This window comes from Mustela lutreola, chromosome 1, assembly GCF_030435805.1.
Source record: "Mustela lutreola isolate mMusLut2 chromosome 1, mMusLut2.pri, whole genome shotgun sequence".
Lineage (NCBI taxonomy): Eukaryota > Metazoa > Chordata > Mammalia > Carnivora > Mustelidae > Mustela > Mustela lutreola.
Genome location: NC_081290.1, coordinates 262,446,071 through 262,562,301, shown reverse-complemented (window position 1 = coordinate 262,562,301; position 116,231 = coordinate 262,446,071). Strand labels below are relative to the sequence as shown.

The following is a 116,231-nucleotide window of genomic DNA, read 5'->3' as shown; positions in this document are numbered from 1 at the left end:
GAGGGAGTCTGAGAGAGACTTCATATCCATATTTCTGCAGGTGCCAAATTCAGAAGATACCGAATGTGTCAATGTTACCCTGAGTCTTAAAGCTTCCTCCCACATGTCATGGACCTCACTTGTGTTCACAGTTTAAGGACCAGGGCTCTACCTAACCTCAAGGGGTCAGGGAAATGCAACCATAACAAGAAGAACACTGGAAATAGTTGGTGAATAGCTCTTGTGACTATTGGGCCAAAAGAGTCCTTAAATCATTCATAAAGGCTAAAATATGAACATATCATCTTTCAGTAAGTCCAACTACACGTTTTTTCTCTAGTGCTGGAAAAATCATTGCTATGAAGGTGAGTAGCAAGCATTTGTCAGTCATGTTGTAGAAATAAAATGCATGGTCTTCAAAAGTAAGACTGGGCTCAGCGTAATGAGATTCTCACACAATGAAAGGTATATGATGCACATCATATATATATATATATATATATATATATATATATATATATATATGAATGGAGGTCCACCAAGAGAATGGCAGGTTCTTTTGACACATGGGGCACCAGAATACTGAATAGAATGGCTTAGATTAATAGAATTTTCTCTCTCATTTTTTTTGGGGGGGATGAAAGAAAGCAAATATTTTAAATGAGTGAAATAGATAGATGGGATACACCACAAATTTATGAATGTCAGCGATTTCTTTAAACTGCTCGTGAAAATGGACATTTCTTTTTAAGACACACTTTTCCTTCTTCACTGGGAATCAAATATATCTCACATCACAGCTATCTTCAGAATGTTATTAAAATTTTATTTACAGAAAATACGCTTGTCAGTAAGTTTCTGGGTGGCCATTTTAAGACCGATTATATGTGATTATTGTAATTAATAATTATAATTATTACTCATTAATATTATTTGGGGGGTGAGAATAGAAGGATGAATAATGGACTCAGGGTTACAAGACATGAGTTCTTTTTCTTTTTTTTTAAAGACATGAGTTCTGATCTCCATATAGTCACTAAAGAGTTGAGTAAAAATGGTCAAGTCCCTTTGCAATTTGTAAGTATTTTGGCATATTTAAAATTAGGGGTTTAGATGAGATCAATTCTAAGCTTTTGAACTCTGAAATTTACCTGTCGTCATGTCACTAGTGAGAATACTGAGGCAAGTGAAACCAGAACGTTTTTAGGAAGTGTGAATTTAAGTTTAAACTGAAGCGGGTCACCTGGGTGGCTCAGTTGGCTGAGTGTCTGTCTGCCTTTGGGTCGGGTCATGATCTTGGGGTCCTGGAATTGAGCCCCACATCAGCATCCTGCTCAGTGGGGAGTCTGCTTCTCCCTCTGCACCTCCCCTTCTCATGCTCTCTCTTTCTCCCTCAAATAAATAAATACAATCTTTTTTAAAAGGTGAAAACTGAAGCATTCTTTCCCCAGACTCACATGGTCAAGCCTTTAACACAGCTCCAAGATCAACTAGACAGGACCCACCAGATCTTTCCTCTCTTCTTTACGCACAATGCAGTGGGCCCAGCAAGCTCCGCCGGATGTTAGCAGGCTGTTTGCTATGATGCCAACCGTTGTTTGAGAGAAGTTACAGGAAGTCACAGGAAAACTCCCCACCTGCCCCTCAAACTGTTAGCAGCCCTTGGAGCGTCATGCTGTGGTCCCACGATGGTGGACTGTGGAATCGTACGGGGCAGTGTGTCTGAAAAGGGCGGCTGCGTGGCTGCCACCCGAGGCCCCCAAACCTTCGCACCTCTTCTTCTGGGCACAGTGACCTAAAACAGGAAGCCAGGACTTTCTACTTTAAAGAGCCACATGAGACAGAAGGTTCAGGCACCTCCAGGAAAGCTTTCATGAGAACGGGAAGGCATGGGTGGAGATGCCCACACGTCTGACGTGGGCTGTGCAAGAACAGAAGAATGTGGAGTCCCTGGGAAAAAGGCAGATTTTTTAGCTTAGTACTTTTCTTGCTGGTAGTTTTTAAGGTTCAGTTCATTCATCCTCCCACTGAGGCAGGGAGAGGCAAGAGTTAATTCCTGCGTCACTGTGAGAAAAACTGAGCCAGAGTCAGGCTTCAGCTCGGGAGTGTTGGTTGGGTCCGTGTCGCTTGTCCAAAAGGAGTGTAAAGAGCGTAAAACCATCCAATGTAAATTCCATTCTTGCTCACAAACATTGAAAAGCAACAACTTTAAATGCTTCTGAATGCCATAAATCAGACAAATAAATTGTTACTCTGTCCGTTTCCCCCTTCCCCACCCATGCTCTCTCTTTATCAGGTCAGAATAAATACACAGAATCCCAAGATCTATTTTGGTTGGTGATTCAGGGTAATCAGAAGTTAGCCTTCCAAATATTGTCTGGAAAAATCTAGTGGCCTCCAGTGAAGGAAAAAAGGGCAAATATAGAACTACAGTCATCTGTGGTAGACTCCTTTTGTTGCATGACTTGGTTCTCCTGGAATTCTCCAACGGCCTCTGTCACTTCTCAGATGTTTTCCAGGCCTGGACAGCATGCTGCTCATGGGAGGAGGGGCCCTGGAATTTCCAAATTGCCTTCATCTGAGTGAAAAGTTCAGATGGAATGCAGTTTCCCTTCTCCAATTGCTTTTCTTCTCATCTCAAACTTTCCCCTCATCTTGGTGAAGAAGAGAGAGACCATGCCAGACTGTAAGGCCAGAAAGGACCTTAGAGGGCGAGTATTTGAAGGCTAGCCATGCCTTTCTCAGATGAGGAAAATGGCCCCTTCATTTAAAATGAACTAGAGGTAAATGCAATGAGAACCCAAGGTTAAATCCTCGTTATGTACCTCTTCTAGCTCTGGTCTGTGGACTGTTTGCTGCCCCTTCTTCATCTGTGGAACGGGGCTAACCCTGCCCATGAAATAGGAGATCTGATGAGAGGACAACCACAAACTATTTGGCACAACACTTGACCCATCAATGATAGCCATCACCACCATCAAATGCATCATCTTCATCGTCACTATTGCCACCCTTAGCATTATCAATTATAACTCCTAGTGGCTAAGCTGTAGGAAACCATGCTTCCTCTTTCCCAATCTGGCCCCTTTTCAACCATATCACATGGACACAAGCGTTTAACCCAGAACTCAGAGCTCATCTTCCAAACATCTGAGCTCTGTTGATAGACCATGACCTCTCGTGACCCGGGCTTTATTCCTTTACTCAGAGTTTTCTTGAGGATAATCATCCTTTACTTCTAGAGAAGCTTCATGACATCATGAGACGGTACTGCCTGGTGTTCCAGAAGACCCTCTAATACTTTCTTTTGTTACTTACCAAAGCTATGATCTCTAGCAAACACCCTAGATTTTTTTCAGGGAAAGGAAGTCTCAACCTGGCTAAAGAGGCCTCTCACCGGGACAAGAGCCTGTGATGGCTTTTCCAATGGGAAACAGGACATCCAGGAATAAGTGAATTCTTTCTTTACTGGAAAAGCCCCTCAGGGAGTCCCTAGCTCACAGCATTGTATATACTGGCAGAGCCTACTGTCATGAGAAAGGCCATTTCTGTGGAATGTGCCCAACTCAGCAGCGCCCTACAAAACTCCCTTGGCTGGGTCTATTCTCAGCAGTTTTCTTCCCATCACCCCTTTCTCCTTTGCCTTGTCTTTTTCCACAAATGATGTTTGCCTTCTCCCCCAACAGTTTCAAGAACAGAACCTGGAGCCTTTTGGAGCCTCTTGGTTTGGGGAGCTCATCCATCGCCATGCTAGAATCATCTCAAAATAGTGGCCCCCTATACTTTTCAGCAGCTTCAGGGCATGACCATATCTTAGGAGCTTGCTATTTATGATTGACCGTAGCTACTGTCTGAGGTGGGATCCCTAGAAGCAGAACCTGAGACAGGATTCAAATTTCCACGATTTTTCTGAGGGAGTACTTTTCACAAAACCTTATAAAGAACTGAAGGAAACAGGAAAGGGAAGAGAAAGAGTGGAGCAAGAAGATAGTCTCAGGAAAAGTCTGAGTTGTCCTTTAAGGGGACTTTGAGTACCCAGATCCCTCAGTCATTGGCTGCAGGCTACTTGTGGAAGAGGAGAATAGTCTCCAGGATGAGGCAGCTCCCATCTGCTGAGAACCATTTTCTAGAGAGGGGAGTGGCTGTGAGTTGTTAGTTGTCAACACAGCAGTTAGGGGATGGATGCACCAACCCAAGAAAGGGATCTGAGTCGAGAACCAACAGCGTCATCTAAAACTTTCATCCCACGCATGCCTACCATGTGGCAGGCTCCTGTGTACCTCAGCTCATATGGTTCCCACAACAATTCTGTGAGGTGGGTAGGTGTTATCAACATCCCCCTCCCCCTCATTTTACGGATAATACCACTGATGTTCAGAAACATACATCTAAAGAAAAAGCTGTCCTGGAGGTATTTCTAGTTCCAATGCCTTTCATATACTGGTTCTGTTTTCTCAAATAACTCAACAGAGTCTACTGCTATGTTATGAATGTTTTATGGCGTTTGAATCTCTATGCTCCGCATAGTACTCCTTGGTGTCTAATCTTGAAGCCCAGTCATGCATTCAAATGAGATTGGCCATGCTTGTCATCCTGTATGGTCCGGCATCACCTACTTAGTTGCCCTCTGCAGTCATGAAACCCACATTTAGAAAAGAGGAGGTCTCCAAGGATGCCCGGAGCCCCAAGCTACATCCATACGAGTTGGCCCAGCTGGTCAGAACAGATTATTCTCTTCCTTAAAGTGTTTGCTAAATCTACAGGACAGTGAGCGCCATCTTGAGTGTGAACTCCAATCAGCTGAGAGTGAGGGAGACTCTTCCTAGAGTGTACTCGCTAGGAAAGAATGACATTGATTATCAATGACTGCAAAGAAACTGGGAAGAGGGAGAGATTCCTGTCTGTCTTCTCTATGTCATTCTTGATTGTATGGGTCAGGATGAGTTGTAGGGCAATGGTATCAGCAAGATGAGCTTATTATGGGCTCACAGCATAGTTGCACCATGGGTCTGCAGGGGTCATTCTCCTCCATGTACTTTCCCAGGAACCCTACATTGATAAACCAGCTATGACCTGAAAGAGGTTTGTTGCCATGCCGGAGGGAAAGACAGCTCAAGGGAGGTTCTCACACAGTTAAAGGTCACCTCAGCTCACAACTCATTGGCCAGAATGAGCCACATGGTCCCGTGCAGCTTCCAGGGAGAGTGAAATGCAATCCTGCCTCCCTCCATTCTCAGGATGGAGGAGATCCAGAAACACTTGTGCCAATATGTTACCATAGTCTCCAGTCACCCAATACTTCGTGCAAAATGTACTCAGAGCCCCTCCCCCAAGGGGGCCTACACAAAGTCTCATCCATTCACGGCATCAGGCTCAAAGTCCAGGATCTCAGAGTGTCACGTGGAAGTTACTATATACAGTTTAGAGGTGGCTCTTGTTGCCCCAGAAATCGGTGAAAACAAAATGCAAGTTCTCTGCAGCCCCACCCCACCCCTCCCCTCCATCCCTCACATACAGATGTTCCAGTGGTCGAATAGGGACAGTTTAATTACCATAACATACTCCCATCTGGAAAGGGGACAAATGAAAGATTGAGTCACTGAGTCATGGCATTCAGAAATCCTGGTGGGCAGACATTAGAGGGCCCCCTTCGCAAAAGGGACATTTCTTGATTAGGTCCTAATCTGGCTCCCTGGGAGGGCTTCCCCAACTCCCCCCTTCCCCCCACCCACCATGACATTTCATTCCACCCTCAGAAGCCCCTCCTTCTCCATCACACTCAGTTGCCTCATGTGAGGAGAGCAGATAGGAATAATGTCTCTTGCAGCAACAGCGTCTGCTTTCTGTTCATAGAAAGTTAGGGTTCAGGGCTCCTTTTAATTCTCCATTAGGTACAGAGTTTTCTAGTTGAAGTCCACAGTGTCTTGGGCAACTTGACTCTTAAAATCTTCATGAGCTTTATAAGTTTGACACTACTCAGCCTCACATGCTAAGAGCCACACCCTTAGCCCTCCTAGAAACACATCCTTTTCTCGTAATTGTGGGGACCTTGAGCCAATCAGGCTTGAGGCAGAGAGCCCTGTCATTAGATTTCTTGTTCTCTGAGCCTTTTTTTTTTTAAGAATAAAAGGATATGCTGGATGGCCCCATTAGCTCCTGCAGTGGTTTTAGCAATAGATAGGATGACCATGTCCTCAAATCGATTTTGTTTCTGAGACTGAGTTAGGGCATAACATGTCTATTTTATCTTTAATTTTTGGATTTCAGAAGTAGTTGTCTTTTTCGGCTCTACAAATGTTCACATTTCTAGAATATCTAAGTAATGAAAATATTTGAGGTTGTGACAGCACACTGACCCATTTGGGGTCTCTGAGTGTCAGGACCTGTGATGGCCACATAGCAGGAGGGAGAGTTCAACTTTGTCATCTGTGGCCACAGAAAATTTGCAGTTGTCTGTACTGCAAACAATCACCTGATATATTAGAGAAACGTATCTCCTACTCTGGGGTTTCGGCTTAGATGTTTTCTCTTTGTGGCAGCCTCATTTGGAGGCAAAATTAAACCCTCCTTATGAGCCAGTTACTACCTGATGATGCCAATGGAAAGGATATATGTTTGTCCGTCCTGAGGAAAGGGAACTCAGTCACCAGAGAGGCTTCTGAAGGCAGGCTGGAGGAAAAGACAACACACACCAAAGTTGTCTCGGCTGACACAATCTAAGAGTGTCATTTTTCTAAGGTCAAGGTGTGGAGAGTTTAGAAATTACTCTTTTCCAAAAAAAAGAAAAAGAAAGAAAGAAAGAAAGAAATTAATTCTCTTTTCTGCACCAATTTCAAATTAGGGGTGAGGGTTTTTTTTTTTTTTTTCTAAACAGCTATGTTACTGAAAGCTAAATGATGAAAAAAAAAATAACCCAAACTGATACATTATCTTTATTTCTGCCCCCACGGAATGGGTGTCCAGCTGTTATCTGAAGAGATGAGTCAGGAAGATGTACTTTTTCCTTGGTCCAGCCAGAGTCTTGCTGTGGGGAAAAGCTCACGCTGCCTAGTGGGGGACCCACTGACTGCATTTCACAGATGAAGAAACTGAGGCCCAAATATGTTAAGTAAGGGGCCCTCAGGCATAGTATCTATTCAGTTGTTGGGTATCGGGAAGGGAAAGATATCCCACCTCTATTTTTCTCTTGGTATTTAGAGGCTAGGAGGCAGATTAAGTTTATAAGGACACTGCCATCAAGGCTTCCCTTGCCCAGCTCCACTACCGGACACAGCTGCCACGTTCCCACAGCTGTGAACCTGTCTCCACTTCTCACTTATCTGCGTGCTGTGTACTCAAGATTACAAGTCCTGGGGGTCCTTTTCACCAAGCTCGTCTAGCTCAAGTTCAAATCATGCTTTTGTGCTCCTCAGTGCCACTCTGTCCACTTGCTTAGTCAGGACCCAGGCATCTCCTATGGGACATGGGTTCTGCGGAAACTCCTCTCAGAGACACTCCCTTGGCACCCCCACTGGCTTCCAGCTTTCCACACTGGCAAGACCAGGAATCCTGCCACCATTTATGAGCCATCTTCCCAAATCTGCTGAACTCTCTTTTTCTATTAATGTGCTTTCTTTCCATGCTTTTTGTGTTTGTAGATCTATACTCTTCCAATACATTGGCTATCATTTGAATGAGTCTTAGGAAGGAATATACATAAATGAAAAAGAGACATAAATGAGTCTTAGGAAGAAATACACATAAATGTTGACTCAACCCGAAAGTCTGAGATGGAAGATCCGTTCTCAAATGGAGCTATTGTGCATGCTGCACCCCCTCCCAGCAGACGGGGCCAAGCCCCACTACACTGACTCGAATAGATCCCTTGTTTAGATAGGGCATCGTGGAAGAAACTCTAAGGTGCACCGTCGCCCACTAGCTGGCCAGCTTCCCTTTGACATCTTGGTGACATCATGCTAACCCTTTAGCAGCCTGCCTGGTTGGTAATCCCAGCTTAATGCTAGGTTGTGACTTGGTTTGGAAGTAATCAGATATCATTTTCTTAGGCAGATATTCTGGAAAAGCTTCCAAAATATAACCAGTGAATCTGGTTCCTCTTTTTCTCTCATATAAGATGTGCCTCTTTCTATGATTCATGTGGGTCTTTAATCAGCATATATCATTATGCACCTACTGTATGCCAGAGCGCTCCTCTAGGTGCAGAGGCCACTGCTGGAAACACGAGGCTTACTAAGAAGGTTATACAACCAGCTCCCGATTATCTGAAAGTCTTACACAATTTTAAGAATGGAGTGGGGAGAGGGAGATGAAATATTGTGGACTTGATCTACCTTCCTGTTTTCTTGTTTCATATTTTAGTTTAAATTCTAGTTAGTTTACATATAGTGTAATATTGATTTCAGGAGAACTGATCTACCATCCTTATTCCCAAACCATATAAGCCGGTGTGTGTGTGTGTGTGTGTGTGTGAGAGAGAGAGGAGAGAGAGAGAGAGAGAGAGATAGAATTTCATTCTGGGGTGGGCAATATGAAATGCAACTTTCTAAGATTTTCTCTTTATCTCTCTTCATTCCTGTTCCTTATCTCTCCGCCATGAACCCCATCTATTTCTGATATCCCCACAATCCTTTCTCCTGGTACCTGACAGCTCTGCCCACAGAAAAAATCAAATCTCTGCCCCTTTCAGGTCTAATTCTCTCAGCGTTCCCAACCTTCCCTGTTGGATGTCAATTGATTTTCTCCTGCAAGCTATAATTGCGCCACAGGGAATGGTGGGCTCTGTCTGCATGTCCTCTGCATTCTCCAGAAATGAGCCTTTGTCTCTGAAATCTGGAGGAATGGAAGGAAAAACTTGGCGAGAAATTGCCACCCTGGGTGGTGGCTGGATTTCCCCTCGATTACCCAAAATCAAACATATCTCATCACTTCCGGGCTTGATTTCCTTCAGAAACCCCTGTCCTGACCTAAATAACAAATACCAGTTTCTCCATTCATCTTGACAGTTCTCTTAGCAGAATGAATACCCTGGACTTAATATGCCTGAGGAATATTTGCACCTGCCTTACCACTAGTGTAATTTACCAGACACCTTACTCTTACTGGACAACAAAGAACATCTTATTCAAATCATGTTTCCCTAAATTCTAGGAGCAGGAAGAAATCAGTTTATCCAATTGTACTGATATGTCTTGAAATTCAACTCATTTGTGTAGCTAGTTACCAAACTTAGAGGATACTTTTTGGGAGAGAAAATATTTCCAGCTTAAAATTTCAGGATAAAGAATTTTACAGAAAATAGATGTTTGGCTGTCTATTTACCTTTTTCTAGAAATGGAGTAGATCATTCATTTTGTACTTTTTAAAAGATTTTATTTATTTATTTATTTGCCAGGCATAGAGAGAGAACGCACACAAGCTGGGGGAGCAGCAGGCAGAGGGAGAGAGAGAAGCAGACTCCTGGCTTAGCAGGAGCCCAACTCAGAACTTGATCCCAGGACCCTGAGATCATGACCTGAGCCAAAGGCAGATACTTAAACAACTGAGTCACCCAGGTGTCCCTCATTTTGTATTTTTTAAAAGATTTATTTATTTCAGAGAGACGAGAGAGGAAGAGAGAGAGCAAGCTTGAACTGGGGGAGAGGGAGAGAGAGAATCTTCAAGCAGACTCCTAGTCCAGCTTGCAGCCTGACTCAGGGCTTGATCCCACGACTCTGAGATCATGACCTGAGCTGAAGTCAAGAGCTGGTGCTCAACTGACTGAGCCACCCAGGTGCCCCTAACTTTGTATTTTTTATGTTAAATTCTTTTAAAGGAAAAATAAAAGGCTCCAAATAATCCAATCTCTTCTTTGAGTAGCCCTGGATTCCTCTAGTGAATCCATTTAACCAAAGGGATAATTCCAAATCAAATAGAGACAAAATCTGGTATAGAGTTGAACTCATCCCCAAACACCAAATAGCTTAATATGTGCTGCGTTTAGAACCAAAATCATCTGGGACTTCAAAACGGTTTAAAGTCCGTTTTGAAGTCTCAGATGATTTTGAAACTCATTTGAAACTCATCAACACTGAAGCCAGCCCTCTCTAGGAGCTGTCACGAAAATCATTCCTGTTAAAAGGATCGGTGTGTTGGAGCAGAAGCAGTATGGTGTAGGGGCTCAGAGGCAGCCCCGGCTCTGTGCTGTTCATGTTGGCATCCTACCAACTTCCTGAGTGACTATACTCTCTGTGTCTTAGCTTCCCCATCTGTCAAATAAAGATAATAAAGTACTTTATTCCATGTGGATCTCCTGAGTCTTGTTTTAGTTTTCCAATTGTAGCACATGCTTATGGAGCGCTCTGGGTTAGGCTTTGCTCTAAAGCCCAAGATGTTGATTAGTTTAGTTTGTTAACTCTATGGACTGTGTTCTATCATCTCTTTAACCACAGAGAGGTTAAATCAATTAATTGGGTTACTGAGCTCAGCAGGTTTTAAACAGTCTCTGGAAGGTAACAAGTGTCTAGTCAATGTCCACTATCGCAGATGGCCACCCTCTTCTCCATCCCCATGCCCCCCCTCCGCCCCATCGTGGAAGGTACTACAACACTTGTTTGTGTCTCTCAGGCGAAGGTGTATAGCCCAGTACACATCATGGTTTTCAGCACGTAGAAGGTATTTGGTATTATGATTAAAGGGCTGGTAATTAATATTTCCTTCTCTTTATGATCTTTTGAATCCTTTTCAAAACACAGGTATTGGGCACCTGGGTGGCTCAGTTGGTTGAGCGATCAGGTCATGATCCTGGGGTCCTGGGATGGAAACCAGCACCAGGCTCCCAGCTCCACGGGGAGTCTGCTCCTCCCTCTGACTTTCTCCCCTCTCATGCTCTCTCTCACTGTCCCTCTCAAATAAATAAAATCTTAAAAAAACAAAAACAAAAACCACAAGGTATTGATTAAAAAGAGAAAATATGGACCACCCGTGTACCCTGATCCTTTGTCCCACCATAAAGGCAACCCAGTCCACTCCCACTCTACACTAAGATTTTAGTGCAAGGACATCCTTCAGCCTCTTCTTTCGGGTTTTACTTGGAGGAGCCAAGGACCAAAGTCAGGTGGCAGGATCCAACTTCTTCATGGATTGGAGGAATGTTCTGGAATGTCCACTAGGGGGCACATTATCAACGGGCCAGAGAAGGCCAACAAGCTAGTTAAATAACAGGGAAAGAACAATTTCTCAAAGGACATGAACCTCAATGGGAAAATTGCCATTGATCCCATCCTTGGCTTGCCAGGTGAACATGCAGAACTTTTCTTGATTGGGTTTTACATAACGCTCGAAATTGTGCCGGAGGAGAAAGTGATCTACAACAGAGGGTCAGGGAGTTGAGAGATGTCCTCTTGAGAGATGTCCCAGCTCGGTGCTGCCCTGAGACAGAGTCCAGTGACTCTGCCCCCTAGGCTAGACCATGTGGGTGATGCAGATGCTGGGTCCCAGCACCCAGGGAGACTGGCTTAAGGGGGTGGAACAGCAGGCAGGCCAAGTGTGGCCAACCCAACCTGCACTGGACTCAGTAGCCAGCCAGCCTCACTGGGAATTAGAAGAGAGACGCTGTCCGTATTGGGACTCATGGGGGATTCTCTCTCTGCCAAATACGAAAGGTCTTATTAAATGAGCACTAACTTGCTTTTACTACCTTTGTTCAGGTCTTGAACTTCTTCGTATTCCTCTTACTTCTATTCTTGTCCTTCCGATAGCTTTTCCTGCCTTTTCTTTCTTCATTCCTTAATGAGATTTAAAGAATCCTTGGAGGAGGAGAAAATAAAAGGTACCGTTTTTTTTGAACTCTAGTAACCTCGCTTGAAGTTTGAATTGCCTGTAAGCCTTTACAGCTGAAAACCTGTCTCTCCACTTCTCCATAGGAGGGTTCCCAGTGTGGGCTAGGTCTTGGGAGTGAGGCCCCTAGAATTCCAACCCCATCTCCTCTCTCTCCTCATCCAAAAGCTGAAAAAAAAAAACATTGAAGATGGGAGGAAAAATGGGGAAAAAACCCGTGTACATCTGCTGTACCCTACGCATTTTGACATATATACTCATTTAATCGATCATCTGTCTTTCTGGTAGTAATGGCGGTTCCCATTTTACAGATGAGGAAACCGAGGCTCAGAGCCATTCAAAAACTCATGTAAGGGCACATAGGGAGTAAGGGGTAGGGTTAGATTTGTACTCAGAATTTTCTTTTAAAGACAGCCATTTTCTAATTCAACTTGAGCTGCCTTTCCTGAGGTTCTTGCCATTCTTCTGTAGGGAGTGAGGAAAGAGGAAGTGGTTTGGACTAGACTTCTGGAAAACAGTGGTCATCACATGATGAGGCAAACAGTCTGGAAGCCTGAGGGCGTAGGTTGAGGGGGCGGGTTATGGGGAGCCCTGACGGGCAAGCTACCGGTGTTGAAGCCCAGATGTCAACACAGGCAAGAAATGGGGCTGGAGGCTGTAGAGCTGGTTATTGAGAAAGAAGGACGGCTCAGCCAGACTTCCTGCTCCCCTGACCCTTTGCCAGGCAGCATGGCAGAAATCATATTGACATAGGACCTGCTTCTCTCCCTTCCAATAAACACAGCATCTATGAGGTTGTTTACAGTTTCCGAAGTTAATTCTATCACCAATGTGGCCTAAATGGTGAGTGTACCTTCACCTACTCATTCCCAAGCCCTTCCTGTGGTTTCTGGAAGCCTCCTTCAGTCCCACCAGACCCAGAGAATGAGGGCACGCTGACCTGGTTTGCAGCCTTCAGAGCTGACCTCTTAACTTGGACAAGTTCAATTTACCAAACTTTAGACTACGGGCAGCAAAGCACAGGAGGTCAGAGGCTCTGGACAGAGCTGAGCTCCGTTCCAGGCTCTACCCCTTTCTACGTGCGTATCTTAGGGACAATAATTAACTCCTTTTCACCCCCAGGTGCCTCGCCTGTTAAAAATAGGACACGAATTCTCCTTCATGGGTTAATAGGAACGACTCAGAGGAGTGTGACTCCAGGAATATGTAAGCACTCCGTAGAGGGCTGTTGGGGCCATTATTGATCTCGGCCTTCTGATGTGCACTCAAGATCCAGAGCTGGATCCTGCCCTCAAGCTTGCTCCCTTGTGGAAAAGACAGACCCAGGAGCCAATTAATTAGGTGGCACAGTAAGACGTGTGTTGATGACACCCGGACAAGGTAAAGGGGTGGCACTGGGAGAGGAAGGGACTTGGCCTGCGGAGGGATGTGGTGAGGCAACTTTCTGGGAATCTTGATCCAAGCTGTGGGTGGAACCACCAATTTGGTTAATCCACAGCCACAGCTTGAATGGCCAAGATTTCATCAAGGGATGCCTGCTACTCTTGCTTGCTAGACTCCTTGCTCTTTAGCCTGGCTTTGGAAGCAGAAGACCTTGCTGTGAAAATAGAAGAGCCTTGGAGCCCAAAATATTCTGGTTCCAAGCATCCTAAGTTAAGAGCTTAAAAGCTGATTAGAGCTCTGGAAACCAGAGAGGATGGTGAAGAGAGAGGGTAAGTGCCTACTGTGTGCATAAGGGACATGAATTGATATTCACTTAGGAATCAGTATTTTCGAGGACCTGATGGAGGCCAGACCCTGCCAGGTGTTATGACTTCATTTAATCCTCAGAGTGGCCCTGTGGAATTTTCATGGTCCTTCTTTTACAGATAAGAAAATGAAGGCTCCAAGTATTTAGGATGTGTGGACAGGGTTGAAGTTAGCCGACAGAGTCAGTCTTAAAACCCAGGTTTGTCTGATTTCGAAGCCCATGCTCCTTCTACTGTATTGGATAATCTCATGAATGTAGATTCACACAGGACGCTGCTTCTTCCTTTTCCAGTAAACACGGCATTTATGAAGTTGTTTACAGTTTTCTAAATTAATGCTCTAGCCAACATGGCTGAGAGAGTGCGTGTACTTACGCGTAAACATGAGAGGTGCCTCCAAGCACCAAAGCAACTTTCAACATATCACTCAAGGACCTATTACACTAATGACCCCGATCATTGGCTCCTTGTAACCACACTTTTTGCAATGTCACTTTGCAGCTCCTCCCATTCAGAGGTGAAACCTCTTTCCCACCTTTCAAGTCTGGGCTGCCCTTATGCTCTGTCTGGTCAGTAGAACATGGTGGATTGATGGAGATCCAGTTCCTGGTTTAGGTCTCAAGAAGCCTTATGGACATCTATTGTCACTTGGATTGCTGCCAAGGCTCGATCAGGCAGCTGGGGGCATGTGAGGGACACACAGGCAGAGACCACCCTCCTATCTTCCCAGCCATGCCAGATGAAGCCATCAGAGATTCTAGTTGACCTGTTGTTAACCACAGACACATGTGTGAGTATAATCACAGCCAGCTGAGCTCTTCCTGGGTCAGCAGGAGCACCCAGTCAATGGGGACACTCCTGAGAAATAATAAATGTTTGTTGTTTTAAGTTACTGCATTTTTGGAGTGGTTTTTAATGCATCGGTAGCTAACTGCTAGAACCAAAAATTTAATTTTCTTCTTAATTAGAGCTCTATTCATTTACTGTCAGTACTTCAGTTTGGACGGATTGGTCCCCGTGTAGCTGCCATCTTGGGATCTCCCCTTGTCATCATTGTAGGAATTCCCTTTACTTTGCTCTGAGTCCCATGCCCTCCTCTTTCTCAGTTAACTCCCTTGTTTTGACGGAGTACATCCTGTGGGAATTGCCTGAAAATGGGTGGATAGGTTTGGAGACAATGCATATTTGAAATGCCGTCATGCTGCCCTTTCTCTTAATTTGTGGTTTAGCTAAATTCAAGTTCCAACTGGGAACTATTTCTCTCACAAATTTGAGGGCACTGTTTCATGGCCTTCTATGTGGCTCTTGAGAAATCTCATTCTATTCTGATTCTTAATCCTCTGTATTATCAATCTTCCCTCTCCAGAGTTATATTAAAAGATCTCTTTGCCTCGATTTTGATGAATTTTTAAGATGATGTGCTTTAATGTGGGTCCGTTTTCACCCGTTGTGCCAAGCACTCACCTGGTTGTTTTAGTTTAGATATTTGTGTTCTTCAGTTCTGGGAAACCTTCTTGATTTATTCTTAAATGAATCCTTCCTCTTCATTTGCTCTTCCTGCAACTCCTATTATTCACAAGGTAGATTTCCTAGAATGGTTCCCTACTTTTATCTTTTCTCCTCTGCTTCCTTTGCTTTGTTTTTTTCTCTCTTTTCTGGGATATTTCTTTAATATTATTTTTCCAAATCTTCTATTGAGTTTATTTTTCAATTTGCGGCTTGGAGTTTAAATTTTATTTTATTTATTTTTAAAGGATTGTATTTATTTCTGAGAGACAGAGAGCATGAGCATGGAGGGAGGGAGATAGAGGAAGAAGCAGACTCCCTGCTTAGCAGGGGACCTGATGCAGGGGCTCCATCCCAGGACCCTGAAGACAGACACTTAACCAACTGAACTAGCCTGGCACCCCTAGAGTTTAAATTTTAAAGACCTCCTTTTTTGTAGGTGTTCGTTCAATGTTCCTTTTCATATTAGCGTTGTGTTCTTGTTTCATTGATATATGATCTCCTCTTATCTTAAGGTGGTTATTTATGATGTTTTTTTAAAGTTTTCCTCTCTATAAATCATCTCCACTTCTGATGTGTAAGAGGGAGCCAAAGGAAGCTAAGAGCTCTGTGTCCCTGGTGGGGGTTGAGATGTGATCTCCATGACAGCTTGGTTTGCTGGGCCATTTCCTTGGCAGAACTCTCATGTTAGTATCTTCAGAGTTTTCTCTCAATCTTATCAGACTCCCCAGAAAGACTGAACTTCTGCCTGATGGATACATGCTTGGCTGCTGGCACTCTGGAAGCCAGGCTTGGGGGGAGAAGGCAAGGGAGTCTCAACATTCCTTATGTATGTTTTCACTTCTCAGGATGCTATTTCTAATGTCAATGGGATATAACTTGTTGCCCCTCATAGACCTTCTGCTTTGCCCTCTTCAGAGAATGGATTTCTGGTCATTGGTTGAGATTCAGAAAGAACAGACTTTTAGCTACTTGGAGTGAAGAGGGAGATCTGGGGTTCTAACTGCATCTTAAATAGACCTCAAAGCCATCCTCCTATTTTTAACCTCATCTTCTTCAGCACATCCCAGAGGTAGCTAATGCTGCCAATTTCTGAGCCTTTCATGGGGGTTCTGCATCACACATGAAATTGACCCGTCTTCACTTCCCCACTGCTGGCTTAGGATTCAGCTTCTCCAGATTTGCTGTTACCAATGAACTGTCACTCTCCAGCTTCAAATTTTTGTTCCTATTGTCTCTTCTTCCATTCTTTTTGATCCCCCTGGTTTACACCTTTTTGGGATATCTCTTTATTGTCTTTTCAGAGGTTTGCATGAGAGAATGGAGGTGAGTATGTTTACTCTTCTCTCTCTGCGTGGGAGTCCAGTAGTACTTGGTTTTTAAAGAACTAACGCTTCAAGATGTCTTATTTAGTCTGAGCTATGTAGACCATACATTTTCTAGAGAGAATTAAACTTTCTCCCAAAGAAGACTGACCCTCAAGTGGTAGAAGTCCATGTGATTTTTTTTTTTTTTTTTAAAGAGAAAATGAGAGTAAGGTTTCAGACACTTCACAGACTTTTAACCTTGTGGTTCTAAATTACTGAGACAGCCAGATCACCACAGCTCTGCCCCTCCAAGGCTTCCATTCTCTTTAAATCAGAGACTCTCGAGTCCATTTCCTTTAGCCTTTTAATAGTAGCCTTTTGGTATTTTTCCAATAAGTACTTTCAACAGGGCAATATACATATCATGCTTTCCTCATTACTACTGGTCCATCAGTAAGTATACAAAAATCAGGGGAAGGGTGTGCTGTGACAAATCAAAGTAACAATGGTCACTGTACATGCATGAACAATGCGCTATTCTTTGAAAACTCAACAAAAGTGATTTATAGAAAGGCATACCTATTACATAACGGGCCACATTATTTTTATTCTTAAGTACAACACGTAACATTTCTAGGGAAGTCAGAGGTTCATTTCTCCCACTCCTCGGCTGTACTAGTATTGAATGAACACTGGCTATGGAATCAGTTCTTGGCATCATGGTCTCAATATAAAACTTTGAGAGGTTCTGCTGGAGAATTCCATTCTACTAGGCCAGAATCTACAAAATATCGATATAAAAGAGTCTCTTGCCCCATTTCTTTTTTTTTCACGCAGTGCTAATTTAAAGACAAACCTCAGGAGACACAAAAGATTTACAATTGTAGGAAAAATTGCATCTTAAACTCTCAGCTTACTGGAATTACATCATTATTTCAAATGGAAGAGAATACCTCCTATTCCATGAACTCAGGGCAATATTGGAGGGCTATTACATTCAAGGGCTGGATGCTCTGGGCCTACAACAGTAATAAAAGGAAAGATTGTATGAAATTCTAAAATAAAATAGAAAACAATCACCTATCTCAGACTGTTTATTGAAAATCTCTAGAAAAAGAAAACCATCCCTAACTGTGAGACTTGTAAGACTATCCATGACCCTGAAAGGAATCTGGGGACAGATCAAACCTGGAATAGCCCTCTTGAAACAAATGCTAGAGTGGCTAAAGAACCAGAGTGAGGGTGTCTGCAGCAGACCAGAAAAGCTCTTGGAAAGCAGGGAGCACTTGGACATAGCAGCTGTGAAGGGGAGTGGCTAGATGTCCTTTTCTTTGCTATCCACTTGAAAATAAAGAGAAACCCGGACCGCTGGATATAGAACTGGCTGAGGAAGTTCACAGAAGGAAGTTTTCAAAGATGATGATTGAGAGGTGGTCATGAGGATGGATAGGGGAGAACAGAAATTGGAAAGGACTGCAGAAAGCAGGCCCCTCTTTTAAAAATAGTTCCTTCCTAATCACCCCATGTATAAGACCAGCCCTGACTACTGTGGGACTCATTTTCTTCTCTTCCTCCTCCTCCTTCTTCTTCTTTTCCTCCTCCTCCAACTCTCTTCCTCTTCAGTCTTAGCAAACCTATCAGTTTAGGCACAGATGACTTTTTGTGGGGGCATAAGGAAAAGGTCTCGTTTCATAAGAGTCCTTACTTTATAGATTCTATTTCTTCTATTACAAATCATCTTTGGAAGTTCCAGGACCAATGGGACTTCTGAACTAAGGAATAAAGACCGAGGACTTGCCAAGCAAGGCATAAAGCCATTGTTCTCTCATTTGGTCATAACCCTCCCTATCTGCTGCCGAGACTCCGATGGCAGGCAGCCCTGTAACCTTCTGAGGGACTTCCCAGGTACTTAACTTACCCTGAGAAGCAACTGCATCGGGGACAGCTGGCTTGTTAAAGTATAAACAAATACGGTCATAAAAACACTCAAACAGGATCGACACAGCTGCTCCCCTCCTCCCCAATCTGTGGCAACCGGTTGGCTACGGTCTATGCTCTCTTTCATTTCCATTGGCTTCTCTTTTTATTACAAGAGGTCAAAAGATTCTCCCATAATGTTTTTTGGACATGACTTAGCAGGGTCAGCGTCTATGAAATGGGACGCCCCAAATGGTAGCTCCTGCGATGTAATGTGGCTTTTCAGAGCCTTACAGGGCAGAGAACTGGTGGTCATTCTCATGTAAAAGCGGCTGAGGCTCCTCCCCCTCGCAGTTCAGGTGCTAAGACGGGACAAAGTCTTTGGAGACTCAGAGATAAAATAGTGCTGTCTTCCTCGATTCTCTTTGGGATTTGGTTGAGTGAGCCTGAATGGGGGCTTAGTGGCTCTGAGATGAAGACTTTCGAGGAGGGCCTTCTCACATCTTCCTGATGAGTTTTTGGGAACCAGACTTGGCTGGTGAAAACAAGTGAAGGATCACAGCACCAAGGGTTAAGGTGGAAGAAGTACAGATGTTTATTATGAATCAGCTTGAACCCTTTATGCCTCTGACAAAGTAACAAAAAAAAAAAAAAAAAAAATCATACTAATCAAAGGACCTCCAGGGTTTAATATTTCAAAAACACAGATAAATAGCTTCCTACAGATAAATAGCTTCACCTTTTGGGTATTTCCCAGAAGCACATGAAAAATTTCCAGGGGTTCTGTAGAAGGGGCTTTGTAACCAGTACATTCTGACCCCTAGCCCACTGGAAAGAAATGCCCAGGGATGGGCTGCAGGGAGGGGGGGCGGGGATGTGGACTGATTCAAATATCCTCCCAGGGACCAACCCCTCTTAGTTCTGGGGGACATGTATAGCAGGTGGTTGCTGCCTGGGAGGAGGAGTGGAGGGATGGCCGGGATCAGGAAGACGTATTTGTGGCTTTTGTTAGAAGCCATCCAGAGCACGCCCTACGGGGTGGAGGCTTCTAGGTGGGACCTGAAACAGTCAAATTCTTGCAGGTTATCAATTGGGTCCTCATTTCAGAAAGCAATGCTGTTTTTATAAACTGGACCTGACTTTAAAAAACAAAATGCAAAAAACCAAAAAGGAGTAGAAAATTTTATACTAAAAAAAAAATCCCCAAATGAAACAATCAGTAGCACGTCACATCTGTGAAGTGTCCCAGCTCCTTCTTAAGGTGATGTCTCCAAGTGCTATTTCTCTCCAAGGTCACCACGGCATGGGTGTTACACCCCAATCTTCATGTCCACGTTCTGCAGGTTCCGCGTCTCGTCGGCTGTCATAAACTGATCAGGGGTCTCCGAGGGCTCCTTGTTCACCAAGTGCACCATCTCCTGAGACTTGCTGGCCTCTCCGTTGATTCCGCTTGGCTTCCTGTCCCCCACCGCTCCATTGCCATTATTAATCACCAGCTTCTTCTTCTGCCCACACCTAATGATTGAGAAAAAAGCACATGAGAAGGCGCTCTGATGACACAGATCATCATTGTCACCACCACCGTCAAGGTCATCACGACAGGTTTGGATGGTCCGACAGCATTTTTCATCCGACCGACGGTTAACCCTCCAAAGTGAGTCCCTGAACCAGCAGCAAAAGCATCACCTGTGAACTTGTTAGAAACACACATTCTCAGCCTGACCCCAGAGGTACCGAGTAGGAGAAGTCTCGGAGTGGGTTTAATCTCTGCTTTTACAAGCCTGCAAGGGGGTTCCGATGCACAGCTAAGTTTGAGAAACTGTAGTCCCAACTCAGGGACGCCAGGGCTAGTATTGTACTCCAAAAATTCAGTAAGTTGCCCCTGTTTATTTGGCAAGTAATAAAAGAACTGGAATTCAAGCCTTTTGGTGTCTGACTCCTAAGTTCTAATTCTCCTTCCTCATCCTAGGCGATGGCAATGTTTGCCTTTTTTAGGCACTTCAGCAGTTCCTGCAGACTTAGATAAACCATGGACATGAGGACTATAAATCATTCTGATTTGTGTATTCAACCAAGTGCCCTGACTTCCTCTCCCAGTGGTCATTTTGTTGGCTTTATCAGGGTTCTGACTGCATGGCCTGAGAAAAATGAAACATTATTCTGGACATGTAAGGCCGTATTGATTTTCATCAGCTAACATTGGGTAACTTCCATATAACTCTGCACATAGGAGGCTTAATTAACTATGTAAAGAAAGCTCTTCACCGTTACTGCAAGGGTTCTCAGTAACATTGCTCAAAATTCGAGCTCAGGAGGTCTTCTATGGGAGAGCATGACCTTGATGGTTTCTCCGGGTCATAGCTGTGGCACTGTATTGCCCCACTCAGCCTGATGCAATGCTTCCTCTGTCCCATCCCAGGCCTACGGCTGCACATCTAGAAGTCAGATTGCTTAACAGAAGCAAAGCCGCAGAGCCTCATGGCAACAAGGAGGTGGGGAAGGGGGAAATGGGCTAGCATTTATTGGACACCTCCTGACTGCAAGGCACTTGACATATAATTTCATGAAATCCGCAGAATAATCATGCAACGCAGCTGTTATTCTAGTTACACAGCAGTGGAAACTGAGGTCTGGGGATGTTTGATAACTAGCTTGAGGTCACACAGCTAGTAAGACAGAGTCAATATTCAAATCTACGCCTTTATGACCAGAAGCCTGGGCTCTGCCCAGTTCTATTCATGCTGCCAGCCATCTGGAGATTTGGAAACAGTGTGAAGTCGGAATTGTTCACTTTGCCGCTGGATATTTGGAGTTATAGAGACAAAGCCTCTATTATTCATGATTATGGGCCATTCCCTTTAGAATTGCCAAGGCCATAAACTTTAATCTCTTATTTGGGGAAGCAGAAATTATACCTCCTCAATGGGAGGTAGATCCTGTCCCCGCTGGCATGATGTTGAGGAGGGGTGGAGGGGGGCGTCGCTTGAACTTTGGAGCATGTCCGTGGAGCTGGGACTAAGGGTGCAGTCCGCACAGTTAGGGGTAGGGGCTGGGAAGGCTTGGGTTTTGAGAACTTCTTGCTGTGTGGCCTGGAGCAACTCATTCAACCTCTCGGATTCTCAGGTTTCTTATCCATAAAATCAGGCGGGCAAGAGTACCAGTCTCATGGGATTGTGGAAAGCCCTTGAAACACAGCCCAGCACTGACACATGAGTGTAACCGCAATTACCACGTGTTGCTCTTTCTCAGGGGGATGGGGCAGCCAAGGCCTTGGAGAAGCACTTAGGACAGGATCTGGAACACAGTGAAGGTTCGAGAAACGCTGGCTGTAGTTCACAGAACCAGAGCCATATGAGTTGGGATTTGCTTGTGTTCTAGCTCCTCCCAACCAGTCATTATATTTCCTATGAAGATGGCCCAGAAGGCTGAAGGCGGAAGTCTGCTTGTATTTTTTCAAGTTCTCCAGTGGGTATCTCAGGTGTTCTTTGGAGGGAAGGTGCCTTACTAAAGCAATTCCCATTTGCTGACCTAATGGATAGTTTAGAAGTTGAATGGCACATTGTAGGAAAGTGATTCATAATCACAAAAAATGTTGGTGCATGGGTGGGGGAATAGGGACTCTTGCTATTTTGTCTAATAAAGCTGATTTTATTTAATTATTTTTAAATATTTTATTTATTTATTTGACAGAGTGATAGATAGAGAACACAAGCAGGCGGAAAGGGAAAGGAAAAGGGAGAGGGAGAAGCAGGCTTCCTGCTGAGCACGGAGCCCCATGCAGGGCTTGATCCTAGGACCTTGGGGTCATGACCTGAGCCAAAGGCTTAACGACTGAGCCACCCAGGTACCCCATAAGCAAAGCTGATTTTAAAAGTGGATAACGTTGAACCCATGGGGCACCGAAATACTGTGCTTGGGTTTGTCCTGCCCCCATTTCCTTTTGGATTTCTGTGTCTGTGCTCTGAGTTTCTTCAGGAGGACAGGATGAGTCCCATAAATAACTAGTTCAATATTTTTACTCCAGGCACTAGTTAGTAAGTCCGTCCATCTGTCTGTCCGTTCTTCCTTCTTTTTTTTTTTTTTTTTTTTTTACTTACTATATCACTGTCTTATTAGAAAAGGTAATAACCCAGGAACAGCCCGATGGAAGAGATGCACAGGGCGAGGGCCGAGGAAAGGGTGCAGAGTGGCCCCGTCCCTGTGAGGGCACCGGCCTCCCCGAAGCTCCCCATGGTCACCAGGTCAAAAGTGTTAATAAGTACCTTTGAAAAGACAAGTTACAATTTTTTTTCATTCTTTTTAGTTACAGAACTTTTAGAGAGAACACAAGAGCTGAGGGGACTTCAGAGGTCGCCCAGCCAACCTCTTCATTACGTAAAACCAGAGACGGAGTCCAAGAAGCCAAGGGTATCATCTGAGGCTACACAAGTTACGGCAATAAACAGAGTATCTGCAACTTAGACTTTCAGACTCCAAAGGGCAGACAGAGATCTCTAGCAAACTGTACCCCTTCTTAGGCTCCTTTCTCCTCAACTCTTAGGCATCAGTCAGCTGAGCAGTGGAAGGAGCCATGCGGGGGTCTCAACAGGTCTCCAGAGTGGGCAGCCTGGGTGGGGCGAGAAACCAGGTGGCACACATTTAGGGCATGGAGGAATTTATCCTGAAGGTTTGGAGGAGAAACTTAACAAGGGCTCTTCTGTCTTCCGCCACCCCAACACTCCTTAAAGATACTTAGAGATTTATTTTGCATTGTGTCCGAGCTGTGCCACCCAACATGACAGCCACTAGCCACGGGCCACTACTCAAATTTAAACCAATTAGAACGGAAGAAAGTTAAAAAGTCACCTCCTCAGTCAAACTAGCCACATTTCAAGTGCCTAGGATCCACAGGTGGTTGTGCGTTAGTGCAGGTGTGGAACATTTGCATCATCGATGAAAGTTCTATAGGACAACTTTGTTCTGGAGGACAGAACAAGGTTGGGTGAACAAGGCAGTGAGCTTGACTGTAGCTGAAGAGAGAAGGAAGGTGGCTAAACCATGGAGCTTTACAGAAGGGGCTTACCAAGCAGAGGGGGGACCACTGCCCTCTGGGAAGCGGCAGCACAGAAAAGATGACTATTCCCCATCAGACTGACAGCTGGTGAAGGCTTTTTCTGCATAGCCATATAGTGACACCCTTGAATCATTCCAGCTTTGTGAAATCTCCTCTTGTAAGGTCCTCACATTCCCTCCCTCCATCTTCATACAAATCAGATCACATCCTTACGGCAGAGGCACTTAACCCCTCTTGGGCCTCATCTGATACCTACCAACCCAACCGACCCCTAAGATAATTGTCTGCTCTTAAGGAAATGGAATGAAGTAGGATTTTCACTGGAAAGTGGAAAATCAAGGACTCTGGTTATGAACAGCAAGGGAAGATGATGTGGGGCGTGGCGGGGATTGGGAAAAGCTAAAGAAACAACAGGGCCCTTCCATCCGCATCTTTACGATGCATGACTCATGGGTCACTTTGTCCTGGAAGACCGTGGGCAAGCCTTGCCCATCAACTTCAGTAACTGCTTTTCCCTTTCATCTTTTAACCAAAGTTCATACACCAGAGCCCAGCACAGAGTATGTTCTCAGAAAGATCAGCTGAGTCAGATCCAGTAAGTCAATGCTGCTGTTAAACCTCAAGGTTCTTCTGGGCTGGGATGGCATCTTTTCCGTGTTTCATCTTTTCTCCCTCACCAGTGCAGATCGTAGGAGCCGCTCAAAAGACGTTTGCTGGACAAACCGAAGCCGGCCTTGAGTCCTTATTTTCCACCAAACTATCTTTGATGAAAATAAGATTCTGGATCTCTCTAAAATGTAATGTTCAAAGCAAAAAGGCCCCAGCCTTTTAAGAGGATTAGAAATGGGCTTTCGGCTTTAGAAATGCAGCGCACATGAAGGGGCCCAGGGAGCCGTTAACCACCCAGTCGCTGTGTGGCAAATCTGTTTCCGATTATCAAATCGGGACATGGTGATTTATGGCATCCAAGCAGCTGCTTTCCCTGTGAGATACTCGCTGTGCCAGTCCGCGTGTCCCTGTTTGCCTGTTGCTAGGGTGACGGCTGGTGTTGGGATGGGGCGGGGGTGGGGGAGGAAGGCAGCCATTGGGCCCCTTTCTGCGACTGACAGTCTGGGGAGCGCCGTACGAGCTAACCAGCCCCACTGGGCAGACTCCAGCTGCTCTCAGGACAGCTGAGATGCTTCTCGGAGGAGTCTCCCACTTGGACAGCCTCTGGGGCCAATGTTTCTATGGCGATGTGTGCAAACCTTATGGACGGTGTATGTGAGCAGAGGGGGTGCAGTCTAGAGCCTGGAACAAAAGGACTCATTTCCAACAATAGGAAATTCATCTTTAATTGGGCAAAAGTAATCTAAGAGAAAACAAGAAGGCTGAGGGAAAGTATAAAGACGCTTTGTAAGGGCTCCCTCAAGTCACGTTATTTAAATTCAGCAAACAAATTCTCTTTCCATTTAGTCATAAGAGCCTCCTAAGAGGTCTTTCAGATTTCCTTTTCTAGTTTTTGTTCCTTTTACAGTTGGCTATCATGAGTAATTTTTTTTATCATTTTTTATCAATGATCATTTTTTAATCAATTTATCAATGATAAAAAATTACTTCTTTTTATCATTCTCTCAAAAGGTATAGATAACAACAGCTATTTGACTTTAAGATAGCACTTTTATTAACTTGTACCAGCAGGAAGTGACATCATCTAGTTTCCTCAGATAACCAGTAACCTCAGAGATACTGCACATGCACTGCACATGGCCACACAATTAGCAGTTGCTTTCCAAAAGCCAACAAGAAAGATTCTAGCATGTTGTCCGGGTCCTCTCCTCAGTCAAGAACCCCTTCTGGCCTGTTAGATGATCTGTTGATACAATAAAGGGAGCCCTCCTTGGAAATACAATTCTTTTATCTCGTCAGAAGCAAGCTCCAGGGACATTTATAAAAGGTGGAATATTCCTCTGCATATGCTCAGAGGAAGACAGGGCACATTTAGAGCCCTGGAAATTGAGACTCACACTTTGGAGGGCCCTGTCAAAATTCGCGTTGCTAGAATGAATTTTTTCCTTCATTTCAATAAGGTGGTATTATGTCTGAGACTAACACAGCTCAGTCAGGTACAGGCACTATTTAAGTAACTTCCGACATGACAGGTCTTCTTTGGGGTGAAGAGAGAGAGGGACCTCTGAGAATATGACAGCAGCCCACATGCTGTTTGATCGACTTTATTCAGACTTTTCGAAGGAAAATTCTTCATCATTTCATAGACCTCTTGTCAGAGAGTTCTTCCTAAGCAATAACCTGAATCCTTTCAACTACAGTTTCCAGAAAATACAAAATAGTATCATTACAAACAAAACAAAACCAACCCAAACAGCAAGAAAGCCACAGAAACCCAATGCTTATTTTAGGTAAAGGTTCTAGAAGGTTCCATGGGCCATAAGCAGGCTAAAGGGAATGCCCAATTCCTAGATCTTTTTACAGTGTTTTTGTGCATGGTGAGTGCACTTACTAAATACTATTTAATTAGTCAATGAATAGGTACATACTTTTATGCCTTCCAGGTAAGATATTTTATAAATTTCATTAGATAGTGTCTCCATGGGTTTAACTCTGAAGTATTTAAGAACCTTGAAAGATTAAACATTACCTAAAAGTGATGGTCCAAATAAACACAGGGTTTCTTTTATCTAAAGAACGTGCCAGAGCAGGGCTTCTTAAACTGTACCATGCACATGAGTCCCTGAGATCTTGTCAAAAACCACAGATTCTGATTTAAGAGATCTGGATAGGGCCTGAGATTCTGCATTTTTAACAAGTTCCCAGGGTGTTGAGCCTGCTGGTTCCAGGGGCTACACTCTGGAAGTTCATGGAGCCCACACATAAGTGACGTCCTTTCATTTTTTTCTTTTCTTTTCTTTTCCTTTTTTTTTAAGATTTTATTTATATATTTGAGAGAGAGAGAGAAAATGAGAGGGAAGGGGTCAGAGAGAGAAGCAGACTCCCCGCCGAGCAGGGAGCCTGATGTGGGACTCACTTGATCCAGTGTCTCCAGGATCATGACCCTAGCCAAAGGCAGCTGCTCAACCAACTGAGCCTCCCAGGTGCCCCATAAGGATCTCCTTTCAAAGCAAAGGCCCCAAGGTGCATCCCCTTACCTTCTTCGACTATTGACAGCGATGCAAACGGCAAGAATCAAAGCCAAGGCCAGGAGGGAGGCCAAGATGATGAGCCATTCTGGTGAGAGTGAACCAACAGACAACCATGAGCTTGGGAAATACATTTGGTAAAAACAAAAATGCACTTTATAAATTGATCTGGTCCAAACAAGAGCTATACTCAGCACCACAGGTGAGTTCGGCCAAAGGGCCCTGCCAGCTGGCAGATAACACCAGACCAACTCTGCTATAGGTGTCTGCCCAACAGGCCTCTTATTTTGAACTCTGACCACCAGTCAGAATTTTCAAGTTCCTCCAGGAGAAGCATGTCTCCAAAAAAAGCATAGACTGACCTGTAGAAACCTGTAAATGCCTTTGGCGCAGTGAGATTAAGGAGACTAAAGGAAATTTATGTTTCCCTCAGAAGGAACTTTCCTCTTCTATATAAGAGCCTCCACCTTGTGTTTTATTAAGAAACACAAATGGGAGCCATGCCCCTTTGGGGGTAGGAAGAGGACACCCCTGTGGAAGGCTGAATTTCTGCACATTCAACAGGTCAACGGTGTGTGTGGGGGGTCATTTGGTAAATCTTATCCTTCAACATGTGCATGCCTTTGATTCAGCTTTTGATTCCTGCTTCTGGGAATTGATAGGACCTCAAAATCCATTTTGAAAGATGTTCATTGCGTGCTGTTTCTAATAATAAAATTTGGAAACAACTAATGTAAGAGTAAGGGGTCAGTGACCGGAATTCGGTCATACCCACTCTATTCTGCACAGTGAGAACAGGAGAAGAATATTTACTGACATTGGAAAGCTGCAGGCAACCTGTTGGGAGTGGCGGTGGTTCACTAAACAGTATGCGTGCTGTAATTACATTTTTGTAGATAAATTACATTTTAAAATGATGGGAAGGACATCTATGAAAATGGGAACCGTGGCATTTCCAGACGGTGGGGGAGCTAACAAATGATTTACATTTTTGTCCTTTGGTTTCTATTTTCTCAAATGTCTCCACGTATCACTTGTGGACCGTTAAGATGTTATATATGGGTTTTACAATCAAATTTTAACGGGATAAAAATGTGACTTGACAACTTAAATACGTTCTCTTGCCACATGGGTTGTATATCTGTGCAGTGAGATAGAAGCTCAGGACCGGAGAAGGATGGGAAGTCATGGACTGGCCACTCCCCCTTGGGAGTCTTGGTTTTCCTCCCACTTCCTGCTCAGGACGCCCCTGCCTGGCCTCCACCTGGTTAGGTGAGGGTGGGGCAGGAGATGGAGTCAGGAGGTGGGCACGCCAACAGGAGGCCTCACTTCCGTTCTTTTCTCTGGTCTCTCCTGTTCATACTCACTAGAGCCTGGAAGAGTACTGCAAATCGCATCTCCACTGCCCCTCTTCCCAGGGAGCCCACTCCCTCTCTCAACTTGCTCCTGTCCCAGCTGTGCTCAGGCAAGCTGAGGCAAGGGGGCAAGGTGCACCCTGCATTCTTCCCTTTCCCCGAGGGAGGCTCAGCTCAGAGGCTTCTGAAGAGGCGAAAGTTAAAAAGAGAATTTACAACCCTAGGAGAAAGCTTTCTTCTTTGTAACCCTACTGCCCCTTAGAAATGCTCCATTTTGACCCCAAGTCAAATAAAGAATGTGCCTTGAGTGCCTTAAACCTCGATGCCCAGGAGAGACAGGTGTCCCGGCCCTCTTATCACATGATATGACTCATTTGGACACTTCTGTCTGGATCAGGAAAGACTGTCCCTCGAGAAACAGTCATTTAGGGACCGGAAGAATGTTTTTACTCCCCCTACACACATGGCACTCATGTCTCCCCAGTGTCTGCAGTGTGAAACTTATATGCTGTCTTCCAATCCCAGACATAAAGCGGAAATTGGGCCGGGATAGGAAGGACCTGGGTATGGGACAGGTATGACCCTGGGTGACAGATCACTCATGTGGGAAGGAAGCTTTAGTAGCTAACGTGTCCCTTCTTTGGGACAGGCCAGGAACAGGTCTGAATCTTAGCTCATTCTATTTATGGGACCCGGAAAAAACAAAGTTCCATTTTTTTCCCTACCAAGTGCTCTCATTCACCTTTTAGCTTGCAAAGAATGATTTTTTTTAGTATTTATTTATTTTTTGCCACACAGCTTGAAACTTACCTGGAATTTGAGGTTTCCGCATAGGACCCGAGGTCGTGTTTGCCCCACCTTCTTGACTCCCACTTGAGTGTCCTAAGGGGGAAAAAACAATATCTCTCAAACAAAGTTTGGAATGCCTAACGACGAGCTCCTTACAGAGCAGCACACACAGCAAACCTCTCTACCTCCTGCATCACTGTGAAGCTATTTATAGATTCAAGCCACAGACATTTATAAAGTGTTACATGAAAGATTTCTCGCCAGAAGAATTGGTTTGATTAAATCCAGCATCTGGAAATGTCACTGTTCATCAAGAACATGAGAAATCTCACCAGCAGTGCTGTGCAGTGTATAAGACCTTGGGTTCCCAGAGCCTGGGCAGCCCTAGATTCATGTCCGCTTCTGTCTCTTGCTAGTGATGTCTGCTGAGTCAAGCTACCCTCTCCAGGTCTTTTCTCACTCAGAAAATGGGGATAAGGATAAAAATCCATCGCTTCTCGGCCTTTTGGCTAAGATCAAGTGAAGAGTAAAAATCTACTTCATCACAATTTCACAGAAGTTTAAAGAAGTACACAAGAATGGGAATTGTGGAGGAAAAAAAAAAAAAAAAAAGAATGGGAATTGTGTGTAGTTGCTCCATCCTATTTCTGATTTAGGACCTTGCTACTCAAAGTGTGGTCCCCGGACCAGCAGCACTGGCATCAGTCGGGAGCCTGCTGGGAAGACAGAATCTCAGGCCTCACCCCAAACCTACTGAGTCAGGATCTTCATTTTAACAAGATCCCTAGAGGACTCAAATGCTCTAGGAAGTCCAAAGCAAATCTAATAATCGCATCCAGTGTCTTCACAGACACGAAAATAAACATTAAAAAATAAGGGTTTAGGGGGCAATGGCCCTTTCTGTCTGGGAAAAATCACCCTATTAGAGGTCCTGCTAATATTTTATTGAAACATGCTTGTTTTCAGAGGAATGAATATTTTCTACCACTACAAAACAAAATAAAGAAACAAAGCATCTCAAACTGGAAGGAAACGTCTCAAGACAAAGAACCCACAACTCTAATCACTGAACATGACATCGTAAACTAATGATGTGCTATGTGTTGGCTAACCGAACATTCAAAAAAAAAAAAAAAAAATCCACAGTCTTCCTGGGAGCCTGGCTCATCAAAATGAGGGAGGCGTCGTGTTTTAAAAGAAACTTCTAACCCTCTCGTGAAGAGACTCACCTAAGTTAAAGCTTTGTCTTTTGTGTTTTATGCTCCCTCCACTGCTTCAAAACATAATTTGAAAATATCCCACAAAAGTGAACTTGCTCCCTCCTACCCATGGGGAACCCACTGCAATATTCTCAAGTCTACCAAGGGAAGGAGAAGCAAATCAGAGCAGTCCGTCTGGCTAAGCAAGGGATGAAGATGCCCAGGGGTGGAAGAAAGGATGATGTCTGCGAAAAGTCAAACTTTAGACAGTGGACAGTGAAATTTTGATGATGGTGGTTGTTCTGGAGAGGATGACTCCCGTTTATGCCATCTGATGTTTTTGTTAAACTCAAAATGGAACAAAGCAAATTCTTAACAGACCTCTGGCCATTCAACACACCTCATGCCACTAGGACAGTAGCCTTAAACTTTGCAAACCTCAGGAATCCAAAGTGCTTTTCCTAGCTGCCCCCAGCCCCCAGGGCTCTTGGTCATTGGCATGTCTTAACCTGCACGGGTCATGGGATGTTGGCCATCTACACTGGAGATCTTTGGGCTTGAAAGCCCACTAAGCAGTATAGTCTCTCTCCCTGGTCTTCCTCTGACTCATAGCGGCCTTTGATATTTGAAAAGGAGGCCACTAATGGATCATAATCTCTTTATTTTGGTTTTCAAAAAAAGTGCTCCCAGCAAGGAAAGATCTGGGTGTGTGTACAACAAGATGAAACCTCCCACTTGAACAATACACACCTGCACAGGAGTCAAACAAAAGAGACCGCTCCCGCCCACCTGATTCTCACTTCAAGCGAAAGCCAGAGAAGATGAACGAGATAGAGCAGGCCTCACCTTGCACCCTAGAGGTCTGCAAATCCAGCCAGAGCAGGGCTGGCTGGGAAAGCAAACTCTGCCAAGACGGACACTTGACACTATAATTTGGAGATGAGATACAACCTGAGACGTGTGCACAGAGATCATTCAACTGGCCTTGACTGTGAGAAAAACAGTCTAGGACAGAGTTTCTCAAACATCAAGGCACATACAAAACACCCAGTGTTGGGGGAGGCCTAATTAATAAAATGCAGACATTGATTCAGTAGGTCTGAGATGGCTGAGGATTCTGCATTTCAGCCAGCTCTGGTCCAAGGACCACAATTGGATTAGCTCTCTCTTGATTTCAGAGAGCATGGTTGTAATAATAACTCCCTGTCATTTCTCAAAATTTTTCATTTTCCTGATAGTTGCCATTCTTCAAAAAAAAACTCTGGGAGGTAACAGGGGCAGGTGTCCTGATCCTCTTTTTTACTAAAAAGGAAAACTGAGTTGGGGAAAGGCTAAATGGCCCATCCAAGGAACATAAAGAGCTTGGGACTTTTGTCTTTACTTTAGAAGCATTTCTAATGAACCCTTCTATCCCGTGCTCTTGTATGAAAGCTTATTACCAAGCCACCTTGTAAATAACCGTCTACATATTTGCTTTAAGTGTGTGAATCTTTAGGCCCAGAGGCAACTACAGCCCTGACTTGGGCATGAGGGGAAGACCATGGTCCAGATGGATTCCCTGGTTTTCATGGGGTCACCTGGACTAATGATATCAGGGTCACCGGTATTGGAAGAACCTTTCAGTGGTCCCAGCATTACCAGTCACAAGTAAACCTGCCTCATGTCAGACTTTGATGCCTGCAGTAATGTTTCCAGGGCTGTGATCTGAGTCACAGCAAACATGTATCCATTTAATAATATGTGCCTGGCAGTAATTATGGTCATTATGGAGTGTTTTCTCCAGAAAATACTTATAGAGGCAATATGAGACCCCAGGGCTTGAAACCCAGTTCCACCACTCAACTCACCAGTCATGTCAACCCAGCCAAGGTACTTGCCCTCTTGGGGTCTTAGTGTCCTCGTCTGGAATATAGGGATGCTAACCATACTTTCAAAGGTCACAGGGTTTGTAGGATGAATAATCATCCTATTATATTATAGTATATAGTATTATATACTATATAGTATATATTAGTATATATATATAGTATACATAGTGCATACTATATATAGTATACAAACAATACCCTGTGACAACTATTATTATCTTATTTTTAATTATTAGGAAACTGAGTCTCAAATCCCTTAAGCAACATCCTTAGTATATGCAGGATCTGGGGTCAAGCCCAGGCCATTCATACTCCAAGACCCACGTTCTTAATCAGGCTGGAGCAGTATAATGCGAAATTGAGATCCTGCCTGAATTCTTCCCGATCCTTCCACATGGAAGACTTCTCTCCAACACAGTCGTTCTCAAAGTGCGGTCCCCATCAGCAGCACCAGGGAACTTACCAGAAATAGACCTACCACATCAGAAACCTGAAGAATGGGGCCCAGCAGTGAGATTTAATAAGCACTCTCCATGATTGTGATGCGTGCTAAGGAAGTCTGAGAACCACTCTTCTCGAGACACTGACTCATGCTTTATTAATCATCAGCAGGTTCAAAGATGATAATAGCAAATGACTACAGTAGCGCAAACTCACCAGCTGATTCTGATCCATGAGTGGTATGGGATGTTCCACTGGGGTGAACCGATGAGTCCTGGTCTTCTGTAAGGAGTAATCAGAACAGGCTCATTACTGGGTGTTCCCCACTGCAGTCTGCATTTCCTCACTTTTGTAATTTCAGACATCCTATCACCAAGTTTAGTTTTTTAAAGGTCATCAAAAAACCAATGGCAAGGAGCCTTGAATGGCTCTATGGTACTAATTACTGTTCATTGCTGGATTCACTGGTGAGTAGGCTAGGGATTTTAATCAAAATGAAAGAAACTGGGACAGCACAAACCATCCAGGATGACCACAGGAAGTGTGGTTTTGGTAGAAATCTAAGAACATAACACTCTAACAAAAATATTATGATGTCTTCACAGATCTGAGGTTGGAACTTGATACTGTGTCTTTGAAATAAAGACTATATGCTTTGAATTACACAAATGTGATTACTGGGAGTATGTGTACTCTCTGACTCAGAGTGTGAGCCACTTAAAGAGCTTTCTCAGAGGCAGGAAATAGAAAATGGTTTTGGTGTGCAGTAAAGGATCTTGGTGTTGAATTATGTAAAAATTCAAAAGGAAAGGTCAACTGCTTATTTAGGGGAAAAGAGCCTGAAGATAAGTGAAAAAGGAGTAAGATGATGAGAGCTAACATGTAAAAAATGTGGACCTGGCTATTAGACTATGTTTTAAAAAATAACATTTTTCAAAATTTAAATTTGTATTTTCAACACCAAGAGTTAATATAATCCCATCGTCCCTAACATCTATCACCAAAAGGTTTTAGATTGAGACAAGTTTACGAACTACTCAAATCAGGGTCCACAGGTCAAATCTGGGATTCAGCCTATGGAAACCCCTCCTCTTCTCCCTCTTCCCCACATATTTTCCAACATGCTGGAATCTTAAAACAAAACAAAACAAAACAAAAGCAAGACAACAACAAGACAAACAATAATAACAACAAAAAGGGACAGTGGTTTCATAAATGGCTATAGTCACCTCTTATGGAGACCTGTAAGGAAAATACAGTAATCTGATCATCACCATTTCCTTGATTAGAGAAGGCAGAAGTAGGCATCCTGTCACCTCTCATGTAACTGTATAGAGGAGACAGCTTGTTTTGTTCCTTAGTTAGAATACTCAAAAATAGCATTTGTTAAAATGCCAACACCAGTACCCCCAATGCCACCACCACCACTGTCACCACCATTGTCACCACCACCAGCACAATGGCAAATGTTTTAGCTCTTAACATTAAGCATCAAAACAGAGAAAAATGTATGGGAAGAAATAAGCTTTATCTGAGTGGCTTGGAAGAAAACCAAGGATGACAGCTGAATCACTTACTAATCATTTAATCCATGAAGAACCACGGAAAATCTGTTTGACCATGGAACAGAAGGAATCCACATATGTGTGTATCCATTTTGTAGAAAGCATTTTATTTACTAACAAATAGGCTATGTAGCCGTTTCGCGATACTATTACTTTGAAAATTGCCATTTGAAACTTAAATTCATTTGATTGAAGCACAGTCCTTCTGCCCAGAGAAAAGAGCAGTGCTCTAAGATTCATTTCTTTGGAAGAAAACGGACAATGTTACTTGGGATGTTTCCTAACTGAGGGCAGAACCATGCTGAATAATTAATCAAAGGGTGTGAGGAACTTTGTCTTGCCAATATCACCAAAGTGAGTACTTTTAAAAACTGCTTTTCTGGAAGCTCTGGGTGAGCACCACAGAGGAAAGAATCCAAGCACTTGGCATTCTGAGTCTTCTGTCCCCATTTCAGTTAGAGCATCACAGATGTCATCTGTTTTATATACTGGGTTCTTATAAGACTTATTCATTTTGTGGGCGGAAGAGAGGCAGACCTTGCTACAGATATAAATATATATATTTAAAATCACAAATCTTTAATATAGTTCAATGGTTGAGTGGCAGGAAATACTTGAATCACTGAATCACTGTCATTAGGAGGAGAGATTTCAATTCTCATTTCTTAGTCAGAGTAATATTTCTAGTTCTTTTTTCTTCAATATAAGTTTCTTAATGCAAATGAGGGAACAAAGAAAGGGAGAAGTAGGGAGACTGGTTATTTGAGAAGTCTCACTTTCCTTTTAGGTCCATGTCCAACTTAATTGAATAAGTCATCTTTAATCACCCCTTTGTCATTGCAACAAGAGAAATCATGTCTATTTATTATTAGTAGATTAAATCATAAAGTTTGAGGTATGAATCATAAGTAGGTTTAGCCACAAGCCCTTCACCGAAAGTAAAATTCACCAACCCATCACCAGTAAAGATAATAATTTCAGAGCAAAGATATTAGCATAAGTAATGTATGTTGGGTAAAGCCGTAAGAAACAGGTAGCATATCTGAGTTGAATCAAATGAAATTGCTAATATTTAAAGACTTTGACCTACAAAAGTATTGATTTCAAATGGCTCAAGTCAAGATATCACAAGATTAGGAACAAAGAAAGAAATTCTACCATAACAACCAAGTCACAAAAATAAACAGAGACTATACTGGCAAATAAAAGCATTATTTATCTAAAATAAATCTAACTTTATTGGCACTAGAATGATGACCTGTGATAAAGGCCATCCCCAAATCACAAATCGGTCTAATCACAGCCCACAGAAAAAACATCCTCCTGTAGTATGAGAGTATGCGCTGTTTCTCTCTGTAGAGAAATCAAACCGGATGACAAAGGGCCAAGTTACCTGAAAAGAAATGAATAACGTTAGAATTGGGATCTCCAGCAATAATGACTTCAGTAACTCCAGGCGACCCTGTGTTGGCAGGGGTCACTGGGATGAGGGTCCTGTATTCCCCCGTGGCAGGTGAGTGAGAAGTAGAGCCTTCCACTGAAGTAGCTGAGTCTTCAGGAAGATGTCCACCTCTTCTTCCGCCTCTGCCATCAGTCCTGTCTGTGTGGAGGTGGGACCAATGGTAAGCCCATGATTGTGAGGCCAACCCCCATCGGGGGCTTTTCTTCAGAACGTGCCAGTGCTGCAAAAGCTTTCCACTTGTTATTCATGAGTATGGAGCAAAAGACAGTGCAGTTCGTTCCTACTATTGAACAGAAGCGATATTTTGCCATAAGCACCACCTGGACATGATTCAGTGGAAGAGATTCTGGTGATCCCAATACCCAGAAGAGGCATTTGTCACAACATCTGCCTGGATTGTTAGCCACCACAACTGTGACCTTGAAGTCAACTCAGGTACTAGATAGTCTTGAGCTCTTACTCAATTGGACCAGGCTTTGATGAAGTGAAGAAAACACATCATTGAACTAACAAGTAAACTTCTGCTGCCTGCATATGGAACCATAATTGCCAGGGCTCAAAACCGTGAGGCTTTCATTACTCGTTCCTTTGCCATAAGGGCTCTGCTTCCTAGTCACCAGCACCATGGGCATATGTCCAGAGGATGAAGGCAAAATAACATGTTGATGAAAGGAAAACAGAGAGTGACAGAATTCAGACCTTCACACCAATTATAAATCATATATAAGTGATTTTGAAACCATGCCACTAACTCTAGAGTTTAAGAAACCTGACCTTTAAGATTAAGAAATACACATTGCACTGAATGTACAATAGCTTCTAAGAGACCTACAAAGCAGAAAAATCAAAGAACCATCACCAGCCGCGCCTTCTGATCAGAAGTAACAGCACAACAGCAGCCACCTAATGTACCTCCACCAAAGACACTGCAGAAACATCCATAATTTACAGATTTTTATACAGAGATGAAGGCTGCAGGGCTTTACCATCCTTACTGCTAGATGTTGGAGCAGAAGTCACTGGCTGATCTTTATCTTCTTCCAAGCCTCCATGTGAGGTAGAGAAGCTATGAGTCTGACTCTGCTCTGTTTCAAGGAGGGAGGAATCCAACGTTAATTTGGAGCCATGAAATAAAGCCTCTGCCAGGAGGGAGGAACTGGCTAGAGCTAGTGTCCATGGGTGGGTGCCTAAGAATGCCCAAGTTTGTGTCCACCATTCTCCTCTGATAGCTAGAAATGTACAACGGAATTGTTTTGTGTCTAATTGGCTCCTAAGAACCTCTTTTTCAGTACAGTCAAGAGAGGTAAAGTGCCAAGGTGAAGTCTGAGCCGACACTCTGTCCCCCCAGATCATCCTGGCCCGAGGGTAGCACTTAGGAAAACCAGGGAACACAGAGACAGGGAAAAGGGAATGGCTGAATTCTGGTGTTCCTGTACACAGTTAAGGGCACCCAGCTGTGGCTTCAGATGTGGGACTGCAGGGAAATAAACACCAGGATAGCAGAGAGCACACTTCTCACGACCAAAGGGAAAGAAGCTCTAGAATCTAGAATAACCTGCTCAAGTAACTCAGATCAAATTTACACAAAGAAATCTTAAGTCCCTTCTAAAGAAGATTAAATTAAAGTTAGTGTTTTATTCTGTTATTAAGTTTTTGATCTTGTCTATGAATGAGGATTCTCTTCACTGCACCGAAACGTCAGGAAACGCTTGCCTGGGCAAACACAGGGCCCCCGCTGACATATACCAATTTGAGGTTGAACCACTGCCCATATCTGAAATCACTTTGACTGTTTTGAGTTGATTTCTCATGTGTTCTTCTAAGGAAGGGACTGACCTCTGAGTTACAGGTGCAAGCATTCCATAAAGCACATCCATAAGCCACGTCCACCACCAAGTAAACATGACTACCAGGAGAAAGACGGTCACCAAATCCCCATCCCAGTACGAGAATAAAAGTCAGAAGGGACATAAAGTAGAAACACAAGGCCCTCCACTGGAGGGGACCTTTTTAGTCTTCTCTCCATCTCCTTTAATTCTTAACACTGTGCTACCTACATTCTTGGTGATCAAGACATGCTTGAGCTCACATGAAGGAGTCTGCCCAGTATGTGCATCAAGCAGTGAAATGAAGCCCTTAATTCTGGATTTCTTTCTTATTCTGTCAGTATGATCTCTGTCAGGCTTTCATACTCTTTCTTTCATACTCTGTCAGGCTGATCTCTAGGATAGCCCTGTCCATACAGTGGCAATTAAGGCCACTAAGAGTTTAGCATTACTTCTCCCAGATGTTTAGTAGTAGGAAGAAATATTAGGAAATGTTCCTCTTTTGTTCCCGGGCCCTGGCACCTTTGTTAATATTCACAGCATGTCTTGCCCCTATTCTGTGGGCTGCTAAAATTTCCCAATTTTACATGATTATCTGGCCCTGAAATGTCTTTTTACAACCAAGAAAGCGAACCTACTCTTCTTCTGTTTGATTGGAGGAAAGATGGGAACCAAAAGGAGATGGTTAAAACATAGAGAAACCACTATCTTAGGCATGGTTTTGGGTTTCACTCATGTAACTATTTAGGGAAGGAAAATCAAGTGGGGTAGAATCCCACAATCTTTTTCTTTTTCTTAACATAAAGTCATGTGTCTGGAAATCACCAAGAATGTAGGCAAAAACCAGATTTAAAGAGCCCACCAAGAAAATACAGATAACGAAGACCCTTTTATACTCCAGGGTTCAACCTCTCAACTGCACCAACCTACCACCAAGCTCTGCTTCCAGGCCAGTGGGAACAAGAACTGAAGCGGGACTACAAGCCAGCAAAGGGGTTATTATATCCTTACGAGCTGTCACTGAAAGAGGTCCTGTCCTGTCCAAGTCTTCCACCAAATGTGTGTTTGGATCTGCAGAAGGCTGATGTGTTGTACTATGGCTGGAGTCCATATCTGAAGGAATCAAACCAGTGTTAATGCTCGATTTACTAAGCCACTCCCTGAGGGTGGTTCATGGTCTCTAGACAAACTATTTTCAAATCCAAACCCGGACTAGAGGGAAAAAAGTACGTACTGATTCATGTCTCCAGAACTGGAACAAATGATGACTTCTTTAAAAAGTATCATAAGAAGTAACTGGTTTTCTTTTAAATACTAAGTGTACAAAAGGTGCAATTTTTGTTTATTTTTGCTGAGTCTGGAGGGACACTAAATAAGCATATGATGTGGCTCTCAAACCTTGCAAAAAAACCAGAAACAAAGCCTGTGTGTGACTTGTCCCATGCCATACATCTTGCCTCCCTTACAGACACATGTGATCTGGATCATGGAGAAAAGATAAAGTGTACTGGTTCAGCACCATTTTTTCACACCTTCTTCCCTTACATGGCAAAAGAACTTTTCCTTCTTCCCTTTTTTTTTTTTTTTTTTTTTTTTATAATCCTCTTCTCTCTTTTGGTCCTTTCTGCTTCCCAAAGTGAATGTGCATATAACGCATAAAATTATCATCCAAACTACTTATGTGGAAGTCACGGGAAGCATTTAGGGGCAAGAAATAAGCAGTAGAGGTCAGTGAATCATTCTCCCCATAAACACAAGTATGAGGTCTCTCTGGAATTTAACATGTACCATGTTGAATGATACACAAATGTCACTGAAACATTTAAATGTGTTGTTTCTAGTAAATATCACGAATCAGTGTTGCTGGAATAACAAGTCCTGAGGGAAACAGTGGCCAAACAATCCAAGAGCTCCATCACTGTTGCTGGCTCTCTAGCTCAAAGTTCACCCACACTGCTACATCCGGACAGACTTAATCAGGTCCAGATGACTCCAGAGGGAAACGCCAGAATACTGGGCACTCGCATATCTACAGTGAAACCTTCACATACAAGAAAAGATCTTTGTAGGACAAAACGAGGCTGACTGTATTATCCCAGGTTTCAACAAGGAGGCAAGGCTAGTTAACCCAAATCAAAACCCCAAATGGATATTCTCCCAGAAAAGTCCTGTGTGTTCAAAGTCTCTAAACACTCTTGCTCATCTTCCCTTTTGTAAATTAGACTCCTACAACACATTTTGCACTGTTCTATGGTTAAAGCCCATTGTATTGAAGCCCATTGACATGTTCAGTTCAATAGACTCTTTCTATTCATCAGTATGGAGGCTTAAGATTGATCCAGAAGACTTTTTTTTACTGGCTTGGCTTTCCACCATGGATATACCAGAACCCCGAGCAGTCATGTCCATGGACATGTATGTTGGGTTTGCATGTGGTACTTCAACTCCGCAACCTAATGGCTATGACCTAGCCATTCAGACCCATCTTCCATTATGACAAATGGACCCAGTCACTCTGAAAAATTCATTCCTTGGTTTCCCTTCCTTTATCCCTCTCCTTACATGAGTCCCCTTCCTATGAAATATTCCCCAGCTTCCTTTCTCTGACTATCCATATTTCTTTCCATTTTTTGAAAAACCCAGGTTAGATCCATCTTTCTCTGACACTCTCTGGAGGGTCCTCTGAATATTTGTGTTTATTGCTGGCAACATTCATTTGCCATCTATTACCTATTGTCCAGTATTGTTAGATATATTCTGATTTATCATCGATGATAAGTGTTTTCTTTTCCTAGCTTTATTTTAAATTAGTTAAGGGCATGGAACATGGTGTATCCACAATGCACTGCACATTAGAAGATATTTAATACAACTGTTGCTTAAGGGATATCTAATCATTAATATTGGGGTATAGCATAGTATGTTTTAAAGAAATGAGGCTATAGAAACTGTGGGATTCATTTTAGAGATATTTTTGTTCAATTCAATGTCAAGGGACATCATCATTGTGCTCTTAGAACCCATTTCAATACAGTCTCAGTTATGCATACCCTTGGCTGTTTGGATCTAGATAATTTATTCAATGCTATGACTGATAATATATTCAATGCTATGACTGAAAATTCACATCCTTCTATTGACTCTTTTGGTTTATCTCCCTTTTTTGGAATGTGACATTTCTGTGATCAAGACATCTTGTCAAATAATTAAAAAAAAAACTTGAGTAACTCAATTCATGGGTATAGTAAGGAGCATCAGTTCTTCAGTCTGGTAAAGACTGAGAAAAGGGATGGTACCACCTGCTGCCAACGCCTACAGATTCTCTCAAGAAAGCTGTCATCTGTTCTGATAAAGAAAGAATTCCTTTGGAATATGAAAATTAGTCAAATATAAACACAATCCTCCATTCTTGCAGAACTATAGCTAGTATCGTTTTTACTTTCTTTCATTTCTGTTTTTAACTGCTTATAGGTAAATAAGAATGGTATTTAAGGAAATGGGGATTCCATCCTGTATATAAAAGTTGTCCATTCATTACGTTTGAAAACATTTATTGAGGGCCAAGGGTGGTCTAAATCCTAAGTCACTGGGTGCTGTATTTCTCTCTAAATGTAGAATAATAATGTTTTCTGAGTTTTTCAATTACTTGTTTGAAATGAGTACTCGCCAATTTTTGACCTCCAATATTTCTCTACCAAGGACAAGTTATGTCTTTGGGTCTACAGTGAAAATAGTCACTGAATTGATGTAAAAGAAATCTTAAGACTGCTCCTTCTTCAAAGAAAATAACTTCCACTCCCACCATCTTAGAACTAATTCTTTTTTAACCTTCTGGCCGAATTCTTCAGTCTCAGTCTAGGATTTCATATTCAGATGAATGTCCATATCACCTCTACTGAGAAAACTAATTTTTAAAGAAACTTCAAGTTCCTTAAGGAAGCAGACTGGTCTAAAACCAAGAGCACATTTCTAGGTAAATAGCTATTGGGTGGCTTTCAAAAACAGCATATAAAAAAGCTCAGAGGCTATTACCCATCCATCTTTCTGTTTGATGACCTCGTCCCATTGGATGTGAGATGGGGTCAAAGAAATACGTCCAGGAGCTGTCTTCTTGACTCTGCGTTGTCGTTCTTTGATCTAGATGGCCGTCTTGGGCTGGGGCTGTTTTGAACATGTAGTTCAAGCAAGTGTTTAAGTGTTAGTTGACATCTGGCCAGGGATACATACACTGATAGTGTTAAAAAGACTTTACTCTCTAGATAAGACAATGAAAGCATCTTCCTGGTATAGAGGGTCAAGAAGATGTGTAAACACAGACTGTTTTATCAGGTATGGATTTGTTCATGCTCATTTACTTAGCATTCAGCATGTGAACCAAAGGCTATGAAAGCATTAATGATCCCTGCATGAATAGAGTATGAGTTACAGTTATCATGTGAAGATAAAGAAGTAGTTCTTGAACCACATGCCATATGGTCACCATCGCCTAAAGGAGGAAGTATCTGAGCACATGATGTCATTCTGAGACAACCACATCCCAGGGAAATGCACATTAGGCTGGCAGTGATTTAGAGGAGGAATCAGGCTTCCCACCAGATAAACCTGAAATAAGTAACATTCATCTCAAAAGCATGAATGGAATTCATTAGAAGCATTACCTTCTAACAATGGGATTCACAGCTCAAGGGACATAAAAGAATTCAGCACATCCTTTTGCTTCATTCTGAGCCAGCGGAGATAAATACGTAGAGAAGAGTCCAGTTCTAGCCCCTTAGTACCAACCACTAGCCACTCACTGAATCCACAACTCTGCCAGGGATGCATTCAGAAGCTGCCACGCCCCACAAGGACATTCTGCATTACCTTCTATGTCGCAAATGGAAACAGAGGACTATTTTGATACCAAGTGAGAATACGGAATTCATATTCTTTTACAAGACAGGATGCATCTCCATGTTTCTGCCACACAGACAAAAGAATCATGCACAGCAGCTTGCAAAGCCAAAGTCATCTGGCACCACTTAGAGATGATGGCAGAGCTCAAGTCCAAGTTCCATAATCCCACCAACAACAAAGAAAGTGTGCTTCTAAATGTAAGAAGAAAGCATGGTTCTTTGAAAGAGAAATCTCCAAATAGATAGGACCAAAGTGCTAAATGACATCAGACAGGTATTTTCCTAATGATCTGGCTCCATTTCTTCCAACATTAGGATTCTGACCAAATGTGTTCTAATGTGCCCAGTACAACATGTGCCATATTGTAGATTCTGTCACAAGACAAGAGGGAGTATTTGGTCAGATCAGAGTCTCTGCCACAATCTCACTGGGAGATGGCCAAAACGAGACCTGAAAGTGACATACACAAAAGACATATTCTCTAGGTCTCCTATGTATGCTATATCCATTCCTGTTTCAGTGATTTTTTTCTGCGCATCTAAGGGTTGGTTCTGTATTGCCCATATTATAATTTATTAAGGAACCTTAATATCTTGTGATAATTCCTTAAATGTCTTTCTATTCAGTGTCCTTAATGCTCAATATTCAACCCAAGAGGAAGCTTCCACCCAAGTCTGCTAGTTAAACAATCCATTACCAGCTGCCCCTGCTGCTGAATGAGAGTCTTCTTTAGGTGATTGGGAGTATTCCCCATGCCACCCTTTCTCCATCCACTGCTCTTTTGGGGGTAGCTCTTTCTTCCATTGTACTACTAGGGATTCCCTGAGCTGTGAGAAGAATGTCAGCTGGGAGCCATTATTGTTCAACTTCTTTACCAACACATATTTTAATACTTTAAGGCCATATACACATGGGAGAAAAGGTAGAAAAGCAAAGCAGCATGGAGAGAGATCACTGATATTCTGAAAGAAATATTAGAAATCAGTGGCCCAATCCTTCAATTTTTCAGATAGGAAAACTGGGATCCAAAGTAGTTTTGCTCAAAATCTTACAGCCAGACTGGCACACACAAAGTTAGGACTGGACCACAATCTATGAATTTCCAGTACGATTCTTGGTTTACCATACTCTATGGACTCATATATCCTTGTCTGAGAACACTGTGTGTTCACAGAATTAACCTTTTTGCTCCTGTGATTGGGGGGGGGGGGTGTATTACATATACCAACTGATGACAAAATCAGCATGGTGGGAGGCCTTCTCAAATGGTGGTCACATAATCCATGATCACATACACTGGAAATGCACCAGCTGTGGATTTACTCAGCATGAAATAGGTTGACAATGATGGGCACATTATGAGGTTATGTCTATGTGGGATCTAAAACCGCCAAAATTACTTTTTAATGAAATGAAGTCAATGGAATAAAACTATTCTAGCCAATGTTTGGGATTATATAAACAATAGGAACGTGTGACAAGCTAAAAATTTCAACCCCTCGGTGTTTTAACTGCTCAGTTTTAAAAAGAATAAATTGAATGGAATAAAATTGTATCAGGGTATCTTTGGGAAAAATCAGAAAGCCAGGGTCATTTTCATTTACAGCAACTAACAGCAAATTTTTAGTTCAACAAGAAAATGAGAGCCTATAAACTTGCCAAGCCAAAGTATTTTTTGCAACTGGTAAGACCGGTTATATTTCATAATTTTAGAAAATGATATGTGTGATTTGATAATAAGAAAAATCTTTAAAAAATACAACTTGTGTCCTCATTTTACCCTTGCATTGGCCAGAACATTCCTGGGGTTAACTGGTTATCCAGAGGGAAGAAAAAGAAGTCTCAAATCTTCAGTTTTACCTCCCACTGACTAAATCACTACCTCCTGACAAATATTGAAGTTAGAAAAACTATGAACTTAATTACCAAAAAGGGGAAAGTAACCCAAACATAAACTGTCTATTCAAAATCTTTTAGAAAAGAAAAAGACAGAAATATCTGTGTGCACGCGCGCACACTACACTATCTTCATAAACATAACACTCCTTTGAATATCCAGTTTAAATACCCGCTGTTTTCAACATATGGATTAGCAGAATATAGGATTTCCAGTGTAAAATAGGAAGGTTGAATCTCTTCTAGAAGTTGTAATGTCCTTTGATAAAGCCCAGAGGTCACCAACTAGAATCTGTTTATGTTTGCAAGTACAAATGAGAGAATTGCTGTAGTGGTTACTGCTTTCCCTTTTCCTCTGTGAGGTTCTGTCACATCTGGCTTTTCAACCACCCTCCAGGAATGATGTGCCCCTGCCAACCCCCCCACAACCTTCTGACAATGGGCTTATTAATTCCAAGCCTCTCATGTAGCTATCTTCTTTTTTAAGTACAAATGTCTTAAATTCTAAGATGTACTTTTAGGTTCCAAGGGGGATTGGTACAGAATCCCATTCCGAAGAGACTTCTGCTTCTCATCTCCTCCTTCTATCAGAAGACTCTTGTTTGTTCAGTCCATAGTCCTCACACAAAAATAAAATCAGGTGGGATAAGTAATGAGATGCAGGCCTATTTGATGTATTCAGTACAGTGACCAGCACTTAAAACCTATGTCCTAGTTGATGTCTGAAATGTTTCTTTTGTTGTCTGAAGGCCTCCCTCAAACTCTGGGGTCTCCCTTTGGTTTCTAAGTGGCTACTTCTTACATTCTTGCTTTAAGAGTATCCAAGACTAAGGGAATGATAGTTAAACCATAGTTTTAAAGATGCTACAAGCTGTTATCCTAAATTAAAGCTTCTTTTATTCCAAATACGATGGGCATATTGCCAAGAGAGAGATGAAAGAAGAAGTGTATATAGTTCTTATTTTCTTTGGTCCCGTCCTCAAGACCTGTAGTGAGACTTGAGATTGTTTGGGGAAACCTGAGATGTTGGCACTTAAGTAGGAATAACAGCATCAAAGCCTTCCCCAAGTTACTCTGGGCTTAAAAACAGAAAAAGAACAGTCACAGAAATTCAAACATAGTCTCTATGAGCCACTGACCTTCTTGCAGAGAGTACAAGGGATGCCTTCCTACAGTGCAGTAAGAAACAGAATGTAAAAAAAGAAACTGGATTCATCAGAGATCTTCACAGAAGAGAAGGATTCCAAAGATCATCGCACTTGTCAAGCTCTTTCCAGACCCCACTGCCTGGCACCAAAAGATACACTCTTCCTCACACATTTCTATAAACACACACAAATCGCCCAAATGGAACCTTGAAGAATCTCTAACACACACAAAAATATGTATCTCAGACCTTTAAAAAAAAAAAAAAATTTTAAGCTTTCCACCATTTTGGCCCTTCATGCAACCTGATCAGTTGGTATCTTTCTCCCAATTTCTTAAAACTAGTGTGTAGATTTGGCAGCTTTGCATGCTCTGTGGATAAAAGAAATGACAGAAGATGTGGCTAATGTCTAAAACAAAGTCTTCCCTATTCTTTGGAAGGACTTCACTAAGTCATGGACACCAGCACTGCTGACCTCCAGCCTCCTTACTTGTGCTTGCAGGATGCTGGGTCTCCTCTTTATCGTGATGCTCATGGTGAATGAGAGGAGAGTGTGGTTCTCGGGGCCAGTTCTCTCCATTGGCGCTGGTGCCACTTTGGTCCACATCTGCCGTGATGATGGTTATATATGCTGTGACTTTTTATCAACCAAACTTTGGTGTTGTGTTCTTCCATTGAAATGCACGCTATTTAAGAGTGCCATGCCTACATAGGACCTCCGAGCATCTATGCCCAATGCTTTTGAGTGACTCCACTCATCTCTCCCAAGAAAAAAATCAATGGGTGGGAAATTTCTTAATGATTACCTGTTGTTCCACTATGATCACTTTGTCAAGGGCAGCATCATAAGCTGAGCTAATGTATTTATTTTTATAATAAAGCAACATAAAGTATCTTGTGCCCAGACAGTGACTGACGAATGACTCCTAGGTTGAACTGAGTTTCCTCATGAAAGTTAAGAATTTGTGATGAGACATGAACTACTGTTCCCACCGTGTCCTGATGACTGACCTTTGCAGCATCATAGACTTTGAGAGGGAAAAAATCTTTAATGAAGTATGCAAAACCCATTACCAGTCATCCTTGTAGTAGTCTGAAGTAATACTTCTGGATTCGATTCACCGGGGCTCCGCGAAGTCCAATCCTGGTTCTGTTTTGGGTGGCTAAAAAGCCGTGGTGTGGTTGGAACTGTTATAATGATGATTGAAGCAATTAGGAAAATGTTAGTTCATGAGCCTTCACCACTGGTTCTGCACATCTCTCCCTTCTTTGGTCTACACAGTGAATCATCTATACCAGCTCATATAGATGGTTGAGTGGAAACGGAGGGAGAGCAGAGAGGACTTCAGCTTGGTTCAGCCATATTGTTAAGCACCTCAGTATCCTCTGCCTTCTGTCATAGGAGACGCTGGGGTCAGAACATGAGATTTTCTGGAGAAAGCAGCCAAAGGAGTTGCAGCAGAAGGAAGAACAGCTTTGCAAACACCAGCCCTCCACCGAGGAGAACCAAGAACATCAGAGTTTTGACCCATCCATTCAGTCCATAACGGCCCTGTGCACTTGAAAGCCCAAGGGATTGGTATCATTGGCAAGTGTGCTAAAGCAAGACCCTCAGGCTGAAGAGGTAGATTCCTGAAGATTATACCATGATGATATGATCACTTTATTTATTTCGCTAGTTTTGGTGGGGAAAGGTGTACTCTGAGCAGCCACGGATCTCCTATAGATGGTTCTAAGAAAGAACGTCTACCTTTAACAGTGATATGATTTAGCTGTACATTTCCGAATGTGTAGCAAACACCTATGGTATTCTCATCAAATACAAAGCATTTCATGAGCAAGCCATTCATAGCCAATGAGAGAAAAACAAGATTCATACATTCAGTAGAAAAGCACCATAGGTCACCAACCACCATGAATGAAGCTCCCCGAAAAAAAAAAAAAAGAGGCATACATCCACCAGAGGCCTGATGCATTCACCCAAAATGATAGAGCTGGAGTAGGAGATGCACTTGAAAGAAGGATCCTGACAAAATTAGGATCGGTTGCTTTAGTGAAACTATCATGTGCAAACCCATCCTAATTCTTCCAAACTCAACTTTGATACCCAACTAAACACAAAATTCCTTTCAGAACTGTAATACTCTCAGCTTGATTTCGCAAGTGAAATTCTCAGGTTGCTCTGTTTGTGTTGCCACCCAAGAAAGCTATGTTTCTCGAGTATCAAGACCACATGGTCCCACCTGGAAGATGGGGCCACATCCTGAACCCAGAAGACAGTGTGATAGTAAAGCTCCAGTGTTTTTGGTTATTTGGTTTTCTTTCTGAAGTTATTAAGAAGAGTTTACTTGTTTTATAGGCCAGACTCTGCAGAGATGTCTGGGCTAAAGAATGTGCCATTTAAAAGCTGAGATATAAAGTGTCTAGTTCATTTTGAGTATTTGTGGTATTGATGCCATATACTCAGGTGCCTCAAAGCCCAAACTATTATTTTGGACTCCTCCATTCCTGGGTGTTGTCTATGTGGGAACAATCCTCTCAGGTTTCAGTAGGACAGTGAGAACTTCAGTGACCTAAAAGGGTCCAGTCACACTGCAAAGGTCCACCTTCTCTAAGAACAGGTGATATGGTGGCATCAGGTTCAGAATTCTCATCTCTGCTCAGCAACATTTCACATCATTACGATATATCTAGGAAACCCAGTCATTGGCTAGATGTTAGACTGACCTTTGCATATTTTTTTAAAGGATTTTGGGGGCACATGGGTGGCTCAGTGGGTTAAAGCCTCTGCATTCAGCTCAGGTCATGATCCCAGGGTCCTGGGATTGAGCCCCGAATCGGGTTCTCTGCTTAACAGGGAGCCTGCTCCCTACTCTCTCTCTCTCTCTGCCTGCCTCTCTGCCTACTTGTGATCTCTGTCAAATAAATAAATAAAATCTTTTTTAAAAATGAAGGAGGTTTTTCAAGAAAATAAAAATTAAAAAAATAAAGGGGGTTTTTCAGCTCAATTTCCATCTCTGTTATCAAAAAGTTTTATAACTGTCACAAGTTTGGATACTATTACGCAGTGTTTTCACTATTCATTTTTAATAATAGGCACTGTTTTAGTTAAAGCTCAGCTGACGTTCGTCCTTCCCTTCAATGTCTTTCCATTGTATTTGTGCCCTATTTGTTAAAACTAGATTTGTTCCCTTGGTCTCAACAAAGTTTTGATTAGGATGATTCCTGAATTCTGTACCCAACTTTTAAGCCTTTTTAGGGCCATCTAAGTCTTTAATGTAGAATCACCTGCAAGTTTTAATTAATATCCTTCCACTCACATTCTATTGCTTCAGTAAGCCAGAGTTTGAAGGCAAAAGCTCTGACATTTTTCATCTTTGTGTTGCCAGCACCTAGCACAGTAGGTAGACAATAAATACTTGTTGTAATGTTTTACTAAGCCATTCTCTGTCAAAGCTCAATAATTCAAGAAGAATCTGCAGTAGCAGACCACGTAAGTAAACAAAACAGAAAACCTGAGGCATTAGGAGTTTTATAAAAGATATTTTCCACATTTCTCCTCCAAATATGTTTTGGCTTCCATTTTTTTAAAAAGTCATTTTTCTTCCTTCATACTCTTACCAAGGTGGTCATTCATAGGTTTATGCTAATTTTCCACAAGAACTATTTCCCAAGGTAGACACTATTGGGCATCACTCAGTTTAATTAGTAAGCCTTCCATAAATGATTCTACTGTAATTGATTATTCTTACTGGTGCTGGAGATAAAATCTTCATCATCATCAATGCCTGATCCAGAATAACTGGGGTGTTTGTCTCTTTCATCTTCATTTTCTTCAGTTGGTTCCCAGCCTGCTGAGATGATATTTGAATCCGTACCTGTTGTGGTGACTTATGTTAGTGGCTGAACTGGATGCCAAGCAACCCATTTGACAAAGGAAGAAAATCAGGCACAGAATGTATAATGAGTTCCCAACACTTTAAGAAGAGAGTGAGACATCTTATTTGTGTAGTCCCAGATTGTTATATCCTGGTCTCTGAAGCTAAGGCATAGATCTAAAAACAATTGGCTATGACCTTTACAACAGAACGATCTTCTTAAGGAAGTCGAAAGAATAAATATAGACATAACCCCACCAAAGAAACAAAAGAAAAACAGGCCAATAAACACTGCCCCCACCCCATGCTCTCAGATTATTAACTTATCAAGCATGTGCCATTAAAGCAAAGGTGTCAAGACTAGAATGGAAAGGTGTCACATGTGCCCACTTGTTGTATCAGCCACCTTCAGAAAACTTTCAGAATCTAAACACATGTCTACCATTTTTTAAATCTCATAGATGTATTCATGATTTGTTAATTCATCTGCTGGCCTTCTCCAGCATCACATCACCAGAGCTCTGAACACAAGCTGAGCTACCATCCCAACAACAGTGCAGCATCCAGTCCCAGCAAAGTTAGTCAATTCGCAGAGAAATCAAGCCTGGCATTTCTCAGTCTACCAAAAGGGTGGACTAAAGTGGACTGGAGCCAAGATTTTGAGAAATTCTCATGTTTTCCCTTCCGGACACATCAGAGGAAAGAAGATGGTGATCCTCTGCCTCTTCTCAGTGGTTGCTGTAGATGTCTCTTTCCTGAAAAGGGGTTTCCTATCATTTGACTGAGAGTCATGCTATCTTTTGGAGTGACCATTTGTCTTTTCTTACTACCAGTGGCTGCCCCAAGAATAGTTCCACTGATGGAGAGTGTCTCTATTTTTCTAGTTCTAGCTATGTCATTTTATTTCCTCTTGGAAAGTCGGGAATTTCTAATGACTTTTGTCTCTTTGGAATACCCTTCAGATCCAAAATTTTGTTCTGTCATCAAGAAAGACTGGCCCCTTTTCATAGTGCTCTTAAAAGCCTTCTCCAGGCCTATATTAATTCTATAGAATAAAAGAAGAAATCTGCTTATTAGTGTTATCAAATCAAACATATGGGTCTCTGAGCTCATGACCCTTTGAAAGTCATCAAAAACATGTGTGAAACTGGAATGCATTTCAGACTCAGTATCCCTGAGGTCAATGAACTATTGTAAACTGTCAAGAGATCTTATGAAATGAGATAATAATAACTCATTACCAGTCATTATCGTTGTTGTGTGAAGATGATTCTTGGACTCTGATGGTTGAAACCACCATGAAAGCCAGTCCTGGGCTTCTCGCCTCTTGGTTGCTGTTTTGGGACTTGTACCACTAGTGCTCATCAAAGCTGTTGTAACCACAATGGAATTGATGGTTGAAAGGTTAATTATCAGCCCTTAAGAAATAGCACTGTATATGCTTCTACTCTTTTATTACTCAAGAGAGTCATCTATATTTCATATAGATGGTGGGAAGAAACAGAAAAAGCACAGAAGTTCCACTTTATTTTCAAGGCCCATACTGCAGGTCATAGAATGTCAGAAATGGAAAGACCTTAAATATCATCTTGTTCATAATTCTCATCTTAAAGAGGAAAAAACTGTGCTGGATAGAGCTTGCCTTGTCTGTAGTCAGAAAGGCCAAATGAGGGGCGCCTGGGTGGCTCAGTGGGTCAAAGGCCTCTGCCTTTGGCTCAGGTCATGATCTCAGTGTCCTGGGATCAAGCCCCACATCGGGCTCTTTGCTAAGCGGGGAGCCTACTTCCCCCTCTATCTCTGCCTGCCTCTCTGCCTACTTGTGATCTCTGTCTGTCAAATAAATAAAATACATATAAAAAAAGAAAGACCAAATGGCAGAGAGTGTGACAGTAGTCTTTGAATTTTAAAAAACTGTAATGTAGAAGTGGGATTAAATTTTTATGTGTGCTCCCAAAGGCCAAACCAAGGCCTGTGGTGATTCATTTTAAGTGGAACAAATATTTTCCCAAATGTTGAATTTAAAGGTTATAATCTGGACTATCCAACAAAGAACTTCTTCATAAAAGTTGTGTTCCTCACCATCAGAAAGATCACTTAGCAGGAAAATTATGTAGATCAAATCACTGGAAGTGTTGACTGGGCTAGACTATTGAAGATGCTCTCCAAATCTGAGAGTCTATGATTCTGAAACCAAGCTCTCCAGGGTCCTAGCCCTTCATGTTCTATCTTGGCCAACCAATATCATTCTCTAAGAATTTAGGGTATGATATTTCTGCCAGCAGTCCCAGACACTTAATCCCAGCAATCCCCAACCCACAAAAGAATGCCACATGAAGGGGAAGCTGGAAAAAGATGGCTTTCCACCTTTTTCCAGTTAGTGTCCAGATCCTCCAGCAATTTTGCCCATGGTCACTTTTTTATATCAACATTATATTTTGCAAAGCAGAACAGAACTCAAAAATGAGTCCATTTTTGAAAAGAGGTAATCAGCTAGGAAAGATGGACAGAAATGAAGTGACCCAAGGATCTCACGAATAAGATCAGAAGTAAAGAGTCCTGGTTGGAAAACTTCCCCAAACCGCCCTTTCTGCCACCATAATGTGCACCAGAAGAATATTAAAGAGTGGACAAAAAAAAAAAAAAAAATAAGTTGAAGCAGAGAGGCTGAAACCATCGTTAAATCCCCCAAAACAAAAGTAAGGTGATTAGATTTCTTTTTTTCAGCTATCAAGAAAGCCCAGAAATGGCCCAAGATACAGCATTGACAAGAAGACTTTTTCTTCCCAATGTTTGTTCTATGAAGATAAACATTGTAAACATTTAACATTTAAAAGTAGCATCTTCTTTATTCTGCGTCCCCCCTCCACCATGACCTTTATTGCCATGATATGAAATCACAACATAACATCAGCAATATTTCCCTTATGGGAATATTTGTTAAAATAAAATATACTTTATTCAACTAAGCTGAATATTTGTTAAAATAAAATATACTTTATTTGACTAAGCAAGTATTAAGGACCATTTTTATTATTCTTCTGCAGAAAGAATGCCCAATTATTTTAAAATATGACCATATCCTTAATCAACAAAAGCTAATAAATGAAGATATGCTTGTAATCTCCCATTGTTCTGGACCTGGATTCTTTTTACACATAAGCTCTCAGTCCAGAATACTTTGCAGGGATTTAGAGTTAATGGTCAAACATTCAGGCAGTCTAGATTCTCATGGAAAACAACAGGTCATCCCTCCACTTTAGAGCTGAGGACTGAGTGTCCAAACAAGTACACAGAACCTACACTTCCCATCCATAAGTCAGTATTTCCCTCTATTATTACTGACTGTGATAAGTAGACCAGCAGAAAGTAGGAGAATGCATTTTCTAATAGGCTGCTTTCAAGAGGATCTGTTCTGAATGAATTTCCTGGTTGAAGTTCCTGAAGGAAAGCTAATTCTGATTCTACAAGCATGCTGCCAAAAGAAAATCAAATGGAACACAGAGGAGTATCTAACCGTATCACCAGATCCATAGGCCCCTCTGATAAACAAAATGGTATCAGATACCAATTCCTTAAGGATGGAGACAGGACATCAGTCCCAAACTTGGACATGATCATGGATACTCTTCTCCTTGATGCTGAAAAACTTGGCATTCAGGACAATGAATAAGCAGAAGACAGAGCAGTTTACCTGTTGTTGCTGCTGTTGTGTGATCCTGAGTCTTAGGCTGTGAGTTACCAAACCAGGACCACATCCAATGCATTTGCTCCTGAACTGCTGCTTGGCTGTTTGAGTGCATAGCTGAGGTAACTGGATCAATTATGAAAATATCATTTAGTGAGATCTTTCTACAAACCTTTATTCTCCACTCTATGTATGTGTGACATCTGTCTCTATTATAGAGCAAAGATTAGAAAAAGAAAGATTGAGGCCTGGCTTTATCTTTCCAATCTCCTGAAATGTCTTGGAATCTTAGAACAACATGAGTGATGCAAATTCTGGATGGGTGTCAATTCAGAGCTACTCAAACTTCAGATGGAACCCTCTGAACATAGGCTCAGAGCAAAATAAAGTAGGAACTTAACAACCTGTGAAGGAAAAGAGATTTTATGTTTACTTGATGAGGTGACCCAGCCATGGACTGAGGGTCTTTGATGCAACATTTCATAAAGTTGCTTTCATTCATCTGTTTGGAGTGTCTTCAGAGATGCTTGCTTGGGTCTTCTGGGCCTATCCCTTCACGCCAGTAGCATATGATAACAACTGGCATTTCAAAGATACACACACACTCATTAACTTCAGGTCAAGCTTAATGCTTGAGCAGGAACTTTGCAAAGGGTGTGTGTACAAAATGTCAAAATCAGATAAGGCTTTGTCAAGTCTCCCTCCATCACCTTCTGTCACTTGTAATTCTTAATTGGGAATGTGTTTCCAGCAAATAAACAAAACTGCCCAAGCTAGAGAAATTATGGACACTACTCAAATTTGAGAAAGGACAATCAGTGATATTTTGCAATTTGAAATCTCCCATTTGCCTCTCAAGTAGGACTTGGGTCCAGAATGTTTGCCTGCGGAAGAATAGCAAAGGTCATCAGGATTAAACCTAAACAAGCTGAGGTTTTTAAAAGCCATTTTGAGCTCTACCTCCCTTTGAAAATCTGATCTAAGTTATGACTTCTGTCCTCAAAAGACTGATGTGACACATACACATTCTTAAAATTTTGTATATTATTTCAGGTTCTTGAATGCCTTAGGGCCCATCATTGAGCCTACTGGAGGTCCATGAACACCAGGTTAAAAACGTTGACCCTATATTCACCAAATGTCAATAACCTCTGCAGTATGTTCTGTGCTAGCCAAGAACTGGCTAAGAATAGAGACAAGACACAGGAGCCAATTTCACCAACAATGTCCCCAGATCTACCTGAGCATCCTCCCTGAAAAATTCTCAGGCACCCATTCTGCCCTCAGAAACTTTATTATAGAGTTCCTGCCACCTTCACCCTATAGAAGGCCAAGAAGAGACCAACAGGAAGTAAACATACAAGAGCAAGAAAGAAATAGGAGTTATTTCTACTTTCCCAAAAGGAGTCATATAAGATTTGGGGAAAATGGAAGGATCTACTGTCTAGTCAGCAGAGTTTCCAATTTTCCCCACCCACGTAGGCGATGCCAGACCAAAAATATATATGTATATATTTCTTTGACACCCAGAAGACAAGGAAATGGAGTGTTCCAAGGTAGGAGTCTCTGCTTCCTGAATTAGTGTAGGTTTCTGGATTCTAGAGAATTCCAGATCACCAATAAAAAAGAGGCTGATGACATGCCCCCAGAAAGTCTCTTCCAAAAATAACATTTATAATAAAAAGCCTGCTGGAAGTCAAAACCTACCCAGATGGTTGTTCTTACTGGCTTTTCCTATTGCCACCCACCAAGGACCCTTACGGAAGGAATGAGCTGCCAAGCTAAAGATGCACTTCTCTGTCCTCAGCTAGACCTCCTCTTGACATCTGTCCTTCTGCATGCATTAGGGAGAATTTGCAATCACTCCTCCCCATCAAGACCCACCTTTCAGTCCAACAGTCATGAAGCTTTGGGAATCTCCACACTGGGCTCAGAAACCGGGGTCTATTCAGGAATTTACCAGTGGTAATCTTTTCTAGTATGCCATGGGTTGCTTTCAAGTTTCCACCTGATTTTTTTTCCCTTGGACACTCTTCTTTGCATGAATGGATTTATCTGGAGCTGCCACTGGCCATTTGGATGTTTGAGCACTTCAGTGACTCTCAGGTTGGCCCTGGACTCACTCTTTTGGACCAGTGAGTCTCTCTGTTTCCAAACTACTAAGAGAAACTTAGCTAAGTGCTTTGAAAAGAGGAAAGTAAGATTCTTTTCTCAACCCAAATCCCGAACTATGCTTTCGTGAAATCTCAAAGCACTCCTTCTCCTTGGTTTCTGAACAGTGGATGGGCTCCACGAACGTCAGTCCAACTCTGAGCCCCCAGTAACTAGGGCAAAGGCACAGAGAAGACCTCAAATATTGGTTAACATTTGGCAAATATTGGCTACTAGCTTACTGATCCTTATTTCCCTTCCGTATTACTTTCTAATGGTACTTACCACTGGATCCCCCAGCATTAGAACAGGCTTGGTACATAGTAGGTCCTCAAAATAAGTATGCTGACTACCTAACTTGGGCAGGAAATGTGCAATCCCTAAAAGATGTGTGGACTATTCATTAAATGTCCTTGTTGCCTTTCTAAAGTACATGTGTAATACTCACTGTTTGATACAGACTAATAATGACTTCAATGTGAATTTCATCTAGTTCCTCAAAGGATTGCCATGATTTTCTTCTTTGGTGGGAACTAGTACTTTGGAATAGACTTGATCTTCCTCTTGCTGAGACCACTAATTGTTATGTTTGCCAACATCTGACAAAATTGCATGCTCTGATGATAGGAGCCTTCTGCATGGTTACTTTAACAGGGCGGGGAGCTCAAGGGCAGCCATCCCTCAGCAACAGGGCCTACTGGGTTTACAGAAGTTCCTTTCCAGAAAGGTTGTCTGTGGGACAATAGGAAATGAGGTGACCCAATCTCCAGAGAGCCAGTAGTCTGGGAAGGCATCAGCCATTTGAGAACGTCTGCTTCCTGAAAATGTTTCAAAGGATCTGCAGAGAACGACCAGACTTCAGGCCCATTGGTACTGCTTCCCCACCCTTAGCAAGCTGCTCGTAAAAATTTAAAACACTGTTGAGCAAGTAGCCTTTGGCTAAATCATAGTGCTCTGAAGGTCGCCCTGAGTTCTGGGTGACAAGGCACAGAAAAAGGCCCTACGAGGCGCATTCCCAAACCAGTGAATGTCAGCCACACCCTTGGGAGAGTAGAGTCCTGCCCCAAAAGAGCAAGAGCCTGGACAAAAGAAAATCCACACCATAAGAGGAAAGCTGCCCAACACGCTGATGCCCTACTTCAGTTCGAATAATCCTCCACAGAAGGAATGCAGCCAATCTGGAAACCCGTTTTAAACCACAGGGAAAAAGTTAAGTGAAAAGCAAAGAAGGAGGCCAGAGGGAAATGCAAACACTTTCCAAGGACAGTGGAGCACGAAGGGCAAAACCCCAAAGAAATCGAATGCAATGTTGCCATATTTCCACTCTCGCAGTCCCCAAGTAATGAATTATCCATGTTACCAAGCAAGTATTAACAGCTTTCCCCTAGAGGCTTCAAGGAGACAACTTTTAAGTGGGTTGAGTGTGATCAGGTAACTCCTTTAGATATGCTTCCTTAGACTGAAACCAAAGGAATTGTTTAGTAAATCATGGATGAATAGGACAGAATATCGCACCGTCAATAATACCGCATAAATCAAGTTAAAACATAAAAATGTAGAGTTAAGATGAAGAAAGCAAATGGGAGGGTATGCATCTGTTAGGATCCCAACTTTATGAGAACAATCTTATCCAAAGGTGGAAAAGAACAAGAAGGAAACATGTAAAAGTAAAAACAGCTTCTGTAGCATGCTTGAATTGTCACCACATCCCTGGGACAAAAGAACAAGAAAGTCTTCTAAAAAATCTTCCAGTATGGTGCTTCTTACCCTGAGGTAAGCAAAACAGAGGAGTAGATGGAAACAAAACAAAACAAAGCAAAAAAAAAAAAAAAAAAAAAAAAAACACTGTAGACAGCAGGCAATGACTACAGGGCACTGGTTACCATAATATCCCTCTTCCCCAAATAGTGTCCCCAACTTCTAGAGACAGGAGACAATCAACACACAAGGGAATGCTGATCACCCAGGAAGCTCAGAGACGGTTTTGTAAACAAATCACCACGGGAAAGTACAGTGATTCATTCTCCTTACTGGTAATGGGGGTATTCTCTGGGTTGTCAGACACCCCGGTACTGTCTTGGTCCTGGGTCGGGTACACAGTTGGAAGGAGGGTGTGGAAGACGTAGCCTCCCGAAGTGCTCCTCTCGCTGGAGGAGCCACTGCTCACGTCATCGTCAGCGGGGGTGCTGGGGTTGATGTCTTCAGGGTTCGTTCTGTATTCCCCCGTCTGGCTGTAGCGGGTGCCATCACGGTTGACAATGGCTGGGGGAAAGAGAAGGCACTTTCAGAACTTGGCAGCTGACATTTGCTGAGTATAGGAAAGACTGTGGGTTATCACATAAGACAGCGACTTCAAAGCTATTTTTCTTCATTATCAAGCAAAACAACACCTAACTATGTATCTAAGTGGCGGGGGGGTGGGGGGCAGGGAGCAGGGGATGCTCTAAGAAAGTCTATCCTCCCCTGCCTACCTGCACCCGCTGGAAATGGGGAGGGAGCATGAGGGTGTGTTTGGAAGTCCCCATGTTTGAATCCCAGCTATGTGTGCCCTTAGACAAAGCTGGTACTGAGCTTCGGTTTTGTCATTGGTAAAATGAGGATGCTACTCCCTTTTGCTCAGAGCCCTATATGATACGTGGTATGTGAAGTGCTTAGCACAGGATCCTATATTGAGTTGGTCTCAATAAACGATAGTTCTCCCACTGGTTCCTTTTCTCCCTTCCAAGTACATATAAAATCTGTTGCTGTTAATTCCATCTACTTCCAGAAAGGATTGGAAGTAGGACATGAAGAGGTTAGCAGTCTCAACAAGAAATATATATTTGCACATCCATGAAGAAAGAGGCTTTTCTTCTAAGGAGCAAATTTTGTCAGTCTACGTGAACCCCTACTCTGGCTAAGAAATCAGCATGCCTAAATGGCCTCCGCCCATCCTCCGTGAGATTCGGTCTTGAAATTAAGAGGCACGGAGGTATATAAAGATCAGAATCTTTGATTTAAACAAGGAAATGTCTAGAATAGACAGGTGAAGGAAAAGCAAAGCAGATTCATTCTTTGCTCCTCCCTGAGAGGATGTGCTGCCTTCCAGTCTGGGCCACTCACTGTACAAGTGTGCATTTAGCTAAAATTATCCTCTGCTATATTGCACTGGACTAAATGTTCCTTTTGTTTACCTATCTGGTTTGCCCAAGTAGAACTATTAGTAATACATACATTAGAAAATATTGCAAGAGTGCCTATGTGGCTCAGTCAGTTTTGGCTCAGATCATGATCTCAGGGTCATGAGATCGAGCCCCACGTGGGCTCTGTGCTCAGTGGCGGGGGGTTAGGGGGTTCTGCTTGAGACTCTTTCCCTCTGTCCCTCCCATTGCTTACTCTCTTTCTCTCTCTCAAATAAATAAATAAATCTTAAAAAAAAATGGCAAAGTCTCAAAACATCCTGATAATCTCTCCAGATGTAGATCTGATTTAAAGAGAGAAGGGGGTTGGGGTAAATTGGAAGGGGAGGTGAATCATGAGAGACTATGGACTCTGAAAAACAATCTAAGGGGTTTGAAGTGGCAGGGGGGGTGGGAGGTGAGGGTACCAGGTGGTGGGTATTATAGAGGGCATGGATTGCATGGAGCACTGGGTGTGGTGAAAAAATAATGATACTGTTATGTTGAAAATAAATAAATGAAAAAAAATATATATATATGACCAAATTTGTACAGATCTGTACTTTGAAAGGTATTGGTGAGGACCAAGGAAATGGGAAGTTATTGAACATGACTATGGTCCTGACATGCATTGGACATACTATTTTTCTTCATTTTCATTTCACAGGTTTTCCATTATCCAGATGAGAAAACTGAGGCTCAGAGAGACAAAGTCATTCTTTTGAGATCACCCAGGTGGCAAGGGACTAGGATTCAAACCAAGCCTGACTGAGACAGCATATCTGAACTTGTGAGCCTCCCTTTCCATGAGGCACAGGTCGGGGACAATTTTTGGCCTAACAGTATGGGGCTGGATTTGCGTGGCCAGGATGATTCTCATCCTTCTGTTGCCTGCCACCTCTTTTCCCTTGCATAGTAAGGGGTCTGTCTCTTAGGAGGCAGAAGTCAAGCCTCCTCAACACTATGATACTTCTCAAAAAAGGTGAGGTTCAGAGGCCATAAGATCGGGGTTAATAAGTTGACCTCTTTGAAAATTTTGGTTGAGGGGCACCTGGGTGGCTCAGTGGGTTAAGCCACTGCCTTCGGCTCAGGTCATGATCTCAGAGTCCTGGGATCGAGTCCCGCATCCGGCTCTCTGCTCGGCAGGGAGCCTGCTTCCCTCTCTCTCTCTCTCTCTCTGTTTGCCTCTCCGTCTACTTGTGATCTCTCTCTATCAAATAAATAAATAAAATCTTTATAAAAAAAAAAACAAGAGTGAAAATTTTTGTTGAGATTTTTGTTCTCATATAGTGCCAGACGCCTACATCTTGGGATCATCAAGATGATTTCAGGTGGACGCGGTATAAGTAATGTTGAAATTAGAATTAGAATTAGAATTAAATTAGAATTAGAATTAAAATAGAATTCTCTTCCAGGACACAAATAATCAAACAGAAAATTTAGGGGGCTGGAATGCATCTCCCCCTCGCCCTTATTAATCCCTCTCCATGAGGGAGAACATGGCTCAGACTCAGAACCTTCCAGCTAGAGTTTAAGAAGACTATTTAATTTGTCCTACATGTAAGTGTATTTTTAAGGATACCCTCTGCTTATGACTGGGGGTTTTGTTCTCCATTTGTAGGGGATTGTTGGTTTATTTTATTTTGTTTTGTTTTTTGAAGATTTATTTATTTGAGAGAGAGAGAGAGCATGAGCAATAGGGGCAGAGAAGGAGGGAGAATCCCAAGCAGACTCTCCGGTGATCATGGAGCCTGACATAGGGCTCGATCCCACAACCCTGAGATCACGACCTGAGCTGAAATCAAGAGTCACTCAACCAACTGTGCCACCCAGGCACTGCTGCAGGCTTTTTTTTTTTTTTTTAATAAACTTATTTAAAGCGGAAAAGAATAGGCCAATTAAGTGAAAAATATCAAGTAAATGATTGTGCTGTGTACACAGAGGTGCCCAAAAAGATGAAAGAGGTTTTCAAATGACTGCAGTTTGAGGAACAATGTGTTGTGGTCAACGGAATAGCAGTTTCAAGCCACTGCAGGAAAAGGGGAAGGGACAGGGAATCACACCCAATGTCCCTCGCCTGGGGGAAATGACTGCTCTTCTACTCAAGTATGAAACACAGAAAGTACACCTGATTCCCTTCCCAAGAATGGGAACACCCCACTGAAGTCAGAAGAGATACGTACTTATGGTAATTGGTCCTTCAAAGGCATTGGGCAGGTGTGTGACCGATGTACAATCTTCTTCGGGTGGAGCTGTGGAGCAGCAAAGAGAAAAACCATGAGAACTTTAAAAACATAGGAGCAAAACTGATGTCCACTTGTATTAGTCAGCATGGGGTTTTATTAAAGCTCTATTTGGTAACTAGACCTTGTATTTAGATCTAGACACTCAGAGAGCTTTCAACTGGCTTTGCTGTTGCAGGGAGAATGGATCCATTTGTGGATAACTTTTATACCGTGTGTGTGTGTGTATGTGCATGCACTCCTGTGTCTCTGCGCAAGATGGCAACTTATTTCTTAGACTGATTTCTCTTATTGTTGCTTCTTGTCAAAGAGGAAGAGAGAAAGGGATGGATTAATGAATGGATGAATGGATGGATGGATGGATGGATGGATGGAGGCAGGTCGGCAGACGGCTATCACAAGGAAGGCTGTTACCACAAGCATTTTAGGTGTTCTGCCATAAATCGCGAGGTCCTCATAACATTGGACAGAAACATCAGTTCAACAAAACAGGGCTTTGTTGCTTCCCAGGTCCCAGAAGCATCTTTCCTACAGGTAAAGGGCATGTCCCTTGACCTGCCTATTTCTTTGACTCATTGTGAAAACAACCGGCAGCTTTATTTATTCACCTGGAGAAAACCAGGTCTTAAGAAAAGCCATTCTTGCAAAGGCTAAGTAAAAGACATCCCAGAAGAGAGTCTCAGAGAAAGTCACCTCCTCAGTAAGTCCTCTCCTCACCAACCAATCTCAACCAGCCCCTTACCAATCCCCCACACATATCACCATCACATCTTTGCTTACACTTCTCCTTCTGACTTACTGCTACCTCACACTATCTTGTTCATTTTACATGATGGCTGTTCATGGCATCTCTCAACCCCTAACCCCTGCTACCCAACCCCCTTACCTCCAAAGAGCTATAGAAGTTGAGTAGCGATGAATAGTGACCTTATTCATCTTGGCCAGAACATTTATGTGTGATGGGGTCAGAAAAACACTCGACAAATACTTGTCGAATGAATGAAAGAGGAAGTTCCGATATGATTCCCACAGGCCCATGCTTCCAGGAAACATACCTATGATGTTAACCACCTCCCCAAAATGGTCTACAGTGATGAATAAGTCAAGAAATGTTTAGATGAACCATGGATGGAAATGCCATAAGAAATTCTGTTTTAAAAAGTTTAAGATATATCAGTTCATTTATTCATTTTAAGCATTACTCATGAGACAGATTTTTTAAAAAGGAGCAAAAAAGATGAACATGTTCCTGTTTCTACTTTTAAGGAATTCACAAGGTCATGGATGACAATAACAATTAATATTTCTTTAGATTTTTACAGTTTTCAAAAAGTGTTCCCAATAATTTCCTCATTTGAAAAGCAGGGCAGATAGCCTGCGTCCCTGGGAGATCGTGAAGAGTATCTATACTGTCTGCTTGGTAACACCACCAGAAACCCGCCTGATCCATGAAAAGCTTCCGATACTTTATGTTGCACAGGCCCCAAAACAGGCCTTGGATTATGACTTCTTCGTAGCAGGGGTGGAACCACTTTCCCTGAATTCAGGCAACAGTAGTGCCCTGGGAAGAAATTTCTAAGGGTTAGGTTGTAATAGAATGGGATACAATGTAAAAACACTAAGACAGTTTTGGAAATCATTAGAGCCTTTGTTCAAATGGACCTTATTCATGCTCCAGTTCCCCTTAACTTTTAAAAAGAACACCAAACCTGGCAAGAACAATATGATGAATGGTGACCCAATTGTGCAATTAATATATTCAGGCTCCCATGTCAGACAGCAGGGCCTCACTGACAATCTTTTATTTTAATGATTTAATGTTTAATGAACACAGCACTGCTGGGAGCATAGGGCCTGGTGAGCTTTTCCTGAGCCTAAGGAATTGTTAGAAAGCCTCTGAGGTGGGCTTCCTAGTGGGCTGCACCTCTAAATTGTAACTCCATTGCCCCAAAATAGCCGGGAGCAATGTTAATTACTCAGTCTAGCCAGTGACTCTGTGCCAGATAGAAAGACATCTTCCTCAATGCCTGTGTATTCTAGGTATCCAATAAATATTTGTCGAGTAAATGAGCAAATGAGTAGACAAATGAATGTAACATCTTCTCCTAAATTCCACCTTCAAAAAAGAATGAGGCATTTTACTGGAGGCAAACTCCAAAAATGAACTAATTCAAGCCAGTTCTCTGGGCTCTTAACACAGAAGTCACCAGGCTCGTGCTGGGCCTGAGACATGAGGCAATCAAAATAAAAATCATGGGGCCTTTCCAGGGTCTGCCTTATTTTCATCTAGAAGCCACCTGTTACTGCTGAAACTGTAAGCATATGGAACCTATCTGCTAAGATTGTGCTGGCTTTGGTCCCTGTAGACCAAAAGGATTTGGAGGGGGTCACATCATTGGGTCTTGACCACCTGCCTGCAACTCTCAGTTGGATCTTTCCGATGGGATGCTCTGCCTGGAACAGAAGGTTATCCAGATCCATAGTTTGCTTAGCACCTCTCTCATCACCAAGACATTCAGAATTTATTTATCCTTAGATAAACACTCTTCTCCAGCTTCTTTATTCTTTTGTTTCATCATTTCAATGAGATTACCTCCCAAGACAAGAAATATGGCCACTGGTTCTTTCTCACCCTACTTCCCCAGCAGAGCCCTGACTGCATATAATTGATCCAAAAGTACTCTTTTTAAGACTTAAAGAAAAACTTATAAAAGCAGTTTATCTCCATTAAGTAAACTTGAATAAAAGAAAAGGTAAAAATCTTCTCCTTAAACTACTTTAAGCCATTTGGGTATGAACACACCCCCCCAGAAATTCTCCAGCTTTTCAGCTGCTTTAACACCTCCCCGCAAAGAAGAGGAAAGTTAATCAGGAGGATTCACTTCCTTCTCTGAGGCTAGACCCGACCCTGCAGGGACAACTAAGAGGTAGGGAGACAAGTCTCAGTAGTAACTTGTCCACATGGTTGCCATTCCCGGTAAAACGGTGGGAGCTTCTAGTTTTTGGAGTTAAAGTTCTTTCCAGGAAGTGATACTAACTTTTAAAAGAGGGGAGACAATGTGGATTCACAACAACATAATTTATTGTATCCATGCCCTCAGCAAGATTCAGTGGGGGAAGAAAGGGGTAGTACCCAGACACTCTCAAGTGTGCGTCCCACACTAGCCCAGTCTCATGAGACCAGCCCCTTCCTCTAAAACACAAAGACTTCCCAAATACCCCCTCTGACCTCTGGCACTAAGATAAGCTATTGAAACCACATGCTGCTCTATGTCTACTTCTCCTTTATTTGCATGTGGTCTTCCTCAATATCGTGTCCTTAGAACAGACATTCTGGGTATATGGGTATGGGAACTGGATGGGGGCCATGTACCATTTTGCCTCATGGGGACTCTCCTCTTTTTGGCTAAATTCCATTTGCATTCCTTGCTCATATACCAGGGACTAAGAAATAATCTATAGTTTTCTTCTCTTTGTTGTGAGCTTCCCCCCAGAGGTTTAGGGACTTGCCTATATTTGACATAATGTATTGGCTTCAAAACACACCATTTCAACTATCAACCCTGAAACTTTCTCTTTCTCCTCATCTCTAGATTTCTCTTCCGACTTCCTACTTCCACCCCTACTTCTCATGCCACAGTGGGTGGCCGGCATAGCCGAAAGCTACTGACGTAATCTCGCAATTACTTTGATGCCTCCACTTGCACTGAAAACCCCGTGCAGATTTCATACTCTCCCACATGTGATATCTGTGTTTTTCTCATGCAAACAATGCCTTAAGTCATCACTGAATAACATCTGTGTTGGTCTCATACAACATTCTTTAACCACCTTTCAGCTAATTTAATACCCTCCTTCCCATCTCTAAGGAAAACAGATATGCCAAGAAGACGTGTCCAATTTACCTCGTGGTTCCATCTTCCCTTCACACAATCTCAGACCTTCCTGAGGAACAGAAGCCCCAGTTTGAGAAGGAAGTAGTGAAACAACATTTGATTGTTGGCATTCAAAAGCTTGACATTTGTGTGTCTGACCCTTCTCAAGAGACCCTGAAGATACACAACGTGGAGAATTCTTGAATTCTGCTGGAGCCTGAATTAGACTAATAAACATGAGTTTCTAGGGCAGTGGTTGGAAACAAGTCCTCTGACAGGCAGAGGGGCCTGGCCTGCAGCCAAGCACACACATCTTAACTTGGTTTTCTTGTTCTCTGGTTGTCAAGGCTCTCAATTGTTGGGAAAGGAAACTCAAGAAGGTCAAAGGCCTACTGTATATCCTCCCAGCTTTCTCTCCAGGCCCAACATAGAATAAATACTTCTAAGCCAAGCCACTTGGCTTGTACCCCAATACCATCATTAGGTTCATGTCACTTCCTGATTCAAAACCCTGCAGTGACTTCCCATCCCACTGAGAATAAAATCCACACTCTCTACCATGGCCTACAAGGCCCTATGAGACCCGGGTCCTGCTCACGTCTCTGACGTCGTCATTCCTCGGCATTCCCCCTTCTGATCACTGGGCTTTATCCACCCTGGCCTCCTCGGTGTCCTCAGAATAAGTCGCAGTGCTCCTCCATGCCTGGCTTGGCACTGCTGTCCTCTCTGCCCATGGCTGTTCTCCCTGACACCGGTTGGGGCTCTCTCTCAAATGGACCTCCTCACAGGCAGCCTCGCCGGCCACCTTCTCAGAGAAAAGCTTCCCTGGCGCTCAGAAGCTTCTTCTTTGGCTTTCTTTTTTATAGCACTCATCACTTTCTGACTTCATATAAGGTATTGACTCTTTCTCTCTTTCCTGTTGGCCTCCCTGCCTTGCAAGTAAGCACTCCGGAGAGAGGAAGCCTGTCTCTGCTGCAGCTGTGGAGATATTCAGTGAGCATCTGTTATGTGAATGGAAGCTGCATGACTCCCTACTTAAGCCAAGACTGATGCATGTCCAAGGCCACCCCAGATGCAAAGACCATCCCCTTGGAACCAACCTGAAGCATTGAAGCAGTACGTGTCATACTGGGAGGTGTTGGATGTGAGGATGTACACCCCTGTGTTGTTGGCCGCACAGATGGAGTTAGGGTGGATACGGGGGATCACCACATGCCCTTCTATGAACCCGTACCTGCAAAATGAAAGCGAGAGGTTATCCCCCTGTGAGGCTGTGATGGGGACTGTGTGACATGCCATCAGATGACATCTCACACAGCACTCGGGGTCATTAGGTTCACCTCTGGGGATCATACAGGTTTGAACAACTCGTTACATGAAATCCAGAAATAAGAGCTGAGAGAGAGAAGGAAAGGGATCAACACTGAGGGTGGCAAGGTGATTTTATTTAGAGCTCTGTAAAGAGCTTTAAAAGAAAAAAAAAATTCATGGAAGAAAAAACTGGCTTTTTAAAAATAAAAAAGTTTTATTTAAATAATCTCTATACCCAACGTGAGGCTCAAACTTACAACCCCGAGATCAAGAGTCGCACACTCTACTGACCGAGGCAGCCAGGTGCTCCAGGAGAAGAAAACTGGTTTCAAATAAATTATGTGGGCAGCAGTGTCAAGTCAGTTTGAACATGTGGAGGGAAGCCTGAGTCACTGAGGTGAGATCCACTCTGGCTCTCTATCACCTTCACATTTTCCAGAAAATACATCAGACGACCAGTTCCCATAAGCTAGGGCTAGGTGGCTCTTCCTTTCAGTCCACACAGGTCTGACCTGCCTATTTCCCATCCTCTACTCTTCCTTTTTTGTGTCACCTTTCCCTGTGATTCCCTCTCTCCTGACTCCATTACTATAAACATGAAGCCTTGTTTATATGCTAGAAACACAGTATATTTTCTTCATGAGCATCGCAGGCATAATTTCATTACCAGTGGAAGTAAATTGACTTTCATTAAAATGGGAGTAATAGTGATTAAGTAAGTAGATAGCGGTGCCTCATTTAGCTCAGGAATTTTCCAGAGGCAGCTCAGTCGGCGAAGTGTGTAAGCCCCCTCTGCCCTCACCAAGATGTTTCTGGGAGCATGATGGAGCCTGAGGCCCTGTGGGATACAACAGAGAGTGTCCAACCTCTTCAGTCCGCATCTCGGAAGCTAAGTACTCACTCACTGCACCATGTCTCCTGAATATAAAATGCCTCCAAAAATAAGATATGTGCGGTGAAGGGGTTGGTGGCAGGGGTACGGTAGAGAGGAGCAAGCTAAAGTTTGTTTAGAGGACCAGCAAGTTTCTGAAAATGCAATGCTGGCTAAAATGCATGGCGGAGAGCCTTTTTAATCTTTGCTACCAGAGGTAACAGTTCACAGTTCATCATCCTGCAAGACCCACGGAAATGGCTGTGAGTTTGAAATTTCTAAGCACAGGGAACTCATCAGGTCCGTGTCGCAACTGTAGCTCCCATGACTAATTCCTCCTCTGAAAGGACAGACTGGTTTCTCCAAAGACTCCTTAATTTGGTGGGGAGAGAGAGAGAGCAATTAAATGTTAATAAGTTTCCATCTATCTGGGAAATGCTACTAATCAGGGTGGGGCAGACAGAAGAGAGTGGCTGCTAGGTTTCCCTGGGCCTACAAGCCTCAGCCACCTGTCTTCTGGCAGAGATCTGATTCACAGCCGCCTGAGTGAAATTATGGAAATGCGTTTTGCAACACTTAATGCCCGCTATGGGTGGAACGATAGATTTCTTTGGCACCGTTTTTCTTTTTCTTTCTTTCTTTCTTTCTTTCTTTCTTCTTTTTTTTTTTTAATGGCAACACTCTTTGGTGAGCCTACTCCCTACCCTGCCTGCATCACACTGGGAGATCTGTGTCACACTGACATTCTAGAATCTACATTCCCTTTTTAAGTTATGCCCAAGTTGTTGCCACCACGAGCCAACTGCCGCTTGTCGATGTCCCACCACACATGAGTTGGGATATTAAAATTTATATATGTGTATATACTGCCCCAGCAAGTTGCTGTTCACAGGGAGGAAGGAAACGCTGAGCAAATCCACGCATCATGCTTCTGTCTCCTCCTCGCCCTCAGACCCTCGGGAGGGTCATGAAATTCTTGCCCTGGGCTCAGATGAAGCGGGATTAGCCTCTGGACCCCTCCTGGTGCAAGCAACATGGCCCTGGGGGAGCTCTGGCATGTCTGCAAGCTTCAGTTGCTTCATCCATGAAGTGCAGAAATCAGATCAATGCCAGGTGCATCCAAGGATAGAGGGGACGTGGGCAAGTGGACAGCAGGGCGTGTCCCACCTCTAAGTGCACGGAGCTTAGCCCGTGGGAGTCTGAGGAACTCCCCTTGCTTTCAGCAGATGGGAACATTTCTGTGTTTCCTAAGTATGTCTTGTCTGTATTTCACAACCCAAATTCAGTCTAGTAAGTCTACTTTCTTAGACTATTGGCCGAGTCAGGGCCATATTTAAGCAATTACCCTTGGGAAGGGGATGCATGGATCTGCTCCCTGGCCCGCGCTGGGAGCAGCGGACAGAGCTTCTCCCTCTGCTGCTCTCGGGTTCTCCCAGACCTAGCTCTAAACGCACGCGGATGTGCGTGCACGTCGGCCCTTTTTTTCAGAGCAGTACCGCTGAGTAGAATGTTCTACAGGAATGGAAATGTTCTGTCTAGAATCTACGCCCTCCAATCTGGCAGCCACTCATCACCTGGGGCTTGCGGAGCAACCAAATGTCAACAGTGTTACCGAAGAACCAAAGCTGAATTTTCTTTGTCATTTAGTGCAAATTGCCACATGGGGCTAGTGGCTACCTTCTCAGTGCCTTGTGGGAGTAAAGATTTTTCTTTCCGTTTTCAGGCAGAGAGACCCCGCTGCCACTCCTGACGTGTGTGCATCCTCTGCAAGCAAGGGCCAGGGTAGGCATGTTGACATTACATTTCATGGTCTGAATAAAGCCTTCCCTGACTTGACTTTGAAAGAGCAGCCTGTGGGGCGCCTGGGTGGCTCAGTGGGTTAAGCCTCTGCCTTCGGCTCAGGTCATGATCTCAGGGTCCTGGGATCAAGCCCTACATTGGGCTCTCTGCTCAGCAGGGAGCCTGCTTCCTCCTCCCTCTCTCTGCCTCTCTGCCTACTTATAATCTCTGTCTGTCAAATAAATAAATAAAATCTTTAAAAAAAAAAAAAAAAGAAAGAAAGAGCAGCCTGTGTTTGCATGTGTGTGTGTATGTTTAAGAGGAAGGGGAACCACTTTATCTAATGACATTACATTGCAAAAACAGGGGGGAGCTGCCAGCAGGCTGGAAACTTCAGAGCAGTTGCTCGGATTACCCAGAGCTCTTCTAGTGAAAACAAACCAACCAAACCACTTTGCCGTGGCTGTCACCACTACTAGGTCTTAGTGTCTCCCGCTCACCACAGGGTCAGAGGAAATTTAAACACACAGGGCCGCTGCCTGCTGTGAGTGCCCTGAGCAGCATGGCATGAACTGGGGTCCAGGGAGCTCTGTGATGTCCCATGCAAGGTCTCTCAGGAGGTCTCCTGGGTCCCTCTGACCACTTCCCTCTCGCTTAGAATAACACATCTTAATAATTTTCATGTCCTTTTATTTCTGGTCAAGCCAGAGAAACACAGAAGAGAAACAAACACACGCGAGACAGAGAGACAGAGAGAGGGAGTTGTTCGAAAACGCTGCTTTGAGCCAAGTCTGCTCAGCCAAGACTCCGCCAGGCACATATTTATTTTAAACACTGTTATTTGGTTTATGTTTTCTTGTGGTTCCGACAATGATATTGCATGCTGCTTCAAAGCTGGGAGAGCGCTGTGGAAGCACTTTAGGCAAGAGGATTCCAGCTGCTGACCCTTAAGGGCCTCCTCTGGGCAACCCCACTATGATTCACAAACGTGTCTTTAGCTGGCTTTAAATTCCTGTTGTCCTACAGGTTCCAGGTTGACTTGGCCAAATTGATAGGTGGGGCCCACCCTTCAGGCAACCATCCATCAGTTGTCAGGGAGGAGCCTCTGAGGCCTAGGCCCCGCCCCCAATGCCCCACCCCCGGCTTTTCTCCTCCTACCTGCAGGTCTCAAACCCGACTTTCAGGGCTTTCTCCATCTGGTCCATGGTGGGCAGGCTGCTGTTGAAAGCCTTGCAGAGGTCAGGAGCCTCCGTCCTGGAGATGCTGTAACGACCATTCTTCTCCACGTGGAACACACCTGCATATCGGCAGGTTATATTCAAATCTGTGGGATGAAACAGAAATGGTACATGCTTTTGCATAACTTATTTGGGAAGGATTAAGAAGTCTGTCTGATGGTAAATTCATTAAAAACAAAAACAGCCCCTGGGGCTAATAATACAGTGTATGTTAATTTTTTAAAAGGTATAAATAAATAAATCTTTAAAAAAAGAAAAGAAAAGAACAAAACAGAACATCTCCATTGGCCAGAGCCTTCAACATTCACTCCAGCATTCCAAAGCACTACACACTAAGCTCAACTCTGAGCTAAGACACAGTAAAGGAGCATCACTCTGGCATTGTCTCCATTGGGTGCTCTACAAACAATTTTTAAGATTTTGTTTATTTCTTTAACAGAGAGAGAGAGAGAAAAATAGAGAGTGACCGCACAAGCAGGGGGATTGGCAGACAGAGGGAGAGGGAGAAGGAGACTTCTACAGAGCAGAGAGCCCCCATGTGGGGCTTGATCCTAGGACGCTGGGATCATGACCTGAGTTGAAGGCAGACATTTAACTGACTGAGCCACCCTGGCATCCCTATAAACAAGTTTTTTAAAAGCATATGACTTTTTTCTGATTCCTAAAGTAATACAACTTGTAGAAAACTGACAAAATTCAGGGAAATAATGAAGGAAAACAAGGTTATTACTACTGCCAATACTTGAAACATTTTGTTTTATCTTCTTTCAGTTTTCTGAATGTGTGTGTGTGTGTGTGTGTGTGTGTGTGTATACTTCTGTACTTATATAGTTAAAACAGTATTAAATGTACAGTTTTAGATTTGGGCATCCTTTTTTCTACTTTATCTTATACCATGAGCATTTTCCCACAATCATGTGCTATCCCTCCCTTACTTGTAACCTCTAATGCTTCTGGTTGCACCCAGAATAAATGTCCTCTTCATGGCTGACAAGACCTACAGGAGCTGGCTCCTATCTCCCTCTTGAACCCTCAGCAGCTCACTCTGCTCCAGGCATAAACTTGCCTTCAGTTCCTTCGGACATTCTGAGCACTTTGCCACCTTAGAACACATTATCTACCATGCCCTCTGTCTAGAGTGTTCTGTTCTCAGATCATCACGTTTTGTGTTTTAGCTCCACATCACTCCCTCTTAGAGGTCTTCCCTGAACATTGTTACCCAACCCATGCATCTCCCTCACTCACCCTGCTTTGGTGTCCCCACAACAACTTGTTTATTTATTTGTGCATTCAGTTATTATCCATCTGCCCTTCCTGTCATAGAAGCCCCAAGAAAAGCAAGGACCCTTTACCTGTTTATTTGGTTTCTCTAATTCTTAAAATAGTGTGATGGACAGTAGATGTTCAATAAATATTTACTGAATGAATAAATGGCTCCTTAAAATTTCCTACAAAACACACCTTCCACATATTGACAGATAGAGCCAAGATCAGTGGTTGGCTCCCAAGAGTTAATGGCATTTAAAACGAAGCCTAATGGCTATCAACTGCCTAAAGCATGATTTAATCCAAGGGCTCTTGTGAATTTTGCAGACATGAATCTAAAATCTCAATAAGGAGCTGAAGAATTATCTGCTTCTACCTGATTCTGTGACACCATCTCACAAGGCTTCTAAACCATTACTAGAAAACTCCTTCTTTTTCTGGGGCTGGGTTATCATCCCTAGTTGGCACTCCAGAGAACTCCAACATGGAAAGGTGATGTCATTGAAACTGTCCTGGAGGAGTGTGATTTCTCCTGACCACGTCCTTGAGCCTCAAGTGCAGTCCTTGGCTGACAAAGAAGCTCACTGACGTTTCTGCTGGGCCTACCATACGGTGGACCACGGGCCAGGCCGGGCACCATGTTGGTAGTTAGAAGCCAGCTCTGGATTCAGACAGAACTGGCTTTAACTGACTCTATCCCTCAATGGGGCAGGTCCAAATAAAGTCAGAAGATCTTGCTTATGAATCAGTGAGAAAACTGAAGCTCAGAAAAATGAGTTGCCCCAGGAAGTGAGCACTTCTATCTAGAACCTGTAGTTGATTTCCTGAATCTCAGCTGCTTTGTTCCTCAGTTCTGAGCTGATAGCCAGGGGAGGGGAGGCCTGTTACTGCAATGTCCTTGGGTCCCCAGCACCTCTGGGGTTCTGTGGAACCCCATCTTCCACGAATGCCAAGCAGTGAATGTATGAATGTGTGTATGTGTTATTTATAGGCAAAGAAACGGAAGCTCAGAAAAATTAATTTCCCCAAGTCAGCCAATGGCAGAGCTGGAATCCCATCTCCGGTCTGCATAGCACTGAAACTCAAACCACTCCAAACCACTTTGCTGTGGACCGGGATCCTTCCAGGTCATTAGAGCAAGCATCGGCTCTAAAGGGGAGAAGCGCTCCAAAACAAGGGCCATAGAAGGACAAACACTCGGCTGGTGCTGCTGAACTGAATCGACAACAACCGCTTTCTCCTTTCCGCGCAGGAAGCAGGTTCTAACCACCAGGAAGCGGTGTCTGATGATTTACAAAATAAGATGATGAGAGAACTGTGAAACTTCTGTATGATCTTCCTCGCCTCAGAAAATACTAAATGAAGAAGAAGAAAGGGAGCTTCGATAAGACAGAAGCCTCCATCAGTTGCTTCTCTTTTTGTGTCATTAGCACGTAGGTGCATTTTAAAAGCAGCAGTCCTGAGGGGCCTGGAGAGCGCATGTTTTTGCCTGATTCATTCCTTTTGGGGGTGTCCTCCAGCAGCTCACACAATGCCTGGCTGATGAGGGAGGAGGACAGCCAGGAGGGAACTGCTCAAGGCTCTTTTGAAATACTGTTTGTTCTCACTGACATTTTCAGTTTTGGCCTTTGTCAGCCAGTCTTCACGAGGTGGGAAAACTGTCAGGCCGGGTGACGGCCCTTCCGGCGGCTTTCCTCCGCCAGCATACAAAAGGAAAACACAGCCTCGCAGGCAGCTTCTCGGAGGCGAGGCTGCTCAGGGGAGGCCGCGGGAGCGGGGTGATCGGCCTGTCACTGTGTGGCCAGGTGGCCGCTGTCACTCCCGGGTTAAAAATAAAGTCTGAGGCCCAGACGGTGGTTTGGAGCCGAACGGCAGTTTCTGTCGTATTAAAATTCATTCTCGTTTACCAGCTGGCACCCAGAACATGCAAATGCAGAAGGAACCGAGACGTTTGAATAAAATGCCTTGAGTTCCATAGGCAGCCGCCTGCGTGACTGCAGAGACCCGACGCGCATGTGCCGTGTGAGCACGCCAGCCCGCGTGAGCGGCGGGAGTGCGTGCGTGCGTGGCTGCGCGTGCGTGGCTGCGCGTGCCTGCGGTCAGCCGGGACAGCAAGGACCAGGGGACCTCAACCTGCGGCCGCCCTCCGTGGGGCGGCTTACTCAGGGCCTGCGACATGGCAGGTAGCTGGCAGGGGCTGCCCAGGGAATGCGCAGTTCTGGGCAGAGGGGAAGCCCCAGTTCAAGTTAAGCTTCATTCAGCGAACGAGGCCAGATGGAAGTTCGCCACCAGGGCATATGCAAAGATGGCGCCCGAAACTTGCTGCCAGTCAGCTCTCCTCACGAGCCTTCTGAGTTCCTCCCTCTGCCTCCCTCTTGCCTTTGAGAGGGACCAAGCCTTCAAGGCTGTGTAGCCTTTCATAATTTATGAAGACTTTCCAACACGCTTCCTTCACACTGACGCAAACCCGAATTATGACTCCAAAGGCTACTAATGATACCAGCAGCAATAATAATAGCAAATACAGACCAGGCAGACACCCCTCTACACACTTCACAAGTACTCACTCGTTTTATCCTTAAAACAACCCTATGAGGTAGGTGATATTATTATCCCCACTTTACAGATACAGAAACCGAGGTACAGAGAAGGGAAGAAACATGCCCAGGTTCACAGAACTAGTGATGATGAAGCCAGGATTCAAATCCAGTCAGTCTGCCGCCATGCATGCAACACACTTACCCACTGGGCTAATACGGCCAACTCCAACTGAAGTAACTTTTAATGACTTCCCAGCCTCCCCGGTGCATAGTCTTTCCAGAATATTTCCAAGGTTCAGGGAAAGTTAGAACAAGATCGAGGTGTGAGTAGCTGTGGACCACAGATGACTGGACAGACACCAGCATCTCCGGCCAGGGCCACGCCACGAACCCCTTCCAGAGAAGCAGGGCTTAACACGTGTGTGTCTTTCTCCTGAGAAACAGAGGCTTCTGTGATTCAGGATCTGTGGTGACTCAAGAGGGCTAATACAGCATGGCCAACTGCATGTCTCACACAAGCATTTCCAGCTGAAAGTAAGTCAAGAATGTTTTCCGTTGAGCCCTCTGGTCTCCCATAAATCTCCTGCGTCATGTAACAAAGAAACGGTCCCAAGTCCCTCCGTCTGAGAGACCCAACAGGCAACATTAACTGTTCAAAGCCACTTTCGCATTCAGGGAGGAGTCTCTCCGCAGGGAGAAGGGCCACCCAAGCCATTGGAGTGCTTACGACTATAGGAGGGACAGAGGGGTCATGGGGTCCAGTGTTCAGGGTTTCTCAACAAGAGGTTTGCCAGGGACCTGTCAGGAAGTCTAGAAAAAGGTGCTCTCCAAGAGTCTAACCTAATCCCTGGCACCAGACTTTGGCATACTGAGGACCTCCCACATCTGGGTTCGAATCTTGACACAGCCCCTTGCTCTAGGCTACACAGCTAGGTAGTTCCTTCCCCTCTCTGACACTCAATTTTCTCAATGGATGATGATACCAACTGATCCCGGTTTTTTAAAAAATTATTTTTATCTGACACAGAGAAAGAGAGTAATCACAAGTAGGCAGAGAGACGGGGGGAAGCAGACTCCCCACTGAGCAGAGCGCCCAAGGCGGGGCTCCATCCCAGGACCCTGAGATCATGACCTGAACTGAAGGCAAGGCTTAACCACTGAGCCATCCAGGCACCCCCCCGGATTCCGGTTTGATAGGTGATTGGCAATTAATTAAAGTCAATGGTTGCATACCTATTAGGCAGCTTATATACTCCAGCTAATTTAATTCCCACAAAAAGTGCTATGAAGGAGGCACTTCGGCCAAACCCTTTTAGAGACAAGGGAACAGAGGCACAAATAGATTCAATAACTTGACTCCAGTCATCCAGGTGGGAGAGGCAGGGATCTAACTTCAGTGCTGGGCTGCCAATTAACTATGCAGGGTTCTGGGGTAAACTCATTCTTACTTGGATAAATCCTAGCTGACCCATATAATACCATTAATCTTACCTATATTTTCCACTAAGCCACAGATCAAGGAAAATAGGTCTCTCTAGTAAAATCGGCCCAGCACATTTCAAAACCTTGCCAAGCAAGATTGCAAGACCGAAGAATGGTTTACCCAAGTCACTCCCCCCAAGTGGGAGAAAATCACACCATCTGCTGAGAATAGAGCACTGTGTAATTTTTCCCTAACATGCCATTATCTATATGCCTGCAAACCTTCCTGAGAGGTGAGTGGAGCAGGGGTGGTCTCACAGTTGACTAGCAATGGTGCTAGGTGACAAGAGGTTTTCCACCTTGAATCCACCAGTTGGTCTTAAGGGGGTGTCCATAAGCCTGCGATGTTGTGTGCAAGCCTATGTGTGTATGTACATCTTGGTGTGCACTTGTGTACCTGTAGAGGGGTTTGGGTGGGACAGACTCCCTAGGTTTCACTGGTTTCTCAAAAAGGTCTGTGAAATGAACAGGTAAAGAATTACAAGGAATTAGGATCACCCCAGGTTTCTTCAGTAATGAGAGATTCCAGGATTCTGGAATTTCAGAACTTCCTCGTAGCCTTGTGACAGCCCAGGCTGTATGTCTCCCTCCACACTGTGTCCCCAGTACTCAGCACAGTACTGCCTAGAGTAGGCACAGGTTGAACAAACAAATGACTAAATGAGTGAATGAATAAATGAATATGGAGATACTCTAGCCTGCTCCCCAAAACTCAGGACAGGCAGACTTGGGAGGTGCAAAGAACACATCTCAGGCCCAGTCCCCAAGTGACATCTAGAAAATCACCAGCTGGGCCTTGTTGTCAGACGTTTAAAACGTCTTTCCCCTGAAGCACCTGCTTCTGAGAATCTCTCCCGTTTTCCCTGGAAGGGTCTCAGAGAGCCACTTTCAGTGTTGGAAGTGGCTTTATCGGTCTGAATTCTGGCTGTCATCTCTGCAATGGGCATCCTGTCATAGGACCATTCCTGCAGTCAGGTCTGGGAGAGGATGACAGTCATGCTTCATGGCAGGTGGAGGCCAGCAGAAGATGACACACAGTCATCCTATGCCCAGAGCCTCCTGGTCCTCTGAAACAGACTTCGCCAGATAGTCCTAAATGAATTCGTTGCTTCTCCATCATGAGTCCCCCAGATGTGCCTCATCCCTATTTGACATCTCCCCAAGAGGGATAAGGCAGAATAGGATTTTTTTTTTTCCTACTAATTTGGTCTCAGAGTCGGCTATGTGTCTGGGGGAAGTGGATTTTTCCTGAAGTTGGCAATAGGGCCAGCTCCTGGGACCTGGTGCCTGGAATAGTTCCCACGGCCACAAAGACAAGTGTCATGACTCCCCCATTGCCAACACAGAGCCGTGTGAGCTTTTCAGCTTCTGCACCTCAGAATTCATTTCATTCTTGCCACCATTCCACGTGGTCGGCACCTTCATTTTCCCCTTTTAGGCAGGAGGTAAGTGATTCACAGAGAAGACAGGAGGAACCGGAGCTTGTAAGCAGGGGCTATGTTTCAGACTGGGCAGTCCAGCCAGTCACACTGAGGTGAGAACAGCACCCTCTGTGTGAAGAAGATGCTAGAACTATAGGAAGTCACTTATCCTCCATGAGGTTTCTCAAGTGCAGAGAGGTGAGCTCTATAAGAGAGCTCTGGAAAGAGGAATTGGAGCTTCCTGAATATTACTGTAAGATCAGAGGTCCCTTGATTCTGGGCCATGAGACTCAAGAGGTCAGGGCCTTTGCTCAAAAACAGGTTCTTCAAGAACCTGTTTGCTCAAGAACAGGTAAGGCTTCAGTGGAGGCCCTCCCCAAGGAATGTCCACCCTCTCCATCAGGAGGAGATTCGGAGGTCTCCCTGTTCACTGGCTTGCCCCAACTGTGGGCTGCCTACCTCTTACTGATTCTACCTGTGCTGGGCTTGTGATCCCCTTGGGGGCTGAGAATTCAACCTGAGCTACAGCCTCAGGCTTCCCCTGCCCTTTACAGCCTCTGGCCCATCAGGCAGGGCAAATGAAGAGAGGATCTTGGGACTTAGGGTTGGCCCAGGGCTGGGACACCAGACCACAGGCTGTCCCTGTGACATTTTGAGATGTTTTCTGCCCAGCCCAGAAATCTCAACAGATCAAGCTAAAATGTCAAGCCAATCAAGCCAGGGATGGCCCTTCAGGCTAACTGTGTCTAACACCATGAGCTCCTGGGAGGAGGTGGCAGGCAAGCTTCTCGGGTAGTGGCAGCCGGAAGCGCTGGTGGATTCCCCCACATTTTTCATTTTCATAGTGTTTATCTTGAAGTAGCCAGGATTCTGTTTCTGTCTTCTGATTTGCTGAGCTCATGTCTAAAAAAAGATTACACAACTCACAAACCTAACCGAACTGATTCTGATTAGAAGCAGGGAGGAAAAAGGCCAGTTTTTTCCCCCCAAGCATAATGGTTATTTGGATCATCTATGTTTAAAGCCAGGTGGGGCAATGGCAGTTTCTAAGAGAAAATCCAGAATAACTGAGCATCGTTCCCCAGCCCGTTGTGAGAAAAGCAGGGCCTTCGAGGTCCATAACTGCTAGAATCCTGACTCCTTGTTCAGTGCTCTCACTCTTGAACTGCTCTTATAAAAGGCCTGAGCAAGCTGTTCCCAATAAAGCCACAATCTACTGTCTTAACAGGACACGAAGAAACCATTCTATTCTTTGTTTCCGTCATTGTCTTTAAAGACCCCCAGTTTCTATCCAGGAGCCTTCCTAGCTCTTAGGGCCCCTGCTGCCACCCAGGCCCGCCAGGCCAGAAGGCTGGCAGCCTTCCTGCTGCCCCCACGTCACTCGCCCCCATCCCCTGACGCCCATGTGATGAGAGCCTGGTGAAAGGATCTATTGTTCAGGATCCACTTCTGAATGAGGCCAAAATCACACTCAGTGGCCGAATCGCCTTTGGCTGCCCAGTGCAGACCATGAGTCTTGGGTGACTCAGTCTCTCCCGGAATTGCCCCCGGAGGTGGGTGAGGGTTTAATGAGCAGAGAAAATAGTCATACACTATCATACCCAGAGAATTTCCTCCAGAAATGTGTCCTGGGTTGCTTTCAACTGAGCTATTCATCTCTTGGCACTTAGAAAGGAAATGTACCCCAACTTCTTGGCGCTTGGTTATACCCCCTGACCTTTCAGCCTCTTGTCCATGGACCATAGAGCCTGTCATGGCCGCCAACACCAAACCAGCAGGGGCCCATTACCTCTGCCCTCTCAGATGAGAGTCCAAAGGGATTTCTCAGTCACTATCCTGGCCTTTCCATGGAGGCCTCCACAGGTCTGACCCCGCGGAGCTCTGGAGTTGTTTTGCAGTCTGAAGAAAGACCCCACCCCTGCCTCCTTGTAGAGTGATGGAAAAAAGGGAAGGGGACAGGGTGGAGAAAGCCTGGATCCTGGATCCAAAAGAATCTTTCCGGCAAAGGAGAGTGTGTGTCCCAACACTGTCATTTCAGTACACAATTCTGAAGGTCAAGCAGTCTTCAGTGAGTGAGTGAGTGAGTCTCCAGGAAGAGAGAGGGAGAGAAACCACAGTGTGTACACCTGCATGTTGCCATGGCGATCAGGAAACACTCAGGTCTGGCCTTGAAACCTTTGTTTTCTTCTTTTTTTGATCATATCAGTTTTAGCAGATTGACTAACACAAAGCCAGGATGTGGTAAAATGAAACGAGAAAGCCTCTCTGGGACCCACACGGGGTTTTTCCTGATGCAAGGAGGGGAAAAAAGGGGTCCCACTCTGGTAACTACATTTGCTTGTCGTGGTGTAGTTATGATTCTGGCTATATCACCTCGTTCTGGTTCAGCTTTTGCTCGGTCTGCTGCCCGTACTTTGAGGAACTGGTTGACTGTACTTAGTTCAAGGGAGGCCCTTCATGAATGCCGAGGCAGACCAAGGCTGTCACACACAGGTGGGAGCTGCATTCAGGGGGTTCGAGGATCGCTGATGCGCTTCTGAGCCCCAGGGCCCCCACCTGGGAGGAGGAACTGGTTTTAGCTTAAATCCTGTTAGTTATAAGCTGCATGACCTTGAGTAACTCAAGCTTCCAGGTTCACACCTCACCTTCCTCCCTCCCAGGACCAAATAAGGACTTAGGGAACACTTGGCGCCTGTGGGATAAAAGGTGGGGGGGGGGGGCTGGTACGCACTCCAGGGACAGTACTGAAATCTCAGATATCTTCTCAAAAATCCAATATTAGTTTCGGGCGCATTTGGGCTCCAAGCCCTGGGGAACAGACAGATAGAAGTGTATAAGCCAGCCTTAGTGATCTTGCCATGTGGGTGGCTTCATTCTCCAATTCCACTTCCCAAAGCAGTTCTGTGAGGCCCAGCAGGTAAATGCCACGGATCCATTTTCCAGATGAAGAAACTAAGGAACAAGAGATTCAGAGACTCCAAGTCTTACAGAGCCTGAGTAACACCCAGACCTTGACTCAGATTGTCAACTTCTTCCGGTTTCCCCCCATTCTTGGCAGGGCTCACCTTTCCATCTCAGATTGTCAACAAGCAAAGGGAAAAGGTGAGTGCTAGAGAGAAACAATCGTTTTCAGACTGTCCCTTACCATGAAGTCTTAGGCAGAGCCACAGTATTTAGGACAGGTGAAAGCAGACCTACCTATTCCAGGGGCAGCGGGAGTGAAGGCGGAGGGGCAGATCCCAGATCCTTGATCCACCAGCTGGTTTATTCTTGCCCAGCCCCCCTGCCACCCTACCAGTGGCCCTGACACCCTCCACAACGCTCTGGGAGGCTCACTCTGGAATTCTCTGGAAACCACTCATAGCAATGTTAACCAATCGGTAAGGCCAGCAATGTGCCAGCAGCTCCAAAGCATTTGGAGCCCTAAGAGGGTTAGTCACTCCTCGTGATAGCTATGGAAACACAGAGTCGGAGCGCTAAGTAATTAGCACAGGCTCACAGCTCAAAGGCTGCAGCCCAAGTGAAACGCAATTGTGTCAAAATGCTTTACAAGTGATATAGGCTTAGTATGACTATTTTTGTATTTTTTCCCCCTCAGTCTCAAGAATAAAATTACTTTGCTTTTTAAAGTTCGGCAGAGATTGTCCCAAGCCACCCTCATCTCCTCCCCCCGTAGCGAGGAGACAGCACAGTCTGATTTTCCAATGCTATTTTACAAGGATGGGATTGGTCTACAGTGTACTCCACAAGATTTCTAGAGTCAGACATGAGGGTGAACTGTTGTCCTTCAAGAGAGCGCCATTCAGATAGAGGGGAACAGGATGGCCACCAGTCCCTCGGGAACCCAACCTCACCACACAGCCTGGTGCCTCTCCAACTTGGATTTGACTTCCTCTGGCCTACCTCTTTGAGCATCTTCACAACTGTTGAAGGACAGGTTCTGGAGTTTACAGAGCTGCTAGTCTGAGTCACACCTTAGTCCAGGAGACATAAGAGACTTTACACCTATGACCTCCCCAGACCATCTTCAAGAAGTCAAATTATCATCCCCATTTTGCAGATGAAATAAGTGAGATTCAGAGCACAACCGACCCACCTGAGTGGCAGGGGCAGTAGTCAAGCCCGGGGATGACACCTGGTCTTTGACATGAGTCAGTATTCTTGAACCACACTGGGGGCCTGAAACGCAAGTGTGCTGTAGGGTGAGGTTGGGAAATGTTTGTATGGGCAGCAGATTCAGCAGCCTGGCCCCTCGTCTCTTTGCCACTGCACTGCTTGACTCGAGGAGCTTCCAGGCCAGTTTCCAGTTAAAACCCCTCGCCAGAGAGTTTGCAGGCCACTGGGCTCATATTTGTTAGTACCAGGAAGATAGAGCAGGTGGATGGAGGCTCCTACTACTGGCTCCTCCAAAGGGGGTAACTCACGGACCAAATGAGCTGGGGAGGATTTCACAGAAAAATTGGCCCTGCCCTGGGACTTAGGGAGCCCATGTCCTAAACAGAGCTGACCACCCCAGGACCAAGATAAGCTTGATGAGCGGCCTGGCTTTCCACCTGGCTGTGAGGGTAGGTCATTACCGCCACTCTTCCCGTGACAGTTCACACACCCCTTCGACTGCTAGGCTTTAACCTAACCATTTTATTAACTCTTTCTCTCTCTCCTCTCATTCCCACTGGCTCTGTCTCCCTCTCAGGTGCTAAAGTGAGAAGCTGTGAGCATTGTTGGGATGCACGCACAAGACGCAGGCTCTCCTTCCCAGTCCAAGAACCCCACTCCTGTTAATTCTTCACATGCTTTTAAGAGTAACACAAATGTCACAGAGCAGAAGCCCTATGGAGGGAGAGGCTGGATGGTAGGATATTTTTAAAAATCTGCGCCAAACAGATTTCCAGGATCGGTATAGTTGCAATTGCCCCGTGAGCTAATAGCTTGTAATTCACACCTCTTCCTGGGCTTTCCATCTGTGAAATCTCATCTGTAACCACAGATGCCAGTCTTGAATGCCAGGCTCCAGAGAACTTACTGCTGACAAGCTTTTAAATCTGACTCAAGCCACGGGGTTTGGACCAAAATCTTACCACTTCATGTTCAACTCTGGTGGGCCAAAGACAACTTCCTGCTTTTAAGGAACAGGGCCCACGCACAGAACCAGGAGCCTTGAAAGTAGAGGAAGTAACAAATGACTCTTCTGTGAAGTTACTAAAAGAAATAGGACTTGATTTTCCTCAAAATAAATGACCGTCGGATATGGCAAGAGACCATACCTGGTGAAAGCGAAAGCTCGAGAAGTGCTCTAGAAACATCAGGGGGAGGATAGCTGAGCCTCTTCCTATGAGATCTTGGCCTTCCAAATCACCATTAGTATCCCCAGGGCATGGTGCAAGGTATGAATTCAAAACACCTTCTAGAAGGTACAAGTGTTACGTACCCGATATGAACCCTGGGAGCTAGGGAAACATACAAGGTCCATGCCATCATAAGACCTTAGCTTTTAATGTGGGAAGGCAGACAGTATATGGGTAAATGATTAATAATAAGGCAATTTGGGGTACTAATAGTGCCTCTTAGAAAATAAAAGGGGGTTCTAAAATAGTGATGTGGGGCCACTTTGTCAGGCAGTCTGTGTGGTCTGACATTTCTATAAACTTATGGATGTATTTTACTCATTTTTATGGGGCTTTGGGTGTGATCAGATATCCAGCCAAAGGAAATTACTCCCCCACAACACACACACACAGATAAAATTAGATACAGAATTCATCTTTGTCTTCCAGGGTCCACACGAGACATCCCTAGGATTTGGGCTTTCAAAGGAAGACAAGAGAAGCTTGGAAGTTCCAGTCTCCGGCAACTGAATGATTTAGTTTCTGAGATGAGAGTTCCACTGTGGTCCTAAGCTGGGGACAGAGCTGGAAGAAGGGGATGCATGAGCCCAGAATCCTGGGATCATGAACTGAACCAAAAGCAGCCGCTCAACTGACTGAGCCACCCAAGCACCCCACAGTTTCTTAATCTTTAAACCTCAGTTTCTTTGCTAGTGAAGTGAAGGTAATGCCTACCTCAGGGTGATTTAAGAATTAAATAAGGGAAAGCACCAAACACTTAGCAACGGAATTGACACCTAGCAAGTGCCTGGTACTTGTCAATATTATCCAATCATAAGGTAGTTCCAATATAAGGTCCCTCTTACTCTGGCTTCATTCTTGATTAGGTGGTCAACCACCCATTGCATCCTTGGTGACAACCACTCAGGACCTCCAGTTAACCAGGAACCAGGAGCCTAATTCTCCAGCGACATGTCTCTTGCTCTATATAATCGTGTGCTATCTGACAGAGAGTCTGTCTATAAATCTTCATCTTAGGAAGGAGCCTGCCTTGAAGTGGGTTCCACTGGGATGACCCCCAATTCATCTCTGTATCCCCAGTGTCTGATATACAGTGTGGTGTCTGACAAATGTCCCTTTGGTTTCAGTGGGAGAAGCATGAGGCTGAGAATCCAGTGACCTGGGGTCTGGAGCCAGGCTTCTTCCTGATACACTGTCAGTCCTGGGAGAAATTACTTTATTTCCCTGGGCCTTAGTTTCTTTATCAGACAAGTAAGAGTTTGGATCTGGTGACCTCTAGCTCCCCAGCTGACCCAGTCCCGTCTCTAGGAGAAGTCTATGCTTCTTTCTAACTCACTCCCCTGCTCCCCTGACCTTTCTCCTCCCCGACCCCCAGAACCTGAGTGGCTCCTTCTTGCCTGCAGGACCATGTCTCTGCATCCTGGAATCCAGGCAGCAGTGATGTGACCGAGCTGCTGACAGTAATGTGTCAGGCAAGGTACATTGGCCGGCAGAAAGAGACAATAGACAACACAAGAGAGTGTCACCAGCATCCTGCTCTCCAATTACACCAAATAAATGCCTTTGAGCAATCAGAGATTAGAGCCTTCCCGATCGAAGCTGGAGGGAAAGAATGGTTTCAATTAAGAGAAACAGCAGAATTACTGATTTCCTTAGAGACACTCCTCCCAAATTACTACAAACAGCCCCAGTGCTCCCTACTGTGAATTTCAGTGTCAAGGGCCAATTCAAACCATTCTTCAGTCGTGAGACAATCCTCAAGCAAGGCACTCTCAGCAGCCCCACCTCTGCAAGAGGGAGACGAGGCACTCCCCGATCTTTGGTGGTCTTGGAGGTCCCACTACCCCGCCAAGAGGGAAGGGAGGGAAGTTCCCACCACCTCCTTTCCTGAAGATAGCTCCCAGTAGGTCTAAATTGTTTCAAGGCCCTTCCTAAGGAGCCAGAAAAACCCAGACTCTCAGGAAAAGCAGATGCTTTGAATTTTCAAGACCTCCACTTACGGGGATGGAAGAACAGGATTAACTCCCCATAAAGCGGAGTGGAAGCTCGTGGTGTAAGGTTGAAAGGGAGAGGAGAGCTCTGGACTGAATTCCAGCCCCACCACATAAGAGCTGAGCCATCTTAGGCAAGTTCCTTTACTTTGATGAGCCTCAGTTTCTCAGCCTATAAAATGGCTCTGATGAAAATCAGTCGATCATTTATTCAGTGGCTATTTGCTATGTATATACCTCAAAAAGGAGTCTGTGGGAGTTATATAATAAATATGCATGAAGCAGCAGCCTTGGGTTTGGTTCCTAACAGGTGCTTAGTAAATGTCAATCTTTTTACTTTTCCCACAGGGATATAAATCTTGGACGACTGGCCACAGCTTTCCCCAGTACCGTGGACATTCCTAGGCTGTAAACTATGATGTCCTAACACCAAGAAAAACCATTTGTGCTTTTATAATCTTCTGTTTCAGCCTGAACAACAGTCCATGGCCATACTCTCATGAAATTAAAAGCAAAATGAGAATCCAACAAAAATGCAAATACTCCTATTAAAAGGTGCAAGAGCCTTAGTCACTCCTCAGGTGTGGTTGGGAGTGGCCAAATCTTCTTTTCTTTAGAGGATAGCAGAATTAAGCAGTTAAAGGTAATTAAAGGCCTTTTTGGAGATGAGAGAAGCAAGCCCCCACCATTCTTACCCCCCCCCCGGGACTGATGGCCAGACACTCTATGCACCTAGAATTTTCCCTCCATGCATTTGAATTTTCCCCCCAACCACAACCAGGAAATTCCAAGCTTGGGCTTCTAGGGAGGAAGCGGGCTCTGGGAAACTCCAAAATTTCCAGAACGAGAAGGAAGCTCCTGCATTAAACCGCCCCAAAGGGCCCTTCTCTACTGTGAGGCTGGAGAACAGCCCTGCAAGATGCTTGGACCTGAGAAGGAGGAAAATACTCCCTCCTCCTCCGGTTCCACCACCAGCTCCCAGGACCTAAGGCAGGAAGAGGCCGATCCTGCTGAGACATGCAGCCTGGGAGACTGGCTGTCATTTCGAGAGGCAAGACCAGACCTGCGGTGCATTTCCCCATTCACTTTCACCAGCTACCGTACTAGCCAAGGTTCCCGGAACATCCCATGGGGCTGGATCGACTCAGTCATGGCTGTTGCAGTCAGTTCACATGGGGGCCAGCTCTCTGGGGTGCCCTCCTCACCAAAGTCAATGTGAGTCCCCTGGCCGATGTTTTGCCCAGAAATGGAATGAAAACCTTCCAAAGGCAGCTGGATGTATTTCCCAAAGGTAGCAGCAGGAACGAAGTGAGGGCTGCATGGTGGAGGGGTTCCAGGTCTAATCCTAACAATGATCACAAGGATTACTGATGAGCGCTCCCTCCATGCCAGTGGTTCTGTCAAGGGCTTTGTGCAAATGATTGTCTTAGTCCTGACACCACTGGTCAAGTAGGTATTGTTATTCCGTTGTAAAGATGAGAAGACTGAGGCTTAGACACATTATGTAAATTGCTTAAGGCCACATAATTAATGAGCAGTAGGACTCCAACGGAGGTCTACCTCTAGCATCCATACTGCTTTCTGAGCCGCAGGACACCAGACTCAGCTTCTCCCTGGGCATCCCTGACAGCTGGCCCTTGCCCTGGGCCCTGAACCTTGGGAACTGGAGCAAACATCCTCAAAGGCAGCCTTTAGAAGCAGGTCAGAAACCTGGCTTTAAGACACAATGTTTCCTGCTGGCCTGTCTGAAGTGAGGTCTGTTTCTGAATGTCTTCCAGAAGGTATGGGAAGCTCATTTGGAGAAGAAACCAAATTAATTTTCCAGTTTTTAACAATGCAAACAATGCAGAATATAAACGTGGTTGTTGACTTTTGCCTCCCAAACAATATAAAGAACAGGAAGCTCAAACAGATAATAGAGTACATTTCCTGATTCCCGAGAAACAATACTTTAGGAAGGCTGGGCTTTATCTGGTACCACTTGTTTGAGAGAGCCTCCCCAGATATGTCCCAGAGGGAGTGCAGAGAGAAGAATCTAGAGGACCCAAGGCTTGCTTCCCCCAAGCCTTGCTTCATTTTTCCTGTCTAAATGGAAAATGTTTCTCCTTCGTCTTTCATATCTACCTTGAGTGGCCAGACAACCCACACACTCGGCTTCCCTTTGGTGCCCTTGCAGGAAATCATGGTCAAGACTGGATGATGCCAGCCAAGGAGGGAGGGTGGTAATTGGGGTGGTGTGTACCATGAATGAGTATGTAGGAGAGAATGAGAAATGTGACCTACTTGATGACCCTCCTTTGCTTTTAAGCACTTGTCTCTTATTCTAATAGAAAGTTATTTCAATAGATGATAGATAGATGATAGAGATGTAAATAGATAAGTGACAGATACATAAATTGATGCACAGATAGGTAGGTAAGTAGACAGATAGATACACAGATAGATAGGTATATGGATGATAGACAGATACAGAGTGTTGTTGTTTAAGTTGAATTTAGAGATTACAGCTGAATCCATGATGGTAAACCATAATCCCACAAAACCACCCAACAGGGAAGTGGATACAGGCCTTCAGAAAAGAGAATTGCAGCCCCAACTTCATTCATTCAACAAAGTATCATTCAGCGCCCATGTGCTAGGCACAGGAACCAGGGCACTGAGCAAGGTAGGCAAGGTCACTGTTCCAGTGGAGGTTATGGCCCAGAGAAGAAGACAGACATTAAACAAGTCAACAACATGATACAATAAATGTTGTAACACAAGTATAAGGTGCTGAGTGATTAGTCCAAAGGGAAGCTCCTCTTCTCCAAGTTCTTTGCTGTCCCCAAGGGATGTCTCTCTAAGGAAATGCCATTTCAGCTGAGAACTAAAGGTGGATTGGAACGAGCCAGCCAGTCTCATGGTCAGCAAACCTCAGGGTCAGGAAATTCACCCTCAGAATAAGCCATAAATCATTTGGTTTAATAGAATCCATTTCCTCTAGCTCCTTCATCATTAGATAACAAAAACAAGTGGTCCCCTTCCTGTGTAAGAAAGGACCATATCCTTGAGGTCCACATTAGACATCCCTTGAGCTCCTCTTTCCTGGATGCAGTCATCATAAATTCTTTAATGATATTTACATGGAAAAAAAAGAATGGAAAACAAACAAACAAATTCCCAAAGTTTCCCTCCCATACATACCACTATATTCATGAGCCAGCTGCATGGAGGCAAAGTACTGTCCCAGAAAGCCCTCCTGTTCATCATTGGGCTTATTAAAATGTTAAGATGTTAGACCTTGAACTTCAGACTCAAAGAAGCTATATTAGGAATGAAATAGCCATTTCATTCCTGCTTATGAAAGAGCATTATTAATGTAAAATGCAAGAGTCGATTTCAGACTCCTTGAAAGGAACTCAGGTCCATCGGAAGCCAACACCATGTGGTGCATGGACATCAGCTCCAGGAGTAGGAAATTAGGGTTCAAATCCCAAACCTGCATTAATTAGTTATCTGACCTTCAGAAAGTCATTAAACTTATCTCCTCTACAGGAGGATAATAATACTAACCATGAAGTTAGTGTGAGGGCCAGGTTATATAATGGAGCTGAAAACACGTCACACACATTAAAACACTCGAGGAGTGTAGTTATAGAAAAGGAAAGCTAACCATCTCCCTTGGGGGTGATCATCTCATAATTTACAGGAAGAGATACTCATTCAAGGTCATAGTCATTCTTTTAAAAGGGATTACTACAGACTAGTTGTCCTCATGCATGGTGTGGCTCCAGCAGTCCTGGGATATCTTGTAGTCACGAGTTTCTAATAGTAAAGTGCTCAAGGACGCACACAATTGATTACCTCTTGTAAATTATAACAGTGTTAAGGTTACTCCCCGATATGATTTTGGGGGGAGAGAGAAAAGGATAAGGTTACAGCTATTATGATTGAGTGTAAGCTGCAGTCCATCTAAGTCTCTAAATGCAGTGTGTCCCCCACATGAACTCTAACCATTAGGTGTGTCTTCCCAAGAAAAGGCTGAGGGTGTGGCTTAGGAACACAAGAACTTAGCTTTGCTTTTTTTCTTTACTTAATGTATGGTCACAGACCATAACTCTACCAGGTGGATGGACACCCTCCGGGCCTTACTCATTGTAACAGACATTGTTATTAGTGCAACAAAGTTCTCCTAATTGAATCTTGATTTTGTTCAAAATCCCTAACTTGTGCTTCAGGGGGTGTGAGGTCCTAACTCCCACCTCCAGTGGGTGAATCACGACCGGTCTAAATCAAAGACTGTGGTCAAAGGTCTCCTAGCCAATGATTGGCTCTGCATGAGCATTTCATGGAATGTGACCCCATCCTTCCAATGAGAAGTAAAGGGAAGTCAATTAAGGACTTCTGGAAAAGCCATTCCTCCAATTTTCTAGAAGAGACACTTGTAAATAAGCATTCCTCCTTCTGCTGCTGGATACTATTATTTTTTTCAAAGGATGCTTGGAACTCTTGGAGTTAGTGTTAGACTATGAAGAGGGCTAACCTATAAGAAGGTGATGGGCATGGTGGACTGGAAAATTAGGAAAAAACTGGGTTTTTGACAACATCAGTGAGCTCCTAAAATCATCCTACCTCCATACTTCTTATTGGGGAGATAGCATTTTATGAGGGTTTCTGTTTCACTGTTCTATTCCTTCCAGAGATATTCAGCTATTCAGAGATTTTCAGATGTTCAGGTGCACTGATATGAGTACACCAAGAAATATGTGACAGATAGTAATTACATGGGGGACACTTCATCAGGTCATCTCCAAGTAGTTCCCAGCAACAAAGGAGATAAAGGAGTGAGGCCCTTGTAGCCACATGGTTGGACATCTGTTTCCCAGGGTTCTTGCCTGTTCCTGCTGCCCAGACCCAAGAGACACACTGGCATGACTGCTGGAGGTTATCCTGCAAATCTTCCCTATATACGTACCTGGAGGCTAAGCTCCAATCAACAAAGTGCTCTCCCCAAAAGACCAAGAAACTTCTAATAAAATCAATGAGATCTGACCCTCAACCAAGCTTAACAACCGAGATTCCTAATTATGAATTTTTTCCCATGGCTTAAAATAACTCTGACATCAAATGACACTACTTGTTTCCCAGAATTTGGGTTCCTTTGCTCTCCCAACACATACTTCCTAAGATCTCATCCAGTAAAATAAATAAATAAACTAATTAATTAATTAACTAAAATGTCTCAACCAGCTTGGAGAATCCCGTGGCTCCCTTTTCACCACTATTTCTAGGAAGACATGATAAACCAGTTGCTTTCAGAATTGTGAGGAGTAGAACTTTCTTTTCTTGCTCTCTTCCTCAGTAAACCAAGTGTGAGGCAGCAGAAGAGGGGTTGCTTTGGCTGGAGTTGCTGAGGGGCTTTGAGCCCACTCATCAGAATGCTTCTTGGTCCTGAGCACTGGTGGGGTTGAGAAGTTCAACAACAAGGGCCACCAAGGAACTGGGGACATCCTGTAAACACAGTTCCTGCTCTTCATCCCCCTGGACGCCCCTGATGCTCCAGATCAGAAGAGATCTCCCCGTGATGTGGCCTCAAAGACCCTTTGCTTTCCTATCACAGCATTCTTCCCTGTCATTCACTAAGGTCATTGCTACGTATTTACTCTCCATCCTCCCAGAAAGACTGGGAAGACATGTTGCTCCATGAGTTGCTCCATGTTGCTCCCAGTGCCTGGGAGAACACAAGGCACATGTTATATGTCAATACACATGTGTTGTATGAACAAATGAATCATTTGAAAACCACCAATTATTGACTCAGCTCACAGAACTGCTCGGGGAGATTGGGCAAAAGCCAGGCTGAGTTGCATTGGGCTTTCTGGTTTCCAAACGCTCATTAAGTCAAAAAAGATCGAGATGAACTCCAAATATGGCTATACATGGTATGTCACAGGAAACCGGGTCCAAGTACAGTAACAGCGTGTAAACACCTACACTATTTCCCATTGTGCCACAAAACCCAGTACCCTTTTAGCCTCCTCTCTTTGTCCCCCCAAGTCTTCTTGCCAGCCTCATCTTGTTTAATGCCTTCCCCCTATCATCTCAAAGCACGAAATGGAAAGGGTACTGGACTGAACATTGGAAGACCAGGGTTTTGATCTTAACTAGTTCCGTGACCTGGGGCAAGTCACTTGCAGTCTTTGAGCTGCCATTCCCTCACCTGTCCAATAAACATGTGCTTTACAGAGTTTCTAGCATCCTTTCCCATTCTGACATGCCATTGTCTTTGGATTTGAGTCACCAGCCCATGGCAAGTTCTCATTGAGTGTCCTCTCTCCCTTTCTCCTCTTCTTCCTCCTTGGATCCACATTTTGGTGCTGCTGTAAGGGCCCAGGCCAGCTGGCACTTTCTAAGCCCCCGCAAAGCCTCTGAAAACTCTCCTACCCCTGCCTCCAGTGCTTTTACTGAGTTACCCTAGCGAGGGTACTGTGATTCACCTTGACAGGGCACCCCAGTCCCCTGCCAACCCAACTGTATCTGCACACCTCAGGCAATGGCACGACCATGAAGCCTGAGCACATACCAGGTCTTCTTATATAAGCACTGCCCAGGAGGGGATGGCAGCTCGGAAGAGATGGGTAAACATTCCGAAGAATACAATTTCAACGATTGGGGTCAACCAGCAACGGGAGACAGAGATAAAGGCAAAAGTTACCTCCAGTAATAATAGGACCTTGTAGTTCCACACCACGTGCTTCTACCAACCAGCACAAAACACTTTCACACCAGCAGGCCAAGGTGGAGAGGTCCCGGGGAGGCAGAGGGATTATTATCCCCAGGTGGTTCACACAGTGTATTGAAGCATTAGACAGATAAAGCCAGTAGCCCAAGGTCACACAATTAGGCTTTGACATGGTGGGAATTAGAGCACAGTGTCCTAATCTCACCTGGGGGCTATTTCTAGTAGACTCCTGGTGGAGCCTTTTGTTTATACCTTGGTTCTATCTTATCTTACCTGTCCAGGTAGTGAGCTGGCTTTCTCTCTTGGGCGTGACTAGTGGGAAACTTGAGTGTCCCAGGATGGGCTTGCCGGCCTGAGCTCAGAATCCAGCCTACGTGACTTGCAGGCTACAAGCTGGACCCAGAGGGGCCAGTCTGTGGAATGCTGTTGCCGTTTGCACTTGGGAGGCACCGAAGAGCCCCGAGTGGCAGCTGAGAACGCAGAGGCTCCAGGGCTGATAAAAGTTGTAATTAACGTGCACATACAACCCTTTCATCTTCAAAGGCTTTACTCCCATTAGCTAGTTATTCCTCCTATCACTCCCATGGGTGAGGCGTCATTTTTGTCTTCTCAGTTCGCAGACAGAGAAGCCGATGTGCAGAAGGGGCCCTTTGCCAAGGAGCCTGGCTCTGGTTCAAACAGAGGAGATTCCTGGCTCCCAGCATCTAACCTCACTTGGGGTGACAGGAAAACAGTGCAAAGGAATCCTAGAGGCTCAAGCCACCAAACTCCTCTGGGTGGGAGACTGAATTTATACTCTTCTGGAAGGAGGTGGAGTCTACAGAATGACTTGCTCACTTGATTGGAGTGGCTAACATCCTAGTGACAGGCAGCCACCAGAATGGAAAACCAGAAAAGCCTGCTGCTCTGCTGTAGTGAGACAGGAGCTGAGTCTTCCAGACCATGCTGTGGCAGACATCACTAATGGATCACAGCACCCTCTGTGGCTGAGCCAAGGTTTGGCTTCTTAGCACAGCCCTCCAGGCAGCCTCTAGCAATCAATGGGAAATGGTACGTGAGCCGAAATCTATTTGCTACCAGGGCCGCAGGGCTTGCCTGGGGTTCTTTTCCATTGCCACTCTCCAACCCAGCCAGAGCTGCTCAAGATCTAGCCCAAGAAGGGCAGGAGCAGCTGCCTCACTTCTGAACTCTGTCCAGCAGCCTCCGAAGAGGGTGTCGTGGGAACTTCCCTGGGGCAGAAGAACTGGATCTTGCCGCCCGTGCCACTGACACTTGATCGCCTGGAATCTGCCCGATGTCATCCCTCACCCGTCCGCAGCTCGGCCTCCTCCTCAGACAGCCTGCGCCCTCTCCTGAGCCCCTCAGGCCACACTTCCTTGAGCCCCTTGGAAACTTCCAGCCCAAGCTCTGCACTTGCGTAGGTTGCCCCCTACTCTCTCCCTCTCTGTCCATCTTCTCTTCCATGTGCTCGTCCCCCTTGTCCTCAAATCCCGCCCCTTGCAGGAAGCCCGCAGGGTTGCGGCTCACAGAGCTGTCCACCTTTCCTCACCTTCCGGCGCTTGGTGATACGTCATCTCCTGGAGCCCTGTCACCTGCTTGTTCTCCCCCCAAACCATAAATTCTCCAAGGACAGAATCTAGATCTTCCTCTTCCCTCACTACTTCTCACCGTGCCAGCCACACTACACTCTTTAGTGAACTGAATTAGGGAATTGATCACCGTGTTACAACTGGGGAAGCCGGCAAACTGTAAGGGGCGAATCTGGCCCACAGTCCTGTGACCAAGGGGAGAAGGGCTGACATCCGTGGGCTGCACGCGGTTGTCCTTTGTCCTAGAATGCCATGTCTGCGTGGCGGGTTGGAGGCACGGTGACCAAGCCATAATGGAGGGTATTGCGTGTGACAAGGGAACAGAACGCATCTGGTATTTTATTTCGGTTTCTGGTTGGTGGATCCCAGACGGATATGAGAGGGACACACCCAGGGTGGATGTGATCTCAGTAAGGATTTTGAGAGACTGGTGGAAGGTCAGGACCCTGGCGGGGCATTTAGTCCTTGACCCACTTTGGCAAACTCTTAAGTAGTGCCATCTTTAGGACTTCCTTTTTCCTATTTTTTCTCTCTCTTCCTCTCCCTCCCATCCTTCCTTTTTTCTTTTCCTCAACAAAAAGAGCTTCTCTGGGTTTATGAAAAAGAAGTATCTTAGCAGGAATCTGGAAGGTTCTCAGTAGAAGAAGCAACTTGCCATCTAAAAGGTCTGTCATGCCCAATGCCTTGGTAGGGGTGTGTGTGTGTGTGTGTATGTGTGTATGTGTCTGTTTATAATAGCTATAATAAATACATGCATATTTATGTATTTATTATTAATCATATATTAGTATTTATTATATAATTATACAATATTAACTATGTGATATTTTCATATGTTAATTATATAATATATTTAATATAGGTCGATTATATAGTTTATATATATTAATTATGTAATGTATATAATACATAAATAATAAAATAATATATTTGTTTGTCTTATTTGCTTTTTTCCCCCCTCATGGTCACCCTAGTTGTTTTCCATAGGATGCTACAGCTCACCCTCTACACACTGCTTTGGCTGAGTAGTGTGGTTCATTTTGTACCAACATACTGCAGCATTCCCTTAAGAGAAGTGGAACAATCCAAGTTACTCATGGAGCTTTGAGAGTAAAGGACATAATCTTTTCTTAACAGCTTGGCTTTTTTGATCACTTGAAGCAATGTCTCTTCCAATGTACAGTTTAAGGAAAAGGGTATTGCATTCAGATCCTATAAGTAATCTCAGGACTGGTTTCCTGCAGTTTTAGCCATGTGACTCAGACATGTTCCTAACTTCTCTGGCCCCAGCTTCTGCATCTGCCCATTCCAAGGTGGTTGAAAGGATTCAGTTGAGTTCTCTGAACAAAGCACCTTGTTCCTAAGAGTCATGCTTCCCTGCCATTGGGATTTAGAGTACAACCGAGTCAACAGACTTGTTTCTGGCATGGATTAATAATTCACCTCTGACATTTAATACAAACCAGGCATCACTTTTTTTTTTTGGCCCTGCATTATAGTCATGTTATTCTTTCCATTAAGTTTTATGAGGCTTAGGTGTTCGTGGCCTACAGAGTGGTGGATTTATAGAACGTGAGGTCTGGAAGAGATTTTACAGATCAACTAGATTCCAATTCTCTCATTTTATATATGGAAAATTGGAGGTAAATAGGGGTGAAATGATTTGTTCAGCAAACTAAAATATAATAAGTAATAGACATTTTTATTCTTGAGGCACCTCTATGTGCTAGACACTTAGCACAAGATACCACATGCTAAACATTGTCCAAGACATTTAACGTATGCACTGTCTGAGCTCACGCAGCTCCGAAGTGGAAAAGAGGGAAATCAGCCTCAGGTCTGGCTCTTTTCACAGCCCCTGCTCCTTCTACACAGCCCTCCTCCAAAGCCAAACCTCCTCATTCCCAGGGAACCACAAGAAACCTCTGATTTCCCACAAGTGATCTTTGGAATAGGAGGTTTTTAAACCATTGAAAAAAACAACTTCCTCTTTTTTTCTTTTAACAGAGTGACCAAAAGACAACATCTTTTCTCTAAGTGTCATCGGGAATACGATTTTGAGGCTTGGGTTTTTTTGTGCAGGAGACCAGATTTGGAAGGAAGTGCTAGGGCATAGAGGCAGACAGATTTATAGGAAATCATGATCCCTGTCCTATTGGACAAAACCTAATGAGCTCTGAACTTCCCCTGCCTTTCCTGACACGTAAAACTTCAAGAAAGATACTCACATTAGGGAGAATGCAGAGAAAAGCAATTTCAAGGAGGTTTGAGGATCACTAAAAGCGACACTAGAATAAATAAAAGTAAAATGTTTCTATAGACGAGTAAAAAAAAAAAAAAAAAAGGATAAAAAAGAATTAGCCAGAATCTATAAAAAATCACCAAAGGTAAGTGATAAAGATTGCTTTGCCAAATCTAGAAATTTCACCCATTCAGTCATCCAAAATTTATTGAGCATCTACTATAATTGGGGAACTGAAAATTGGGGGCTACCGCAATACAAAAATGTACACAATGCACATAAAGCATGAACTTTTCCTTAAGGAGCTCCTCTGCTCACCAATGAAAGAGAACAGATGGCCACACACAGCTCAGAAGCATCCCTTAAACTTCATCTAAAATTTTTTTTAGATGGAGATATGCTCCTGGGGGGGTTACGAATTATCAGGCAGAAACAAGACAATAGAGGCGAATAAAAGTCACTCAGGGGAGACTGGAGGGATGTACTTGACCTCTAAGGCTGACATTGGGAAGACAACTTGTCCAACCACAGAAGATCCACAGAGAAGATGAACTTCAGGTAAGAGATTTCTATGCCAGCATCACTTCTCTGGTCTACCTCTGTGTGACCAGTGCTCTGGTCAGTACCTGAATACTTGTCTTCTCCTTGCAGGAAAATGTGACCGTGCAACAAGCTGGGGTCTCGGGAGGCTGGCTCAGTGACCTCACCTGGTCTCCCGCCTGCTGTAAGACAGTGCACAGCTCTGCTGGACTCTGCTTCCTTCCGTCACATTTTGTGATGGGCAGATAAGAGATCCTCATTTATTACTTCTGGACTGTGTGAAGGCTGGGGCCAGGGACTTGCACAGAAACCACCCTCTAGACCCGAGGCAGGAGACCAGGTATGAGTTGCGGGGCATTGTGAATTTCTCCTTGGCATCTCAATTTGCATAATGACGAACACCTACAAGGCTTTATTGTCATCACCTTAATACCTCAGCAGGTTGTCTTTGAGAGAGGAGTAGTAAAAGATGCTGCCTAGATCCATGACTAATGTGTGGGTCCTAGAAGGCCCTGCAGACCTGCTCAAGTGAAATTCAAATGGGTAAGGAATCTGTGATGAGTCTCTGAGCCCAGGCCAAACACACACAGACAAGGCAGATGTCCCCAGGGGGCTCTGTTTCTACACTTCCTTGGTGGCTTGTTTCTCAAGCAAAGCACCCAGAGGAAACACTGCCCATCTCCCCCACCTCCCCTTGCACAAGTCACCTGCTGGACCACACAGAAGCCAGGCCACTTTTAGGTGTAGGCTAGGCTCAGGAAGAAGGGCCCACTTGTAGTATTTGCTCAGGTCCTTACGCCAGCCAGAGAGTATAGCCTGACTCCTCATGGCCTCATCTCTCAGTTCCCTCTTCCCTCATCAATTCTAGCTGGTAGAGAGAAGGCCCTGGGGCCAAGGACCCTTGCACTGAGGGCAAGCACATTCTTGCTATTTGACTGACCCCTTTCCTGGCTTTGTCCGTTCACCAGCCAAAGCCCTAGATAGTGGAGAATCCCCCATCAGCAACCTCCACCTCTCCTCCAGGGGACAAGTAATGAAGTGATGATGAACAAACAACTCAATCCACCATCCTTTTCAATTCTACTCCCTGCCCCCAACTTCCCACCATATAGAAGAGAGGAGAACTTCTCTCCAGGAATTGGAATGAACAAGACACTCAGAGTATGAATGGGGAGAAGTTTCCATGACAACTTCTTTCTCCTTCATATTTGCAATTCCATCCCCTTCCTTTGGCATCATAAGGAGAAAGGGAGGGCAAGACCAGCTCTGTGGACCTTATGACCTAACCCACACCTGATTCCCAGATGGAGTTTATGGAAACAACCAGAGTACCACCAGGCATCACCACTGGGGTTTCTGGGGGCCCTGACCGCTTGATACACTAAGAGAAGCACACTAAGGCAGTGCCTAAGAGCTTGGACCCAGTAGCCGGATCACCTAGGTTGGAATCCCAGTTCCATCATGTACCAGCTCTGTGGCCTTGGACAAGTTACTCAAATTCCCCATGGCTCAACGTTCTCATGTGTAAAACAGGGCAAACACTCACACTACTCAGAAGGCTGGTGTACGTTAGAAGGCTGGTGCAGAGGTAGCGCTGTGTAAGTATTCACTATTGTTACTGATTGTGGCGATCGTCACCTCAAAAATATCCAGCCAACTGCAAAGAAACAAGTGCACAAGGTACAGGCGCTCTCTCTAACTGTCAAGGAAGGTTGTGGGGAAGGAAGGTGAACCGACAGGCACCTCCAGAGGACACTGGCCGAGACACCAGAGCAAATGTAGAAAATATCTCCCCACTGGAGTTCCGCAACTCCAAAACTCCAAAGTCTTCCTCGAAGAAGATTTCTGGGGCCTCAGTTTTGCAAATTGCCTTCCGGTGAGTCAGCCCCCTCCCACCCCCAGGCCAGTTGGTCCACACTTGCACTCACAAGAGCCACTTGCCTCGGGTGGACACACCCAGGCAGCCGGAGCACACCACGCTCAGGAAGATCTGGCTTCGGGATGGTCTTTTCCCCTGCGACACCTGTCCCTTCATTCCCCATTTGACTCCCTGTGTCCAAGCGTCACCGGGCAGATGATCCCTGGGCTAGGGAGGCAGGACCTGCCCCAGTTATGGGCAACTCCAGACTCGGCAAGCTTCTAGGGAAAGGAGACAGAGTTTGCTGTTGCCCGTGGGGTTCCCCAGCAGACAGCAGGCTTCCCTGGAGACTTATTCTTTCCTGAGCTGCAGGAGACCCGCAGAGAAGGTGAGACGCTTCTGTGAAGCTCTTCTGCTTCTCTCCCAGCTGCCACCACCTTCCAGAAGCAGGCATGGTGGGAGGAGGAGAATCAGAAGGGTGCTCAAGGAGTCCAACCTCAGATCAGCATCTCCCAAATAACCAGACCTCCAAGCGGGCTGCTGCTGGGGAGGGTTTTATTTTGAGGCTTAAATTTGGGGGTTGGTGTCACCATCCTGCGTGGCTCCCACCCCCTTCTTGGCCCAAGAAGGTAGTAACCCTGTCCTGAAACAGACGTCCCCAGCCACAGCAAGCAGCCACCAAAACCACAAATAGATGGGTGACCTCCCTGTTTGGGCAGACCAAACATGAGCCCTGTGCTGGGCAGCTGACCAGCCCAGCGCCCTTCTTACCCCTGCCCTCAGCAAAACAGCCATCACCAACTGTTATATACACGCACAGACGTATCTGCTGTGTTACGTATGCTGTCCAGCAGCGTGCATCCGTGTAGAGGGCCAGGTTAACTCTGGATTCTGGATATTCACTTGAGTTCATCAGTTACTGGTAACCAGGGCCAATGCCTGGATCTGGGGCCACACATGCATACAATGAATGTGACATGATCCCTGACGTCAGGGGGCTCCCACCATTCTGCAGAAGATAGATAAGACAGAGCATGTCCGGTTTGGGGTTTCCCCCCGCGGGAGAAGTGAGAAAGTCATTAGCATCCCTTGGCCCACAAAGGGAAAAAGGCCTCCCTCTGCATGATTTTACTGTGCAGCTTCAAGGCTAATTAATTTTAGCCCAGTGGGGCCCTATGAGAAGCAGATCCTGCCTTGTCAGAAGTGAGCTTCCTGGAATGGCTGCCATCCTACGACCCCAGCTTCTCAACGCGAGGTGACTTTACCCATCACCACCACCACCAATTTGACAATGTCTGGAGGCATTATGGGTTTTCATGACTTGAGGGGGACCGTGCAAGACCTGAATCTAGTATGTGGAAGCCAGAGACACACAGCCAGCCATTACCCAGGAAACCCCATACCACACCACGCGCTGGCGACTCAGGGGTGAGGATGGTGATCTTCTGACCACGAATCCCCCCCCACACACACACACACCCTCAGTGCCTAACTGGCAGCAACAGCCAGCAGGGATGGGATAAATGTTTGTTGACACTGTGGGCTGGTTCACTAACGTATTCCACAGTGGGTAGATAAGTAGCAGGGTGATAGAGAGACACGCCCTGCTTTCAGTCCCGCTCTTTTGTAGATTCAAATCCTATCTGGTCCCTACTGCCACCTCCTCTCTGTGGATCTCTCCAGCCCTGCTTATCATGTGTCAGCTCAACAATGCCATTAGCCTGTCAGTTGGGTGCACCATATTCTACACACAGAACCACAAAGTTTTTGGCCAGAGGTGCCGATCTCATACACCTAATTCCCCCGTGGTACCCAGCACAGTGTGGGGCCCATAGAAGACACCGGATACATGCTTAAGGAGGGGTGAGCGATACCCACATGAGGGGTAAAGGCATGGGCTCAGACACATACCGACACCCACATGTGTGCCCACACACAGCCAGAAAGAATCAAATATGTAGCTTGTCTTGGTAGTTCACATATGGGGTGATCAGGACGTGGAGAGCAGAGGCATATGAAATGTTTCTCCCCTATACTTCTCCTGTTTTCAGAACCAAATATCAATTTAATCGGACCCTAAACTGAAGAAGGCATTGTCAAGCTGTGAATTCATTTATGCAAAACGCTTTGCAAAGGTTTTGACTCCTAATCACACGAAGCCATACATTTATTGGTAGAAAAATAGAGACCCTTAGACAAAATATATACTATGCGTGAAGTGGTAGAGTGTTTGCACATTTGAAATCCTGACTCTCCTGGGAAATTTGGCATACACAATCACTTTATCCATACCAAGCCAGATTCCACAACCACAGACTAGAAAACACTCCTTCCTAACTCTGTCAGGTTGGTCTGGCTTCCTATACCCTGGATGACCAGCTTTGGGGGAGGACATGTTTTTTTGTTTTTTTTTTTTTAAAGATTTTATTTATTTATTTGACACACAGAGAGAGAAATCGCAAGTAGGCAGAGAGGCAGGCAGAGAGAGGGGGGGAAGCAGGCTCTCCGCTGAGCAGAGAGCCTGACGTGGGACTCGATCCCAGGACCCTGAGATCATGACCTGAGCTGAAGGCAGAGGCTTAACCCACTGAGCCACCCAGGTGCCCAGGGGGGAGGACATATTTTAAGAAAAATTTGAACTTGCCAAGTGAGTGGATAGTGGGGTTCGAATTTAAAGTAGGAGGCACCAGGCTACCCTGATCATTCTAAAGAACATTCGTGTACTTCCTAGTCAAGCAGAGACACAAAGGAAATTGAGTCATCAGCCTCTTGCTGTGCAATCCCCCAGAATTTCTTTCTGAAGCAGAAAAGATCCCCTCCGAGAACCATGCTTTGTCCGACAGCATCTGCCACCTGCTTCTGCTCACCCTTGCACAAGAGCCACTTCCTTTTCAGGCTCTGGGTGGAGCTGGCTGAATCGAGGTGCTAGAAAGACATAACTCGCCAGCCTGTGTCTCAGTCCTAGCCAAGACCGAGACCAAGCCCCAGCCCTGGCCCAGACCCAGCCCAACACAACCTAGCCCCAATCCCAGGACAGCCCCCAGCCCAGCCCAGCCCAGCCCTGCCCCAGCCCTGCCCCAGCCCTGCCCCAGCCCTAGGCAAGACCCCTGCTGGGGAAGCCCAGCTTGCCTCCCACCATCTCTTCTCTGTCAGGGAACCCCAGCTTAGAACCATCAGCCCAGAAGCCGTAGACAGATCTGAAATCTCACTTGGGTGGCTGCCTGTCACCTCGAGTTCCATACGGCTTTCAGTTCAAGATCCTTGACTTTTGTAGAAGACCATGTCAGCCCACCACCTAAGTCCTTAAGGCTTGCCCTCGCTGGGCCACATACAACCTGCTAAACACCGGGGACTTCCGCGGAGCATGTGATGAGGGCCTTGCTAGGTTAATGCATCTAAAATGCTTACAGGGTTAGGGTGAGGGACTCTGCAGGGGCTCTTCTTTAATTTTCAGGCAGGAGGGAATTGCCCTAACTTGTTTCTTAGACGAGAAGCAGAGCCTCTCCCTTTTTTCCAAGCCTGCAAATGAGAGCATGTCTAGAAGGGCAGCTGAACTCTGATAAGGCAATTGACTTATTTTAGTAACAAATAACTAGGTTGGCATCTCTTGACAGCTGTGGCCAACCCTGGGGAGAAACAGTCCAGGGTAGGGCAGGGTAGGGCAGCCAAGAGTCCACAGAGCCTGCCAGGGGGGAGAAGCCATTCACACCAGGCTTCACGTTAGTTGGTCACATGGGACAGGGAAGGGAGGAGAATCACATACACACACAATTTCCCAAGTAACGAATCAAAGGAGCATAAGCATTGGAGTCTAACACTCTAATGTTAGACAATGGGAAACCCCATCCTCACCGTTTACCAGCTGTGTGTCCTTGGGAAAGTCACGCCTCCTCCCTGAGCCTCAGTTTCTTGGTCTACAAAATGGGGTTAAGAAAGTGCTAAACATATACAGGACGGTCATGAGGCTTATACGGAATAACCTATTCAAATCCCCCGGCTGAGTGCCTAGTGCAGAGCTGGTGCTCAGTAAACGGCACTTCCTTGGGACTTAGCATTCTTCTTTGCAGTAGCAGCGTGAGGCTTCGAGAAGAAATATTTATCATTATTCTTCTATTAAGCTCAAAGAGGATATATTGTAGAGTAAAATTTTTTAAATGTAGTGGGTGTTTCATATAGCATTTAAGGCGTAAAACAACTGTTGTGCCCACTGCAGGGACAAGAGGCTGGGGCTCATCACTGTCCTGGATGGTACAGGTGTTTCAGAGACCCGTGGATGGAAAATGCCCAGCCCTCAGTCCATCTGCAAGAGAAAAAGTCACTCCTCCCTCATTTTCAGGATCTGTTTCCTCCATGGGAAAAAAGGATTTTTCTAAATGGTCCTTGGAGTCCCCATTGCTGAGTCTATGACAATGAGTCAAGAAATATTTCTTGAATGAATGGAAGAGGATCTGTCATAAGTTAAGAATTTCATGCTGCCTGTGCTGCTTCTGCGTGGGGTGATTTGAAAGAAAATGGAACCTTTTCTTACTGGCTGCCAGCTTCAGACACACCTACTTGGCCCTGCGCCTTTGCAAGAAATAAGATGTCCAATGCGTATCTGGGGAGCAACCGAACTGACTGATGCTAATCTCAGCAACGATGGATTTCTTGCTTCTGCACCTGGGAAAACTCAGCCAAAGCCTTAACTCCCAGGAAGAGGGGTCTCTAACCTCCAAAGGGAGCAGAAGGGCCCCCAAGCTCCAGAGCCCTTAGATGCACCCCTTTTTCTCAACACCAGGGGCGCAATTCCCAAGCAGTGAGGAGAGGAGATAGGGGAGGGCTCGACCCCCTTGCCCTCTACCTGGGGCCACTTTCTTTCCCCTGCTTATGACACTGAGTTCAAAGTGTCTATTCTCCAACTTAATTTTTGGGTCCCGTGTTGGCCGTTTCTATACTTTTTGCTTTCTGACACGGAGGATGGAGACCTTCTTCCTCCCCAAAGCTTTGTTCCTCTCCAAAGTTTCCTCGTTGTCTTTTGGAGGCGTCCCTCCTTACTAATCCACCCACACTGTGTGTGTGTGTGTGTGGGGTAACTGGGGCAGAGGTACTGCCCACACCCCCACCCCAGCTCCTCTTCCTCTTTCCCCCTCTGCCTGCCCAGGCGAGCTGCTGTTAAGTCACGTCTCCAAGTCTCAGTTCCTTCCAAACAACGTTACAAGCTCATGAAAGCCAAAGCTCTGACAGTTATTGCTACTGGCACTTTATCGTGCTTCCTCCAAATGATGCCGCCCATAAGGACCATGAAAATGCGGGGCAGGGAGTGAGGCTTCTGGTCTCTGGGAGAACCTCAAGGGTTAGGACAGCCCCAAATATTTGGGGACAGGGCCCTTCAGAAGAATCAGGGAGACCAGCTGGAAGGAGTCAGTAATCAGGATCTTCAGAAAAAAAGCATTAGAAACGCTGGAAGGTAATACACAGAGAGATGTCCTGGGAGGCCCCAGAGAAGGCTGGGCCAGGGCTCTCCCTGCACTCCAGTTTTTCTCTTCTCTGGCACCTGGAACGTTTTTGCCTTTCAAGGGCTTGCTGGAGCTCAGTTCACCTTAAAGTCCTCCTCAATGGCCTCTGATCCACCTGAGCCCTCTGTCCCCAAACTCCTTCCAAGCATGTTTGGACTATCCATACAGTCTAACATGTTCCCACTAAGCACAGGCTCATGGACCTGGGTTCACACGTGCACCAATCCTCCTGGCTATGTGAAAACTGACAAGTTACTTAACCTCTCTGTTTATTTCCGTCCTGTAAAACAGGGCTAGTAACAGGACACTTCTCCCTGGGCCACCGTGAGCATAAAGAAAGTTAACGCTTATGAAGATTTAGCACGGCATCTGGCCCCCTGAAAGCATGTAGCAAACGGCAGCCGGAGCTGGCATTTCTTCTATTAGTATGATTATCATCGCTATTACTACTTCTGTTTCACCAATCTAACTCTTCAATCCTCACTCATCCCCAGCCCAAAATACCCAGGTAAGACTGTGTCTTTACTTTCTTGTTCCCCCCAGAGCTGGGTTTAATAAAGACTTGCTGAGTAGAATGAACCATAGGCTGAGCTGTCTTAATGACCCAGCTGGCACTTCTTAAAAGAAAAATTAATTTTGCTAGCAATAAGCAAATCAGCCATGTAATTATCTGTACACATACAGACAAAAAGAAAGAACGCCTGGAGTTCAGTCTCACCAGAATAGCCCACCAGCCATCTTGCACTCCAAAGCCACTGAAGATACAGACCCTGTTTGGATGGGGCACGGCAGCCCCAGCTCCAGGGTCCCTAACACGACCTCGATGCCCAGGCTCCCTAACACGACCCCGATGCCCAGGCTCCCCTCCCTGCTCTGAGGCTGCCAGGCAGGGAATGTGAGGCACAGTACTGTCTGGATTTTCCCTAACTGATTGGCAGAAGCAGGAGGCTCGCAAGGATCCAGTAGCTGGCTCAGTCACTGCCCTTCCTCCTCACACTCCCTGCCCCAGGCTGGCACCTCGTGGAAACCCAGAACCTCACAGAGCTGGTTCAAGTTCCCACAAGCGCTAGATAGGCAGTGACTGGAGCCAGCTCCAAGAGCGTTGGAACCCAGGCCCAGTGGGGAGCTCCAGGGCGCCCGCACCCCTTTCTGGAAAGCTCCTGGCCATCAGTCCTCACACCACCATCTCTATGGCCACCTGGCCAACAGCCCCGGCCCCGCCTAGCTCTGCCCTGCCCGGCCGCAGCGCAGCCAGGCTTCCAACGCCCGTGGGCACACGAGCCTGTTGGTCCAGACACCGGTTGCGCGCACCCAGGAGTACAGTTACTTTCTGCCTTGTGCTGCGGCACCAGCGACCTCGCCCAAAACCGCGCGCCGGCAGCCTGCCCGGCCAACTTTCCTCGCTCTTTCTCTTTTCCTTTCAATCCAACGGTGCTTCCCTCCAGCACACTCTCCAACGGCTTAGCGCAAATCCTAGCCCCACTCTCCGGAACCAAATCCACGCGGTCCGCCTCCCACTTGCCTCCGGTCCCCGGGACCAATTAAGCCAGGTGGCTACCGGGTCCCTCCGGGCCACCCAGGCCACTCCCTACCGCTGCCCACCCCCCCCCCCCCCGCGGCACTCACCGATCTGCGCCAGGCTCAGCTGCAGGAGGCACAGTCCCCAGGCAAAGCGCCCCCAAAACTTGTCCATGGTGTGAGCGAACCGAGAGAGTGAGCGCGGGGCGCCGGAGGGTCGGGGGCACTGGGCAGGGGCCGGCGGAACACGGGGCGAGCGGGCCGGACGGAACCTATCAGGGGCTGGGGTCCGGCTGGGCAATGAGGGCGCCTGGGAAGTTGGGTGCAGTTTTTATTCAAGGGCTGAAAGAGTGACCTAAGAGGGAGGAGGGAGCGAGCGCAGGACACACCCAAGCGAGGGGGCTGTGACTAAGCAGCCGACAGAGGTTTAAAGACGTAGCAGCCCTCCCCTGCGCTGGCCCTTCCGCCCCCGCCCCATGCTCTGGGGAGACCGTAAATCCGGGCGGCCTGGGCGGGCGCCGGGAGGGCCGGGGTGCCTGTGCGCCCCGGGACGCGCCGGGGTCTTCTCCGGGCCCGCCGGGAGGGCGGCCTCAGGACCCGCAAGGGATTGACTGGATCCCCAAACCCAGCTGCCTTGGGTTCAGCCTCCGACCCCTCCTCTCCGCTGAGTTTCTCTGGGAATCGGGCTGGGGAGTGGTGTCTCTGGGTTTCGCAGACAGCTGGATATTCTGGGAGGGGGGATGGCCTCATGGCAAGGAGGTCCTGCTTGGAGAGCTGAGTTCCGGTGCTTATGTTGGACTGGAGGGGTCGGGAGCTTGTGATTCTTCCCAGTGAAAGAGAAGCCAAGTTCTCCTGGCTCAGGTGGAGTTTTGCTTTTTATCAGGGCTGCTCAGAGAAAACAAAAGAGGACCAGTCTTGGGACTGCTACTTCCCTCTTCCAACCCACAAGTCATCTTCCAGCCTCAGACTGGCACGTGGATCCATCCAGCCACTCATCCATCCAGTCACCCATACTCATTCATCTTCCCAAACGTCCTTCGACCCACCTGTCTACCCAGTTATCCATCCCTTCCATCTACTTATCCAACCACACATTCTTCCTTCCATCCATCCAACCATCCATCCACTTATTCTTCCGATCACTCTCTTATACAGCTTCTCCACCTTCCCATACATCCCTTTCCAAGTGTCTTCATAAACCTCCATCCATCCATCTATATACTATCCTCTTCTCCAGCCAGTCACATTTGTTCATCAGTGTATCTATCCATTGCCATCCACCCATCGTCCACAAATCCAGCCACCACACAAACATCCATACATCCACCCATCCTCTCTTGCTCCTGTTTAGGCTCCAATGATGCAAACATTCATCTACTTTCCCTCCTCCGTCCTACCCTGTACATTTCAGGAAGAGAAGGAAGATTGTCCTGTTCTTCAAGAGAGGCATTTTGAGTTTAAAAAAAAAAAAAATCACCCTTCGCATTATAATTTCATATCTACCTATAGCATGACAGTGGTTTCGTATTTGAAAATCAAGAGCAGTATTTATTGTTGATGTGGACCACCAGAAGTGTCACTGAATGGCCTTCTTGTCCGGTGGGGTACACAGAAAAAGATAATGCTGTCCGTGACCTTGACATGATCCTGAAGGTGCCGTGCCAGGATTTCTGACCAAAGCAATTCCTCGTTGATTTTGTTATTTTTGCGAAGAAATTAAAAAATTGGGAAAAAGCGTATGCAGCTGTCCCTGATTCACCAAACCTGTAGTGAGTGCTCAGGGATATCAAGATAAATAAGATCTGCCCTACCTTCAGGGGCCCCACAATTTGGTAGAGAATCAGACTTACAAGCTGGCTATTAGCATACAATAGGAAATATAGTGCAGAATCCCTGTGGGCAGAGTGCTATCCATCCTAGAGAAGAGAGTCCCACCTTTTCCTGGGGGAACCCCAGGGGGACTTCTTGGTGGAGGTGGTATATAAGCCAGGTCTTAAAGGAGGAGGAATTCTTCAGGACAAGGCATCCACCCACTGGCAGTACTCCATAGCGACTAAAAGCAAGGATTCAGGAGTCCGAATGCCTAGCTTCCTACTTGCCTTGGTGACCACAAGGTCATAGTGCAAGCAAGCACATTAGCCTCTCTGTGCCTCAATTTTCTCACATCTAACATGGGGTTAATAACGGTATCTACTTCATAGACTTGGGGAAGATTAAATGACTCAGATGTCCTGTACATATTAAGCACTAGATATACGCATAAATATGCATGCAGTAAGCGCCATAGAAGTGTTTGTTATTATGACTAAAAGCAAACTTGTGAGTGAGTGCGGAAAAGTGAAAGCACATGACTTGTTCGGGCAATGGAGAGCAGTTTAGTGTGCCTTGAAGATTCAGCGAGACGAAGATGTTGAGAAGAGGATAGCAAACAGGAGGCCCCGGCTCAGGTCACAGACTGTTTCAGGGACTTTGAACTTGACCCTTAGGAAATAGGGAGCCAATATAAGTTTAATTATTGTGTTTGCTGCTGCTGCTGCTGTTGTTGTTGTTGTTATTATTATTATTATTATTATGCTAAGACACACCTAATGTAAGATTTACCATTTCAACCATTCCAGGACATTCTTGACCAGTTCTGGCTGCTACAGTTGAATGCCACAAACGGGGTGCTTAAACAACAGATAGTTATTTCTCATGGTTTGGGAAGCTGGGAAGTCCCAGATCAGGGGGCCAGCGGGGCTGGATTCTGCTGACAACACTCTTCCTGGATTGCAGATGTCTGTCTTCTATCCTCACATGATGATGGGGCGAGACGGAGAGGGCGGGAGACCCAGAGGGGATAGAGTGAGAGACAGGAAGGGAGAGGGTGAGAGGGAGGAAGAGACAGAGACCGAGATTGCAGGGGCAGGGGAGGGGGCAAGCCTGCTCCCAGGTCCTTCTCAAAAAGGCACTAATCCCATTCATAAGGGCTCCACCCTCCTGACCTAATAATCTCTCAAAGTCCCTACCTCCAAGTATCATTCCATTCGGGGTTAAGAGTCTAAAATATAATTTTGGGAAAAACATTCAGCCAATAACGACCACTCTCTAGTTCTGCGTAAGGTTTAGAGCTGGGGAAAGCCTGCTTGACAGCAGGCTGCACCTCTTGCATTCCCAGGGAGAGTGTTGGGGACTGAAAAATTACTGGACCTACTCTCAACCACTATCCCGCCGGCCCCATGATTCCTGAAAAGAAGACGATGCTTCTGAGCCCCACCTGCAAAGCAGGCACTTTGAACCATGTTCCCAGTCATAGCAGAGATGTCTGTCACCAAGAGGACACCTTTCTGAGACACCTGGGTGCCCAGTGACCCCCCAGGAAGATCTTCAGACTCTAACCACCTGAGGAAGCAGCCCTGGTGAGTTGCAAGGAGCGGGCACTGGCTTAAGAGTGACCTTGGACTTCTCTGGTTAGCTCCCCGGCCTTCAGCTCTCTTTTCTCAGGAGAGGCAAATAAAATGGAATGGGTGTTCACTGCAAGAATGTTTCTCGTTGGGTTTCACGGAAGTTGCAGATTCTGGGGAGACCCTTCAGGAACAGACTTAGGGGCCCAAGCAAAGGTTTCAGCATAGGCTGTGCCCTGCCCCCCCCCCAATCCTATCCCTATCCCAATGGTGACATCCAGTCTCATCAACTGTAGACCCTAGACTTCTGAGTGATATTTCATTCTGACAAAGTAGTTGATTTTGGAAAAAATATATGAAGACCACTTGACTCAGTCTTCTCGAACCCTGGTCCCCTCAGCCTCTCTGGACTGTTAACAATTAGCAGATGAGGTAACTGGTGTGAACGTGCTTTACAAACTCTGGAGGGCCATGCAAATTCTAGGGGTTGTAATTAGGACTCTTCTCTCACTTACTCTTCTCTCCCAGAAGGAAATACATTTCGGGCCGTCTTCCCGGTAGTTTAGCGAGGGACTGAGGTTGCTCGCCCCCATGCCACAAGTGACTCATTTCAGACTGACAGAGCGATTGCCTGAGTCAAGGCCAACCTTTGGGAATTCCTGGACTACCTCTCTGAGAGAATCCTGTCATCATCTATCCAGCCCAGACGTCTCTGACACTCCACCCCTAAGCCCCCAGTCTCACAAAGACATTCCCTCCTCCCCTTGGAGCCTCTATAAACTTTAAATCCCTGAAGTTACTAAGTTGAGATGCCCATTATCTGTTGTGTGTTGCATGGGTTACCTTTCTAAGCCCAACCCAGGGCTGTGGGAGACTGGAAAAGAGAGCTTGAGTTGATCTGAGTTGACCTGAGGTCACACAATTAGGTAAGAATCCAGGACCCAATCCATAGCCCGTGGGTTGAGGAAGCCCACATTTGAGCTGTGGCTCACCCTCTCATCAGCCGGGTGACCTTACTCAGGTCACTTGACCTCTGGGAGTTTTACTTATCTCATCTACAAAGTGAGGTTAATAAGGCTTGTCTCGTAGCCTGCTATGACTAGTAAGTGAAAGAAGGCATCGAGACTCATGGCAGGGCTCAGCAACCCCTCAACCACTAAGCTACCTGAGGACGGGGACTTCCCTGTCTTAGACAGGGTGTGCACCGCCTCAGTTCCTGGGGATACCCCATCTCTGGCAGGTACACATTTCTCAATAAAAAAGCATTAAATAATGTATGAACGACCTGTTCCTTTTCCTCCCCAAACACCTCAGAGGGTAACTTCAGGAATCCCATGAGCCAAAAGACAGAAGCATTGGGACGACTTGACACTTTCTAGACGCAGACATGCAGCAGGATCTGATCTGTGTGACTGTTTTCGGAAGACCCAGGGGACCCGGAGCGCGGTTCGCTCTGGCAGACTAGGAGACATTTATTTATTTTTCCTAAATGTGGGGGCCTGCTGGCTTCTGACTGGCAATAAATCTTGTTCTTCTTAAGCAAGGAAAAGTCAAATCTAGACCAAATGTGAGCAGGAGTGTGTGAGCAAGGCCGGGAGGTGGGACCAAATCATGAGATTCCAGGATTATAAACACAGCCGGCCACCAGACGCTTTTAAAGGGACAACAGTCAATTCTTGCATGGGGCTGCTTACCGCAGGAGGGGCGAGCCGCCAAGGTACAGTGAAGTGCCATTCCAGTTTGACTTTAACTTAAGAAAAAAAAAATCCCTTCTTAGTTTACTCTCAACATGTGAGTTCTACACATGCAAATGAACAGTGGTTTAAAAAGCTCCTGTGAAATAATTATTAGTGAAGTCGAAATAAACTGGTAATTTGGGAAACAATCTTCATGACACATAAATGACATTGAACGACTCATTAGTCTAGAGCTAACCAGGTGTGATTACAGAGCCGAGCCTTTTGCATAACTAAGGCTTTCAAATTATGGCAAATAAAGGAGCCCATGTGGCTGGTGCACTCTAGAATCGCCAAGGAGGCCAAGGTGCCTCTGGATTCTAGAAAGGTCCATGTCAGGTACAAAATGGTTTTCTACAGAACTTTCGAAGCTAAGATAGTATGCTAATAGGTCAAGTCCCACAGTTTGGTGGTAGCTAACATGAATTTTTAAAGATGAAATTTGAATTAGTAGTGTGAGACTTTATATAGGTGCCTTGTCCATTCTTTTTTTTTTTTTAATTTTATTAATGTATTTGATAGACAGAGATCACAAGTAGTCAGAGAGGCAGGCAGAGAGAGAGGAGGAAGCAAGTTCCCTGCTTAGCAGAGAGCTTGATGCAGGGCTCGATCCCAGGACCCTGAGACCATGACCTGAGCCAAAGGCAGAGACTTTAACCCACTGAGCCACCCAGGCGCCCCAGAGCCTTGTCCATTCTTAACACTTGACTGCATTCTTGCCTGCGACTTCTCTGACCTACTCTGATGTCCTCATAATATGCCCCTTTTGTTTCCTTGTGTTCACTTAAGCTGGTTTCTGTTGCAACCAAAGAGACTTGAGGAATGTAGGAGGGCATCACTCTGTTTTACAAGAGAGTAAGCAGAGGCTCAGAGGGCTGGGGACTGTGCCTACCACTGGGTCTTGAACTCAGGACTCCGCCTCTAAATCTCAGATCTTCTGATTCTAAGTTCCATGCTCTTTTCTCTACCTGACCTCACCTACGAACCCTCCCCTTTATCATCCACTTATATCCAAAGAATGCCACTGTTTCTCCTTCACTGTTTCAGAAACTAGGCATCCCTCATGATCTGCCCATAGTTGCATGGCAATTCCAAGGAGTGGTGGGTCTCCTCAGGCTTTCTCCAGAAAGCCCCTTTCTGCCTGAACTTGCCTCATAGACGATTTCAAAAGCAAAACCTTTCTGCTGGCAAACGGTAACAGCTGCTTCTCTTCAAAACACCCAAAGGGTAAAACTTCTGGGCTCCGATGTCAGGGCATAACATGCTGGCCAAGTCTGGATGGGGCTCAGTGTTAACTCCTGCAGGAAAGGATATAGGTACTGAACTTGGATGTGAGGCCAGGCCAAAACCCGTTTGATTGGTGGATACTGTTGCTCAGCCACAGTCGACCGCGGCTTTGCAAGGCATGGCGTGGGTGAGAAAGAAACTTGAACTTAATTGGGGGAGGAACCAGCAAGGGAAGGGAAAAGAGAAAGGAGAGACATCTTGAGTCTGTGAGTGGTAGAGGAAGGACAAAAGATACAGACATAAACCCACCATGACATGAAGGGAAATAAGCCTGCGTCTCCCTCTCCCTCTGCCGCTCCCCTTGCTTGTGCTCTCTCTCTCTCTGTCAAATAAATGAATAGAATCTTAAAAGAAAATAAATTCATCCATATTCCTACCTGCATCAATATCTCATGACATTTTTATTGCTGGGCAGGATTTCGAGGGTGTCATATTTGTTTATACATTCATCTGTTACTGGACTTTTGTGTCACTTCTGCTTTGGGGCAATTATAATTTGGGCATAATAATAAAGTTATAACAAACTTTCAAAAAAAATGAAGGGAAATAAAAGTCTTCTAACCATCCACCAGGAATTTAATGGACCTCTACTGTATACATTACATGGACTAGAACCAAGGAAAAAGCAAAGAGGAACAGGACCTGACCTCTCTTCTCAGAATGACTGAGGTCTAGATAGGGACTGGCCAGTCACTTCTTTGCACCAAATACTACTCTAAGTGGTAGGAATCCAACAGGAAAAAAAAAAAATGTCCAGTGTTTTATTGTCACTGAGGCAGCTGGGGGAGGGAGCAGCTGGGGGAGGGTACATTTAATATGGTTGACAGGATGGTCTGTCTGAGGGTGGGACATTTGAGTCACATAAAAATATTAGAGAAATGCTTTCAAAGAAAAAGGCACAGCAGATGTAAAGGTTTGAGATGAGAATACTCTTGGTGTGTTTGAAGAAGAGAGAGGACCAGTGAGGCTGGAGGGAGAGAGCGAGCCAGCCAGTCAAGGGGTCAGAAAGGAGACTGTAAAGGAAGCTGAGCTGTCGCTCTTGCGTGGCTTTGCAAACCACAGGGAGAAGTCAGATTTTGTGCTGATTTCAGTGGTATGATTCCCGTGGGTTTTCCTTCACTTTCCAGCTCTGATTAACTAGCCGGGACTGCTTAGGTCACTGTGATGACGAGGATTCTGAGGTTTGACAACTTAGTGGGTAAGAGTTCAGTGATGGGTTAAGAATATATGTCACATGTTTGAGATGAGGCATTCAATGGTTGAATGATCAACATTCCCCATCTCGGATCTGGATGGAATATTAAGTTGTATCTGTCAGGCTAGTCCCAGGTTATCCTGCAGGAACAACATCACTAAAATCTCTGTGAATCAAGGCAATCCTCCAAGTGACTTCTTGCCATGCGAAATCTCCTGTGGGTCCAGGCACTTCTTCAAGGCAGCTGTCTTCCAGGCAGTAACTCAGTGATTCTGAGTGGTTTGATTTTACGGCATCTCCACATTAACAGAATCACTGCATCAGGGAAAGAGAACAGTAGAGGATCTGACACCAGCAATTAAACACTTTGGCACAGAAATAATACGTGCCATTTCTGCTCATATGCCATTGGCTAAAACCAGTGACATGACCCCACCTAACTGCAAGGGAGCTGAGGGAGGGTAATTCGCCCAGGAGCGCAAAGGTGCAGAAGAACTGAGCATAAGCAAGGAGTAAAAATCTAGCACGTAAGTCAACTTTAAAGAAAGTCCAGTAACCCTCCGATGCAGTTTGACACGAACTGGCTCAGGAACCGTCAATAAAAAAGGAGTTTACAAAGTAGTGAGAGTGACCAGGTCTTGTTCCAAAAGTTTCTATAGAGAATCTTTCAACTAAATATATAGTCTTGTTAGAAGGTCACCCTCCGGCTATATCTTACCCACTCCAAACCCATTAGATCCCACCCTTTTCTTGGTCCAACCCCATCCGCTAGTCTACAAGAGAGTCTTTGCACTTATCTGACTCTTTAAACTTATCACTTTGGATGCAATAACGTAGGATGCTAAAGAGTGTTATTCATTTGCTATGTAACCTTGGAAAATTCACTCAGGTTCCTAGAGTTCATTACTCATTTAATGCTTTATATAATTATTGTGAGAATTGAAGTATATAATGTAATGATGTATTTGTTTATCTTAACTTAGGGTTTGGAATAGGGCAGGGTCCAAAAAATTGTAGTTACTATTATTTTTAAAAAGAAAGCCTTTAATTTTTATTAACAAAAAACACAGAAAAAAAAGTAGTTCAAGGGTTTGTTCAGTAGCTCAGTCATAGCATAATAGTATTATAGACACAAAATCTGTTCATTTTTCTGTACCACTCTCAACATACCAGCTCCCTCTCTCAATGATTTTTTGCCTCATGTCACAAAATAGTTGCTGCAGATCCAGGCATTATATCCTCACTTGTCAATGTCCAAGGCTGAAGAAAAAAGGTAGGCAAGAAGAAAAAGATCTTTCATCACAGGTTTTCTCTTTTATTCAAAGAGAAAAATTATCCTTAAAATCTCATCATCCCCCAGCCAACCTCTTCATGTCTCAGGTTCTGGGTTTTCAAACCCAGATGTAGTTAACAATTATTTTCACCCTCCCTTCCTTTAAATTCTATCCTTTCTTGGCTTTATAGATACTGCCCTAGCCCATTTTTCGTTCTATGTTTCAGACAGATTTCTCTTTTTGTACCTTGTAGTCTAATTTTAGCTACTGACAAATCAACTCAGAAATACATCATGGCTCAAATACATAGAAACTTATTTTTGAATCATCTAATACTCATAAGATAGGGGTTTCTGGATAGATAGGATAGTGTGGGGAGGATGGAGGATTCAGGGTGATGGAGGCTCTGTAATTCTCAACACATGAGTTCCAAATCTGCTGGGGCATTCCTCATTCACTCAGTGGAAGGAAAAAGAGAATGGAGGAGCACTATTTGTGGGGGTTTTATGAGCCAGGCCAGGTGTGGGACCATCACTTTCATTCAGGACTCACTGAACTGGGTTCTAGCCACGCCTAATAGCAAGGTAAGCTGGGAAATAGAGTCCCCCTGTGGGTCCAGGGAAGGGGGAGAAAGTGGAGTTGAATTCCGCCCTGGCTCTTCCTGTGAGCTCTTTCCTGCATTCCTTCTCCTGATGCAGACGCCCTCAAGTAGATGCCTAGGTTTGTATCTGCTTCTTCACTTTTTCACAAGGCTTACTTCACCCACGAGGCCACGGCCATGAGAAAGAAGACACCATGCTGACCTCACTCACTGAACACGCCACCATCTTCCAAGAGCCCTGCACACTTTTCTTCTCGTCTTCCCCTCGAACATTGGGTAAGTTCAACTGCAGACATCAGGAGAAGGCTTGGGGCAAAAAGAAAGAGAATGGGCTGCCCACATGGGTTGTCTTGATTCCAAACCCAGCTATCTGGGACCTTGAGCACAGTTTATAGGCAGGAAATGGTCCATGTAGTCCTGGGCTATAAACCTGTGGCTTCCTCTGCCAACTCGTTGGGACATTGTGAGACTGGTTTTAATACTATTCATAAACTGCTCTGAGACCATTTCCCAAAATATTAATTTCAAGGGTGCTCCTCAATAAAAGGCTTTTCATAAGCAAATACGTTTGGGAAACACTAGGTTGAAACAGGGGACTAGGTCTCCTCACTGTAAGTGTTCTTCCTTGTTTATTCCTGCATCACCCATTTTTTGAGCACTTGCTAGCATTGGGCACCGTGCTAGGCACTGCGGATCCATGGTCAACACGCCCATGTAATCCCTATCCTCTAGCAACATAAAACCTAACACTAATACACACTGTAGTTCTCCAAGAGGGGGCCATGTTATTCAGCTTTTCCCAAAATTATTTGACCACAGACACTTTTTTTTTTTTTTTAAGTAAAGAGTATAATAAATTCCCATACACCCATCACCCAGTTTCAACAATGACCAACTCAGGGCCCATTTTATCTATCTGCACCTCCTACTTCCTTCCCCACTACCTGATTATTTTGAAACAAATCCCAGACATCATATCTTATTTATATGTAAATATTTCAATATGTATCTCTAAAAGATAAGGGCTCTTTGATGTAAAGTAAGTAAAATACTATTATGTCATTGGTGATTTCAAATTTTCTCCAGAAGTTTTTATATGTAATGTTTGAAAAATACATTAAGATGCAATCTACGTAACTGGCGTATTGAGGTGCATGGGCGTGTGTGCACACGCACATGCGCAGTCACACACATGCACATCCAGAGTAGCTGTGACATCATCTCCAAGGAAACACCTTAGTCCTGAGGGCAGTCTCCACCACACACTGGGTGGACCCGTTCTGCTGGCAGTAGAGCTGGGAAGGAAGTTCTGCCCATCCTCACGGACCCCAGTCCTATGGGAAATGGGGGTGAGGGGGATGTGGTCCCTTCTTACAAGTGCTGTCAGGTGGCCTCTGACAAGTGACATGGGGGAGGGTGACCAAATCTGGGCAGTTGGAGGCAGGGCCACAATATGACATTGTTCAGACAAGTTTTTATCAGTCTTTCTTCCGCCAGCCAGCTGATGCTCCAGTGTCTACCATCTGACCTTCTACAGCCTTCTCGGTCACTTTAGCCTCTGCATCAATACATTTTGAAGACCATTCCTCACGAGTGAGTTTGGCCCAGTGGTAGTCGGCGTGGGCAGGAGCACAGGAACTCTGAGCATTCAGGAAAAGCCAGAAGGAGACCCCAGAGAGAGGATGGACCGAAGATGTATTTGGCTTTGGTGCTCATTGTACCTGATCTGGCCTCAGAAGCAACCATTGTCCCCTTTCCCAGTCCAGAGGGGGGCAATGCCAAGGACGGTTGGCACTTTTCAAGCCTTGGCTTACACTTGTTCGAGGATGGAAAAATTTATTTATTCTGGCCCAGGCTCGTGGGGCTGGGGGACTCCCAGGACAGGGGGCCTGGATCTCCACAGATAAACCCACCAGCAATGGCACTTCCGCTGCCTCATCTCGTGGGGAAAGAGCCCCATGTCCAGCAGCCGATGCCCGCTCCTCTTAGAGCTGCGTTCATAATCACCAGCGCTGGGCACGGTGCGTGGGGTGGGGATGTGAGCAGAATGCATAGGGGGTTGTTGGGAATCCTATCAGCTTCTCGATGCTTTTTTTCGTGTTTCTCAGCCCCCATTCTCTCCGTCTCCTTTTAACTTCCCTTTTCCTGCTCCTCGACCTCTCTCCCCTGCCTCCCTTCATTCCTGCCTCTTGACTGGCTTCGCCCCCCACCGGCCATATACATTCTCTTCCTTAAAACTTCGATCTCTCTCCCCTCACCTTGGTCAGCCCACCTGCCACCTCCTCAACCAGGGTTTGTCCCTTCTCTCTTCCCCACCCACGGAGTGTTAGTGCCTGGCGGCCCGGCTTAGACTTCTCTCGTGTTTCCATTCTCATCACACGCAATCTGGAAACTCACCTTCAGAGCAGGAGGATGGCTCCTCTTCACACCTCTCTCTTCCGCTAAGAAGCAGTGACAGGCTTCTCTAGTCTTTTGTTAGAGAGAAAGCCAGAATGGCAGGAAGTTATCACGTGGGGTGGGCATGGAGGGCACGGGGAATGCATTGGTGACTCAGTGATTACAGAGCCCCCTCCCCACAGGAGAGATGTGAGAACAAGGAAAGTACCAGTTATCAGGAGAAGGGTTTCTTCAGGGCATCTCTCTGAACTCCATGCTGTAGGAACGGCTGTTGTCAGAGAATCAGAGAGGTTAAGTGACTTGCTCATAGTCATACAGCAGTGGAGCTAGCACAAAAACGTGGCCTCATGTCAAGCCCTTGTTTTGTCTACTACACTAAGGGCTGCCGCAGACTGTAGAGCCCTGCTGACGGACTGCTTTTTCCCCTCTGAACCATCTGAGAAAGTCTCTCACCATCATCCAGCACCTGAGCATTTGTTTTTCTCTTTCCTGCCCTTTACTGATTTGCATCTCATTTCCTCTAGAAAAGTTTATGGTGTCTATGTCTTTGCCTCCTCCGCTGTCCTGCCCTACCCACTTCTCTGCCCACGTCTCTGTGATGTCACCAGCCCCGTGGGCCAATTCCAGAGAACCTCTCTACTTTGTGGAGCTTCAGGGTTCAAGCTGTCTGGAGTCAGGGCCAAAGTTTCCTGTCCTTGTGGGATGCTTACAGCAACCTGCACGGGTGACTTCGGGGTCTGCTTCAAGGTAAAGGAGACCTGGGAGCAGGAGAGGAGAATCCTACGCAACTGACCTTCTCAAGGGCAGGCTAATAAGTGCAGGCTGGATGGAGGCTGAGCCGAATTAAACTCCCCAAGATATGCCCAGTGACCCCTCTCCCCTCCAGTGTGATTCTACTTCAGTGTCCCATGCAGATCTGTTCTGCTTTTATTGACAAGGTAGTGCCTCTGCAATGCTGAAAATACTTTTGGAAGAAAAAAAGTGACCCAGATTCCACTTGTTATTAAAAGTTATTTTGCTCTTGTGTATTTTCTTTTCAGTTTTTGGATCACATATGGGCACATTAAGGTTTTTTCCTACCTATTGCCATTGTGGTATATACAGCATTCTCCTTCCTGCTTTGTTACCCTAGCATTTATTCTGTAGTGTTCATTTTTCAACACACATTCCAGAATTACCATTTTATTATTTTTTAAAGATTTATTTATTTATTTGGTTGGTGGGTAGAGGCAGAGGGAGAGAGAGAGAGTCTCAAG

At 44.9% G+C, this 116,231-nt stretch overlaps 1 protein-coding gene across 20 annotated transcripts; it reads right to left on the bottom strand.

The window, feature by feature from the left end:
- Window positions 1-18,842: 18,842 nt before the first annotated feature.
- CD44 (CD44 molecule (Indian blood group)) lies at window positions 18,843-103,459 on the bottom strand. Of its 20 annotated transcripts, none has more exons than XM_059139607.1 (16): window positions 103,211-103,456; window positions 69,015-69,180; window positions 64,996-65,129; window positions 59,961-60,029; window positions 56,651-56,881; window positions 50,025-50,153; window positions 48,658-48,783; window positions 45,980-46,093; window positions 40,999-41,127; window positions 37,978-38,079; window positions 36,127-36,225; window positions 35,072-35,278; window positions 32,330-32,395; window positions 28,627-28,698; window positions 26,471-26,549; window positions 18,843-19,786 (listed from the first exon to the last, which is right to left on the bottom strand). In XM_059139607.1, exons 1-16 carry the CDS (start codon window positions 103,275-103,277, stop codon window positions 19,582-19,584), a joined length of 1,995 nt encoding a protein of 664 aa, XP_058995590.1. In that variant the 5' UTR covers window positions 103,278-103,456; the 3' UTR covers window positions 18,843-19,581. The 20 variants fall into 20 exon arrangements, with proteins under 20 accessions (XP_058995590.1, XP_058995599.1, XP_058995610.1 ...); XM_059139616.1 differs by having other exon boundaries at window positions 36,136-36,225; XM_059139652.1 differs by lacking the exon at window positions 18,843-19,786 and adding an exon at window positions 24,964-25,176 and having other exon boundaries at window positions 103,211-103,459.
- Window positions 103,460-116,231: the final 12,772 nt, after the last annotated feature.

What these genes read in the sequence shown, in the direction of transcription:
- CD44 (XM_059139607.1), bottom strand. Translation starts at nt 103,277, where the DNA reads ATGGACAAGTTTTGGGGGCGCTTTGCCTGGGGACTGTGCCTCCTGCAG. An exon ending in AACATCTAGCAGTAAGGATG is followed by an intron (nt 35,279 to 36,126) that starts GTAAAGCCCTGC and finishes ACCTCCACACAG; the next exon opens with ACAGGACTGATGGCAGAGGC. An exon ending in GCTGTCAATAGTCGAAGAAG is followed by an intron (nt 19,787 to 26,470) that starts GTAAGGGGATGC and finishes CTCAATCATTAG; the next exon opens with GTGTGGGCAGAAGAAGAAGC.